This window comes from Heteronotia binoei, chromosome 21 (assembly GCF_032191835.1).
Source record: "Heteronotia binoei isolate CCM8104 ecotype False Entrance Well chromosome 21, APGP_CSIRO_Hbin_v1, whole genome shotgun sequence".
NCBI lineage: Eukaryota > Metazoa > Chordata > Lepidosauria > Squamata > Gekkonidae > Heteronotia > Heteronotia binoei.
In genome coordinates, this window is record NC_083243.1 from 62,112,769 (window position 1) to 62,235,583 (window position 122,815).

The 122,815-nt window shown below is 41.9% G+C and overlaps 1 protein-coding gene and 1 long non-coding RNA gene across 2 annotated transcripts; both read right to left on the bottom strand.

Annotated features, from left to right (window-relative positions):
• Positions 1-2,217: 2,217 nt before the first annotated feature.
• SCFD1 (sec1 family domain containing 1) lies at positions 2,218-96,859 on the bottom strand. The gene is made up of 25 exons (XM_060261801.1): positions 96,592-96,859; positions 93,016-93,086; positions 91,253-91,341; positions 81,640-81,730; positions 80,514-80,636; positions 77,677-77,764; positions 75,988-76,077; positions 72,462-72,517; positions 70,574-70,659; positions 69,761-69,860; positions 61,257-61,396; positions 60,986-61,076; positions 58,335-58,408; positions 56,231-56,312; positions 48,431-48,527; positions 37,584-37,654; positions 35,884-35,963; positions 32,664-32,726; positions 31,975-32,050; positions 27,228-27,281; positions 13,777-13,829; positions 7,098-7,131; positions 5,807-5,872; positions 4,133-4,201; positions 2,218-2,425 (listed from the first exon to the last, which is right to left on the bottom strand). The coding sequence occupies exons 1-25, from the start codon at positions 96,620-96,622 to the stop codon at positions 2,399-2,401; spliced, it is 1,902 nt and encodes a 633-aa protein (XP_060117784.1). The 5' UTR covers positions 96,623-96,859; the 3' UTR covers positions 2,218-2,398.
• Positions 96,860-102,031: 5,172 nt separating this feature from the next.
• Positions 102,032-109,023, bottom strand: LOC132590276 (uncharacterized). Its single transcript, XR_009556653.1, has 2 exons — positions 108,887-109,023; positions 102,032-102,162 (listed from the first exon to the last, which is right to left on the bottom strand). It is a non-coding gene; the product is annotated as an uncharacterized LOC132590276 (long non-coding RNA).
• Positions 109,024-122,815: the final 13,792 nt, after the last annotated feature.

Sequence of the window (122,815 nt, forward strand, 5' to 3'; positions counted from 1 at the left end):
ATAAGTGCTCCTGTCCCTAATGACCTGCTCCAAGCCCTGACCTGCTCCAAACTTGTGCCAAGTCAAACTTATTGTATCTCCACTTGCATTTCTGCTTGAGTAAGATATTCTGCAACCAATCCTAGGTTTTAGGGAGTAAATCCAGTAGCTTCTTTGTTCTCATAGTGACTTCTTGAAGCACAAGGGGTCTTAGTGGATAATACACTGAACATGAGTCAAGTGTGATGTGGTGGCTAAAAAGGCAAATGAAATTTTGGGCTGTATCAACAGAAGTATAGTGTCCAGATCACGTGATGTGATGGTATCGCTTTACTCTGCTCACCTAGAGTATTGTGTTCAGTTTTGGGCACCTCATTTTAAGAAGGATATAGACAAGCTGGAACGGATCCAGAGGAGGGTGACAAAAATGGTGAGGGGTCTGGAGACCAAGTCCTATGAGGAAAGGTTGAAGGAGCTGGGGATGTTTAGCCCGGAGAGGAGGCGGCTGAGATCACCATCTTCAAAAACTTGGGCTGTCCTATAGAGGATGGTGTGGAATTGCTTTCTGTGGCCCCAGAAGGTAGGACCAGAACTCTTTCATTCATGTTTTTTCCCAAAACTGGAGTATTTTAACCCTTTAGCTTTCACCTATATAAAGAGCAAGGATGGACCAGTACTTACTTTGTGGGGCTAGCTTTCCAAATCTCACCAAATCTGCATTACCCAGTCCCAATGTTTTACACCAGTGGTCCCCAATCTTTGTGGCACCGGGGACTGGCAGAGTGAGGGCATCAAATTTGGCCCCGCCCCCCACGGCCATGCAACCTCGCCGCCCCACCCCCCCACCATGCAGCCTTGCCCCTCACCCCGTCCCGCCTTGCTGCCCCTCCCGCAGCCTCACCGTCCCACCGTGCAGCTTCGCCCCCTACCAGGGGAGGAGGATGCGGCCCGGTTGCCAACAGGCCACGGACCAGTAATGGTCCGTGGCCTGGGGGTTGGGGACCCTTGTTTTATGTTGGGGACCACTAATTTTTAGGACTCTCAACTGGAGAGATTAAAACCTATTCATCCTGTTGCCTTCCTTCCCACAGCCTCGAAAGATTCCTCCAGTTTTCACAGTAATCTCCATATACACTACTGCTTTCCTGCCTGAATGTAAGGCATTTATAGTGGCGATCATAAAGGAGTGCATATTTTCTTAAGGCAGCCATCTTCTAATTCATTTCACTGTTTGCTTCAAATGGCTCAAGTTTAAAGATGAAAACCAGTATCATGGATTCTACCCAGATGTTTACAGACCGCAATCACAAAACTTGAAGCACTGGAATTATGCACTACTAGTGACTACTTCTATTGTAAAACAGGCATCATCAATCAGTTGCAATCTTTGAAAGTCCCATACAGTACATATTACAATATCCAGCACATTAACTATTTTGCATATTTCCCCACCTGGGAAAATGAGAAATAATCAACAAGAAGATCGAAATCATGTTACAGAATGTACATTTGGAAGCTGCTCAGATAATGCAATAATGACTAGGTGCACACACTAGGTGGGCACAGAAAATCTCTCTCCATCCTCAGATTTTTGTAAAAATATCACAGGCTAATGTGAACATGAACTAAGAATGGAAAAGTTACATTGTTATTACAAGTGAAATTCAGGTCATTAAGAGTAACATATGCACAAGCAACTGAGTGCTATTAACTAGATTAAAATTACTCAGCAGAGCTGAAATGGAATTGTTCCTCAGGAAGACACTGGCTTAATTTAATTCATCAGAAGATTTCTATCTTCTGCACACTTTAGAGTCAGCCCAAAGCAGATTAAGTTATATGGCTTGGATCTCAACTACTACTGATGGATTCAGGTCCACAAAATGAGAGACTTCCCTGCTTCCCGCTCATACTGTTTCTTACAGACCACCAAAATTCTGTTCAGTGTGTGTGTATGTGTGTGTCAAGGGAGGGTAAGCAATGCATACAAGGGACAATATGGGCATCTCCTTCCCCAACAGAAGTTCCATTACAGTAGTGGAACAGTAAAATATGACCCAATCATATTTTCACCATCAAATAAGAAACATGGTATACATTACATATGCTGTGTGTGTGTTAACATATGGTATTGCATTATAATTCCAGATAAAATATCCTACTAATTTTATCATTTAGCATCTACTAATCAAACACACACAGGTCAAGGAACTATAATAGCAGGCAGAGTCCAAGCACTCTGGGTTATTTTATTTTATTTTAAGTATGTGGTATGCTTTATACAAGTACAGAACATCCTTTCATAAAAATGATAAATTTAAGGAATCAATTGAAGTTTAAATATTATGCGCAGGTTAAGATGTTAGCTGCTGGCATTATACTTTCTTCACACTTTGCCAAAACACCAGTTTGTGTCAGATTATGGCCTCAGTCCAAGTTGTGACAGCTGAATACAAAGAAATAAGAAAAAATTAGATTGCTTATCTTCCACTTTATAAAGGACTGATCACAAAACTGAGTTGATTATATATTACTGAATACAATAATACAGCAAAGTAGTTTCTAGTGAACAAAACAATTGTTTACAAAGCATATTTAGGAGACAATCTTTTATTTTATCCTAACAAAGTAAGAGGACAGAAGGATTCCCATAGAAACAGGGTTATAACAGTCCTCTTTTTCCTACTCTTCTCTTGGCAAATACACTGACAGCGTAACTTTTCAAGGGATGGGTGTCTATACTGGGGATTTGTACTTCGATATATCCAGTCCAAATATATACTTGAAAAAAGACCTTATTGGTATTTCCAGACATATTCAGGTACTTGGGATTCTCCAGAATACTGGTATGCAGGTCCCACATATTTCTGGCCCTATTTAGGAATATCCAGGGCCAGCATTTTAAAGAACTTGGGTTCCCCACTTATCAGGTTTCCCAGGTGATGGGAAGGCACAACTCTCACCCAGACTGGGTACAGTGGTTTGCAGATAATGCAAGCCAGGTGCAGGGCTGGCAAAGCTGCAAGTCTGAGTGACTCCTTCACAGCATTTTCCTGCATTGTTTTTTCCTCCAAGTCTACAATGAGCTGGGGGGGGGGGCGTATCCTGTTCAGGGGCCTATGGAATTGGATCACATGAAACTTGGTGTGTGTGTGTGTCTTCAATGGACAGGCAGTACTGATGCCCCTGCAACTTTGGTGTCATTTGGCTGAAGAACAGCCATCTTGGCCACCCCGAACAAAGTCTCCCATAGGGAATAACTGGAGCTGAAATAATTCCAGAATCCTGACAAAACCCAAACCGGGGAGACCTGAATACCAAGGAATATTAGGACTTATGTCCTTCCTGAAATCTGAATCAAAAAGATACTTCCCTGCCCCCACCCCCTGCCCAAGTGAACATTCCTAATCTGTACATGACTCCTATATCCCGATCTAGGGTGCTTGCAAACAGAAGGATTTTAGCTCTAGTGTTGATCAAGCACAGTGCAAGAATTCACTACCTTTCTGGAATAACTAAAATTAGTCCCACATATTATGTACATAAATTATATTGTTTACTATTTCCAAAAAATGTTCAATGACATATAAAAAAATCTAACATAAAGAAAGTTAGAAGTAGGCTGAATAATTAACCTTTCTGATGAAGTATTCTACCATGGTTTATTTTATAGTGCCAGCTGAGTGAAAATTGACACTTTGGATTTTTATTTGGCCAATGTCTTTCCTCCTTATACTAGACAAGAAGACTGCTGGAGAAGAAGCAAATAGCAGCAGGGCAATTAAGAGCAACCCCAGAGGCCTTTGTGATGGTTCCCTTAGAAAAAAATTCAGCTGGGCTGGAGGAGGCAAATAGGATCGCTGGGAAAGTAGATATGATCAAACTACAAGCAGCATCTGAATAACATAAATGCCACTCTTTCCCTTGTTAGCACCCCTGCCCACATGACATACCCTAAAGGTCTCTGGGCATTTTCACTGTAGGTATCTGATTCTCTCACCCTGCCAAGTCTTGTTTCCTCACCAAGTCTCTCTCTCTGCCCCCACACCCTCCACCTTTCAGGTGAGACACTGCATGGTTCCATTAGCTGAGAAAAATCTATAGAAATATGTTAAACTAATCCAGAAATATTTAAAAATAATTATGGCATTACCTGTTTTAAAAACTGTGAAGCATTAAAGAGTTCACTGCAGCCGTATAAGACATGTTTACCTTGCTTGCCCTTTCATGAGACAAAGATTCATCAATATAATGTTCCACTTAAAAACACATTTTATATTACAGCAATACATTACTAAACAAAGCTAATTTAAAAATAAGTGCAAAATAAAACACCTTTATTGTTTCTAAATTTTATTTCACAGTATGAGATTGCAGTAAAATGCTCAAATACAGCTTGCACTGAGGCACTGGGTACATGCAGGACTTCTAAAAAATGAACTAAAAATCACTTGAACTGCTTATGAAAAAAAGCATAGAGTAGAAACAGTATGCATATAAAGGAAAGAATAATTAAGGGTGAAGGGGACTGGGGAAACAAGAACCTGTGCTCACAATAGTGAGTTTTTCCCATCTTCTCCTTTTCCAAGCAATCTTTGGTGACCCCCTAAACAGATAATGCTGGAGATTGAGAGACCCTTGCAGAAAAAATGCCCTATGGCATCAGGTGCTGCAAGAAGGAGGTGGAATCAGATGGAACTTTCCCTGCCTTTTTAATGGTAGAGGAATTGATGGAGAAAATTCTTCACCAGAGAAAAGGCAGGTGGATTTTGTCTATTTCCCCCTCTTTACTGCAGGCCCCCCCTCCACATTGGATTTTGTTCATGAGGGTCCTCTGGTATAAGTTTTAAGAGATCACAGGGCTGCTGGGCAAAAAGCTGAGCAGCCTGTGGGATCCATCCTATGGATTATAAATTGGTCATATATAAATGCAATTTAGAAATAAACAGAGGTGTGCAGCATTTAGGTCTCTCCAAACCAAAAATATACCCCAAAATACCTTATTGTTTTTTTCTGGGTATATTTCAGCTTCTCAAATGTATCCAAGTTTTTCTCAGGAAAACTGAAAAAAATCCTGGCTATAGTTGGGTAGAGCCAAAAACACAGGAAAGGTAGGAGCAGACTGCTTCCACCTTTCAGGTGTTTGTCGGGCTTCTTCTGCTGTCCCTTTAAAGCCCAAGAATCAGGACTGGCTGTGCCAGGGTGGCAGACTGTTCCCTCAGCTCAGCTTGGGGCTGGGTTTTCATGCAGCCTGGGCTGCACAAGAAGCTGTCCCAGCCAGGATCTGTGTGTATTGGGGGGCGATCTCCCCAAGGCATGAAGGTCCTGGGGTCTGGTTCCTTCAGCAGCCTATGCTGCAAGAGAAGCTGACTCAGTCAGGCTCTGTGTTTCTCAGAGAGTGATCTTCCCGAGGCACGCAGATCCTTGGGTCTGACTCCTGGGATTTTTCAGAAATACTAAAATATTTTAAGGTCAACAGACCCGAACCAAAAAATACCAAATCAAAAAAACTGCACAAAAGTGTGATAGCTACATATAATTATTCTAATTTATTCACTGACTGTTCCTATAATAGGATAAAGGTGGCATACTGGCCATACTCCAGACTCTATGGAAGCATAATGGTATAGCGTTGCAAAGGAAAGTGATTAACATAGGGAACATTATGTAAATCAGTTTTTGTATATGTTTTTAATTTGGGTCTCCTAAAATGAATAAAAAAGCACACTTGCATACTCAAAGTCACTGAACTTTTTGGATGAGGGGCAGTGTCTCAGAGAGTGAAAAAAATATTTTTCAGCACAAATAATAAAGTGCAGAAGCATACCTTTGCGTAATCAGTAAGGTTCTGATATTCAATGTAATTGCCTCCTCCAACTACAAATACAATTGCCTATAACAGAATTTTTAAAAATCAATATACTATAGCTATTTATTGCTACTATAGAAGCAGAATTCAAACAGAATAAAGCTGTTATGTTGATAAACCCCAAAGCATTAAAGGGCAAAAAGAAGCAATCTATTGGCAATGATAGTCCTTTCAGAAATTCCAAGTGTGTTCAATGAATGTAGAGGTGGGGTAGAAGTAACAGAGGAAGAGTGCTCACATGACTTCCTGCATGACTGGGAACTCTGAGAAAGCACATTTCATAGAAGTGTAAATAAAATCATATCTATGTACACCTCCATGTATACTATCTATGTTCTATAAACGGGTGTTGTACTTGTAGTTCTCTCTCTCCTCCCTCCTGGATGTATCTATTGTATGTATCCTTTGCATGTCCATAAAGGGCTTCTGTCTCACAAGGTTAAGAGAATCTTACTGACTGGACAAAAAGTCTCTTTATTAATGTAAGTTATAGGTAATGAGAAATTTACTTTTGCACATTTCTAAGATCAGAGAATTTTAACTTCCATTTTCCATATTTTATTTTTCTAATCATTCCAAGAAATGTCAAAAAACTTCGATATTGATTTTTATTAAGCTAAGACATAGCATGCATTTGGTTAAAGTATGGTTAACTCTCAATGCTCTATGTTTACCAATATTTTCAGAGTTAGTTGAGGAACTGTAAAGGACAGGGTTTTAAATTACAGTAGAGGTAGTATGAGGTTTGACCAGCATAGCCTCTGCCCCATCCTTCATCTGAGAAAGTGAACCCTTGGCTTCTAAATGCAGTTATTTAAGTACATCTGAGGGGATTTACCACAGCTAATTAGTGCCATTGCCCACTACACTAATGATGATAAGTGTGGGTTATGATCTAGAAATGCCTTGGACTCCCTAGGACTTCACGAGACATGAAGGAAACAGGGAAAACCAGTAAGTTTTATTCACATCTTGGGATCGGGAACTAAGGATATTCAGGATGTTAATTTAAACGGCCAATTTCAATGTCATGACTTGTCATAAAATCCTTTACTAATTACCAAGGGTACTGAAAGGCATTAGATCTTATGCTTATTCAGCCCTCTGAAGATGAAAGGACCTTACATTCTGTTAGATATTATTTAACAAAGCTGTACGCAGACTAACAATTTCAGGTAACAGGATACGAGTCTCACTTAGGAAATTAAGTATCAGCAATGGCTTTGAAAAGAACGGAATGTTATCTTACCTCCTGAAATGGATTTTTGTTCCTTGGAATTGAGCTGTAGTTAAAAAAGCAAAAACCTTAGCTCAGTGCTTTCAATATTTTATAAACATAAAAAAACCCAGTATACAACAGTTATAACAGAGATAGGATAATGTTTTAACATGTATGAAGAATGTGAAACCTAAATTCTGACCAATTTCACACTTACCCTACGCTGGTCTCACGTTCATCTTCTCAGCGCGGTGTTCTTCCGATTTCCCACTATCTGCCCCAGGGCTGCAGCAAAGATTGGCGTTTAAGTGCAGCAAACAGAAACTGCTAAAAACCAGTTTCTGTTTGCTGTGCTTAAACGCCGACCTTTGCTGCAACCCTGGGCAGATAGTGGGAAATTGGAAGGATGCTGCGCTGAGAAGACGAATGTGAGAGCAGCGTAGGGTGAGTGCGAAATCGGTCTGAGTCATTCATTTGTCCTAGTAAAATTTATTATACAGTGTTGATGACACAGCAGTTTTCATAAGGTATTTAGTATGTCACACAAAAGACAGAACTAGAATGTGAGGTTTCAGATCAGCTTTTGGGATCAGAACTGCTTTAGTGATCCACAGGACCATGTTCGTTTTGAAACTGATTGGAAGCGTGTGGCCCTGTTGGTTCTTCTAGACTTGCATTCAATACCATCATAACTGGGTCCTTCTGATCTCTCTTCGGTGGTTAAAAAAATCCTTTTAAAATGGAGCAGTCTAGAAAAGGTTGGAATAGTTAACTACTGCTCCATCGCATGGAGGGGTCAGTCCTGTTCCCATTCTTTGTATTGACAGTTCTGTTTAAAATAAAAATAAAAAGGATACTGGGACAAAAAGCACTGGCAATAACCCCTATATATCATACTACTTTCAACCATTCATAAAAACCAATGTCTGTCTAATATTAGTGTCTACAGGGCAGAGAGAGCACATGGCACTGATGGTAGTTCAGCATGGCAACTATGTGCAAAATTAAGATACTGTTTGTGAATTTTAAAAACCCTGCTCAGCATGGGCATAAACTTCAAGCTGGCAGCTTAAGTCTGGTCATACACATATTTACTCAGAAGTAAGTCCCACTGAGTATAATGGGGCACACTGTTAGTATATGTGCAGGAATCAGACCACTGCTGACAGCACAAGATCTAAATGACAGTAGATGATCTGGCTGGCAGGGGCAGTTGGCAGACTGCCAGATTGCATCAACCAGGCTGAGGTGAGCATGACTCAGCACAAACCTGATTGGTTCATCACCTGGAAGAATTGTATAAATGTACAGAAGTACTTCACTACTTGTGAAGGTTGGATGGTGAATTGTAAGCGGAGCACTTTGACAGTTTGTATCATAATTGTAAATAAACTGTACATAGCTAGTTTAAACACAGCTGTGTACAGGACTGGATTTAATGGCGTCTTCAGAGCTCTTAATAAACGCGGAAGACCAACACACACTCCCATGTAATTGTGTATAGCTCTGCAGCCTTGAACATATCTAACTACCCTTGGGAAGGAAGGCCCTTGAAGAAGTAAGAAGAATGTTAAACAACTGTAAATCTATCTTGGGCCTGCCATTATGAGGTAGGGCCTTTCAGTGGGAGGGTACTACACCTTGTTTAGTCTGTAGTCACAAAGCTGGAACTGTTTCTGGGCATAATTTACTAAACCTTGAGGCTACCATAGTCTTTCCAGCTGGACACTGGTTCTAGAACCAGTTTCTCTAGTTACCATTTGTCATCTTCTCATTCAACAGATTAAAAGGTATCTAACTGGTAGGTAGCCAAGAGAAACTGAGGCTGGGAGAAGGGTGATGAAATAAGGCTGGAAAAATGAACGCCTCATAAAGATGAAGTGATTTGGTGCCTGTACCAGTTCAGGAAGTTTCATATCCTATGTGGCATAACAGAGCTGTTTGTGGGGAACTGTTCTTTTATAAAAGTTATTATTCTTATGGTACAAATGAGCAGTAAAAATTATATATATATATATATATATTTAGCTTTTTTAAAAAAAATAAGACTAGTTCTGGTGCAGCAGAAGACAAATAAGACAAACAGTTACAGAGCTTTCTCAATGATGCTTCTGTACTGAACCTTTTTCAATTTGGGTTCTGCCCGGGCCATGGAACGGAGACGGTTCTGGTTGCTCTCATGGATAACCTCCAGAGGCATCTGGATAGAGGTGGCTTGGCAGTACTGATGCTTTTAGATCTATCGGCCGCGTTTGACACGGTCGATCATCAGTTGCTGGCCTGCCACCTTGCGGATGCTGGGGAAAGGGGACTGGCCTTACAGTGGCTCTCCTCTTTCCTTCAGGGTCGGGGACAAAGGGTGGCGATAGGGGAGGAACTGTCCCGTCAGCACCCACTTGTGTGTGGTGTGCCACAAGGGGCAGTTCTATCCCCGATGTTGTTCAACATTTACATGCGCCCCCTTGCCCAGATCGCCCAGAGGTTTGGGATGGGATGTCATCAATATGCGGATGACACCCAGCTTTATCTACTGATGGATGGCCAGTCCAACTCCTCCATGGAAGATCTGACCATGGCACTTCAAGCTGTGGCAGGGTGGCTTGAAGTTGAATTCGACGAAGACAGAGGTCCTGTACCTAAGTCGTGGCGGTCTGGGAACCGAGGCCTTACTACCGACCTTGGATGGGGCACCACTTACACCGGTGTCCAAGGTCAAAAGCTTAGGGGTGCTCCTGGATTCCTCTTTAAATATGGAGGCCCAGGTGGCAGCAACGGCCAGATCAGCCTTCTATCATCTATGGCTGATAAGGCAGTTGGTCCCCTACCTCGAATGCAGCAACTTGGTGACAGTGATCCACGCCACGGTCACCTCAAGATTGGATTACTGCAACGCCCTCTACATGGGGCTGTCCTTGTCTCGAATCCAGAAGCTTGAATTGGTACAGAACACAGTAGCCAGGTTGTTAATGGGCCTTCCTATATGGGAACATATTCAACCTGTGCTGAAAGCACTGCACTGGTTGCCTATTGCATACCGGGTTCGTTTCAAGGTGTTGGTTCTTACCTTTAAGGCCCTACATGGCAGGGGCCTGCATACCTGAGGGACCGCCTTTCCCCACATATTCCCTGGAGAGCACTTCGGTCTGGATCACAAAATCTACTTACAATCCCCAGCCCTAAGGAGGCCAGACTCATGTCAACTAGAGCCAGAGCCTTCTCTGTAGTGGCCCCACGCTGGTGGAATGAATTGCCGGAAGAGGTCAGGGCCCTGCGAGAGCTCATACAGTTCCACAGGGCCTGTAAGTCAGCAGTCTTCCACCAGGCATTCGTGAACTAGGCTGTTGGCCATTACAGTTTAAAGCAATATATGAACCACCACCAACAATCTGCTGTATAGGAGTTGCAGAGAAGATAACTATAAAATTGAAAATGTAAGATCATGGCACCGAAACACTTTTTATGTATTTTATGTTTATTTTTACTCTATGTTTTTATGGTTTTAATGCTGTACTACCATGTTGAATCATGCATATGCATGTCTGTGTGAGCTGCCCTGAGCCTACCTCGGCGGGGAGGGCGGGATATAAGTAGAATAAAATAAATAAATAAGAAAAATTATTTAATAAAGTAGCCACAATAAATTCTACACACAGACTTTCAAAATTGTAGAACAAAGTTTGAGTCCAGTGGCACCCTCAAGACCAACAAAGTTTTATTCAATGAATCAGCAAGAAAAAGGGGGGAAGCAGCATGCAAGCACAGAAATGAAAAGTCAAAAGGACCGCTGAAAGGTATTATTCAAGGCATAAGCGTTTGTGTGCATGCACACCTCCTTCACATATGAAAGCTTATTCAAACTTTGTTCTGCTGCTTCAGAGAAACATGGCTACCCACCTGAACCTATTTTCAAAAATGCAGTTCAACATGATTAGTAAATACCATACTAAGCAAAGAAACAGGTAAAATGTAGAGGTATGTCAATAAAATATTAAAAAGGAATACTCAAAACTACATGAAATATATTTCTTTTACACTGAATATGAAATGTTATATAACTGTAATTAACATCCTTCTCCCTTTAAAATCTGCTTTTATAATCAGCTACTGGGATATTTATTCAGGAGGACATTTTTATGCAAGTAATATGGTGTTTGGAAATAAAATGGTTGAGAAAGGTGCTTAAAGGGACAGGACTGAAGACCATACTGTGTATATGTACTGGCTATTGGTGTATGTATGATTGTACTATGTAATTTCACCATTGTTTAATGCGTCGTGTTAGTGATTACGTTTTGTTTTTAGCTGTTTCAGATTTATGCTTGTTTTCAGATTTATGCAGTCCAAATCTTACTGCTTGTTTATTTGATGTTCCATCCTGTTGACTGTTTTAATTTACACTGTAATCTGCCTTGAGTCTCACTGAGAAAAACGGACTATAAATAACTTAAATAAATAAAAGTGATAATCCTCACAAGGGGATTATGAGGAGTTTCAAAAAGAACTGGATGAATGAACAACTAGATGGCAGATGAAATCCAATACCAGTAAATGCAGAATGATACAGATAAGGGGGGAAAAAATGAAGAGAAAGGGGGTCTGGTCTGAGCAGGCAATGTCAGACCAAGAAAAGTATTTAGGGTAATGCTGAATAGCTTGCTGAAAATGCCAACTCTGTATGCACCAATGATAAAAAGGCAAATTTAATGCTGTGGATCACCAAGGAAGAGACTGAGCTGAAAACTGCCAATATACTAATGCCCCTGTAGAAGTATCTGTTGTGATTTTGAATGGAATACTACATGAAATTTTGGATACTGTGCCTCAGAAAGAACACTAAAAAAGTCGGAAAACACTTAGAAAAGGTCAACCAAAGTGATTACAGGATTGACATGCCTGTCTGTAATGTCAGGCTAAAGCATCTGGAACTTTTTGGTTTCAAAGAGAAGCGACAGAAAAGTCACATCCATGGTATAGGTAGAGAAACTTTTCCCTCTCTCCCATAATACCAGAGCTTGAGCATATCCTACAAAACTGTTTAGCAGTAGATTAATTACAAAAGAAGTTACTACTTTTCCCAACAGATAAATAATTTCTGAAACTGACTCCCATGAGACACAGTGATGTCCAATGGCTTAAATATTTTTAAAAACGAGTTGGATAGATTTATGGGGATTAGGTAAATAATTGACTATTAGTCATGATCATGGGATTGGCAGGCTCCTCTGTGATTATGGCTCAGGGTTGGGCCTCTAGATTCAGAGGCAGAATGCTTCTGATCATCAGATGCTGGGAAAAAAGAAGACTGCAGATTTATACCCCGCCCTTCTCTCTGAATCAGAGAGGCTTACAATATCCTATATCTTCTCCCCCCACAACAGACACCCTGTGAAGTGGGTGGGGCTGAGAGGGCTCTCACAGTGGCTGCCCTTTCAAGGACAACTCCTGCGATAGCTACAGCTAACCCAAGGCCATTCCAGCAGCTGTAAGTGGAGAACTGGGGAATCAAACCGGTTCTCCCAGATAAGAATCCACACACTAAACCATTACACCAAACAGTCAGCAGGTGAGGGCTGATATCTGTGGTCCCAGCTTTTGGGCTCCCTTATGGCATATAACTGCCCTCTGCTGGAAACAGGATGCTGGACTAGATGGATAATTGGTCTGATCTACTATGGCTACTCTTATGTTTTTATTATGTCTCATGCTAGCCTGATCTCATCAGATCTCAGAAGCTGGTTGAACCTGGCTAGTGTTTGGACGGGAGACTTCCAAGGAATAACAATGTTGTGACATGGAGGCAGGCAATGGTAAACCGCGTCTGAATGTTTCTTGCCTTGAAAAACCTATGGCGTCACCATAAGTCAGCTGTGACTTGATGGCACTTTCCACCACAACCAGTGTGACCTCAGCTGTTTGCAGAAAGTCTGCAAATATCAGAGTACAGAAATGACAGTGCCTCTCCAGAGACCTGCTTGAAGTGGCTCACAAAGTAAACACAATAAAATCATAAAAACAGCAAAAATTTTGAAAGAGATGGGCTACTACAATCCCTATTCCTAGACTCCACATTCTGAACAACCACATTCTGAACAGAAGTTTCTGGACAATTTTCAAAGGCAGCCCCACATAAATCTCATTACAATAGTCTACCCTGGATGCAAGAGCAGCATGTATCACTGAGGCCTGATCACATTTTAGGGAGTGGCCATAGCTAGAAAAGGCACTATGTGCTACATGGGAGATCTGAGAAGCCAATTATAGGCCAAAATCCAGCTGCACTTCTAAGCAACAATCTTGCTCCTGCTCCTTCAGGGAGAATGCAGCCCCTTCTAGAACAGGCTGACTCCTCAGTCCTTAAGCAGTTTGTCATTAATCAACAGTATGGACTGAGATTCAGTTTATTGGCCTCCATTCATCTTATTATCTTCTCCAGGCCCCTGCTCCAGACTTCTACAAGCCCACCCAACTAAGTTGTTAAGAATCAACAGAGCTGGTATCACTTGAATACCTGTGGCACGCTATTACAGATTTTTAGATAATCTTACCCAGAGGATACATGTAGATATTAAAATATGCAGTGGTACAGATACAGTGAAAACTTAGGATATTGGGGGATACAACATTCTGAGGTGCCAGGTAAAACCAGTGGTGGAGCACAGGTTACTAAAATTTCAAACTCTGTTTCTAAGAAAATTTATGGTAAACTCACCTGTCATTGCCTCGCAGCATCTTAGGGTCAAAATATCTGTATTCATCCGTCTCCTATTTAAGAAGATAAATATTTGTAACAATCCTCACTATCTGAAGTCCAGTTTGACCAGTAGCTTCATCAATCCATCTTCCTAATTACACTTTTAGGTTACCTTGTATTATGCAATTAGCTCTCTTCACATTATTCCATAAAAATTACATTTCACTGAAATAGCTCTTTATGAGTATTCATTCTCATATAATACTGAAATAACTGATAGGTGCCAATGGGGGATTAAGTAGCTCATTTGAAATCAACTGCTACCAAACCTTCCAAATAATGCTACTTGCGTAGTATGTTCTGGCTATGAGGCAATTTGAAAAAATCCCAAAATATGACTAGTTTTAGTGGTTCACACCAGTTTTCATCCCCATCTCCTCAAAAAGGTACATTATCTTTCTAGGAGTCACCAGCCACTTTGTTTTGCTTCAAAATGTAATGGCAACAAATGGTAAGAAGATACACCAGTCAAAATCGCTATTCATCATGAAACACACTCATGTTATTCTACTGCATGATTTATGAGCACCATTAAAGCAAAATTAAGTCTGTTTACAAAATGTGTGGAATTACAACTCCATTTTTTTTACTGTTGACATGATTATATGAAAGATGTTTTCCTTCCCCAAAGACATGCTCAATATTTTCACTGGCAAGCGTCATAATTTTTTCTGCCTACTTTCTCTGTTACTTTAATCACATAAGGAAAGGGGGGGAAAGGTAACTTTGGTTATGTTTTTCAACATTTTCAACATTATAATACTGGTTATTTTACAATATAAAAAATATGGGATTTATAGAGAAATCTGTGTGTAGAAACATTTATAAGCACACAGCCACTATGGACACAGGTCTTGATTAATGCTTGCAGTCCACACTTAGAATCAGAGAGTTGGAAGGGACCTCCAGGGTCATTTAGTCCAACCCCCTGCACAATGCAGGAAACTCACAAATACCTCCCCCTAAATTCACAGGATCTTCATTGCTGTCAGATGGCCACCTAGTCTCTGTTTAAAAACCTCCAAGGATGGAGAGCCCACCACCTCCTGAGGAAGCCTGTTCCTGGTCAGGAAGTTCTTCCTAATGTTGAGCCAGAAACTCTTCTGATTTAATTTCAACCCATCGGTTCTGGCCCTACTTTCTGGGGCCACAGAAAACAATTCCACACCATCCTCTAGATGATAGCCCTTCAGGTACTTGAAGATGGTGATCATATCGCCTCTCAGCTGCCTCTTCTCCAGGCTAAACATGCTCAACTCCTTCAACCTTTCCTCACAGGACTTGGTCTCCAGACCCATCACCATCTTCGTTGCCCTCCTCTGGACCTGTTCCACCCGCTTGTCTATATTCTTCTTAAAATGAACACAATACTCCAGGTGAGGTCTTACCAGAGCAGAGTAAAGTGATACCATCACTTCACATGACCTGGACACTATACTTCTGTTGATACAGCCCAAAATTGCATTTGCCTTTTTAGCCACATCACATTGTTGACTCATGTTCAGTGTATGATCCACTAAGACCCCTAGATCCTTTTCGCACATACTACTGCTAAGACAAGTCTCTCCCACCCTGTAACTATGCATTGGATTTTTCCTACCTAAATGCAGAACTTTACATTTCTCCCTGTTAAAATTCATTATATTGGTTTTAGTCCAGTTTTCCAGCCTGTCAAGGTCATCTTGTATCCTGTTTCTGTCTTCTACTGTTTTTGCGACCCCTCCCAATTTAATACCTGCAAATTTAATAAGTATTCCCTCTATTCCTTCATCCAAATCATTTATAAAGATGTTGAACAAAACAGGTCCCAGGACAGATCCTTGAGGCACTCTGCTTGTCACTCCTCTCCAAGAGGATGAGGAACCATTTACAAGCACTCTTTGGTTGCGGATCTGTCAACCAGTTACAGATCCACCTAACGGTAACAGGATCCAAACCACATTTTACCAACTTGTCAACAAGGACAGTATGTGGAACCTTATCAAGTCAAGTTTAGTCTAATACAGTCAGAGACCCATCCAAAGAGAAAGAAAATAGGTAACAAGTGGCATTAAAAAAAAACCCAAACCAAACCAAAGAATACAATTAAACTAGGGTACAATACAAAATATTATACATAAAAATTTCAGTTTCCATTTCTAGTTATAAAACATAAATTAAAATATTTCATAGACATTTAAATGTTTTTATCCATTAGTTATTTACGGAGTCTTATGGCTTGTACAGTAAACGTTGCAGCCTTCATAGTAATTTCCTGGTTCCTATCCGCTAAAATCTTATCTAGATAAAAGCTAAAATCTCTCACCGGGAATTGGTCACAAAAAGGAGTAATAAAAATCAAAAGAATGTTCTGATAAAGTTTACATTCAAAGAGAATGTGCTCTCTCATCTCTATCCTCCCATCTCCGCAGATACATACCCTTTCCTCATAGGGATGCCTTTTGTATTTACCTTCTGTGACCGCTGAAGGGAGCCTATTTGCTCTCATGAGTGTGAAGGCTCTTCTATAATCAGGTTTATCTAAATTCTGCAAGTATGGCATCAGAACTATTCAATTCAGGTTTCCTGTGCCTGAAGGATAACATTTAATCTGGGACAAATCGTGTTGTCTTTCAGTATATATAAATAAAAACCCCATATGATTGCATGGTATATATATATATATATATATATATATATATATATATATATATATATATATATATATATATAATTTTTTTGCCACTGTGTGACACAGAGTGTTGGACTGGATGGGCCATTGGCCTTATCTAACATGGCTTCTCTTATGTTCTTATGGCATCTAGAATTCTTTGTTTAAGGAAGGGTTTAACTGCACTGTCTTCCAACTGCATCATAAACTGTTTAGATAGCCCATAATAAGCTAATTTAAGCTCGGTTTCTCTAACCCAGTAAGGTGTCAAGGAGTCTTTAATTATCAGGCTCGTTAGCCCAGTAGGGTTAGTCATTAGTTTGTACCAATATAGAAAGACAGCAATCCATAAACGAGCCTGTAAGGTGACCATGCCAGTTTCCACTCGTATGAAAGCATTTGAGGCACCGGGTGGGGCTTGAAGAACATGCCTTAGAAACTTAGATTGAACTCTTTCTAATGTTTGCCAGTGTGTCTTATGTGGGGATATGCTCAAAGCGGCTCCATATAGTAATTGGGCAAGAGATCTGGCCTTAAAAAACTTAACTGCCGCAGCTACATTCCATCCCCCTGAGTTCCAGAAAAATTTCTCCGTTGCCCCAGTACTTCTAGTCGCATTCATTATGACATGATCCACATGCGCCTTTCTAGAACCAGAGAATTGAAAAACTACTCCTAAATATTTGAAACAGCTAACTTGTTCAACTTCTACTAAGTCAATTCGCCAATGATATGTTCTGGGTTTGTTAGCAAAGATGAAAACTTTCAACTTCTAGTAATTAATCTTAATATAATTGGAATGGCAGTACTGAGCTAAGATTTTCATAGCTCATTTAAGACCGACAGGGGTCCTAGAAATCAGCACCGCATCGTTAGCATATAAGAGAAGGGGGATATGTTTCTCGGCAATTTTAGTAGCATGCACCTCTGGACAGTTTAGAGGATTCTCCAGATCGTTAATAAACAGGTTAAATAGGGAAGGGGCCAAAATACAGCCTTGTTTGACTCCCTTTTCTACATTTATGGCTTCTGTAAGAAGGCCTTGGGGGTTTGTTCTCACTCTGACCTTAGTGTTCCTGTATAAGGTTTTTATTAGAGCCAATAATCTCCCGTTCACCCCCATATCCTTCAGCTTTCCCCATAAAAGATCCCGATGTACGAGGTCGAACGCAGATTTAAAATCTATGAAGGCTGCATATAAAGCGGAGGAAGTATTAGCAGAGTATCTGGATATCAGATGATCTAGGACTATACAATGATCTAGTGTAGAACAACCTGATTTAAATCTAGTCTGTTCCAACCCCAAAATATTATTTTCCTTGATCCATTCATTCAATTTCTCTTTCAGTCGACTGGCATAGATCTTACTTGGTATACTTAGGAGACCAATTGGCCTGTAATAACTTGGGTCCTTTTTTATCGCCCTTTAGTTTTACAAGGAGAAATATAAACATTTATTACTAAACAGACTATTTCCTTAAATTTCAGAAAGACATCACTATTGAGTCAAGGGAAGGAAGTTGAATAATCTTAGCTTTCAAAGTAGTAGAAATCAAAATACCTAGTCCCCCTTTGATCTGCCGTGCACTGAGGGTTCAGCCTGAATCTCATATATGTCGTATCCCTCTAAGACCAAAGAGTATGTCCACCATGTTTCCTGCAGCATTATAACAACAAATGTCCTTATGAAATGTGTTGCGTCCTGTTCCTTTATTCTTGAAGCCCAGCCTGTTATATTCCATGATGTTATAGTGACTGGGCAATGAGGGGGTCTATTCTTACCCTGACCTGGTTTTAGTCAGTCTAAATCCAAATCAATAATTTCCAGAGTCTTATAGGAATCTTGGAAAACACATCCATTCTGCTTAGGGGGTTGTTGGGTTGTGTGCATCTCACAGATAATTTCCTTATGGCTCCCTGAAATTGCATCATGAGTTCTGTTGGTAGAATTAGCTCCAGTAATCATCTCTGATTCCATTTGTTGCTGCATTAGGAAAAGGGCAACTGGTAGAGGAGGGGTAATTTCTTTATGGTCTTCTGAGGTGGTAGCATGGATTCTGTTGTCAATATTCTTCCTCAGGGTGGAATTGGTTCCAATTCTTGGCTCCAAATTTGCTGGCTGCTGAGTTGGAGCAGAAACAGCTGGCCAGGGAGGGGCATGGCACTAGTGTCTATGATCTGATTAATTTGGATGGTTTCCTTGGATTCCAACTTGTCTTCTGTCATTTCCTTCCTGGAGGATATGATTTTAACGTCTGATAGTCTGTCATATAATTTTCCTAATCTGGAGATTATAAATGTCCGATCATCTGATGGAAGAGTTGCAAAGTTGTGTAGCAACCCTATTTCTACTGTATTCTCCAGCCAGTCATAGAATCATAGAGCTGAAAGAGACCTCTAGGGTCATCTAGTCCAACCCCCTGCACAATGTCGTCTTCTTCACAGTGCTTCTCTGGTTCTACTACTGGAATAAGATCCACTTTCATCCCAGGCTCCTGAGGCCAACCCTCAGTTTCCATCATCAGGTCTTGACTATCCTTCTCTTCTTGCATGTGATCGTTTCGTATTCTGATCATTAGTGGATTTATAATTATGTTAATAAATACATGGGTAGGGAAAATTCCATGGTGTCTTAAATTGTTTCTGTGTATAAATACCCTTAAGGGTATCCTTGAATTTTTAAATGTAAGTACCACTCTATAAACTTGAGTAGCGTTGGTGATATTCTCTACCTTCCCATGCTGCCTCTTCCTGGCCACACATTGTTTAGGAGTGAGCATATTTATATTGCCTGATTTGGGGTTTGACTGGATTTTCTCCCTGAGTTGTAAGATGGCCCTAGTCAGACTTTCAATACGATCATTCATGAGAGTCAGAGAAGTATATATGGAAGTCACAGTACGGGCCGTCAGTTCAATGAAGTTAGCTGTCAGGTCATCATTCATTCCATTTGTCTCAGTAGATATATGGTTACACCTTATTTATATTATTGTTGGCAAACTGTAACAAGACAAACACTCTTAAATTGTCGGAGCTTCTCCAAAAGGCGTCTTGCAGCAGCCGACTGGAAACTGGAACCCCCGAACCTTATCAAAAGCCTTACTGAAATCAAGATAAACAATGTCTACAGCATTCCCCTGATCCAGCAAGGTAGTCACTTTCTCAAAAAAAGAGATCAGGTTAGTCTGACATGACTTGTTCTTGAGAAACCCATGATGGCTCTTAGTAATCACAGCCATCCATTCTGAAAGTTCCAGGATTGACTGATTTGTTCTAAAACTTTTCCAGGTATAGGCGTCAAGATGAGGGGTTGGTAGTTACCCAGATTCTCCTTTTCCCCCTTCTTGAAGATGGGGACAACATTAGCCCACCTCCAATCTTCTGGCACCTCTCCTGTTCTCCAAGAATTCTCAAAAATAATAGCCAGAGACTCAGAAATTACATCCGCAAGCTCCTTTAGAACCCTTGGATGCAGTTCATCTGGACCTGAGGACATAGTTCCATTTAAAGAAACTAGGTGTTTATGTACTACCCCTATGCTGATCCTAGGTTGGAACTTCATACCCTCATTATATGTTCTGTTTTTGCTGTGTTGAGAACTGTTTCCTGCAGAAGAGAAGACTGAGGAAAAGTAGGAATTGAACAGTTCCGCCCTCTCTTCATTACCTGTTACAATTTCACTTTCCTGCCCTCACAATGGGCCTACCATGTCCTTGGTCTTTTTCTTTGTAAATTAACAGTTTATTGGTTTTAAATCATGAAACAGTACAATTATAAATAAAACATGAATAGGCTGATATTGTCTAGATATCTGCCAATACACACACACACACACACACTCATATATATATAACATGTACTTCGAAGGTGTTAGGGATTTCTGTTTGAAATTCTATTTCTTTATCTCAAACAGTGCGATGGATCACTGGATCAAATAATCATTGAGAGGCATTTAACATAAAAAAGCAAAAACATATTTATTTCTACAGGGAGAGGGTACTGGGAGGTGAAAATAACAAACACTAAAGAACTACATCCTCTTTCTTCTTGACTTATCTGCCTGAACAAAGGAAGTCACTTGACTAACTGACCAAACAAACAAAACAGGTTTTCCCGCTTCTAGACCTTGATTGACAGCAGCCAGTATCTTCTTCCTAGGTCATGCAGACAATAGGGAATCAGGCATAGTGTTAACCCTATAATGGCTGGAACTTTAGAACATTGCAAAGGACATACAGAACAGATACATATTTCCAACAGAAGGAAGGTATTATAATATAAACAAACAACAGTGCCGAAATTCTACCATAGGTGTAAATCATTAACCATTTTAGGGATTTCTTGTTGAGTAGTTAGATATTCCAGTACAGGAAACCATATAGTATTAAAATTGGAAGGTGTTTCACAGCCATCAATTGAATTAAGATTGTCAGTCAATTTTGCCATCATATAAAACTCCCAAATTTTATGTCACTGAATAAGGGAAGGGGGTGGTGTGCTTTTCCAATTCCTAGCAATGCATGAGGAGCTGGGCTGCCTCTCCTTCCTTCTCCCCTGCTTCCAGTGTTTAAGAGAAAAGCTGGCATCCACTGGCACTTTAGACCCATGAAGTGTTCTTCAGGGTATGAGTTTTCATGTGCCTTGCAGTATATTCTTTTGGGGAGATTTCCCCGGGAGGCCTGGGTGGCAAAGAAGGGTGTTTTTTTTTTCAGCTGGGAGGGGTGGGGAGTGGGCATTCCAGTAGCTGTTTTTTTTTTAAAACCAAATGACCCCTGGGCAGAATTTTTGCTGGCTGGGGTCATCTGATGGTGAGGAAGGATTTTTTTTCTTTGGCCACCCCCTTCTTTCTTTCCCTGCAAGTGATGCTCTGTCTGTATTCTTGGTGCTGGGGAGAGGGAGCAACAGTGAGAGGGCTTCTAGTGCCCTGGTCCCACTGGTGGACATTCTGGTGCTTTTTGGGCATTGTATGTTTATGTTCTTTCTTTCTATGTCTTTCTTTTCCTTTCCTTCCATTTCATTCTTTCCCTTTCTCTTTCATTCTTTCCTTCCATTTTTGCTGGATGAAACTTTTCTGTTCATTATACTGTTGTTGCAGACATAGGAGCTCTGCCAATGAAAAGTTGGTATCCCCAGCTGCAGCCAGGTGGCCTTTTATGAGATTTCTGTGTGAGTGAGTGAGAGTAAGAGGTGTGGGGCAGAAAGAGATTATTGGTGATTACTGCAGTATATCTCAACAGCACTGGAAGAGATGGTACTATGACCTTGGCACCAATCTACTAGTCCTGCATTTAACAGCTGTCTGAAATTAAACTCCTTCTGTAGATATTAAAAAGGAAGAAAGTAGCTCACTGGCTAAGTATCTGCACAACAGGTTGCTTTTAAAGGCATGGGAAACACAGCCAGTAAAAAGCTGCAAGCCCCTCATAAATATCCTTTTTGGGATAACTGCAGAAAAGCTTGTATGAACTTCGTATAACTTGAAATTAATTCATTAATTGCAGTACAATTCTCTGCTACCTTTCACAGCAATTTCCCCGTGTTTCAACCAAAGAAAAGTATGAAAAATAGCTGTCGAAAGATTTTCTTGAAACCAAGCAAGCTTGGTTGGAGCTTGAGGCAGGGTTCCAGCAGCTGAAGGAAGGGCCTACTAAATGCGTCAGCATATTTTGAGGTAGAGCAGCTGCCAGGGCCCAGTGTGGGTGGTACACAGTGCTGGCATTCTTGATGGCAAGCACTCCAAACTGCATACACTGGCCAGTGCTGGGATGTGTCGGTGGTGCAGGCAATTGAACAAGGGCATTAGGAGTGCTTGCAAGCTGGAGCAGAATACACAAACAGATAGGTGCATGCAGGTGTGGGGGTGAGGAGAGGACCGCCCACTTTCCACCCCCATTTTGGTTCAGCATGAGTTTCAGAGAGATTTTTCTGAAAATGAATTTACTTCAGAAGAAGAGGCAGGTTTGGGGGAATGTCCTGGAAGTGACATCATAGGAAAAGGTGGAGTTTTGGTTCAGTGTGCCCCGGAAGTGACATCACTTGGTCCTTGATACCATAGGAAATGACATAATTCCTGTCTCCCAGCTCCACCCCCAAATTTTAGTGGGCCACGAGGGAGAAGTGTAAAAATAACCGGGTCATGGGAAAGAAGTTTGGGAAACCCTGCACTAGGACATTCTAGCCAACAATGTAAATAATCTCCAACACTTTTTCCAGCACATAGGTGAGGAAGAACATTTCATACATGCTAATTTAAGTGGAGTGAGGTACCAAAATGAGATTATTTTAAAAGATTGCAGTTTCACTTCTGTTATTTTTGAATTGAATGAGGAACACTTCCAAAAAGTGTTCCAGAGTCCCAAAGAAGTAGGAAGGTTGCAAGTTTTCTGCCAAAGCTGCTGGTAAAGGCTTAATACTGACAAGACCAGAAAGAAGGTCATATAGAGATGATATTAAATGTTTTTTCTGTGAGAAGGATGCTTTAAGGATAGATTTAATCCTTGCTCTTTTTCATACTCTGAACATAAGAAAATAACCCTTTTTTGTTGTTTTTAGCATCTTTGGCCAGCCTAAGCTCATACAGAGCTTTAGCTTTCCTAACTTTTTCTCTACAAGCACTGGTGATTCTATTCATCCTTTGTTATAAGGCCCTCCTTCCAATTCCTAAAGGAATCTTTTTTATTTCTCAAGTCTTTAGAGAGCTGTTTATGGAGCCAACTAGGCTTCTTCCATTTGTTCTTCTCATAAGAATAGTCTGTGATTGTGCTTTCACTATTTAGCTTTTAAGAAACTCCCACCCCTCTTGAAGCCCCTTCTTAAGTATTTCTGACCATGGGATTTTACCCAGCATAGTTCTAAGTTTATCGAAGTTTGCCTTTCTGAAATCCAACCTATAAGTCTGACTACATATAACTTTTCTCTTCCCTAAGACTGTAAATTCCAAAATCACATAGTCACTATTGCCCAGGGTGCCCACTATTTCCACTTCTTCAATCAATTCTTCCTTGTTGGTGAGAATCAAATCCAAGATAGCAGATCCCCTTGTTTCCTTCTTCACTTTCTGGAAAAGGAAGTTGTCAGCAAGACAAGTCAGGAATCTATTTGACCTTTCATTTTAGCAGAGTTGGACTTCCAACAGATGTCCAGGTAATTGAAATCTCTCATGATCACTGTGTCCCTACTCTTGGAGAACTTTGCAGTTTGTTGTAGGAGAATCTCATCCAAGTCCTCTGCCTGGCCTGGTGGTCTGTAGCAGACCCCCACCATAATATCACTGTTATTTCTTACTCCTTTTATTTTTACCCAGAGACTCTCAACAGAGCTGCGATGCTCAGATCCACATATTTCCTCACAAGTATATACCTCCTTCACATGTACTGCTACGCCTCTGCCCTTTCCCATTTGCCTGTCCCTTTTAAATAAGTTGTACCCCTGAATCCTAATATTCCAGTTGTGTCATCCCACCAAGTTTCAGTAAGGCCTATTATGTCATAGTTTCCTTCTTGTATTAGGACTTCCAGTTCCTCCTGTTTGTTTCCCATACTCTATGCATTAGTGTAGAGACATCGGAATCCATGTTTTATGCATCCCGAGGGTTTAGTTTCTGTACATACCTGCAAGTTAACCTAGTGTATGTGCCACTTTTTGCAAATCTTCAGTGTTCTTATCCCCAGTTTCTGGCATCATACAAGGCTTTGAATTATTGTCTCACTCCCCCATACATTCTAGTTTAAAGCTCTCCTTATTAGGTTAGCAGGGCTGTTACCAAACACCCTTTCCCCATTTCCCGATAGAAGACCACCATCTCGAAAGCACAAGCCATGATCCAGAAATCCAAATCTTTCCTGATGACATCATCCTAAGCCACTGCCTTCAACAGGAAGAACTGATGAGAACACAACCCATGCACCCAGCTCCTTCACCTTCTGACACAGAACAGCATAGTCTTTTCTAATACGTTCAGGGCTATGACGGGCAGTATCATTTGTCCCCATATGGATCAGCAAGAAAGGATAATAATCTGTGGGCTTGATAAGTTTTCCAATCCTTTCTTTCACATCCTGGATGTGTGCACCTGGCAGACAACAGACCTCTAGGGATGACAAGTCCGGTCAGGACACTTTGGACTTCACCTTTCTGAGCAAGGAGTCTCCAATTACCACCACCTTCTTCTTCCTATATTGGGGAGCGGAAACTCCAGGCTTCTTATCCACAGGATCCTGAGAAACTTTCTTCAAGCTTCATGGAGGCTGAGGCAGTAGTCCTTGTTCCAATGGTTCAGAATCAGTTACTGTGGGGAGATCCTGAAACCTATTGCTGAGCAGCAGAGACTGAGAACATCTGCTGATTTCCTTTCTCCTTCGAGTTACATTTTTCCACGAACCCTCCTCTCCTTCTGTGCTGGGTTCTCATCCAGTTGCTGAGATACCACTTCCTCTTCCTCCTCTTGTCCTTTCAAGAGTTCTGTCTTGGGTTCTGTCAAGAAAATCCTCACCTCCCTTTATACACTGCAGTGTGGAAAATCATGCCTCCAGTCCCCATATCTTTTTCTCCAGCAGGGCTACTAACTTACACTTGCTGCAAGTGTAACTGATGCTACTCTCAGGTAGAAATATAAACATCCCACAGTCTTTACACATCACTGCCTCAGCTCCCTCACCAGCCATGCTGCTGCAATCCATTTCAAAATTCTCCTCTCAGCAACAGCTACACAAAAGACACACAAAAGCAATCAGAAACCAATCTCCAGCAGGCACCAAGCACTCACACAATTCCCTCTCACAGCAATCCTTGGTAATGCTCCTCAGCAGTTTTAGAAAAAGCAAATCAACACGCATCTTACCAGCAGTTCTGTCCCTGCTCCAAGCACCTTCCTCTGATGCAGCTGAGCCACTTCTGCCTCTGGCAAGGATGAACCTTGCAAATTAAAGGCTCAAGTCCCCACCTACCTCTGACTCAACAGTCAGAACAACAGTAGAGGGTGGGGCCAGCAACCACCCCCAGGCAAACAATCATTTCCTCCACAACGGCTACACAAAAGACACACAAAAACAATCAGAAACACCTCTCCAGCAGGCACCAAGCACTCACAGAGTTCCCTCTCACAGCAACCCTGGGTAATGCTGTGGGGAGATCCTGAAACCTACTGCTGAGCAGCAAAGGCTCAGAACATCTTTTCTTGCTCCTTTGGGTTACATTTTTCCATGAACCCTCCTCCTGTGTATTTTTGATGGGGACCACTAGCAACTACCAGGGGTCACTAGCAACTACATGTAAGACACCCAAACTGTACCCAGGCCAAAATGCACAGATGAAAAACCGTAGCAATTTATCTGAATATTCTTTTTCATTCATTAGCTAAAACTCTGGATGAATACTCTCCCCTCTCCCTTTCATATATCCCAAACTTCGGATTTCAATAATTTACCTTCTGGATCCAATTCCTCAATTTGCGATAGCAAAAACCAGGGGAAGTCATAGAACTCTCCAAAAGACCATTGGCAACTCTCTCAAACATATTATGTGCCATTTGAAGTCTGTCTAGGGATCCCAATTATTTTTTGCGCAGTATACTAAGCCTTTCATATGAAAATGAAATCTCAAAGACATCTGAATGCCGTAACAAGCCCTGCAGTTTAAATATGATCTACTAAAGTGCCTCGCTTGTTTAAATAATCTGGAGAATTATGACTGTGTGAATCAGAGTTAAATGATTTCTTTTGGTTGAACATTTGAGTTCCCCAAAACACAGGCCCTTCAGATTGCATTCCCAGTCACCTGGAAGCTGCTTTTACATGATTTGGCACTATATGGCTGAGTGCAACTGATGCAACCATCAGCAGGGCATATCATATAGTTCTTTCCCATGAAGCCTACACTCTTATGGTATGAGTAGGCATGTGCACACACAAACAGAAAGACAAATTAAATTTTGTGGGAATGGAAATGGGCTGCTGAAAATGATACAATTTTTTTTTACTTACATATTTTTATGTGCATGTGTATGTGCACTGGGAAGTCATGGCAACTTCTGGTGACTGACACCAACTGGGGTCCTGAAGGATATTCAGGGAGGCGGCTCCTGCCTCCCAACTGCTGGTATCCGAAGGAGGTCTCCCAAATACTTGCCAGAGTCCACCATAGTTAGCTTCCAAGTTAGCCTAGGCAATCACATTTGTTTGTTTGTTTTAATTCAAACATTATTTTTTAGAGGGGAGGGACGGTGGCTCAGTGGTAGAGCATCTGCTTGGTAAGCAGAAGGTCCCAGGTTCAATCCCTGGCATCTTCAACTAAAAAGGGTCCAGGCAAGCAGGCATGAAAAACCACAGCTTGAGACTCTGGAGAGCCGCTGCTAGTCTGAGTAGACAATACTAACTTTGATAGACTGAGGGTCAGATTCAGTATAAGGCAACTTCATATGTCCACATATATGCAGGGCTATCACATTTGTTGAAAACCTACCACGCATCTGGTTTTGTCTGTTTCAAGCCACCCACTGCCACTATAGGCCAGCTGATGAATGGGCTCACAGCAGAAAGCATTCTGCTCCTAGCCCATTTATCAGCTGTCCAGTAGCTGCAAAGGGGAAGATGGGATTTCCTTTTCCTTGTGAATTTTCACAGGTCTCCTGCTTATTATACCTAAGATACAACATGTCCAGAGTTCAATCTTATTGTCTTAAATGGTTAATACTTATGATTGGAAGAAGTTTCCATATTATAATTTTATAAATGTTTCAGACTTTTGTGTTAGTTGTACTTACAGGATTTGACTTCATCTCCATAAGGTTGTCTAAAATACGGGTGACTGGTAGATTCTATGAAAGAGATAGTACAATTGAATTAATTACTCAAATTGTTTAAATGTAGCATGAAATGGGTATAGACTAGGGACTGGCATGAACCAACCAAAAAATGAATCATGGGCCAGTTTGTGGTTTGTTTTGAACTGCTTCATTTGGTTGCACCATACCCGAACCAGAAAACGAGCCACCTTTTTTCCTTAATGATTTGTTTAGTTTTTCCAGATAGCCTGGCACTGATTCAGTCAATTCCAAGGCAATGCTGGGGGTAGACTTCCGGAAGCCCCAGAATCACTCATAGCAGTTGTCCATAGCTTGATTGGCAGCTCTAGGAGCCAATCATGATGCTCCCATTCTACTCTATGGGAGCAGACACCCTGACTCAGCTGCTTTCACTTTGCAGCACGAAGAGAGAAGAGTTAGTTGTGAGAGAACTGAAGCTGAGCTTTCCTGGGGGTGCCTAATTTGGGTGGTGGTGGTAAAACTCAGACATTCCAAATCTAGTCTTTGCCAAACTTGGGAGGACAGGTGGAGGAGAGCCTGTTGAAGACTCCTGCTACATTTGGTGTCTATCTCACCATGGGGCTGTTCTACACCTCCCAAACCAAATGAGTCATGAACTGGTTTGGGAAATCAAACAAACCACAAACCAACATAAACCACCATTTCCCCAGTTCATGTCCATGCCTAGTACGGATATGACTAGTTTATTTTTTCACATTGTTACTGATTTTTCCCCACTAATAATTCTTCCTTCATCATCATCTTCATTAGTATTGCCTTGCCAGATTTTCCTTGACTAGGTCTAGTATCAGAGTGTAACTTCCTGAGAACAAAGGCAAAAGAGACACTCAAACAATTTAGAATATACAGAGGGAACCATTAACAGGATCACTAAAAACGTATCATCTAGACAGTGCTGAAATGAATGACTGTTCAAGATTCCCTGAACAACTTTAAGAAGTTTCTGTATGTAAAGTGATCACTAATTTTCATTTGGGCCCCTTCTGCCACACTGAATGCTGCTTGAGAAGGTCCTCTGAGCTTCAGGAGTGGCTTCTTGTCATCTTTACAGAACACTGCATTGCCAAAGTCCCAGATGCTGGGAAAGCTAGAGCATTTCTGGGAGCTCTTTGCTGATTAAAAGAACCACAAGTCTGTCCCCTCTATAACATGCCTCACAGAAGCAGGATGACAACACTTCATCTCACTTTTTTCTGTATATGTGCATCTGCCCTGAACAAAGCAGAAATTTTATAAAAAAAATATAATACATAACAAATAAATTTTATAACAAATAAAACATGTACTAGTCTAGGATTAATGGCAAGATAGTTACACCAGCTTTTAATCTGTTTTCATCAGGGTAATGTATGTTCAAATTTCCTGCTTGGAGAAAATATGACGGTTGTGGATACAACACTAGCTGCTCCTTGTTTTCTTGACATCTTAGCTAAACAACAGCCAAAAGGATAGAACTTGAAGGAAGTCATAGGACAATTTATAACTTCTCCCATTTAACAATATTTTTAGATGCAGATAAACTATTCTTAATATGAGGAGGGCTGTTACGGATAGGAAAAGTGGTAACCTTCACTGAGCTTTTGATGTAGGTGAACAGCAGGGATATATTCTTTTAATTATATTTCTGTTTACTTTCTTAAACATGCTGGGGGCAACACAAATTGGTCAGGAGCCACATGGACCTTACAGTATGGCAATCTGCATAAAATAAGGTTTTTAATAATCTAAGTCTGTAATCTTAGTAATAAAAGCTTATCTAGTTCTACTATGATTCCGAAGACATCTCGTGTGCATCTTACTTTATGTTTACAATAAAAGTCTATAAACAAGTTTAATTAATTTATTTTAAACATATAAACACCAAAACACACAGCACTAAAACCAGGGCAAAGGGCCAATAGCAGTTATTGGGAATATTCCAAATGAAACAAGCCTTTACCCACTGGCAGAAGACAACAAAAGAAGGAGAGACAGACAAATCTCCCTGAAAAGGGATTTCCAAAGTTTTGGTCCCACAACCAAGAAAGCTCTTCCTTTCTCAGGTTGCCTCAGATGGCAGGGGCTCCCAAAGTAGGGTCTCTGAAGTTTTTTTTTTTTTAAATATTTTTTTCAAAAAGAAAAAGAAAAGCACACATACAAGAGAAAAGGTAGAAAAATTCAAAATCTAACAACTAAATACATTTTTTAAAAAAGCAGACACAGAAATGCAATAACAGTATAGCATATCTACATATATCTTTTATATATAATGCCCCTTTTGTCTTGGCAAATCTAAGCTCCCTCATTGGTTGGGACTGGGTAGGACTGTAGTGCATCAACCTTTGGCCTGTCAAACCATCAATCAACTGCTCTTGCATTGCACTGGCTGACTCTGCTCTCTCCCACTGCTGGTGGCCCCAAGACAGATAAGGATTGACCCTCTGGGAAAACTGCTAGGCAGTGGCTGCTGCTAGACAACTTATCTCTCAGTAAAAAGCAACCAAGCTTAGTTCTCTCAATAAAAGCCAGGAGGCCCTTCTGAGTCCTATTTTGGCCTTTAAGGGAGAACTCACTATTTGACTCTGCTCCTCTCTACCACTTGAGTGGCTGTTAGTAGTCAGCCAAGCTGATTCTGTCAGTAAAAGGCAAGCAACCTTGGTTCTGGCGGTTGCTGCCTCTCCCTACTCTCCCACTGGCTAAGCTGCCTGCCCCTCTGCTTTGCAGAGGAGAAAAAGCAAACCTCTCCTTTGACTGGCTGAAGGACACAGGAAGGAAAGAGCTATAGAGAAAACCTTCCCATGAGTGGTTCAGGGAGGGAGGAGGCTGAGGACTCCCTTGATTGGCTGAGGACTCCTTCCTGTCCTCCTCTGGGAAGGAAACACTCAGTGACAGACGAAAAAAATGGTGGTTGGCCAGATACAGAGAGAGAGACAGATAGGGAGGGAACGTGAGAGACAGAGAGAGATTGAAGTCAATGTTATCAGAGAGAGAGTGTTCTGAAAGGTATCAAGGCCACTAAAAGCCTCTGAGGGAGAACTCACTGGGGCCAGTTCTGACTAGGGCTGCTAGTTCCAGGTTGGTGGGAAATCCCTGGAGATTCTGTGGTGGAGTTTGAGGACGGCATAGGAGTTAGAACTTCAGAGCGGGGTGTGCTAGACCCAGGTTCTTGCTGTGGAAGCTGACTGAGTAATTTCAGACCAATCGCACACTTCCAGCCTCACCTATCTTGCAGGGTCGTGGTGCAGATCAAAGGGGGGAGAGGAGACTGATATAAGCTTCTTTGCCCCCCCCCCCACAATGTGGAGAAAGACTTTCATTTTCCTAGGCAGAGTGCAGGGAGGGGGGAGGTGATGGAAAGCTGAAGTCAGAGGGGGCAGATAAAGGGAAGGAGATAAGGTTGCCAACTCAGGGTTAGGAAATTCCTGGAGATTTAAGAGGTGGCGCCTGGAGAGGGTGAGGTTTGAGGAGGGGTGGGACCTCAGACGGGTACAATGCCATACACACCACTCTCCGAACCAGTCATTTCCTCCTGGAGAACAACTGTTGCCAATCTCCAGGTGAAGGCTGGAGATCACTCAGAATTATCAGTATTTTAAACACTAATATTAGATATTAGCTTTTCATTAACTATTCAGGAAACCTAAAATGTAAATTTGACAAAGATGGAATCATCAATATATTAATATGTAACTTCCTTTGTAACTTTGTTTGAATGTTGGTTTATGGATACATATGTTGACCGCACACACTAATCATTTGTAATGATTGAAACGAAACCCTTATGTTTGTTATGTTCGTTAAGTTTTAAAAATTAAATCAAATTTAAATTGGAAAAAAAAGAATTACAAATACTCTCTAGATGGCAGAGATCAGCTTCCTTTGAGATGTGTGGGGGGGGAGTGAATGCCTTCACTTGGATGGGTGGGAAGATAGCAAGAGTGGTGGGGCACTCACTCAGAGCTTTTTTCTAGAGCTTGTGTTTTTTCTTCTCAATGGGCCTTAGTGTTTCTATAAAAGGTTTCCAAGTATCTAAAAACAACTCCGTATGCAATTGTTGTCTATAAGACATGTGTTTCAATGCTGACGGAGTTCTAAGGCCCTCAATCGATTTACCAGAGATGGGCATTTATCTTTCCAGTGTTGCAATACATGTCTTTTAACTGTAGAAAGGGCATGGAGAATCCATTTTCGTTGACCATCAGTTAGCCTCCAAGAGAATGGCAGATAGTTAAAAATACTTAAGCATCTAAAGATGGCCAGAGTGAGCAGGTAGGTTCATATAGGAGAAGGCAGTTCTTGAGTTACGCTGGCCCCAAGCTATATAGGGCTTTAAAGGTCAATACCAGCACCCTTAATTGAGCCTGGAAGCAAGCAGGAGCCAAGTGTAGATGGAACAAGGCTGGAGTGATATGATCCCTATGGCCCTCTCCAGTCAACATTCTGGCTGCAGCATTCTGAACCACCTGTAGCTTCCAGACAGTCTTCAAGGGCAGCTCCATGTAGAGTACATGGAAGTAATGTAATCTGGATATTACCAGGGCTTGTAACACAGTGGTGAGATGTCCTGTCCAGGAAAGGTCACAGCTGACTCATCAAGTGAAGCTAGTGAAAGGCACCTCTAGCCACTTCTGCCCATGTCTACCAGCACCCCCCAAATATGAACCTGCTCCTTCTGTGTAGATTAATGTTCCACTGTCAAACACACCTGTTGTTTTAGTACTAGATTCTTGACTCCTTCCATCACAAACTGTGATCCTGTATTCATGACCCGTGAAAAAAGGCTGCAACATAAAGAACACATTCTGCATGATTTTGTTTGCTTCATGTATCTAAGAAGAATGTTTGTTATGATGAACTGTCATGGGTTAAACTACTAAAACTGAACATCACAAAATATGAATTAATACTACCAATATTTGTTTTCTATTCTAGATTAATTATTAGTACATGTGAAAGATTAGACAAATTATTCTATCCAAACCGTCACTTAGCATTATTGCATGGAAATGACTGTAGGATTCCACTTGGGCAAATGTAATGCTCTGAAGGCCCTGTGTTAAAATGAACCACATACTAAAAGAGTGAAGGGTGCTGGTGAGCAGATCTGAGTGTTTCTCCTCTGATGGATGCCAGTTTATTCATCTCGGTACTGTGATTTAAAACAATTGTTAGCCTGTGTAATAGAACCAATAGCATAATTTCTATAAAATAATAACCTGACTTCTGTGTAATGTACATGCTTCAGCATGAACAGCAGAATATCTTGTTTTAAATACTTTTAAATAATGTTTTGTCTAAGTGAATAATAATGTTCAGTGAGCACTTAAGCAGTTAACAATAAAAAATTACCCCAGACTTTGAAGAAGGGATAACAAAATGCAGTTTATAACTCACCCCAATGATTTGGCTGCACTGTTTCCATAGGAAGCTGGAGTTGAAGCCATTTTGGCAAATGCTCTGTGAAATAAGTCAATTAATATCTAAGCGCTTGTTCTCATCAGTATACTAGCATATTATCTCTTACCATGAATGAAACATTCAGTCAGCAATCCATGGGCTCTTCACATCTAAGGCCAGTGCTGCAAACAAAGGCAGACACACTCCAAACAACACCTGTTGCTCCCTTCACTGACAAAGTAATGCTTCTACATTTTACTGTACAAAAGCAAATGATTTAAGAGGGGAGAAAAACTTGCTAGGTTCCAGAATACAGCATTTGAAATAGAACGATCCATTTCAACTGAGTATCCAAAACAAAAGGGCAAGGGGGATAGGACAAATGAAGAAAAGAATCTGAAAACAACATTAAGTTTCCCACAGAGAGAAGTAAAGTAACTGAGATCATCTAATCTGTGATCTTGTGTCACTCTGATTACCATATGATAAACAGTTAGTGAATTTCCACTTACTTCTATTTTGGATTTTTAAAAGCCACAGTACATGATCAATTTGGCTCATAGAATCATAGAGTTGGAAGGGACCTCCAGGGTCTTCTAGTCCAATCCCCTCCACAATGCAGGAAACCCACAAATACCTACCCCAAATTCACAGGATTTTCATTGCTGTCAGATGGCCATCTAGCCTCTGTTTAAAAACCTCCAAGGAAGGAGAGCCCACCACCTCCCGAGGAAGCCTGTTGCACTGAGGAAGTTCTTCCTAATGTTGAGCTGGAAACTCTTTTGATTTAATTTCAACCCATTGGTTCTGGTCCTATCTTCCGGGGCCACAGAAAACAATTCCACACCATCCTCTATAGGACAGCCCTTCAAGTACTTGAAGATGGTGATCATATCACCTCTCAGTCGCCTCCTCTCCAGGCTAAATATCCCCAACTCCTTCAACCTTTCCTCATAGGACTTGGTCTCCAGACCCCTCACCATCTTCATCGCCCTCCTCTGGACCCGTTCCAGGTTGTCTATATCCTTCTTAAAATGTGGTGCCCAAAACTGAACATAATACTCCGGGTGAGGTCTTACCAGAGCAGAGTAAAGCGATACCATCACTTCACGTGATCTGGACACAGCCCAAAATTGCATTTCCCTTTTTAGCCACCGCATCACACTACTGACACTTGTTCAGCGTATGATCCACTAAGACCCCTAGATCCTTTTCACACATACTACTGTTAAGACAAGTCTCTCCCATCCTATAACTCCCATCCACAGAAACACAAACTCCAATAGTTTAATGTGGAAAGACCCCAAATCTGGATGTTTACAAAGGTATGATCACTCCATGGAAAATGAAGTACAGTCTCAGAAACACTGAATTTAGTTGTTGCTCCATAATCCTGAGTGTATCTGGCTTCCATGGTAGTCCCAAAGGCACTTTCTGCTGCATACTTCAAAAAAAGGGACCTGACAGAACATTTAGTAGAAGGTATTTAAATTCATGTTCTGTTGTCTCTTCCTTCTATTTTCTAAGTGGAGGGTGGGAATGGCAACAAATTCTAAAATTTGATGGTTTAATCGGGTAGCCATAGTAAACCATTAAAATAAATATAAGACACATTTAAATATTTAATGTCATGTTCACTTCCAACTCTGTTTTAGTTTTAGTCTCATATGCTGCTAAATAGCAAACCAATGAAAAGGTTTTATTTCATTTATTTATGCTCTTTTCCCCATTAAATATGGACAAGGCAGTTAGTAAGTAAAATTATAAAACCACAATTCTAAATATGCACAAGACCAAAGCTAAGACTATTAAAAATATTAATATAAGGAATAATAACAACGGCAGACCCTATGTGGCGTTCTATTTATGGAATTGCGGCTTTCCCTCTCCACCTTCCTCCTCCCTACAGTCTTGTGTGCAGTCAAAAAGGTGCTCTTGAGGGTTTGGAGATTTTCTAGAATGTTGGAGAAATTGAGGGAGGGGTACACAAGGAGTTATCCCTTTTATTCACATATGGGTGCCTTGGGAGTCATCAAAATAATAACTATTTTGGTAGATGCACTGAATATGTCAAAAATTAGACTAGGCTACATTGATGGCATTCACTCCACTATATTTTGCCATCTATCAAAAGAGGCAGGCATCTTCTTTGTTAGTCTCTATATGTCCCTATTACGTGGTCTTAATCCAGATGGCATAGGAATTTGTGATCATTTTTGTCTGAGAACTGAAACCTTATAGCCAAACTAAATGTAACAGTGACCATGGGCCAATTCTGCTGTGCCATTTTAGAAAAAGTAGCAGCTATGGGGGACTGTCTCTACACGTGAAAAAGCATGGGGGGGGGGAACAAGAGCTCCTGGAACTGTCGCTCTGTGCACCTGACCTGGATTGGAGCTTCATGACAATTTTTAAAGAACTACAACTGCTTCTAAAATGGCATTGGTGACTACTGGATAGAACTGGTGGCCATCATCACATTTAGTGTTGCTTTCAGAGGCACCACAACAGCTGGCATTAGGACAGTGCTCCATTCTAGAACAAAGTTGGAGTCCAGTAGCACTTTTAAGACCAACTAAGTTTTATTTAGAATGTAAGCTTTCATATGCATGCATACTTCATCAGACAATGAAATGGGGTACAAGTGAGCAGCTGGTGGGCAGTGGCTAAAAATGCAAAGTAGCACAAAATTAGAATCCAGTGGCAAAACAGCGAAATTAACAAATTGAAATAACATTTGGTCTGGATAGTATTTGCGTGGGAAAACAACCAAGGCAGTAACATGTCAGAATTGGAGAATGATGGTTGTTTTCCCACACAAATGCTATCCAGCCCAAATGTTTGTTAATTTCAGTTTTGCCACTGGATTCTAACTTTGCACTATTGTGCATTCTTAACCACTGCCCACCAGCTATAGGTAGCACTGCTCACCGTACCCAATTTCATTGTCTGATGAAGTATGCATGCAAATGAAAGCTTACATTCTGAATAAAACTTTGTTGGTTTTAAAGGTGCTAGTGGACTTCAACTTTGTTTTATTGCTTCAGACCAACATGGCTGCCCACCTGGATCTACCATTCAAGAACATTTATTTATGAAAGAATGCCTGGAATATACCCACTATATGTCAGCTATGTGGACAAGGACAAGAAAAATCAAAATCTTAAATGGTTTCAATCTACTATTTAAAAGTTTTATGAAAATAAAATCAACTTACTTCCATTGCTTAATGTAGTTCAAGGGATTAAGATTACATCCTGCGTCTGTCAGTGCTTTTTTGTACTGTTCCAAATCTGCCTAAAATCAAATGGAAGATCTAAAATTTGTTACACATCTATCATATAAACCAACATGAGCATGAAAGAATGACTGTACATGTAAATAAAATACACTAAAATAAAATGTAAAAATATGCTATGAAACTGCAAATCAAGAAAGTGTTCAAATCAGAAGAAAGATATTCAATTTTATGTAACCTTACAATGTCTAAATTTGGACTAACCTTTAATACATAAATGTACATAAAATATGTAACTGAAAACCAATATGTAATCCTCAAACACAGCTACTGCTTTAAAAGTTCTTTTTAACAAAATCCTAACTAGCTTATTGTGTGTAAAGGCAATACTATTTTGTACTATATGAATTCAATGCATTCAACTTTGTACTATACGAATTCAATGCAAGTTAAAAGAATAAAGGCCTATTTATAGATGCAGAAATATAATCCGGCACAGTATCTTAAACATCCACATAAAATACAAGAATACAAAATAAAAACCTGTTTACATGTAAAAATGGTAGGCTGGACTTCTTTTCTCTGATGTATTACTCTCTCATACAGAGGTCCATTTTCTGCATTTGGTTGGCTTCAGACATGGGATTTTCCACTTGTAGGTGAGAGTGCCTGAGGAACGTGGGACATTCCCAGGAAGGCAGTTTCTCTTATGTAGATCAGCCTCTCTGATATGCAGTTCCAATAGGTTAACACGGTTACCCTGCTGGAATTACACACTTAGGCCAACCCCCAAACTGCTGCATTAAGTTTACTTGGACCCTATATGAGTTCTCCCTCCTCACAACCTTTAACAGCAGGCATTCTGTTCCATTCTGAAGCTAACCTTGATTAGTGCAAAATATTCATCTATTTTAACATGAACCACAGTCAGCTGAGAACAAGTATTTGTAATATGCCAACGGAGGGGGAGATTTATGTAGGGAAAGGGGAAGAGTCCCCAGCATGAGTCTGTAGCGGGTTTTTGATGTACAATTAGGAGAGTTGCTTCAGGCCATTGAGACTTTATAATGCTAACTGCAGAGTCTATCAAGAAATTCTGAGGATACCTGCCAAAGCAAAATGGGAATGACTGGGAACATCTTTGACAGCTGCACAACATTTCAGCTAAGCTTTCATTTTCCTTGCCTGTTACAGGTATAAAGTTTGGGCTTGGCCAGAGATGCAAGCCTTGGCACAAGCTGAAGGGCAACAGCCAAAGAACTCTTCACTTGTGGCTTGCTGCCCATGGGCCTTGGATGAGGTGGTTTGATGAATACTGAGATGCTGCTTGTTCTGTTGTTCATTATTTAAATTGTGTTGTTGCACTGTTATATGCCATTTTTGTTCCTACTTGATAGAAAGCAGGGCACAAATATTTAAATCAAATGCAAGGGTTTTTTGCATGGAAAATATGCCTTCCCTGTTCTTAACTCTCATAACCTTTCTTACAGTTCTTCCATCATAAAACATGACAGAGAAGGGGAAAAGGAGCTACAGGAAAACATGTGAACAACGTCTAATACATTACCAGAGAAAGAATATTCAGTTTAAGAATTATTATAGACATTTAATTGTTTTGGAAAAACCTAGAATGTTATAAAATGGAGCAAATACTTGTGTAAAAAAGGAAGAAACCGTACCTCAGAAGGCAACTGTACAGAACTTATGTAATAGATCAAAAACAGTCTCATCTTGTCCTCTGGAGTTCCTGCTGTAAGGAGAAAAGTTTTGCTATTTATTTTCTAAAATTAAACTGTTTATTCAAGCATTTTTAATGTTGTTACAAAAGATGTAGCTTAGAGAAGAAGAGAAGTAAAGAATGATGCGGTATATATTTTAAAAATAAATGGCAGTATTAAGATACAAATCAGTATCAGGTAAATAATAAAAGCCCAAGTGTGGTGGCAATTCTCAGGATTTTTATTGGATGGATGTGGCTTGAGCAGGATTGGCTCGCACTGTCTCTGCCGTGCCATTGGCTGAGTCTGCTCTCCCCCGCCCACCGCCAGCCCCATCAGGCAAGAGCCCCAGCAGAAGGCCACTGACCTTCGACGGAGACAGTTCTCTCCTGATAGGGAGCTTACTGAGCAGGACTGCTTCTCCGCAGGGCCTGTTGTAGGAAGTCTAGAGCAGTCTGTCTGAGAGCAGGCAAGGAGGTGTGATGGTGTAAAACAGGGAAAAGATTTGTGGTGCCTGACCCCCCAACCCCCGCCCTCCCCCAGCTATGGGCCTGTGCTCATGAGAAAACGGTAGGGTTCCTTCTCTTCAACTGAGGCAAAACGAATGTTCATTCACAGCAGGGAAGGGCCCTTTCCACCTGCCAATACTCTTCACTCTTTCTATTTCAATTAGGCTATAGTGGGCTCATATGACAGAATGGACTCTGAGAGAGAGGCCTTTCCTCCTGGAAAACCACTGCTGCCAATCTCCAGGTGAGGGCTGTAGAAGCTGACTGGGTGATTTCAAACAGCCTAAACTGTCTCACGGGGCTGTTGTTGTTCAGATCAATGGGGGGAGGGGAGAGGAGAATGACGTAAACTGATGTAATGGCTGAGGACTTCTCCCTATTAAACAGTCTGTCAGAGAGAGACTGTTGGTCTGAAAGGTCTCACTACAGGCCTCTGAGGGAGGCCTTTCCTCCTGGGGAATCACTGTTGCCAATCTCCAGGTGATGGCTGTAGAAGCTTGACTGGGTGATTTCAAACCAGGCTAACCTCCCTCATGGGGTTGTTGTTGTTCAGATAAAAGGGGGGGAGAAGAGAGGGGAATGCTGTAAGCTGATGTAATGGCTGATGACTCCTCCCTATTAAAGAGTTTGTCAGAGATAGTCTGTTGGACTGAAAGGTCTCGCTACAGGCCTCTGAGGCAGAACTCACTGGGCCCAGTGCTGACTACGGCTGCCAGTTCCAGGTTGGTGAGAAATTCCTGGAAATTCTGTGGTGGACTTTGAGGAGAGCATAGGAGTTAGGGCTTCAGAGTGGGGTCTGCCGGACCCAGGTCCTTGCTGTGGAAGACTGATTTCAGACCAGTCACAGACTTCCAGCCTAACCTGCCTCACAGAGTTGTTGTTCAGATCACATGGGGGGGGGGAGAATGATGTAAACTGCTTCGGTCCCCCCTCCCCTCGTGAAGAAAGCCTAATTTTCCTATAGAGAGGCTGCAGGGAGGGCACAGGTGATAGAAAGCTGAAGTCAGAGTGGCAGATAAAGGGAAGGAGATAGGCTTGCCAACTCCAGGTTAGGAAATTCCTGGAGAATTAAAGGGCTGGGCCTGGAGAGGGCAGGGTTTGAGGAGGTGTGGGACTTCAGAGAGGTACAATGCCATAGACTCCAAACCAACAATTTCCTCATGGGAACCACTGTTGCCAATCGCCAGGTGAGGGCTGGAGATCACTTAGAACTACAACTGCTCTCCAGATGCCAGAGATCTGCTCCCCTTGAGGTGTGTGTGGGGGGAGTGAATGCCTTCACTTTGGTGGGTGGCAGACACTCGTCCAGAGGCCTTCAGTGGTATCTTTCCATGTTGATGGGAAATTCCTGGAGATTCTGTGGTAGACTCTGAGGAAGGCACAGGAATTAGGGCTTCAGCATGGGGTCTGCCAGACCCAGGTGCTTGCTGTGGAAGCTGACTGACTGATTTCAGACCAGTCAAAGACTTCCAGCCTAACCTGCCTCACAGGGTTGTTGTTCAGATCAAAGGGGGCAGAAGAGAATTATGTAAGCTGATTTGGTTCCTCACCCCCCACTGTGGAGAAAGACAGCCTATGTAGAAGCTGCAGGGAGGGGGAAGGAGATGGAAAGCTGAAGTCAGAGGGGCAGGTAAAGGGAAGGAGATAGGTTGCCAACTCCAGATTAGGGAATTTGTGGATATTTAAGGGGTAGGGTTTGAGGAGGGGTGGAACCTCAGACAGGTACAATGCCATTTCCTCCTAGGGAACTACTGGAGATCACTCAGATTTACAACTGCTCTCTAGATAGCAGAGATAAGCTTCCCTTGAGTTGGGGGGAAGTTAATGCCTTCACTTGGGTGGGTAGGAAGACAGCAAGGGTGGCAGGCACTTGCCCAGAACCTCCTTCTAGAGCCCGTTGTATTTCCCCCCCACACAATGGGCCTTACTCCTTGTATTATATAAAGATCTAATATAATAATAATACCAAATATTAAAAGCATGGGAAAAACTGGTGTTTCTATATGAGCAACGACTGAAAGTACATATGTAGTACGTAGTCAAGCTTGAAGTACAGAAGCAACAATTTGAGGGGAGCATGATCAGTCAAGAGTAGTTTTATGCTATCTTGAAGATGAAGGTAACAATAGTAGGAACACACACTGTTGTTCCACACACAGTTTGCCCATCACTAAAATATAGGCCAGGAACAAAAGAACTGTGCAACTAAGAGCTTAACAAGCTTTTGGGGAATAGACATGTACATTGGGGACTACGCAGGTGCAGGCTGGCTATGGATAGAAGATTCTCGTTTCTAAGGAACCAAGAGGACAATGCTTCCTTCCAGAGCAAGTGAGATGGTTTTCTTGCCTAAACTATCATGTGTTCTGTACAAGTGGTGCCCCCTTCCCTCAGTTCCTGCTTGTCCACTGTGAACACTTCTCAAATAAACACCCAGGAAATAAAGAACAATAATGAAAAGAGCTAATAGCTCTTTTATAAGTAAGTTATAGGTAAGTGCAACTCCGTTTTCATCTTCCATCTTCTGTGCAGTTCCATATTGAGATTTTAGTGAACTTCTTTCCGAAGGAGGTGGGGCAATGCTCTCACTGGAATAATGACTGGAGGACAGCTTTTCTACCCTTTACATCTTTTCTTGTTTGAAGGGTCAAAGGCTATAGTCTCACAAAGGTGTCCTCAGACAACCAGGGTGCAGCCTTGTGATGACAACAAGCAGTTCTCTGCGATGGAATGCAGCCAAGGAACCCCATGCTCTGGTGAAGCAAGCATGAACATCCAGATGGCAAGCACAGTAGCAGTCTGGTAACACAGTCTTATTGCAGCTATCTTGAAAGGCAGATGCTCTACTCTTTCGAGGGCCAGTATAACAAAGAAATAAAGTATTGTCTGCCCTAAAGGGTTGGTTCTGTTTGCATAAAACAAGTCCTTTTATGGGTCAAATTAATGTAGTGCTCTTTTAGCCCAAGATATGGGGAATAGAAAGAAGATGAGAAGTATGACTCCTTGTGCTTGATGACATTTAGAAATAATTTTAGGTAAAAATTCCAAACTTGGTTGCAATACAACCCTTTCATTAAAAATTTTTAAAGAAGGGAATATCAGCCTTTAATACACTGGTCAGGATCACATGTACCTGAGCAACAAGGTTCTCCTTGGATGGTGCCATAATAAGCCACTCATCCAAGAATGGGAAAATTAAACAACACTGGGTTCTCCAATAAGCAACCATCACTGCTACACACTTAGTGATGAAACCCCAAGGTGCTACTGCCAGACCAAAGGGGAGGGCAGTGTACTGAAAAACATCTTCGTATCAGAAATGGAGAAACTTACACTGATTCCCATGGATGGAAATATGGAAGTATGCAATACTTCTTTATGCAATATGGAAGTAAGTTCTAAGATGACAAACCAAGTACTTATTTTCAGAAATGCAATAACAGCTGCTAACAAAAGCATCCTAAACTTTGCAATGCGCAAAAATTAATTTAACTTACGAAGGTCTAAGGATTGGCTTAGAGCCCCCATTCGTCTGAACCTGGAAAAAACTAGAATAGAAGCCCCATTGCTGGGAATCTTTGGGGAACCACTCAACTCACTACCAACTCTTGCAACTGGGATTCTAACTTTAGATAGGGGTCACCAACTGCCTGTAAAGGGGGCTCACACTGAAGTAAAGAGCTAAAAACTAAAAAGTAAACATTTTTTATTATACCTAAGTTCCAGGATCTGAACAGATCTTGCACCACTCTGGCAAGAAGTGAACCAGTATGTCCTTAAAACTCAAGTCATTCCCAGTGGGCTGCAATGATAGTCGGAATTTCTGGGATGGCTGCTGCTGATCCTTAGGATGGAGTTGCTGAGCTTGGCCTATATGAGCCCTTTGCCTGTGGAATGGTGCAGAATGGTATTGCCTGGAAAGAGGATATTAATGCATCTCTTCAGTGACCAGTGATGATGGAGAAGAATACGTAGATAAAAAGTCACAACATCCCTGTTTCATCTTGTACAGGTTTTCCATTCTTTGGAATATCACTAATGTAATCTTTGCCACATTGAAGCAGTAGTGTTACTGAATCCCTGGAATATGGGGGATGCCAGTATGCTCAGTGAGTCAGAATATAGGCAACTCAATCTCGTCTTTAGGCTCATTGTCCATTGTTGTCACATCATTCTCCAAATATGTGGCCATTCAGAGCATCTGTTCGGCATATAGCCGGAGATCTTTATTAGGGGAGATGGGTATTGGATCCCCTAGGTTATCCAGGGACAGTTCTGACTGGCTCTTGATACTATTTGCCTTGTAGGGGGGGGGGGGGGGGAACTGCTAGCACATCTTGCAAACAGAGACCTTATGATCCTCCCCCATATCCATCAGGCACAAGTCATGTTAATCAGTATGGGTCATCTTGGTATCAAGCTGCATGCACTTTTAAAATAAGACCTTTATGGACATTGTCCATCACTGCCCAGGTAATGACCTAGCAGGGGACAGAGAAAAAAACTTGCTGCAGGAAGAAAGGCTCTGGTCAAAGCTGCTGCGAAGACTAGGCTAGGTAAGTCAAAATTACAGTACCATTTTTTTTGGTGGGGGGGGATAAGATAGCTAAGCTGTGATGATTGGAGAATGGAAAAGGGAAGAATAAACATGATCCTGCTTCATGATGAAGAATCAGCAACAGAAAAGGAAAAAAATTGCATAAGCCTGGAAACTCCTATCTCAATGGTGGTAAGAAAGGAACTGAGAGAAGGGTGCTGCTCCTCCAGAACATATGGCATTTTAGGTGGGGAAACAGTTGTGCTTGCTCTGGAGGGGAGGGGAGCCCACTCAGTTCTTTAGAAGCTAGAAACTCCCATGCGTGGCCAGCCTGCACATGTGCAATCCTCAGTGTGGGACTGTGTAGAATACGGAAGATGAACAGCAATAACATCTGCACCCCCACCCCACACAATTTACAGTAACTTCCATCAAAATAAAGCTATTATGTTATTATCTTTGAGAAACAGTTAAACATTATGACAGCTGCACAAGAAAACAAGATTTGGAAAACATTTTTTTTAAAAGTTCAGATAACTTTTAAAGTTCAGAAAACGGTTTGATGGACACTGCTTTTGCTACTTCCTTCCAAATGTACTTGTCTAACCAAACAATGTAAACTATGGCAACACTATGTTCTTGGATTAAATAATGGTGGCTGTATAACCAATTGGTGGTACAACCCAATCCTTTTCACCATCTACCAAACTGTCTAAATGAAGGATGCCCTTATAGCATTTAATCTTCACAAGAAATCTTCTAGTTCTTAAGACTACCTTGGCAAGTGAAAAACAATTTTGAATGTCAGAAGCGAAATGGATTAACTCTGAGCTCAAATAAAAAGGGAACTGGCACAGCTAGAATGAACAGCAGCTGTGCCAGCTGAATGTCTCCCTTTCTGTTGAAGTCCTTAGGATAGGGGAGGTGAATTTATTTCCTTTCTTATTAAACAAGTATCTTAAATAGCTGCATGAGAATTCTGACATTTAGTATCTATTTTTAATTTTAAAAATGGGTTTAAAAATTCATCTTCCATAAAATTCAAGGAAAAGCAGAAATGTATACATAATAGAAACAAACATGACTAGCATTACATATGCATGCTACTCTGTAGCTTGAAAACAAAGAAAGATACTGTCTCCACTAAGAGGCTTGTTTGGATGATTACTTTTTCAGAGGCACAGGAACACTTTCCCCTCTGCTCCTGCAATAGCACCGAAATAACATAACGATGAGGGAGAACTGATGCAATGGATATAACATTTTTATAGGGTAAGGAAAGTCTGTTTACTTTCTTAAAAACAAAATGAGAGGTACAGGCTCCACCACTGAATTGAAGCATCCAATTATAAGGTTGTCTTAAAAAAAATCATTAACAATTGAAAACCACTTCTGCATGGGAAGGTAGGTTTTTTCTGGCACAATGGCATTTGGCCATATTCTGTTATACTAGATATACTCTTGAGATTTTAGGTGGAAGTACAACACTGCAGTGCCACATTACAGTTTGGGCTTCCACTTAAAAGCTCAAATTTCTGAGTGGGCCATAACAGTTGTCAGGTCGTTTAAAAAGGAAGTTTAACTAGCCTCTGGTCTTCAGACATTTATACACAATATACAGCAAGGGATCACAACCTTTTTGAGCCTTCAGGCACCTTTGGAATTCTGACATATGGTATAGTGGGTGCAACCACAAGATGTCACCTTGGGAGGTGGAGCCACAAACATAGAAAACATTGAAGTGCAAGGGACAAGAGGAGTAATTAAAAAAATGGGGGAAAAGAATGAAAGAACAGAACCAATAATGAGATGGCAGATGCTGCCAAACAACATTATTTTAATCTGCATGGCCTTTCAGAACTTCAGCGGCCAATGAGAAGCCCTGCTGGGTAGAACCCCCCCAAGCCACACCCACTTTTTAAGAATGCTTGGTGGGCTCCAAGAAAGGTGTCAGCAGGTGCCAGTTGGAGACCTATGGCATACAGAAAGTTTGGTACACATGGTGCACATCAGATGGTTGTGTACAAAGAAAAAAATCGCAAGTAGCTCAAAAAAGCAGACGCTAAAGTGGTACATGTTCAGCTCTCATGGGAAAAGCACAAGTCAGATACTCTGAAAGGGCTTCCTTTCGTGTGTATTGATCAGCATGGACAGGGAGGGACAGAGAATGAAAATGGGGTTTGAAAAGATCTGGAGAGCCAGTGTTGGGTCAGGGATCCCAGTGATTGGAGGTAGAGGGAGACATGGTGGTGGAAGAAGGCATTGGAATGGAAGGAGACAGAGATGGTTGGTCCCCTTCCAACCTTTGTTGCATCCCAAGGCACATTGGTGGTGGGGCTAGGAAAGTAAACCCTTCTCTGACACTGATGTGCAACGCCAGATCCATCAATAAGACCATGACAGTGCATAACTACTTTGTAGTGCAAGAAGTGGACCTGGCATGTGTGTCCAAGACCTGGGAAAGGGAGGGCAAGAAAGTTGCCTTGAAAGAGCTCCCCCCTCTCCCAAGGTTTCTCAGTCCTCTATTGGTCCCAGACTAAGGGCCAGGGTGTGTGTGTGATACTCATCTGGAAGTCATTTTCCTTCAGAGCAGTCCCCATCCCAAAGATCTCCAGTATTATGTTGGCCTAGTCTGGGACACTGAGGAAAGTTTAGCTATCTGGTTGGTGTACTGACCACCTAGTGTACCAGTAGATAGCCTGCCGGAAGTGGTAGTGGGCTGGAGTTCCCAAGACCTGATAGTGCTGAGAGACTTCAACGTTCATGCTGCTGCTGCTGCCTCCTTGCAAGCACTGAACCTGGTGTCTTCCATGGCAGCACTAGGACTCTTCCAGATTGTATCAGGTCCCACACATCAAGAAGACCACACACTGGATTTGATCTTTGGTATGGAGATGTAGATTTGGTTGCTATCAATGGAGTGCCATGGTCAGATCAAGACCCTGTTGGATGCCCCAGCCCCCTCCTGTCTAGGCAGTGAACAGATTCATGCTAGCCTGTGGAGACCAATGGACCCAATGATCCATGGGATCCAAAGATCCCTGGCAATTCATTAGGTGTGCTAATACAGGACTGGAACTTCTGTCTCTCAGAAGTCATTGATAAAATTGCCCCTGAAGCCCTCTTCACTCCTGCCCCAAACTAGCCCCACGGAGCTTTGAGGGATGAAGTGGGAGCTTAGATGAGTTTGGCAATGGTCTCACAACAAAGTTGCAAGAATACTGTACAGGATGTTTATGAAGTCCTATGAGCTGGCAGTGAAGACTGCTGAATGAAAGTTTTACACAGTCTCCATCACATCCACTAACTTTTGCCCAGCACAATTATTCAGGATAATCAGGTCTTTAACTTCTGTCACAGAAAGAACTCAAACATTAGTAATTCGGCCATTAGCTTTGAGGTTTTTGTGAACTTCTCTGCAGATAAAATCTTGACATTCTGCCATGACCTGCCTGCCAATATTGCAACAATGTGTCAAAACTGAAGGCCCCTTGGATGTCATTAGATTCAGTACATTCAGTACTTGACAATTTCAGCTGACTCTCCCAGACTGATGTCAACAGGATTCTGGGTGCTGTTAAGCAGACCACTTGCCTTTTAGACCTGTGTCTCTCATGGCTGCTGAAAGCCAGTGGTGAGGAAATATGGGCTCCCTGGTAGACATTATTAACCATGCCCTCAGTTTGAGGGTCTACTCAGTGGGGGGGGGGTGTGTTAAAAGAGGCTGTGCTAACACTGCTCTCAAAGAAACTGTCTTTGGATCCTTCCAACTACCACTCAGTCTTAAACCTTTTGTTTTTGGGTAAGGTAATTAAGAGAGTGGTAGTGAAGCAGCTCCAGAGTTTCCTGGAGGACATGTTGGTTCTAGTTCCATTCCAGTTTGGCTTCTGCCTTGGTTATGGAATAGATACAGTGCTGGTCACCTTCACAGACTGTAGGCAGATGGACTGAAGTGGGCTGGTGCTGCTGTTACACCATGAATTGATGGCAGCATTTGACATGATTGACCATGACCTGTTGACCCACCACCTCAGTGATGTAGGAGTTCACAGGATGACCTTGCAGTGGTTTACCTCATTTCCCCAAGATCGGAGACAGGGGGTGGCGCTAGGAGAGAGGATGTCACCACAATCCCCCTTGGCATGTGGGGTCCCTCAGGGGGCAATCGTCTAATTCTGTTTAACATCTACAAGTGCTCCCTTGCCCAGCTGGTTTGGAGTTTCAGGCTGGGTTGTAATCAGTATGCAGATGACAACTAGCTGTATCTGTTGATGGCTGGATATCATCCCAGCTATTTTGGCCAAGGGGCTGGAGGCTGGATCAGGTTCAAGATACTGGTATGAACCTTTAAGACCCTAAATGGTCTGGAACCAATGTATCTATGGGATTACCTATCCTGGTATATACCCTCTTCCCCCAAAAGCATTATGCTCAGGAGAAAAGAACTTACTGATGATCCCTGGCCTGTAAAATATCTAGTTGTACTCAACCAGAGCCAGGGTTTGTCAGTTGGATCTGGTTGTGGATTCTAATAAAACGGAATCTTAATCTACACATCCAGGCTTTTTTTTTCTGGAAAAAGAGGTGCTGGAACTCTCAAGAAGGAAATGAAGGAGAAACAAGTGGGTACCCCTCATGAACTTTAAAACATTTTTTTGTGAATTTTGTTTCCATGAAGAGGTTCTGGAACTCCATTCTGCTGGGTTCCCCCTGAAAAAAGTCCTGTACGCATCTATTTAGGATCCAGTCACAGACTTGCAGGTCAAGAATTGCAGATCAAGACTGTAATCCTACAGTAACATAATGTCTTTATAATGCCAAAATGTTTGTATAATGTTAGATATAAAGACTTGTCAAAGTAAATAGGTAAATAATATAAGGTGCTCATGGATGTGGATCTTTCTTACCATCCTCTTCCCCAGAAGGCCCACAGAAGTCCTGAAAAGCTGATGCTCCAGGTTGTAGGAACTTCATGGGGTAAAAAAAAAACCTATGGACCAGCATGTTACAGTGGCTAGAGTGCCAGAGAAGGACCGAGGAGGCCCAGATTCAAGTTTGTGTTCAACCATGAAGATTTCTGGGTAACTCTGGGCCAGTAATTCTCATAACCTAACCTACTTTTCACAGAGCTGTTTTTCAGGTTAAATGCAGGAAGAGAAGAACTATGTATGATGTACTAGACAAAGGGAAGAATAAAAACGGATAGAAAATGCCATGGAGCTGTAGAGAGAAAGCAAAAAATCAGGCAAAGTCACCTCTTCTTGTTCTTCCTTTGGTGAAGTTTCCATATGTGCAAGGGGGTGTGTTAGTGGAAGGTAAGTGTGAGATCAATTTTGCTTGAGTTCGATCCCACCATTCACTATAGTTGTCCCATATTCTAAGGCATGTTTGCCTACAAGACCTCCTCTGACCATAGCATTAGCTTTCAAACAATTTCAAGGGTCTCTGGGAGCACAGGAATTGGGAAAGATGTATGTCCACAGGTGCTGTCTGTTCACTGTTAGTAACATCCATCCCATTGTTTATGAGAACAGTAGTCCACGAACATTCAAACTATTCTATTCCAGTGAAGTGAAAAAGACATGTATGAGTAAAGAACATATGAATTAACTTATACTAAATTAGACCTTTGGCTCAGCTACTTTATGTGGCAGTGGTTTTGGCAAGAACTCAGGCAGAAGTCTTTGAATAACTGAGCCTGCTTGTGTGACAGCATTCTTCAGAATGCTAGGTTTGCAGTAAATCCCATTTTCTATACTTACCATCAGGGTCAGAAATCATGTCCAAAAGTGATTTATCCAGTGTGGATTTGCTCATGATTTTTTCTTCACATTCAAAATACACATCTAGTTTACGTGCCTGTTAATGAAATCATAAAAACAAATTGTTAAAACTAATGCTGTGTGGTTGGTGCAAAAATATGTGGATAAGCTTCACCAGTTAAGATTTGCCACACAAGCTCTGCTCTCTGTGTCTCTGCATTCAGAGGTGAAGCAGGAGGCAACCAGGGACAGGGCTTTTTCAGTAGTGGCACCTCATTTATGGAATTCCCTTTCCGTTGAAGAAGAATTGTAGATTTATACCCCGCCTTCTCCCTGAATCAGAGACTCAGAGTGGCTTACAATCTCCTATCTCCCCCCACAACGGACACCCTGTGAGGTGGGTGGGGCTGAGAAGGCTCTCACAGAAGCTGCCATTTCAAGGACAACCTCTGCCAGAGCTATGGCAGAAGCTTGCCATAGCTTGCATGGTACTTACATTGCTTTCTTTTAGATGCCAGGCCAAAACATTTCTGTTCTCCCAGGCTTTTAAATAAGGGGTTGATTTTTATTACTATTAGAGCCCTGTAGCGCAGAGTGGTAAAGCTGCAGTACTGCAGTTCTAAGCTCTGCTCACGACTTGAGTTCGATCCCGGCGAAAGCTGGGTTCAGGTAGTCGACTCGAGGTTGACTCAGCCTTCCATCCTTCCGAGGTCAGTAAAATGAGTACCCAGCTTGCTGGGGGGAAAGCATAGATGACTGGGGAAGGCAATGGCAAACCACCCCGTAAAAAGTCTGCCGTGAAAACGTCATGAAAGCAACATCACCCCAGAGTTGGAAATGACTGGTGCTTGCACAGGGGACTACCTTTACCTTTTTTTACCTTTTATTACTATTATAGGCTGGAAACCTATTTTAAAATGTCTTTGGTCTTTTTTTATGGTTTCTGTTTTTATTCTGGGTTGTTTTTTCCAATTCTGGATTTTAATTAATGTCTTTTATTGTTTTGTTTTTATTATTTTTATTTTGTAAAATCCTTTGGCAGGTTCCTTTAGAGAAAGCATAATTTTTAAAAACTAAATACATTTTGCTTTTCTTAATACATTAAAACATGTAATGTAAAATATGTAATGATGAACATGAGAATCATCATGTTCAAATAGATTCAGGTGGGTAACCATGTTGGTCTGAAGCAGCAGAACACAGTTTGAGTCCAGAACAAAGTTTGTTGGTCTTAATCGTGCCACTGGACTCAAACTTTAACATCATGTTCAGATGTTATTTCTTCTTTTTAGATGTTATTTCTCTTTGAGCATTTCTCTAGGAAAAGATTGAGAATAAATCTTGGGATCAGGTTTATATACTCCTTACTTCTTTCTCTCTGTAGAAGGAGAAATGAATGGCAGAATAAGGAGATTTTTCAAATGACCACATGATCTCTCAGTTCAGCCAATCACTGGTATGTGTGGTGAGAATGAAAAGTACTGTACAATAGACCCTGAAATCCTTCAAACAATATTTTAATATTATGACACACAAATTAAAATACAACAGCAGTTAAATACACTAGCACCCTTTGGTAATTTCATTTTCTTCAGATATGCTTTGTTATGAAGCTAGCAATGACCTAAGTGAGAACAATCAGTGCAATCTGTGTATATCTCAGTTTCTCTGTGATGTCGTTGTTTTCCCCCTTCTCTAGTTCCAGTAAGAGAAATCTTTGAGATTTCCAATAGTTTTTCATAAAGTAGAAATATCACTCTCTAGATTAAAATCAGACTAGATACTAAAAGAAATGTGAAATTGTACAAACTATGCCATAAATATTTAAGTGCTCTACCAGAAAATGTTATTTTTTAATATAGCTATTCAAAGATTTAAAAGGGGAAAGCTGCACTACAATACGTTATCTAGGTTAATTATTTCAAATAATGATAGAAACAAGTCTCCATTTTAAACAGTAGTTAAAATCTGTTTATAATTTGGGACTATACCTAGCACCTACATCCTTATTCTGGTAAAGCAACATTATAGAACTCTTAAGATTAGAATTGACATAAACGTTAAATAAACAAATAACATCAGAATGGTACTAAAGTGGACTCTGCCTTAATCACTTCCTGAAATAAACTTATTTTAAAAATACGGATATGAATAATCTTTAGCACTTCTGAAAATCATCATGATAAAAAGACTGCCAAAATGATGTTGCAGTTTGTTTGCCACTGCATGCATTTAAGTCATATGGATATCAGTGAAAGAGTAAAATACACAAAAATTCCCAAAACAATACAAGAATGCTTTAAAAAAAAATCAGCCACAACATTATCCTTAAATCTATTTAATTCTACCTACTTTTTTTTTTACTGGCCAAGGTCTTAAAAAGCTTAAATAATTAACCTAATACAAGGTTTCATTTCTTCTAAAGTTTACCAATAAAAAATGGTAATATATCTTGGGAAATGTATATTCTTTCCAGCATTTAGCTCAACACTCAAATATGCCAAAAAACTGCCAGGACTCATGAGTTGGTGATTAATCTCACATTTCCTCTTGCTGTGGCTTCAAAAATAATCCAAGACAATGTGGAAAGCAGCTGTAAACTGGACACTGTAAATATGGCATAATGGAAGGACTTAAAACATTACTATACACAAAGAAGGCATTATTGTATCAGGTAATGTCACAGAACATGAAAAGGCTGTGCAATTCTGTACACAATTATTGTTGCCTAAGAAATAATGAATGCCCCAAACAACTTTGCTTCCTGCACCACCTTCCTTAAGGAGGCCTCTACCCTTTCCCAACTGAGATTGTCTATCCAGATATTACCCCTTTGGACTTGTTGGCACAGTAATTTCACTTTTAAGTGCCTCTCCATTGTCACTCACAGAATCTCCTCTTCCAGAATCTCTGGAAGAATTTTTCGTCGTCTCCTTTTTGCTCTAGTATTGATTTTTGCTCTAGTATTGATTCACTGACATTGCAGGGATCTAGTTACCACTGATTTCAGTTTTTATTTCCACAATTCCACCATTTTCTTCATCACTAGAAAATGGAGCGCCACTTAGATTTTCCAGTTCACTAGAGCTGATGTTGTCTGTCTGCTCATTTTCTATTTCCATCACTATTTAACAGTATTTTAACCAAACCTAATATAAATGGCTTTCTAATGTTTTGCTTTCAGTTCTCAGCCAATCAATCATGAGTTACATGATGTTCTGAAGCAGTTTATTTTTGCTAGAAAAGCTCCTTTGTATTGCTCTCAATGGCAAATGATGTCCAACTGATTTACTAGCTTGTGAGAATAGTTCCTTCCCTTTTGGTAGAGTATAACATTACATACATCCACACTCCCGCTAGTCAAAGGTATTGGGAGTGGGACGCTGGATCGGAGAGATGCTCCTGCCCATTGCGAGGAGTGCCTTAGGTCTCACTGGCCATAGCATTCAGCATACAGTGGCAAGACAAGATCGCTGTAAACATTAACCAGATTTCCATGACAAGCCAAAAGTGTACAATGGTATGCACATCAGTATAACTGAAGTAGGATCACACCCTTAGTTCAGATTTAAGGTAACTCTTGTTCTAACAAAAGGAAGGTGAGAGATAAAATGTAATAAAGTTTTTTATTGTTTTGAGTTAAGGTAAAAACAAAATTTACATCTACAAACACAGATACCAAAGAACCAGAAGCTGGACTTGAAAGTGGTGATGAATATGTCCTGAACTGTTCTATATATCCCAAACAATGAATTAACAACAGTCAAACCCTTGTTATATCTACCACTGGTCTGATTTACTTTAAAGATTACTATTAAAAGATTTTCCAGCTCCAGTTACAAAAGAGTAAAAGCAATCTGAAAAAACTGCTTATTCCACACATGCCTGCCCATCATTTAAAATAATTTAAGGATGCCCTTCTAAGCATCCCAGCTCACAGAAGCGATGCAGATGGCCATTAAGAAAAGGACTTCCCTTCAGCGTTGTTCCACCTTATTAGCTTCAGGCCCCGGGTTAAAATCTCTTCTCGCCTATATATTTGGTACGACTTGCTGAAAGAGTTATTGGGGGGTGGTGTTCAGGGTTATCTTCAGTTGGATTTTGTTGTCAGAAACTAATAGTTTTAATTATATTGCGATTTTAACTGAATGTATTGTTTTAGGGACCCCTAGGGGTCACTACTGGCTTGTAAGCTTCCATTAAGTATCCAGGATACAAATGTTTAAATATTTTTAGAATAAACAAAAGATGACGACTTGAACAATTTATTTTACCTCCAGTGTCAAAACCATCTAATTCATCAATGACATCTGGCTTCAGTATCTTGGAAGGCAAAGACAGTTAACCATACAAGTATTATCCAACCACATCCTGCCTTGGAATTTTAACTGGTGGCCAACTTTGGCCTGCCACCACGTTCCCGGAAAAGAGAAATTTCAAGGCATCAGGTAATGACTCAACATTACCAACTGGCATTAGTTTATATGGAAATACTGCGCAACTACTCAGTTATCTAATAAAGTTGTCACAAAATGTTTCACATCCAAACACTGCAGGAAAAACACGACAGGGCTGTGAAATGCAGTGAAAAAAAATAAGCATTAACAGTCCACCAATTACTACAAATGTTTTCAATTAAAATTAAGAAGTGCCACATGAACAATGACTTTCGTTAATTTAAGGATGGCAAACTTAATCCATGGAGTTGTTTTTGATAACACAAGCAGGGCTATAGGAGGCAAACAAAATCATTCTACATATTACACCTATTAATAGATAAACAATTATTCTCAGTGAAGTTATTCCTTTCAGCAAAAGTAGAAGAAAAATTACTGGATTAGTTACTTCTGCTTTGCCTTGGGTCAGCCATAGCTTTCGTAGGAGTTGTCCTCAAAAGGGTAGCTGCTGTAAGAGCTCTCTCAGCCCCACCTACCTCACAGGGTTTTTGTTGTTGTGGGGGGGGAAGATAAAGGAGATTGTGACGGCTCTGAGACTCTTTGATTCAGAATAGGAAGGGATATAAAGCATAGCCAGCTTTAAGAGGGGATTGGATAAAAATATGGTGCAGAGGTCCATCAGTGGCTATTAGCCACAGAGTGTGTGTGTGTGTGTGTGTGTGTATATGTGTGTGTGTGTATATACACACACACACACATATATTGGCCACTGTGTGACACAGAGTGTTGGACTGGATGGGCCATTGGCCTGATCCAACATGGCTTCTCTTATGTTCTTAATATCTTCTTCTTTACGCAATGAGATACTGGCCTGGCTTTTTGCCTATGCTTTCTGTTTGTTTGCTGTTTTTCAAAAGATCAGACGATTTGACAGAACATCAGTTGAAGACCAGTAAAATGTATGGATTAGATAAAAACCATAAGCTTAGTGGACCAGATCACTGTGGAAGCAGTGCCATGGTTGGACCACTATGTCCTGAAGGCCCAAACCTGTTTAGGCAGTGAGCATATTTTAGCTTGCCTGCAGAGTCAAATGGACCCAATGCAGTTCCAGATGGCTCTACCTCCAGTGGCAATTCATTAGATGACTTAGTGGAGTCCTGGCATGACCGCCTCTCTATGGCCATTGATGAGATTGCACCCCGGTGTCCTCTGCACCCTCATGCTAAGCTGGCACTGTGATATAACCTGGAATTGTGGCTGATGAAACGAAGGCTCAGACAGCAAGAGAGGCAGTGGCGGCATACTCAAGATGAAGTGACTAGAACATCCTATAGAGAGTTTATGAGATCCTATGAGATGGCAGTCAAAGCTGCAAAGAAAGCCTACTTTGCGGCTAAGATGGCTTAGGCTGAGTCAACTAAAGTTGAATCTGATGAAGACAGAGGTCCTTTGCCTGAGTTGCAGCGGTTCTGGCAGGGAAATCCCCTTACCGGCTTTTGATGGAGTGCCACTTACAATGGCACCCAGGATTAGAAGCCTGGGAGTGCTATTGGAGCCTCTGTCATCTATGCTACCATCACCTTGAGATTGGACTACTATAATGCTCTCTACATGGGGCTGCCCTTGTCCCGAATCTGGAAACTACAGCTGGTGTAGAGTGCGGCAGCCAGGCTGCTCTTGGGGTCTCCATGCTGGAACACATACAACCTAGGCTGCAAATACTGCACTGGCTGCCAGTGGTATACCGGATTCGCTACAAGGTGCTGGTTATTACCTTTAAAGCCCTATATGGCCAAGGACCTGCTTACCTTAGGGACTGTCCCTCCCTGCATGTTCCCCAGAGGGTACTTAGATCAGGAACACAAAGCTTGTTATTGATCCCTGAGTCGAGGGAGGCAAGACTGAAAACAACGTTGAGAAAGCGCCTTCTCAATTGCCGCCCCTCATTGGTGGAATCAACTGCCTGAGGAGGTCAGAACCTTGCCCAGTTCCGCAAGGCATATAAGATGACACTGTTTCAGTTAGCATTTAACTGAAATGCTGACCATCACCACCAGGATGCTAGATCCAACGGATGCTTAAGATCATTGAACGCCATCTTGAATCTGCATCGAAACTAGCTATGTAAGCTATGTATTGTGAACTGCCCTGATCCTGCTCCGGCAGGGAGGGTGGGATATAAATCCAATAAAATAAATAAATAAAATAGTGAAATTGTTCTACATTTTGTGGAAAAGTTACAACTGCTGTTTATGCTATATTGTACACCCCAGAAGTATACATCGTACTATGTAAACTACTACAGTGACTGATGAGCAAGGAAGCTAATATTTGTTACTTGTTCTTTGAATGGTGGAATCTGAATTCTAACATGGAATTGCTGCATCCATCACAATCCTGAGAATGTCATTTTCATTTTTTTAAATATTCATATTTTAGTTGCATGCTCAAGATCTAAATTAACAACTATAGTTGGAAGCTGTACAGATATATCACAGCCTTGGCACAACGTGGTCTCAAACCCTATGAAGATCTATATGCCACCCCAGTTGATCAATGAAAGATGGGACTTTAATAACCAGCTCTCTGGCAGCTTCACCATGGTAGGCAGGAAAGAGGAGCAGCAGGGGAGAGATTGGTCTGAGGCCCTCATGGGCTAAAATACCCACCCCCACAAGACTTCTGGGTAAAGGGAGACCACTTGGCCCGCCCTATGCATAAATAGTGCGAAGAAGCAGAGTAAGCTCTGGGTAGGAAACAGAGTCGGGGGAGCAATAGGGTTGTACTCAACCCCCCTCCGAATGAGGCAAAGTAATTTAGTCAATTTAGATCCTGAGGCACAAAACTGCTATGAAGGCTGTGAAGTGCCTAAGGATACCCACTGAGCTCAAAGCAGAGCAGATAGCTGAACTGTAGATTTCCCAGTTTATACTCTTGCTATACAATCCTATGCATAATTATTCCACTGAAAGAAATGGGCTTAGACTGCAGTAACGTGATACAGCATTGCACTGTGAGTCACCTAGATACTCCAGCTCCCAAAAATCTTCTAGATATGGTCAGTATTGGCTAAGTTTTCATAAGACTACACTGAATTGGCTAAAAGGTAGGACTACTTCATTCAGCACATAAGCCTCTTTTCTAAGTATTTCTCCTGCTTCTTTTGGTCTTCGAGGTGCTACTGGACTCGAATCTCGCTCTTCTCCTACACAGGATGGCAATCTTCTGATGTTCTACTGTGCAATTCTTTCATTTCCAAATATTGATTTTGTCTGTCCTTTAAATTTAAATCTGATGTATATGGTAACTTAAACACTGAACCTTAAGTGTTCATTCTCAATGAACGTACATGCAACATTTTAATAAAGATTAATAATCTTTAAAAGAAACATTTCCATACCTTTATATGCTCTAAAACAGCAGTTGCTACATTTGTATGAAGATCTATGAGTCTCTTCTTTTCCAGAAGCTCTGGAAGAGAGCTGAAAAACATTACATACAAGTTAAATGGCCACATTCAAACTCTGAAAGTAACCAGTAGAATGTAATCAACAATGCTATAGAAATACTTGCAAGTAGAGGAAGCAATATATACACTTCAAGAATTAGAAGCCGCTCATAAGCAGCAGTATCTGGGAGTTATCTTGGGACCTCTACACCAAAGGAAAACCTAAGCCCTGCCTTGTCCTTGCCCACTGATTCATATATGGTGGCTGGGACAGACTCTACCATGGAAAGAGACTTGAAAACTTTGGCAGTTTGGGAGTATTTCTTTATTTAGAACATTTATTTCCGGCCTTTCTTGCTCTCATCAGGGCCTCCAGGCTAACAAATTAAATACATGTATAACAAAAGCACATCTTAAAAACCATTAAAAATCTAACCAAAATATATTGCCTAAAGAAAACTAAAATAAACACAGAAAAACATAAAAAGACTATTAAACAGCAAGAAGGGGGGATCACTGAAGGAAAATCAGATGAAACAAAAGTATTTACCCACTGACAGAACACGGCAACAGAACAGCACAGATGAGTATCTCTGGGGAGAGAGTTCCTGAGTTTTGGTGCCATGGACCAAGAATATCCTCTCTTGGGTAGCCAGGGTTGCCAGAAGGCAGGGGCACCAGAAGCAGAGTCTCAGAAGATGAGTTTAGCTGTCAGTGAGTTTGTAAGAAACAGGGCAGTCCTTCAAGCATGCTGGTCCCAAGTCATAAAGGACTTTAAAGGTCAAACCCCTCAAAATGGTGAAGCTGCAGCTGGGAGCGTGGAGGGGAGAGATAGCCTGGGAAAGGTTAAATGGTTTGTTAAACAGCCATTTAACCCATCTGTTTCACTTGCCCCTGCTTTGAAGCCGGGGTGGAGAAAGCAAAACTAATGGGTTCAATGGCTCATAGTCATTTAAACCTAACCGCTGATGGGTGGATCATCCTGTTGTTAAGACAGCAGGGTGCTTGCACCCAGCTGCTGTTAGATTGAAATGGCTGCAAACCTTTTCACTGGTCCATTTTGCTCCCCCCCTTGGAAGTGAAGGAAAGTAAAATGGACCGGTGAAATGGCTCGTAGATCCCCCCTGCTATTAGGTTTAAATGGCTGGCAGTCATTTCACAGGTTGGTTTTGCTTCACGCCACCTGAAGCAAAAACAGCTGGTGAAATTGCTCGCAGCCATTCACCAGTCTGTTTTGCTTCCCTCCTCTTGGAAGTGGAGGAGAAGCGAAACTGACTGGTGAAATAGCTGGTAGCCATTTAAACCAAACAGATCAGCTGCAAACTCATGCTGCTCAGTTGTTAGGTTTTAATGGCCCCAAAAGCTGAATCTGACAAAAGTTTGGTAATTGTTTGGGGAAGGTGCCTTCCCTGACCATCGGTCTGGGGACTCTGAATTGGGCCAAGTTCATGCTGAATTTTGACTCATGAACCATTTCATGCCCGTGCCTAGTCACTAATATCACTCTCAAATATATATGGAGATTGTCCAGAGGTGCTATTCTGTTAAGAAAAAGTCAATCAGACTCCATATATTCATTAATGACTAAAGATGTAGCCAACATATATCCATCAGAACTTTTATGTATTAAAAAAGTCAGACTGAAGCAGATACTAGTGGAATAATTTACACCGAACCATCCTTCTTGCGACCTAGCTTGTTCCCTGAGTCTGCTGTTTTGCCATATTATCCCAGAAGTTAGCTCTTAAGTATTCTAGTTTGTGTTGCTGCTCTCCAGGTAAAGGTTCATACCACCAGATATTGAAGACTGAATTTCTGACACATCACCAAATTTTGCAAACTGAAAGCAAATTATAATTAGCTCCTAAATCAGAATTAGTTTATTGCTGTACTTCAGTTAATAGCACTAATGTCACATGGAATTTAAATATGAATGATACATTTTCAATGTGGAACATATTCTGGGCACTTAAGGAACTGTCCTTGCAAGAGAATAATGAAGAAAACTAAATGATGCCTTTTTCTCACACCTAGCAGTACACATTAACATGCTTACCTAACAGCTGATGTTAGTTTAGCTGTGTTATCAGAAAGCATGCTTATTGCTCCTTCATCTTCTCCTTCTAATCCCTGAGGGGGGAAAAATGTTAAAAACAGCAATAATCATATATGCTGGGGTAAGAATATGAGAAATAATGATTACAGTCTGAATTGGGAATCTAGTTAATCAGAAGAATCTAGATCAACCATGCATGGGTTTGAACATATATTTATTTAAATTATTTCTATACCTCCTCACTGTCATAAGGATTTTGAGGTGATGTACAAAAATAAAACGGTGCACGCACACACACAAAATAAATTGGTGCAAATCACCGACAACTATAAGACTAGAGGAACAGCCATGTACTGTAGCAAAATAAAACAAATCCAGAGGCACCTTAAACAACTTGCAAAGTTCACTCCAACTTGAGTTTTTGTGAATCACTTACAGGATTTCCTTCCCATATGTTTCTGTATTTTATTGGTTAAACAGCCATTTAACCTGTCTGTTTTACTCCCCCCCTGCTTTGAAGCCCGGTGGGGGGGAGGGAAGCAAAACCGATGGGTTTAATGGCTCACAGTCATTTAAACCTTTTGAGGTGATGTACAAAAATAAAATGGTGCACGCACACACACAAAATAATGAATGAATAAATTGAAGATTGAAGATATTGGATTTCTATCCCACCCTCCACTCAAGAGCGGCTCACAATCTCCTTTATCTTCCTCCCCCCCACAACAGACACCCTGTGAGGTGGGTGGGGCTGAGAGAGCTCTCACAGCGGCTGCCCTTTCAAGGACAACCTCTGTCAGAGCTATGGCTGACCCAAGGCCGTTCCAGCAGCTGCAAGTGGAGGAGAGGGGAATCAAACCAGGTTCTCCCAGTTAAGAGTCCGCACACTTAACCACTACACCAAACTGGCTCTTAAATGAGCTCTGATTCATGAAGGCACATACTAGAATAAACATTGTTTAGTCTTTAAGGTGCCACTGGACTTCTGTGTCTACTGGCATACATGATTTGTATCATTAGAAGTTTACTGTAACAGATTTATTGCTCACCAGAGCAGCTAATAAATGAACAAGGAATCCTTCTAACACTCTTGAGAAATCATGCCAAGTAGCATTTTTTTATAATAGAAAAATATAACACCTATCATCATCTTCTGTGACCTTTGAAAATATTATGACAACAATAAGAGCTATGCAAGCCTACCCCCCCCAACATTTTCCTTCGCTCAATACATATTGCATGAAGGACTGGAGTGATAACTCCTTCATTAAATCTCAAAAGAACTGAAAACACATTACTGTCTAGTTTACAAAATTGTATACCACCTTAGTACCTCATCCCTTTGCCTGTCCATTTCCAGTCCTACAAATATTTATTTTAAAAAATTATATGTAAGGATGTACCCATCTTTTTATAAAATTCCTAAAGTAAGCAGAAAAAGTTAAAAATGCTATCTGGTACATTTTTATCCTGCCCTCCCTTCAAGGAGCTCATGGAAAAATATGCTACCTTCACAACAACCTTCTGAAATAGGCTACAGAGAGTACAACAGGCCAAACTAACTTACTTAACTTCACGTCAGAGTGGGGATTTTAACTCTGGTCTCCTGTTTAGTCCATTGTTCTAACCCCTATGTCACACTGGTAACATCATACAAAAAATACAGAAACAATAAAACTCATCAAAGTAAACAAGGAAATAGAATGCTAGAATGTTCAGAACAACCAGAAGATTAAAAACTTTAAAACAACCAGGTAGACAGAACTCAAGGATAAAACAGTAGGTAAGATCACTACTGCATCTGCCAAAGGTTTGCCGAAAGAAAATGGTCACAGAATAAGCAATGTCTCAAGTCTCCTAAAACCTATTTGAGCTTTTGGCATAGCCCTACTTTTTTCCCTTCACCTCATGTCCAACATTTGCTGTTTCCTGCTTTTCAAACCATTACTTTGACTCACTTCATTCATGCACTCCACCTCTTGTCCACCCTCCCTAATACCCATTCTCCACAACTCCTGACCTTAATCTTGGATTCCCCCTCCCTGACCCATTTCTTTGCACATCTTTCCTGAGGTTCTCACTTTGTTGAGTATGATGCATTCTCTTTCAGCCACCTTCCCTCTTGGTCCTTGACTTTTTACTTTCTTACTTCCTGGGATCTTTTAATAGTTCTCATCCTACGCTCACAAATCTATGGGGCCCATGGAAGGTATTAAATGATTCCAAGCATTTAGACAGCTTTGTTCACTGAAAGCTGGAATGCTCATGAACATTACATGTAATCATAATAGCTTATTTCAGTCAATCAATGTCACAGGCGTTTTCACCATAAGCACAATATTAATTACTAATGAAGATGCTAGCATAGTTGCTGATTCCATTTAAACATTGCCAAATTTGTAGTATGTTGGCAATACCTCATGCAGAAACACACTTAGCAGAGGGTTGAAACATATTTTCACACTTCATTAATATAAAGTACAATTCATCTAGCTCAAAATCTGTCTCACAGATGAAAAAAATCCTAAGTGTTATCCAGCTTAATCTGGCATTACCATGATTTCACATCTAATAAATTTCTTGAGTCAATGTTTTCAAAGCATAACATAAACTCCAAGAACATTTTCAGATTAGACATAAGCAAACCTTACCATTATACTTTTGAGCCTTTTAACTTCATCTTCTTGAGTTCTGTAAGATTCTAGCTCTTGCTGAACTGACTCTGCAACCTCTGGGAAAGGGCTAAAGAAATGTTACAGTTTACAGTAAGAGTTAAAGTTATTAAAAACATTTGAAAATGGCTTTTACAATCATTTATAAATTTATTCTGTATTTTCATATACTACTGAATTTTGTATTACCTCATATGATTTGTTTTAGAAATAAACTGAGACAAAACTCAGTTTACATTATACTGCTTACCTGCCTTTGTGTTTCTGCCAAAATTTATCAGCTGCAGTTAAATCATATGACTTTTTATTTTTTTTCTTTGGTCTAGCACCTGCTGGGGAACTTTCCAGTCCTGAAGATTCTTCCAGAATAACTCTGTTTAAATGAAAATCCTATAAAAGAATTATCTGATTAGAATCTTTATCTGTTCTCTGACAGAAGAAAAACATTCCTAACAGAATAGTTTTAAAAACCTTGAATTTTTCACTGAGGATGATTTTGAACTTTCAATTAAATGTTATTTTACACATTTTACCTTGTTTGCACATTCAAAAATGTAAGTTTCAGAACAGATAGTTATACACTTTTTCCACTGGGCGTGGGCATCCTAAACCAAAATAAATGATTTCAATAAGTGTAAATGATCAGCTAATGCTAGCTTTAAGGTATGCCATTGTCCACAATGTTATTTAATATCTACATGCACCCCCTTGCCCAGATTGTCAGGACGTATGGGCTGGGATGCCATCAATATGCAGCTCTCTGTTTGATTCCCCACTTGCAGCTGCTGGAATGCGCTTGGGTCAGTCATAGGTATTGCAGAGCTGTCCTTGAAAGGGAAGCTTCTGTCAAGCGCGTTTATCTCTGTAACATAATTGTTTCTTAGACAAAGAGTAGGTCACCAGCTCTCTACTGCTCCCCCCTTATTTACAACCATTGGACAAGTAATAAATCCATCTGGCCCAAGGATGTTTATGCTACAGCCTGGCTAGTACCACTTTCAAGTCACCTCTCCCACAGGTTCACACAGACAACTCTTATCTTCTGCTAGAGAAGTGTGAGAATGGGAGATGTTTTTAATAGCCTAAATTCCTTAGTAATAAAAGAGATAGTGTTTAGTAACCTTTGAACCCATGACTCAAGTATGCATCTGTATGATAACCTTTGAAGATATCCTATATAGCAACTGTGTAACCCTGTATATGTCATTACTCTCAAGGCTTGTGTCCTTGGTACAGCTTCTAAGTTTCTAACAATAAAACAGCATTTATTTAAAACAAAAGACTGCTTATTGAGAAATATCGATGCTTGACAGCTTCTAGGAGAGCTCTCTCAGCCCCACCTACCCCACAGGGTGTCTGTTGTGGGTGGGGGGGAAGGTAAAGGAGATTGTAAACTGCTCTGAAACTCTGAGATTCAGAGTATAGGGCAGTGTTTAAATCCAATATCCTCCTCCTCCTATATAAGTAGCCAGCAGTCATTCCTTTTCCATTAGACTCAGGATTGGAAGTTCTGTTCTTGATAACCAGTTATCAGCAGCATGGGACTTGTCCTGTGGGGTCCCACAAGTATCAGTTTTATCCACTCACACCATTCTATCTCTATGTAAAGCCCTTGGAAGAGATAATTCATGGTTTTGGAGTTGTATGGCATCCATATACTGAAGAAATCCAGTTCTGTATTCCTTTGTTCAGACTGCCTGGTACTATTAACTAATGTAGTTAAATGGCTATGGGGTAAGAAGCTAAAATGAATCCTGACAAAATTGACGTGATGCTGAGTAGAAAGGCTGAGGTCTTGTAGGCTGTTCTGCTTCACAGATTTGATGGGGTTCAGCTGATCCTCACTACTTGGTCAAGAATCTATGGATTATATTGGAAGCAGCATTATTGCTAGAGAAATAAGTAAGTTCAGCAGCAAAAATGCTTTCCTCCATCTTCATTTAAGCCTAGAAGATTTCTCCCTACTTCGAAATGACTCATATGGCCATGTAGATGTATGCCTCAGTAACCCATAGGATAGACTATTGTAACATACTGTATATGGATCTTCTCATAACTCAGCTGGTACATAACACTGCAGCAGTTACTATTGAGAGCTAAGTGGACTATCCGTACTACAGCTATTCAGCTGTTGTTTCCTTGGTTACCAATTAGTTACTAAGATCAAGGCATTGCTTTTGACCTACAAAGCTCTTAGTGGTCTAGGGCCCCTATATCTGCATGACTATTTCTCCTGAAATGTTCCAGTGTGGCAACTTATCCAAGTGAAGCTTTGCAAATGGGCAGGACCAAAAGTTACCTATACCCAAACATTCTCTGTTGTGGCTTCCAACTGATGGAATTCCCAACATGACAAAATTTGGAAGGCTTCTATAATTCTTTCAATCTGAAGAATGTGTAAAATGGAATTGTTTCAGGAAATGGGACTGTAGTTTTAATGTGTCCAAAATTTTAGGCAATTTCCATTGTATCATAATATTTTACATTGTTTTCTGATTTTGTAAAACAGCTTTATTATATTATTTACTTTGCATATTATATACTGTCATTGCATTATTCTCCAAATTCATAATTTTGTGTTATTACATTGTTAGTAGTACCATATTGTTATTTTTTCTTTTCTATTTTTGTAATTATGTGCTATTAAGCCACTTCCAACTTACGGCAACCCTATGAAATGTATCTACAATATTTTTTTATTGCATGCATTAAAATAATATAACTCATGCTGAGTCTAAGAGAAAAAAGCAGCTAATTGTATTTGTATGATGTTGTAAGCTGCCCTGAGTCTGCTTGCGGAGAGGGCGGGATATAAATTGAAAGTAATAAATAAATAAATAACCTCAGAACTCTCATTAGTTTCCCTTTTATATAAAGAAATACTAAAAGAAAACAATCAAATTAGGACAGCTAAATCTAATTTTCAGATACTGATTAATTTCAGTTACAGCACAACTGAATTTGAAATCTTGTAGAAAGTTAAGTGGAATTAATCTTATATGAGAACTAAAATAAACAGCTGTGGAACAAAGCACCTTCCCCATCATCCTCTGAAGGGCTAACATGATGGGCCTGAGTGGATCTGCAGGTGCTGTTAATGTGTCTTCTGGATTGCAAGCTTGTTATCTTCAAGGTCAACGATGGAAGCCAGTCAATTATCTTCTCATGGGAACCTGCGGTCTGTGATGGGAAGGGGGAGACTGGGAGAGGTGATGTAATCTTCTAGAGATTTTTTTTGGAGACATGTTCTGATTAGATTACATTATCTCCTGACTGGGGGGTGTATGTGTAAAGAAATTATAATTTGAACTGTGGCCCTGGAGTGAAAAGTTAGCTGAGAATTTCATGGACTGCAGGCTGAGGCTATGATCTGCAATTACTAGAGATGTTAGACAATGTTGTTTGAGGCCTTCCTATCAAAACTGAAGTTGGTGTCACCTAATACCACTCTGGACAGTGTTAGGTAGTTGAAGTCCTTTGTTATTTTCTGGTCTCTAGATGCTTTTGAGCTGTGATGCTGGAGAAGAATCTTGGACTGCAAGAAAATCAAATCAGTCAGTCCTAAGGGAAATCAACCCAGACTGCTCCCTGGATAGACAGATGCTGAAGCTGAAACTCAAATACTTGGCCACCAAATAAGAAGGGAGCACTCATTGGAGAAGATCCTGATGCTGGAAAAGACAGAAGGCAAAAGAAGGGGACGGCAAAAGAAGAGATGGCTGGACAACGTTACTGATGTAACTAAAATGAATTTGAGCAGACTTTGGAGGATGGTGGAAGACAGGAGGACCTGGCATGACTTTGTCCATGGGGTCTCAAAGAGTCGGACTCGACTGTGTGACCGAAGAACAACATGACTTCTGAGTAATGTGTTGGCAATATTTTTTTCTAAATTAATATTTCTTGAATAAACTTAGTATATTTTTATGAACAGCCTTGTTCTTGTATGCACTCGCCTTGTTGTGTTTCCTTGGCAGTAACAAAGACTAATTATGGACTAAATATTAAAGTTATAAAGTTAAACACAATTGTTATAACACAAATTCAAGTTAGAATGGTTTGTTAAAATTTCAAGTGCTAGTTTTTTCTTTTAAATCTGCTTCTTTTGCTTATGGATATTAGGAACTGAGAATCTGGCAAAGCCAAATAATTTTCTATGGGAAGAAGAAGAAGAAGAAGAAGATGATATTGGATTTATATCCCGCCCTCCACTCCGAAGAGTCTCAGAGCGGCTCACAATCTCCTTTACCTTCCTCCCCCACAACAAACACCCTGTGAGGTGGGTGGGGCTGGAGAGGGCTCTCACAGCAGCTGCCCTTTCAAGGACAACTTCTGCCAGAGCTATGGCTGACCCAAGGCCATTCCAGCAGGTGCAAGTGGAGGAGTGGGGAATCAAACCCAGTTCTCCCAGATAAGAGTCCGCACACTTAACCACTACACCAAACTGGCTCTCCTCTGGTTTAAAGCCCCACAGTACAAATGCTAATCCATAAAGAAGCATTAAGGGCTTTTTGCATTTTATCAATTATACATCTAATTTGCAATATGGCCTCATTTGTGGCTATTTAATGGCTAGAGTGTCAGACTAGGATCTTGGAGACTCAGGTTCAAATCCCAACTCTGCCATGGAAGCTAGTTCAATGACCTTGGGCCAGTCACCTTATCTCAACCTAATCTATCTGGGCAACTGGGAGCCTGATACAGATATTAAAGAGCAGCCGGGAAAAACCTGCTGACTGTCCCCGGACCGAGAGAGGTGAAGCTGCAAAGCACCCGTAACCGGGCCTTCTCCTCTGTAGCCCCGAGCCTATGGAACCAACTTCCAGAGGAAATGCGGGCCCTGCGGGACCTAGAACAGTTCCGCAGGGCCTGCAAGACCTTCCTCTTCAGACTGGCTTTCCCTGATCGAAATGGAAATTACGAAGGAAACCGCCATCAGAAAAAGTAAATGTAGCACTAGCACTTTTAAAAATTAACTTAATTTTAAAGCCTAACCAGATTTTAATTAAATGTTTGATGTTTGATGTAGTTTTATTCACCTGTATAATTTGGCTCTGAGCCATGTTGTTAGCCGCCCTGAGCCTGCTCCGGCGGGGAGGGCGGGATACAAATAAAATTTGTTGTTGTTGTTGTTGTAGCAGGCAGACTTACGTGGAAGACAACATCTATCACTTAAGACATATGATTAATAAGAGGGTCATAGATCAAAGTCAGCACTTTTAATTCTGGAAACTAAAAGAAAGCCAGTGAAGTTTTAAAATAAACATCATCCTATTAAATTAGAACACACATACATCCTGTCTCCATTAACAAATCTCTGCCAACAACAAATAATATTTATATTACTATGTCATACAGAATGCAAAAGAGAACTTCTTCACATAGGCTACTGAAATTAGAGTAAGTAATCTAACAACATATAAAAGTATTATGTTCAGCTTGGAGAGGAGACGACTGAGAGGTGAAATGATAACCATGTACAAGTACTTAAAGGGCTATCCCATAGAGTAGTTTTCTGTTGCTCCAGATGGTCAGACCAGATCCAATGGGTTGAAATCAAATCAGCAGTTTTTGGCTAAACTTTAGGAAGAACTTCCTGACAGAGCAGTTCCTCAATGGAACAGGCTTCCTTAGGAGGTGGTGGACTCTCCTTCTTCGGAGGTTTTAAACAGGCTAGATGGCCATTGACAGCAATGCTGATTCTGTGAACTTAGGCTGATCATGAGGAAGGAGGGTAGAAAGTAAGTAAGTAAAATTTTATTTATATCCCGCCCTCCCCCGCCAAGCAGGCTCAGGGCGGCTAACAACAGCAAAATAATAATACATTTAACAAAACATTAAATTAACCCCAAACCGATTAATACATTAGTTAAAACAGTTACTAAGTCTAAAAACATTAAGAAAGGGTTGCATTAGTGCTTAGTTCTTGTAGCCTTTTTTCACACGCCCAGGGAAATGCCAATTTGAGATCAGGAAGCAATTCTTCTCCAGGCCAGTCTGGTCAGGAATCTTGTAGGGTTTTTTGCCATCTCCTGGGCATGGAGCAGGGGTCACTGGGGTTGGGTGGTGGTGGTAGTTGTGAATTTCATGACCCTGGAGGTCACTTCCAACTCTATGATTCTAACAAAATCTTGTTTCGATGACGTAGTATTGCAATACCTCAAAATGTGTTTAATTGTTCAACACAGTAAATTCCTACTTTTACTAAGGTGAGAAAAATCAAATAATAAGATGGTCTGAAATTATAAAGGCTATTTTTGGTTATTACTGTTTTGAATATCTGCATTTTTTTGGATAGATAAAAACAATCTTCATGACTTTGGGACTATCTTTTTAAGAAACATCTACACCACCTTGTGGTGATGAATGATATTTTAAATTGTTAACATAATATTTTATGAATCTAATAGGATCATAAAAGTACTAAATACTATTGGTAACACTGTGGAGACAATTCATGAAAGATCTGAAGAACTAACAAAATCTCACAACAAGAGAGCTAAATAACTGATTTTGTAGCTGCCAAGTTAGATATGGATGCTCAAGTACGTTAACACCTAAGATTTACATAAATCAAGGAGTCAAGCAAGATTGTATTTTGGTTCCCTATTTATTTAGCATATTTATGAATGACCTAGCTCCTACTTTGTACGCGGTTGATGGCCATTTTCCTAAAGTGGGTACCCAAACAGTTGCTTTGCTATTGTACGTTGATGATGCTGTAGTGCTATCCAACACTCAGAAGAGTGAAGCACCTTTTATCTACCTTTATATCTTACTGTAAAATCTCCTATCTGCTAATTTTGAGAAATCAAAAATTTTGGTGGTCTTGAGATCTTGGAGATGCCTCAACTGGTGTGTTAATGGCGAAGTCATTTAACAAGTTAAATACTTCAAATATCTGGGAGTCCTCTTCCAGTAGAATAAAAGATGGGCATCTCAGGGGAAACAAGTAATAAACCTGACCAAATGTAGTTTTGTCAGCAATTGCTAGGTTTTTCTATGTGATCAATTTGTCCTCACAGCAATGAAAGTTTTTAACACCAAAGTCTCCTGTCAAATACTTTATAAGGGGTGGTCAACGGTAGCTCTCCAGATGTTTTTTGCCTACAACTCCCATCAGCCCCAGCCAGCATGGCCATTGGCTGGGGCTGATGAAAGTTGTAGGCAAAAAACATCTGGAAAGCTACTGTTGGCCACCCCTGCTTATGGGATCCCTATCTGGATCAGCTCCTTCAATCAACATGTTGAGCAGATCTGGGCAATGTACTTGCACTGTATTCCTGGAGACATGGCCATATCTTCTTGTAAGTAGAGCTTGGCTTTCAACATTGAAATTCTGGTTACACCTTCATTGTAAGACAGAACCTAGCAGCTATTTCCATTTGATGTTATTGGGTTCATTCCCATCCAATTGGTCACATTCAATTCTGAAGCAAATACAGTCTATTGGTATCTCTTTTGACTCCCTTCTTATGAATTCCAAGTATTTGGAACTCTGAAACAGAAACCTGAACAAATTCTCTTCTTTCTTGCAGGCATGACTTGTTTCCCTTTAAAGTTTAATATAACATCAACTTATGGGCCTCCAGCTCCTTATCTTTCACAGCTTACAGCTCCACAATTATGTTATTGAATGTCTTTCCTTCAGCAGTTCTCTATGGATCTGTTTATGTAGCTGCAGAAAACCAGAAATGATTGCTCATATTTTGCTCCCTTGGGAATTTTATGACAAAATACGGGATATTTTAACTAGTTCCCTTTTACACAACAGGCATAGTTACCCAGAAGAGAGGCTTGTCTCTCTTTTTAAAAAAATCAGACCAGTGCTCCCATATTACTTTCTCAGTAGCAAGGTATCTCTCAATCGTTATGAGAATCAGGGAACAAAATGTTAAAACTCTGGAGAGATTATTGGTTTCTGTATATTTAAACAGTGGTTTTTGTTTTGCTTTCAAACTATGTCAATAAAGATATTGATTGATTAACAGATGGACTAACTGATCTTGTAGATGGGAAAAAGGAAATGTGATGTAAGGAGGGAGGAATGCATTCTCACATAAAAGTGGTTTGTCTATAGCTATGGATTCATCCCATCACAGTTACGTTCCAGTGTGTCTAAAAGCACACAGCAACCAGAAGAGTTACCCAGCTGGTGCCAAAGAAAAATCAAGGTTCTGCAAGAAGCATTTTTTTTAATCAAGAGAGATGGAGAGAAGTACTATCAAGCAAAAGTCTTTCTAGACCGGTTTGCTGAAGGTTTCCAAAATAAAGAGTTGGGAGTAGATTGTAGTAAGGGTGGAGTCCCCTACATGCAGCATTTTGTGCAGACAGGAACATTTTGGGGAAAGGTGAGAAAGCTGTACCCTACAAGCAGAAATCTTTGCGCCTTCAGAAAAACTCCAGTGGTTACTATCTGCACTATTTTCAATCCTCCAAACTATATATAAGTACGAAACTGTCCTTTCCAATACTTTCTATAAGATCAATAGAGTGTATTCATTATTCTTTACTATATCACATAGATGCAATGATCCACAAATATAGCCCTCTGTAATTTGAGCAACCAGCAATTTAAAACTGTAGTATACTCCACCAAGATAACCATTCTCCTTTATCTGAGAAGACACATTTTTTAACTACTCTGAGTCACTGCCTGCTTAAATCAAAGCAGTACTGTGCATTAAAATTTTGCATTATGAAGTCTGTTGTAAAGGAAAAATAAATAAATTGTAGTCACAAAAAAATTCTTACCAGTACATCATGTACTAAGGCCTGGTAGGTCCAAGTATGGTGCAGGGGAGTTGCCAAATCTATGTTTCGGTCAACAAGTACTAATAGAGGTCTCTGGAAACTGCAAGTAAAAATATCTTGTTAGTATCAACATGTGTTTCAGCATATCTAATAATAATGGAAATCTGCAGAAATGTTAACCATAAACCATATTTCCATTTAATGCCAAATTTTAAAAACATGTGAAATGTATGGCTTGAATCCTACAGAGTCTGTGTGTAAAAGCATGCTCAGAACATGATTCCTTTCCATTCGCTTCCCTGTAGTCTTTTTCAAAGACCTCCAAAATACTGCAGGTTGCAGCACTTGATTTGGCAACAAAATGGTTGGTACTGCTCTTGCACCAATGGAATTTCCACTGCAAGAAGGGAGGGTGATTTTGCTTGGTTCTTCCTCCTCACTGCAGCCTATTAGACCACAGAGTTTTTTGTCTGTAAGAAATCTGCAGCCTCCAGTAGCAGGGCTTGGTAGTATGGGAGGTGAAGGCAGGAAATAAGCACATCCTTATGCATACGCCACATGTTTGAAGCCTATGTTCTTCATGTTGAACTAAATGCTCTTATAATGAAGAACAAATACTGTTCTTTATACAAATACTGTTAATGCTTAAAACCCTTAGATAAATAACTGAAACAAATTTAAAATATTGCTAAATCTTTAATTGAACAGATTAATCTAATGAGGAAGTGTGACAACCTGCTTCAATGAAAAATGTCTATTGTCTATATATATGGGCCTTCAAAAATGTTCCTGAAATATATAACTAAAGGTTACCTGAACTGTCCAGCCCCAAGCGTGTCACCTGTGAAAAGACTGTTCCTGGCGTCTCTGAGGTTTTCTCGGAGTTTCTTATCTAGTTTCTAGGGGAAAAAACAGTACTTTTTCCATATATCTAAAAGCTACCTCAAATGACAAGTCAGACTTGTGGACCCCCATCCCCACCACTATCATAAAGGGAAACGGTATAAATAATCACAAAACAAGAAAGAAGAATAACAAGGAGACAGACACTGCCCCGCCACCACAACTGTGTTTTCTTTACTGAGAAATCTTATTTTCTTGGTAGTCCAAGCACAATCTGGTGAGATGCTGGCTAAATTAACTTTCATTATTCCTGAGATGGCTATATTTTGTACAACTAGCAGATAATGTTTGTGATACTGCCAGACATACACATGCCCCACCCACAGACACACATATGCCCCATCCAAAGCAAGACTACCTCCTTATCCTACAAAACCCCACCATTTCAAAAACCTTTTTCCACTGATATTTTTCCATTCTAAATTTATATTAATATTATAATATTAATTAAAAATATATTAATCTCATTTATCTCAATCATGTTTTGCTCTTTACAGAACTGTTCATCAACCTGAAAGGAATTCTGGAACTCACACATCAGGTATGTGAGGCACCATCGTATCTCCCAAAGGTCAGGTGAGTTTTCCCTGGAGGCTGCTCCTGCTAGTAAGCCCGTTGTGAGTTCCAGCTTTGTAGCAGTTTTGGGCTGTCTTGTGCAGTTCCTTTAAACTTTAAAGTCCCTGAGTGCTTCTCTGCTGCACAGCTGTTTTTGGGCGGTCTTATGAAGTCTTTTTAAAGTTAAAAGGGACTGCATAAGACAGCCTGAAACAGCTGCATATCAGGGAGTGCCTCCCCATCTCTCAGCTGTTTTTGCAGCTTTCACTGAGAACAGAAAGCAAGGGTTTAAAGGGAGTTCCTTTAAATCCCTGCTTTCTGTTCTATCCATGAACTGCCACAGACTACTTTAAATGCTCATGCAAATTCATTACTGGAGACCAGTCATGAACTTCTGTTTGTGAACCATGAACATGGCAAAATTTTGCTTCATAGTCCTGACCTGAATAGCCCAGGCAAGCCTGATCTCACCAGATGTTGAAGCAAAATAGGGACAACCCTGGCAAGTACTTGGAAGGAAGACCTCCTTGGAATACTAGGAGCAGGAGGCAGAGGCAGTCTCTATCAAGACACTTCTTTGAATGTTTTCCATACCCCAATAGGGGGTCACCACAAGTTGCCATGATTTCCAGGCATACATGCACAGATGCACACACACAAATACAAAAAAAAATTGCTTTGTGGTTCAGGTCACGTCCATCCCTAATTGTGACCCACCTTGTTCCTCCTCCTCTCCCAGGACATCTCCCTCTCAGCACGGGAAGTACCTATTTCCTTCCTTAAACACTTGCTGGAACAGTCCCTTTCATTCCTTCCCACAAGGTCATACTGGCCTAAATGAAGTTCTTCCTCCTCCGGTGGAGCCCCAGTTCCAAAAGAAGGCAAAGAAATCCTTGCCACTCCCATGGTTCTCAGTCAATCTCATCCCTTTCCTGCCATAAGAAGGCAGGTGTTCTTTATTGAAACTGCTCACGCTGTGGCTTTTTATAATTGGCCTTGCATCTATCGTTTGCATAAATGCATTGAAAATTTCCTGGAATATGTCTTCTTAGCTTGTGACACTATTGAAGAATTACCACAGCATCATGGTGCTATACAGCTGTCCTGTCTTGTGCAACATGGCTTGATTAAAACCATCACTTGTGCAACATGGCTTGGTCAAAACAACCAACTGCTGGATGCTTTTTGTTAAACAGCAATATTTTCTTTGATTCGAAAGTTTCATTTGTTCTTCACAACTCACCACTGCCACCATTTCTGCTGCTGTTCCTCTTGAACATCTGATTATTGGAACAGCTCCTATTAAAAATAAAAATTGAAACTAGCTAACCCTTCTGAAACAATACATAGCATATATCTAAGACACATGAGCTTTATATTGCCCACTAAAGAATACCTCTTAAATAATAGTTAAACACATTTTTATAAAGCTCAGGAATTGCTCAGAAATTCCTGGACATTAGTAAACTGTCTCCTAAATTAGCCTGCATATTTTTGATTTCTCAATGGAACAGTTCTCTGATCTTATATGTGGTTATTTTTACTAGTTTGGTGAAAGAGGTGCAAGTCAATGGCTTGAATCCAAGCAAATGAGAACTGAAGACTTACAATCCTCTTTACCAATACAATTTCCTGGGAACCCCAAAAACCTGGTCTGAAGGACCTCTGGGAATGTTGTGGGGTGCAGTACGTGGGGATGGAAGGAGAGCAGTGGGAAGGAACAATCAGCTGAAGTCACCTTGTCACATGGGCCCTCGCTTCACTCACACAAGAGTGGGCGTTGATTTCTGGCAATTTTCCTCTCTCACAGTAGTTACCTCCCAATTCAATGCCAGTCCAAAGGATCCCTTGATCCTTGGTTGAGCAGGGATAGAAGCACCAACAACTGACTGGTGAAAATTAGCAGGTCATGTAAATTCTTGCTCCATTCACACAAGAATCGGAGGGAGAGTTCCTGGCAATTTCTTCCTCCAACAATAGCTTCTACCATACATAAAAATGTATCCCCCAGTCTCTAGGAATGGCTTGGTGGGATTGGCAGTGATCCACAACTCCCTTCCATTCATGGTTTCTTGGATATAAGCCAGTGATTGCACAAGTAGTTTCAGATGCTTTCAAGTGTATATACCTGCACTGACACATGAGACAGACTAGGAGTTCAATGGTTTCAAAGACTTTTGATGCCAGGGACTTCAGCCATCCACAGGGAGGCTTTTTGATGGGGACAGCTCAAAATTTCATGGTTGCAACAGCAATGATGAGACTATCTCAAATGACATCTGATATTATACAGATTATAGCCTCAAAACGGCTACTGGTTCGGGAGGAGAAGGCAGCGACATGATGGTGGAGGTTCCTTTATCTCAGATCACTACCTGCATAGGCTTATGGGAAGGACTCTGATGGATCCGCCTGGTTTTCTGATGCCTCTGGGTGAGTTTCTAATTGACATGGTAAATTAAAGCTCTGTTGACTTTTGAAATGAGGAAATTAACTGTGCTGTGAGGCTGCAACAATTGCTTCTAAGCTCTTTCCCATAGGCAAGGATCCTTTCCCATATAGTACTGTCATTTTCCAAGAAACTTGGGGTTATAAAATGACAGTGACCATGGAAGAAGACTAATATAACCTATATGAGCAATTGCTGAGGAAGTGTGCATGAGGGACAGAGCTGATCTGAGGTTAGGTATTCCCTTCCCAGAAAACTCACCTGGTTTCTTCACTTCTGCCATTCTACTGAGCTGTAAAAATTATTTAAGGGATTTCTAAAGAAAGGAAATGTACTTTTATTCCAACCTGTGAACAATTATTGTTTTATCTGCTGCACAAGTAGTTTAAAGCCTTACTCTCTTGTAACTTTAATGTTGCTTACTGTCAGTTGTTGCTTTTGTAAATTATTTTAATCTTTTCAATTTAGCTTTTTATATTCTTATTATAGAGTATTTTAAAAGTGCATACATAATGCTCTCCAGACTCTTAACCTTAAATCTGCATGTTTCCTTTTCTTCTCTACTAAGTGTATTTTCTTTTGTCTTAGCACCAGTTCAGACATAATGTTACATCATGTTTAAATATGGTTAGCTTTAAACCACAGTTTGAAACTAGAGTTTGAAGCTGGTTTGCAAGCTCTGGGAAAAGATAACAACAGGAGGATTAAGTTCAGTGTTAGGACAGCACAACATGGTTAATGCATAAAAAGGAAGGCAGAGCTAAATTCTTGCAGAAAATAAGAGAATTCATGCAGAATAGGTGGAAGCTGTTTATGGCATGGTTATTGCCCTCTGAACGCTGATGCTGGAGATTGTGGGATGTATGAGGACAAGGACAACTAAGGTGTAAGGGCTTGCAGAGAGAAAGGGTACTAGGTGAAATTACCATCGTTTCTTCTGCATGTGGTGCTTTCGCTGGCACAAGAAATTCAGCTAGCTAACAGTGATGCCTGTCTCATTCCCTATTCTCACTGTAGCCCCCACGCTGTGAATCATCCTACAATTCCCACATCAGCTTTTGGGAAGTTGCTAAGAGAAGGCGGTGGCAGGAAACTTTATCAGTACATACTAATATTCCCACGTTTTATGAAGTGAAAGTCATGCCTGCAATGGGTCTTTGAAATGATGAAGAATCCTGAGTAGGCCTATGTGATGGACTCAGGAACTTAGCATGAGAAGCTGGAGAACAAGCTTGGTTGGTATGCAGTCATGGTAACTGAAATGTAGTGAAATGAAGAGGCAGCAAGGAACACCTCAGGGTTTTCAGTTTAGTTTAGAGTCTTTGAGAGAAAAGTCTTCAGTGAGAGTCTAGAGTGTGAAGACTGGGACTAAGGCTGGTCAGTTGTGATATGAAGCAACTGGACAAGGAGCTGAGAACAGCCAGTGGGGCTGAGTTCCTTGTGGACGCAGAGCTGGGCTAAGCTTCTGTCTGAGAAAGGGTTTGAAGTCAGAAGGGGGCAAAACCAGGCACCTTCTTGAGAAGAAGCTCTCTGTGGGAGTTCTGCCACCACATCAAGGCAGACTTCTTGTACAGACTGAGATCGCACAAACACTCAGAAGGGAGGACTGGATTCTGGGGGTCAGCAGGGTTTCCCAAGATTCAGACCAGAAAACTAGTTGGGGCTGAGACACACAGGAGTGAGGTATTAGCTCTCAGTGGTGTGAGTCCTGGATGCTAGTGTGGAATGTCTGCGAGGGAGAATTAATCTGGCACCAGTCAGGAGTTCTCAGTGTGAGTGGAAAAGAGTGACTGTCAGTTTGTTATTTTTATTATTTGAGTAGCCAGAACATAGGGCTATATAAAGCATTTCTAGTGCCCAGTAGGCACTGCCTGCCTGTCATAGAGTTCCATAGAATTCTGAAGTCTACCTGCTTGGTAGTTTAAAAATCTTCTGCCAGGGTTATATATCTAATTCTTTCCTCAGCCTGACAAATCTCTGTGTTGAGTAATTGATTATTTTGCCAACCATCTGCCTGCAAATTAATTTGTTGTTATTGATCAGATTTAACCAATATTATTTTATCCCTCTCCTTTGCCTTTTGTTATCCAATAAATGTTTCTTTGGTTTTTAACTTTAAAATCATCTGGTGCCTATTTCTTTTTAGAGGTCTGACAGGATTTTTGTATGTGTGCCTAAGGGACTGAGGGAAGGTGACTGGGGAAAAATTTAGAATGGTCACCCTCCCAAGCTGACCCTAACCGGTTCCTCACAGCCTACTTCTTCCCTCTGTTCCCAACAGCTAACCACTCAGCTTTAATAACAACAAACCTATACTTACCAAGTGTAACAAAAAAGCAGAATAGGCTGTCAACAATTGTATCCATAATGGTCTCCATTTCAGTGTCTGTTATGTCTGGTCTGTTAATGGCTAGAATTTTTTTTAAATAAAGAGGAAGAATAATTTAAGTTTCCATTAATATATCTAATTCTCAACATAGCCAAATCTCTAGACATTTAAATCTGGAGATCAGAGCCATGAAAAGACAAGGCAGATATTTCTATAAATCTGAAAAATGCTCAAGGTTTTCAGAAAAATCTGAACTGTTTAAAAAATAAATACAACAAAATGCACTGGGAATTTTTGTTTTTTTTAAATCCAAAATAATAAAAGCTGCATTTATAGCTTTAAGAAATGAATGCCCTCAGTGGTCACTCCTAGTCAAGCACACAGTACTGGCAGCGGATTCCAGCCTTGGTTTTTGTCCATAAAAGGTGGGGGGGGGGCGTAGGGTCCTTCTGAGGGCTGTTTTGGCCTCTGAGGGACGACTCATCAGGGCCAGCATCAACCACCAATGTGCATGACTTATTCAGGACTGGCTCCTTGCTACTGTTGAACAGCAGCCTCAACAAAAGTCAGTGTGGTACTGTGATTAGAGCTTCAGATTAGATCTGGGAGGACTCAGGTTCGAATCCCCAATCTGCAATGTAAACTCAGAGAATGATGTTGGGCCAGCAACATATTTTCAGTGTAACTTGCATCACAGGATTCTTGTGAGGATAAAATGGAAGACAGGAAAATGATGCAAGCTGCTTTGGGTCTCCATTGTGGAGAAACGGAGGCATAAATTAAATAATAAATATAGTTGAAGATAGGGGTCTGATAAGAGGTAGCTTTGTAAGTGGATGGGTCAGAAAGAAAGGAAGAAGAGGAAGGTGAAGATACTGAGATTGCCTGGAGGAGGAAAAAAACATGGAAAAAGTGTGGAAAAGAGGATCTAGGAGAAAATGAGGTGCTTCTGTAAGTTTCTTTTTTTTTTTTTAATATGTATATTTTTTATTATTAATACATTATCCGTTTCTCTACATGGTTTCTGATATCCGTTTTGCTTCTGTAAGTTTCTAAGAGATCCACAATGTGCAATGTACCTCTGGTTCATGGTTTTCATGGGTAGAAGTGGCCAGGGGGAGAGAAGGAGGGTAAGCTGAAGACAGACAGATAAAGGTAGACTGGCTGCTAGGTGGGAAGGAAAGAACACAGGAAGAATTGAGTAGAGACTATATGGGATTCCAGGGAAATAAAAAAGGAAAGAGTGGATGAAGCGGAAATTAAATACTATCCCCCCATAACGCTTCATATGTCCCCCACTTGCAGAATATAATATACACATGTATTCTGAATGAAGAGATCCATACTAAATGAATAGCTCCTACACCAAAACACAAAAACAATGAGTTGAAAATCTCCAACAGGGTTTTATGAAAAAATAAGAATATTTTGGCTAGCGAGGAAGTAAACTCTCTGCATGTTTACTTTTATAATTCAATCAACGGCCTATCAGCATATAGATTATCAGCACAGGCAACAAATCAAGAAATGCAGTCGAGATTATGAACATATTCCTTGAGAATTATGTAGTAATATTCAACATCAGCATGAAAAAATGTGCATAGTCATAGAAATTACATAGAACACTGCTATGTTGATTTCAATGCTAGACATTTAATGTTTTAAAAATTATTCACCTACCACGATATGAAACAAGCTCCTTATTCTGATTGCAGAGTACAAACATATCATCTTCCAAAGTAATGAAATTAAGATATTGGTCAAAAACCTGTAAATGAAAACAAACAGATCATTGACAGGAATGTAATTCTGCTTTGTTGAGATACAGCATTTATTTGTGTAGTTTAATATTACATGATTAAACATACAGTGAAGAAAATACCGATAACTGTGCAATTATAATCATCTCAACTAACGCATTCTTGGCCATGTAAAGTTTTTATTTATGAAATCCTTCAGGAAAAAAAACAACTATGAAAATAACTGCAGACATGTTAAAAGGTGTCTTGTCCATTTTACTGTGAATAAAACTACCCAAAATATTTTGTACAATCTTGAGTAAAATATAATCATACCTAAAAATGGAACTTATTAAGAACATAAGAGAAGCCATGTTGGATCAGGCCAATGGCCCATCCAGTCCAACACTCTGTCATACAGTGGCCAAAAAAAAAAATGTATACACACACACACACACACTGTGGCTAATAGCCACTGATGGACCTCTGCTCCATGTATTTATCCAATCCCCTCTTGAAGCTGGCTATGCTTGCAGCCACCACCACCTCCTGTGGCAGTGAATTCCACATGGTAATCACCCTTTGCGTGAAGAAGTACTTCCTTTTATCCGTTTTAACCTGACTGCTCAGCAATTTCATTGAATGCCCATGAGTTCTTGTATTGTGAGAAAGAAAGAAAAGTACTTCTCTACTTTCTCTATCCCATGCATAATCTTGTAAGTCTCTATCATGTCACCCCGCAGTCAACGTTTCTCCAAGCTAAAGAGCCCCAAGCGTTTTAACCTTTCTTCATAGGGAAAGTGTTCCAAACCTTTAATCATTCTAGTTGCCCTTTTCTGGACTTTTTCCAATGCTATAATATCCTTTTTAAGGGGCGGTGACCAGAATTGCATACAGTATTCCAAATGAAACCGCACCATTGATTTGTACAGGGGCATTATGATACTGGCTGATTTGTTTTCAGTTCCCTTCCTAATAATTCCCAGCATGGCGTTGGCCTTTTCTATTGCAATCGCACACTGTCTTGACATTTTCAGTGAGTTAACTACCACGACCCCAAGATCTCTCTCTTGGTCAGTCTCTGCCAGTTCACAACCCATCAACTTCTATTTGTAGCTGGGATTCTTGGCCCCAATGTGCATTACTTTGCACTTGGCCACAATGAACCTCATCTGCCACGTTGACGCCCACTCACCCAGCCTCAACAGATCCCTTTGGAGTGCCTCACAATCCTCTCTAGTTCTCACCACCTTGAACAATTTAGTGTCATCTACAAACTTGGCCACTTCACTGCTTACTCCCAACTAATTCTCACCACCTTAAACAATTTAGTGTCATCTGCAAACTTGGCAACTTCACTGCTTACTCCCAACTCCAAATCATTAATGAACAAGTTAAAGAGCATGGGACCCAGTACTGAACCCTGCAGCACCCCACTGCAAAGACCGGCCATTTATACTCACTCTCTGCTTCCTATTAATTAGCCAGTTTTTGATCCACAAGAGGACCTGTCCTTTTACTCCATGACTCTCCAGCTTACGAAGGAGCCTTTGATGAGGAACTTTATCAAAAACTTTCTGGAAGTCAAGGTAAACAACATCTATTGCGTCCTTCTTGTCCACATGTTTGTTCACCCCCTCAAAGAGCTGTAACAGGTTAGTGAGACAAGATTTTCCCTTACAGAACCCATGCTGAGTCTTCCTCAATAACTTGTGTTCATCAATGTGCCTACTCATTCTGTCTTGATAATGGTTTTTACCAACTTTCCCAGTATTGGAAGTCAGACTGACTGGCCTATAATTTCCTGGATCTCCTCTGGAACCCTTTTTAAAGATGGGGTGACATTTGCTATCTTCCAATCCTCAGGAACGGAGGCAGATTTCAATGAAAGATTACATATTTTTGTCAGGAGATCCACAAGTTCACCTTTGAATTCTTTCAGAACTCTTGGATGTATGACATCCGGACCTGGTGACTTACTAGTTTTTAATTCGTCAATCAGCTGTAGGACCTCCTCTCTTGTCACCTCAATATGACTCAGGTCTTTCAACACCCCTCCCAAAATTAGTGGTTGTGGAGTAGGCAAACACTTCTCATCTTCCACAGTGAAGACTAAGGCAAAAAATCCATTCAGCTTCTCAGCCATATCCCTATCCTCCTTCAGTAATCCTTTGACTCCTTGGTCATCCAAGGGCCCCACTGCCTCCCTGGCTGGTTTCCTGCTTCGAATATATTTGAAGAATTTTTTATTGTTGGTCTTTATGTTTTTTGCAGTATGCTCCTCATAGTCCCTTTTTGACTGCCTGATCACAGTCTTGCATTTGATTTGCCACAACCTGTGTTCCCTTTTATTAATCTCACTTGGACTAGCTTTCCACCGCTTAAGGGAGTCCTCCTTACCTTTTACAGCTTCCATTACTTTGTTAACAAAGCAGGCTTTTTCTTATACCTGTTTGTACCTTTCCTAACTTGTGGTATATATGTTATCTGAGCTTCTAGGATTGTAGTTTTAAAAAGCCTCCAAGCTTCCCCAAGGGTTTTGACTGTATTTACCTTTGTTCTATATGCATAATTTCATAGTTTAGGCAGAAAATTTATTATGCTGTATAACACACTTGTACGGACAGGGGTTTTTTTGCAGAAAAAGCCCAGCAGTAACTCATTTGCATGTTAGCCACATCCCCTGACACCAAACCAGCTGGAACTGTGTTCCTGCTCAAAAAACCCGTGTATGGAAATAATGGAGACATCTATATTAACATATCATAAACATTGTACCTTAGCCACTTGTGTTACTGCACTAGCACCAAGAGCAGAATTTGCAATATCTTCCAGTTTACTTCTTGAAATAGCAGAAATAAAATTTAAATAATAAGACTCATAAAGTTGACTTCTAAGATCCTAAAAGAAAAAAAGAATTACACTGTTGTTTTTAGTTAACAAGAATACTTCAACAATGACAGCTTACTACATAGCAAGGTATTTAAAGTTTAATACTGGTTTTATGTATGAAAAACTATCAGATTAAGGTTTTATAATGTACTGTTGAATGTATGTAACTTGGCTAGCACAGAAACCACTTGCCCCAAAGCAGGTTTTGTCATGAAAAACTAAATCTGAAATGGAGAAAAGGTACTGCTAAAAAAAAAAAAAAGTACAATATTGCTCTTTTTAAATTGTGAAATATGCAGAGTGCGGTGCACATGAACAGTTGCCAGAAATCAGTGTAGGAGACATGCTATGTAAAACAGATCCAAAACAAATTAAACTGTTTTCTAACAATAGTAAACAACAAAAACAGTACTAAGTCTTCTCTGGCAGCTTGTTTCACCAAAGGGAATTTTTTTTTAAGTTGTTATAATGACTTAAGGGGGGGAGCAGGATGTTTCCCCTTTGAAAGAAGTGTGTAAACACACTTGGACATAGATTTGCTGCTGTGCTGCTTTAGCAGATAATACTAAAGAGCCTATCACTTGCAACCTGATCTATCTGTCAAAAACAAGCAATATGTCAGTCAGAATGTAGACTGGGAACTTGCAGGCACAGATGCAAATAATCACAATAAACCACACATTTGCACTGTAATCAGCAAAACCAAGCAGTTTTACCTTAGTGCCAGAGAAATTTAAAGTCCCTCCTGCCACAACACTATTCTGCATAGAATGTGCTTTCCAAGCAGTAGGCAGACATATTGCTAAAGCTGCGCTGAACTGCACTGGAAAGCAGATTAATTATTGCCATGAACCATTCACTGCAACCAGGAAAGCAGCAGCACAAAGACACTTGCAGCTGCTATCTGGCCCAAGCATTCTCTCTGTCTGGCATAAACCAAACCACTCATTCTGTGAACTCTGTGCTACAATGCACACAGGAACTCTTAGTTCTTACTCCAGATTTACACTACCTGGCACAGCCTGTCAACATTTTCCTCTGTTGGCATTACAAAATATATTGCTGGGACATCTGGAATAGGATCTCGATCAGAGTGCAGAAGACTGGGGAATAAAAGAACAGATGCAATTTATAAACATGCTCTTAGCATAAGAACATACGAAAAGCCATGTTGGATCAGGCCAATGGCCCATCTAGTCCAACACTCTGTGGCCAATATATGTGTGTGTGTGTATATATATACATACACACACACAAATATATACTGTGGCTAATAGCCACTGATGGACCTCAGCTCCATATTTTTATCCAATCCACTCTTAAAGCTGGCTATGCTTGTAGCCACGATCTCCTGCAGCAGTGAATTCCACATGTTAATCACCCTTTGGTTGAAGAAGTACTTCCTTTTATTCGTTTTAACCTGACTGCACAGCAATTTCATTGAATGCCCACAAGTTCTTGTATTGTGAGAAAGGGAGAAAAGTACTTCTTTCTCTACTTTCTCCATCTCATGCATAATCTTGTAAACCTCTATCATGTCACCCTGCAGTTGACGTTTCTCCAAGCTAAAGAGCCCCAAGTGTTTTAAGCTTTCTTCATAGGGAAAGAGTTCCAAACCTTTAATCATTCTAGTTGCCCTTTTCTGGACTTTTCCAATGCTATAATATCCTTCTTGAGGTGCGGTGACCAGAATTGTACACAGTATTCAAAATGAGACCACACCATCAATTTATTATGATACTGGCTGATTTATTATGATACAGCATTATGATACTGGCTGATTTGTTTTCAGTTCCCTTCCTAATAATTCCCAGCATGGTGTTGGCCTTTTTTATTGCAATTGCACAGTGTCTCGACATTTTCAGTGAGTTATCTACCACGACCCCAAGATCTCTCTCTTGATCAGTCTCTGCCAGTTCACAACCCATCAACTTCTATTTGTAGCTGGGATTCTTGGCCCCAATGTGCATTACTTTGCACTTGGCCACAATGAACCTCATCTGCCACGTTGATGCCCATTCACCCAACATATCCCTTTGGAGTGCCTCACAATCCTCTCTGGTTCTCTCCACCCTGAACAATTTAGTGTCATCTGCAAACTTGGCCACTTCACTGCTTACTCCCAACTTCAAATCATTAATGAACAAGTTAAAGAGCATGGGACCCAGTACTGAGCCCTGCGGCACTCCACTGCTTACCGTCCTCCACTGCGAAGACTGCCCAATTATACTCACTCTATGCTTCCAATTAATTAGCCAGTTTTTGATCCACAAGAGGACCTGTCCTTTTACTCCATCACTTTCGAGTTTACTAAGGAGCCTTTGATGAGGAACTTTATCAAAAACTTTCTGGAAGTCAAGGTAAACAACATCTATTGGGCCCCCTTTGTCCACATGTTTGTTCACCCCCTCAAAGAACTGTAACAGGTTAGTGAGGCAAGATCTTCCCTTACAGAACCAATGCTGAGTCTTCTTCAGTAACTTGTGTTCATCAATGTGCCTACTCATTCTGTTCTTGATAATGCTTTCTACCAACTTTCCCGGTATTGAAGTCAGACTGACTGGGCTGTAGTTTCCTGGATCTCCTCAGGAATGGAAGCAGATTTCAATGAAAGATGACATACTTTTGTCAGGAGATCCACAAGTTCAACTTTGAGTTCTTTCAGAACTCTTGGATGTATGCCATCCGGACCTGGTGACTTATTAGTTTTTAATTCGTCAATCAGTTGTAGGACCTCCTCTCATGTCACCTCAATTTGATTCAGGTCTTTCAACACCCCTCCCAAAATTAGTGGTTGTGGAGCAGGCAAACACTTCTCATCTTCCACAGTAAAGACTGAGGCAAAAAATGAATTCAGCTTCTCAGCCATTTCCCTATCCTCCTTCAGTAATCCTTTTACCTCTTGGTCATCCAAGGGCCCCACTGCCTCCCTTGCTGGTTTCCTGCTTCGAATATATTTGAAAAAAATTTTATTGTTGGTCTTTATGTTTTTTGCAATATGCTCCTCATAGTCCCTTTTTGCCTGCCTGATCACAGTCTTGCATTTGATTTGCCACAGCCTGTGTTCCCTTTTATTAATCTCACTTGGACCAGCATTCCACCGCTTAAAGGAGTCCTTCTTACCTTTTACAGCTTCCATTACTTTGTTTGTTAACCATTCAGGCCTTTTGTTATACCTGTTTGTGCCTTTCCTAACTTGTGGTATATATTTTATCTGAGCTTCTAGGATTGTAGTTTTAAATAGCCTCCAAGCTTCCCCAAGGGTTTTGACTGTATTTACCTTTCCTTTCAGTTTCCTCTTCACACACCTCCTCATCTCAGAGAATTTACCCCTTTTAACGTTAAATGTGGTTGTTCTGGTCTTTTGGGGCAACTCCCTATTTATACAAATGGTGAAATCAATAACGTTATGGTCACTGCTCCCAAGCGGTGCGATCACTTTTACATCTCTCACCAAGTCTTGGGCATTACTTAGGACCAAATCCAGGATCACCCCACCCGATAGGTTCTGTGACCATCTGCTCCATAGCACAGTCATTGAGAGCATCTAGAAACTCAAAACAAAACCCTACCAGAAAAAGAGCTGGCTTTTATTCCCATTTTTCCCTATCCTAAGGAGTCTCAAAGCACCTTACAAACACCTTCCCTTCCGATCCTCACAACAAGCACCTTGTGAAATAAATGGGGCTGAGAGAGTTCTGAAAGAACTGTGACTGTCACCAAGCTGGTTTCATGTGGAAAAGACTGGAATCAAACCTGGTTCTCCAGATTAGAGTCCGCTGCTATTAAATACTACACCATGCTGGCTCTCCAGAAAGAATAGAGGTTTTTGATTGCAATGCTGTGATTTTTAAAATGTTCAGTAACTTACAAAATTATAAACTATTTTCATAGTTTTCTCTTAGACTTGTAAACAGTGCAAAGAATTTAAAACCATGTTGCTCTGTTCTTCAGCCTGCTCTTTACAAGAGAGAGGATGAAGTTCTCAGTGCAATCAATATCCTTTGGCTTCCTTATACTAGCCAAGCACAAAACTGGTGGCTTGATACTATATCCTAATAATCATTAAATCTCAAAAATCATTTCAAATAAAAACAGGTTGCTTACCTGTAACTGATGATCTTCGAGTGGTCATCTGTGCAGTCACACACATGGGTTTTCCCGCTGGAACGAACTCGACCTCGGAGAATTTAAAGCTAGCCTAGGCGTTTGTTTTGGCGCGCATTCCCTCCCGTTCTGGGGAGCAGGCAGCCACTGCACATGCCTGGAGCGAGGGGAAGGCGCTCCACCCACCCAGTTTCTTCTTGCCGCTGAACAGAGGAATCTTAAATGTAAATCGTAGCAGAAAAACCAGCAGCGGGGAAGGCTGGGCAGGCATGTGTGACTGCACAGATGACCACTCGAAGATCATCAGTTACAGGTAAGCAACCTGTTTATCTTCATCGTGGTCTCTGTGCAGTCCCACACATGGGTGACTGGTAAGCTGAAGTGCATGGAGGTGGGTGCTGGTTCTGTAAAGGAGCGGCATAGATTAAATATGCATATAGACACTCAAAAAATTTATTGTACTTACATGAGAAAAGACAGCAGGTTTCAATCAAAGATAGAGTGAAGTACAGCTTGTCCGAAGGACACGTCTTGCCATGCACGGACATCTAAGGCATGGTGCGTGGTGAATGTCGATGTAGAAGACCAGACTGCAGCAGCACTGATGTCTTCAATCGGTACGCCCCTGGAGAAAGCCAAGGATGTAGAGAGAGCTCTAGTGGAATGGGCTTGTAAATGTTCAGGTATAGGCTGTTTAGCTAGTTGATAGCGTAACTTAATAGCAGCCACAAGCCATTTCGAGAGTCTCTGTGTAAAAATTCTTTGCCCTTGTTTATGAGTCCTGTAGGCTACGAAAAGGGCTTGTTCTATCAACACAGTAAGCAAGGGCCCGACGTACGTCAAGATTGTGTAAAGTTCGTTGGCCCATGTCACTAGGATTCTGGAAAAAAGAGGGTAAAGTGGTTGGTTTTCCTAGATGGTAAGGTGAAACGACCTTTGGGAGAAAGGTTGGATCGGGATGCAGAACCACTCTGTCATGGTGAAAGACAGTGTAAGGTGGGTCTGTCCAGAAAGCACAAACATCGCTTGCTCTTTTGCCAGATGTAAGTGCCACCAACAGTGCTGTTTTCCATGACAAATGATGCAGTGGTATAGATGCCATTGGCTCGAAGGGAGGTTTCATTAGTTGACTTAAGACAAGAGATAAACTTCATGTTGGTTGAAGTTGTTGAATTGGGGGTCTTAGGTGCAGAATGCACTTGAGGAATGATTTTGCAGCAGGATGAGAAAACACTGTGCGTCCTTCGATATGTGGATGGAAGGCTGAAATGGCAGCCAAATGAACTTTCAAAGAGGAGTAAGCAAGGCCGGAGTTGGAGAGAGATAAGGTGTATGACAGAATTTGAGCTATAGAAGATGATGTAGGTAAGAAATTGTGCTGGGCAGCATACTGAGTAAACCGTTTCCATTTCAGAGAATAAGACCTTCTGGTGGATGGTTTTCCGGCATTCAATAGAACGTGTCGGACTTCCGCAGGAAAATCTAAAAACTGATCCTCCAAGCAGTTAGTTGCAGGAGTCCTGGATCGTGATGTAGGACCTTGCCATTCTGTTGAGAAAGAAGGTCCCAAGTTTGAGGGAAACAATGAAATACGGTGTTGGAGAGAAGGAGAAGTGTGGTGAACCATGGTTGACGGGGCCACCAGGGTGTTATTAGTATGCAATTGGTCTGATCTAATTGAATCTTTTGGAGCGTTTTCATTATTAGTGGAATGGGTGGAAAGAAGTAATGAAGTGGTCCTTTCCATTGGTGGAGAAAAGCATCTCCCGCAGACTGAGTGGAAGGGGGACCTGGCATATAAAAATGTGTGCATTGGGCATCGTCCAGTGAAGCAAATACATCTATGACTGGAACGCCGAACATTTTGAAGATTAGGGTTTGTAGAATCTTTCGGGATCAAGTGCCGTGTTCTACTGGAGAAAGTTTTCCTTCCAGACGTTTCGTTCTCAGCTGCGGAGAACATCCTCAGTGGCGTTGCAGCCGGAGCAGGCGCTCAGACCTTCTTGGCTGCTGTGCATTGAGTGGAGCCAGGGAAGCCCCACCAAACAATGGGCACATCAACAAACCAATTGCCCTTTCATCACACCCCCTCCAGCCTAGAAATAGCAGCTCTCCAGCAGCCCTGGCTCCACTCAATGCACAGCAGCCAAGAAGGTCTGAGAGCCTGCTCCGGCTGCAACGCCACTGAGGATGTCCTCCGCAGCTGAGAATGAAACGTCTGGAAGGAAAACTTTCTCCAGCAGAACACAGCACTTGATCCCGAAAGATTCTACAAACCCTAATGATGTTACCAGCCGTGAAAACCTGAAATCTTTGATTTTGAAGATTGGTTGGAGATAAGATCGTTTGAGTGTCCATTCGTGATCGTTCACGAGTTGGCGACTTAGAGTCTTGGATATTTTGGATCCCAGATAGATGTACAGCTGTCAGATGTATGTTGTGGCCAATGCTCCAAAGCCAAAGAGCTAGAGCTCTCTTGCACAGACGGGTAGATGCAGTAGCTCTTTGTCCGTTGATATAGAACACGGTCGCAACATTGTCTGATGTGACTTGAATGTGTAGACCATGAAGAGATGGCAGGAACGATTTGAGTGCTCTGTGGACCGCCAGGAGTTCCAGACAGTTGATATGGAGGGATTTCTCGTAGGCTGTCCACTGTCCCTGCACTGTTAGGGTGTCAAAATGGGCTCCCCAACCCCATCTCGAAGCGTCTGTCGTGACAATGGCTGATGGAGGTGATCTCAGGAATGGCATTCCTGCCAGAAGGTGATCTTCTATTGTCCACCATTCCATTGCTAGAAGAATGTGATGTGGAGCTGTTAGTAGGGTTCGCTGACGTTGACGGTGTGGATGGAACAACTGAACGTACCACAATTGTAGGGGTCTCATGCGAAGCCTTGCATGCCAGAGGACAGAAGTTGTAGCCACCATAAGACCCAGCATGCATTGGAAGGTGAGAGCTGTCTGGGTTGGGTGAGATATGAAGGCATTGGCTAAGGTCTGAATATTGTGAACTCTGTCTGCCGGTAGATAGGCTTTGTGCGTTAACGTTGATAGGCGTGCGCCTATAAATTGGATGTCCTGTGTCGGGACAAGATTGGATTTTTGGAGGTTGACTTGTAGGCCTAGAGAAGACAGGAGTGTAAGTGTGGTCGAAATGTCCTGCTGAAGCTGCTCTTGGGATTGAGCCACAATGAGCCAGTTGTCTATGAACGGGTATATGGAAATTTTCCGTTGACATAGTGACGCCGCCACCACCGCCATGCACTTGGTGAAGACCCATGGTGCTGTTGATAAGCCAAAGGGAAGAGCCCGGAACTGATAATGATTGTTCCCAACAGCGAACCTTAGGCATCTTCTGTGGCAATGGGTGATGGTAAGATGGAAATAGGCATCTTGGAGGTCTATAAGTGCCATCCAAGCGTTTCTGGGAATTAAGAGGGAGAATAGACTGCAAGGTGATCATGCGGAATTTTTTGTATCGGATGTGACGGTTGAGTTCGCAAAGGTCCAGTATTGGACGTTGCCCTCCATCCTTCTTTGGGACCAGAAAGTATTGGGAGTAAAACTCTGTATGATGGTACTGAGGTGGTACTGGTTCTATGGCTTCCTTGGCCAGCAAGGTAGCAATCTCTTCCTGAAGAGGTAGAGAAGGAGGGGTAGGTATGAAGTGATGGTGCTTTGGGGGCAAAGCGAACTCTACGGTGTAACCCCTGTGGATGATCGCGAGGACCCATAAATCCGTTGTTATGGATTCCCACATGGGGTAAAAGGGAAGCAGCCTTGTTGTATGGGAATGAAGATGATGTATCGGTGGTGGTGGTGGCATCAGCAAGTCAAAGAGACTGTTTCGTGGCCGTAGCCACTTTTTTGGTTGACTGTGGTTGTGGATGCTGATGGAATGGTTGCTTGGCTGGAGAAGCTTTTTGTTTCCAATAATCAGCTTGCCTGGGGGAACGGGGACGCTTGTAGAAAGGTGTTTTCCATCCTCTTTGCCTGTTAGTTTGAGGTTGTTGCTGGCTAACCCCTAATCTCTTGGCTCTCTTTCTGCTGTCATCTACTGTGGGTGAGATGTCATCAGTGCTTGCGTTAAATAAACCTTGGCTATCAAAAGGCAAATCTTCTATCTTAAACTTTATATACGAAATAAATATATAAACTAAATAAATAAAAAAAATAAAAATATATCAGGTTGAAGTGATGATGAATGAAGCCAAGCATGTCTGCGTAAGGCAATGGAAGTAGCCATGGTTCTTGAAGAACAAGCCACTACATGCCGTACTGAGTTGATTTGTTGCTTACTCACACGGTTAAGTTTTTGCAGTATCTTTGAAGCTTGCTTTTGTGAGGTTTCAGGTAAGGATGGAACTAGTGCATTCAATTGGGATGATAAATTGAAAGAATAGGCAGCAAAATAGGCTAAATAATTATGAATTTTGGATGTAGCGGTGGAAAGGGAGTAGAGCTTTCTGCCCAATGTATCCAACTTCTTTCCCTGGCGGAACAGGGCAACGTGTCTGCTTTGACTTTGAAGAGGAATGGACAATCATCGAACTTGGAGCAGGGTGATAAAACAAAAATTTCAATCTGGAGCATGTATTTTGTATAAGGACTCAATACGTTTGGACATTGGTGGAACTGATGCCAGCTTATCCCAAGCTTCCTTCAATGCTTCTAAATGGACAGGTAGCATCGGTAAGAAGGATCCTGCAGGCAAGTCAGCATGGACCAGGTCATGGACCACGTCCGATACCCTCGGCAAGTCTGTGGTTAGTTTTATGTTGAGTGTGTTTGCCATGTTCGTGAGTAGATCCAGATAAGCCTTGGATCCCCCAGATGGAGATAGGTCAACTGGTTTTCGTAATGTCAGATGCTGGTGATGTTGGAGACGAGACTGAATGTGATGACTCAGAGTTTCCGGCTTCGGAGTCCTCTTGGACTTCTACTGGAGTCGAGGGTCTGTCAAGTACCGGTGTTGTCACAGATAGAGGTTTTGTCACCACGGTAGCTTGGTCTGAATGCATGGTATGTTTGGATGTCGAGGGAGATGGCGATGTCTGCTTCAGTTCCTATCGGTGTCGATAGTAGGCTTCGTCCCGGTACCGGTGATGAGGGTCTCCAACATCTTTGTAACGATGAGCTTCTTCTCGATGGCGAGGTTGATAAGATTCCTCACGGTATCTAGGTTGGTCTTCCTCATGGTACCGAGGTTGGTCGCGGTCATCCTCACGGTACCGAGGTTAGTCATGGTACCTATGTCAGTATTCAATGGATGGAGATCTAGAAGCCCTGTAATAGTGATGCCGGTATGGAGATGGCGACCGAGATCTAGACTGGCTGTAATGGTAGTATTGATCTCTACGTCGACTCAGAGACCTTTCTCGGTACCGATGGGCCAGAGATTCCCAGTGGAGTGGGGAGACAGCAGAATCCTTAAATGCTCTTGGCGCCGACACTTCACGGAATGAATGCACCTCGAGAAGGTTGGTTCTTTGTTGGATTTGAGGTGATGGTTCCATAGACTCCATGGCTAAGATGTCTTCAGGCAGGGACTCGTGAATGGATGGTGACCGGGATCAAATCTGTATGATCTTGTCAGCAATCACATCAGTGGGCATCAAAAGTTCTGGTGGAACAATTGGTGCCGTAGATTTGGACACCGAGGTTTTTGGTACCAAGGTTGTAGTCATGGTGTCAGAAGCTCTAGGATCTGGCTGGGTCCTCGAAGTCGACTTCGATGTTTTCGACTCCTGCTGTCACTTTGATGACGGTTCCAAGTGATGCTTTTTCTTGGAGTCGTCCGACTTTTTAGTATGCTTGCCGGACTTAAGCTTACTGGGAGCCGATGCCACTGAAGCTGCCAGTTTCGCCATGTCTCTTTGCGGGGTCAGGGAAGGCGGCGAACTTTGGGACCCAGAAGCGTGGGACATCACAGGCCGCAATGAAGATTCTAAAAGGTGACTCTTCAGCCTCGCGGTGCGGTTTTTTCTTGCCTGTTTCCCGAACTGGCTGCAATGGATACAGGTGTTGGTTCTGTGGGCCTCCCCCAAACAAAACAAGCACTGAAAGTGGCCATCTGTCAAGGGGATTTTTGTCCCGCAGCGAGTACACATTTAAAAGTGGTTTTTGGATCCTTTCCTTCCATACGCCTGGGAAGGGGGGGCGGGGTAGAGGGAAAGAAGGTGAAGACGAACGAGGAAGGACGATGGTAAAAGATAAGAAGGCTAGCAAAGTAGAGGAGACGCAACAAGGAAGGACTATCCCGGGCGGCGGTTAGAAAGAAACTGGGTGGGTGGAGCACCTTCCCCTTGCTCCAAGCATGCGCAGTGGATGCCTGCTCCCCAGAGCGGGAGGGAATGCGTGCCAAAATAAATGCCTAGGCTAGCTTTAAATTCTCCGAGGTCGGGTTCGTTCCAGCGGGAAAACCCATGTGTGGGACTGCACAGAGACCACGATGAAGATCATATGAAGTCACGTCACCAAACCAAACTTGTAACACTTAATCATAAAATACTCACAGATGCAAAGTAATGCCCATGTCTCTTAGTTCTTTCACGGAAAGCAATGGAGATATTATATCTTGGCCAAACCTGTCATAAACGAGAACCTGTAACATAAAAATTCATAACAAATATACACTTGTTTCCAATCCCAGAAAGTTCCATACACTCATGAGAAGAACCACATATATAGCCAGAGCTGTCATTGAATCTTTTAAGTCAGTCACCTGCAGTACTGGATAGCAAAGTTCTTCTACTGCTGTACTATCATAATTCATATCACTGAACTTTAACAGAAGATGTCCACCAACATTTTTGGGCTCTGTTATTCAGCAGAGGAAAAGTCTTTACCAACACTTAAGATGTGAAGAAAACACAAGCAAATTCTTATGTTTTAAAATTCTTTAAAAAAAAAAAAGAACGAAGATGGCAGATGAATATTTCACAAATTCAGGCAAGCAAAAAAGGTTAGTCTGTAACACAAAATGGGGAGGGAGCAAAAATACATAAAGAAAAAAGTATTGTGGTGACTAAAAGTTCTATAAAATTAAAAGTGCAATCCTAATTAGAGTCACATTCTTTCAAGTTCACTAAAGTCAACAGGCTCAGAACAGTGTAATTCTGTTTAGGATCATACTGTAAGAACACTTTATTACAAACTACTGTTTCCGAGGATTAAATTAGAGAATACAGCGATTCACAACTGGATCTTCCCATAACTTTAAGAGCTAAAATGCTTCCATTCCTTTTCTCCCTCACATAGTTTTGTCAATCAAAATGATCTTCTCTGTACTGTTACTGGAATCTTGGAAAGAATAAAAGATGGGCAAAAAAGTAATGCCCACCTTTTTTTCCAGAGCTATCAACAGTGTTTTGGTATGGTATGGTTTTGATATAGAATCATGGAAGGGACCTCAAGGATAATCTAGTCCAACCCAATGCACAATACAGGAAATTCATTATTTCCCTCCATTCCCCCGCCCCCCGGTAACCAATTCTCCATACCCAGAAGATGGGGGGAAAAAACCCCCTCCAGGATCCCTGACCAAACTGGCCTGGAGAAAAATTGCTTCTTGACTCCAATTTCCCTGGACATGTAAGAAAGGGTCACAAGAACTAAGCACTGATTAAAACCTTTCTGCCCTCCCTCTCATGATCTGCTAAAGTTTACAGAATCAGCATTGCTGTCAGATGGCCATGTAGTCTGTTTAAAAAACTCCAAAGAAGGAACGCTCACCACCTCCCAAGGAAGCCTGTTCCATTGAGGAACTGCTCTGTCAGGAAGTTCTTCCTAATGTTTAGCTGAAAACTCTTCTGACTTAATTTCAACCTGTTGGTTCTGCTCCAACCATCTGGGGCAAAAGGAAAGAACTCTGCACCATCCTCTATATGACAGCTTTTCAAGTATATGAACAACAGTTGCAAACAACTGCAATCTAGCTTTACAATATGCTGGGACAATGGCTGTTTTGAAAAAAGGCAGCTTTTTAAAAAAACAGTCTTCCACTTCAGTATCATGCAACAGGCAATCAGTCACCCATCTAAATACAGAATTTCTTCTAGTTACATAGGTATAGTTACATTTGCAAATTGGTACATTTAATACCATAATGTAAACAGTACTATAAGCTATTAGCAGCAGCAACTACTCCAATATATAAATCTATTAACCAGCTCTAAAGAAGCATTACTTTGAAAATCAAAACAAGCAAGTTAATCGAAAACTACAAATTACCAAGGAAGTACCAAATTACCCAGGTTGATATAGTATTTGGACTTACTTTCCATACAGGTTCACCTGTACTATTTTTAACAGGCGGTACATTAAAATTCAACATACGCTTCAGAGCCACTGAAAAAGAAAGAATAGATTTCTGTTATTAGTTTCTTCTTATCCTCCTCATAGCAATCAAGATGTTGAATAACTTCGAAAATGTATAACTTTTTAAAAGTATCCCCAAAACAGGTTTTCCACTTGTCTATTCCTATCCTTCATGTACTATGTTCAAACATCTTCTAACTCTTCTCTTACCATGCTGCTTTACAACCTGTATATCTTCTCCATGTTCACCATGGTGATGAGTATCCTTCTCCTTCTGTCCTTTATGATTTAGCTACTGAGATCCTACTTCTCCTTCCCTACCCAGAACTCAAAGTACCAACCATATGAACAGCTTCTTCCCCTCCTTTTGAACCTTTCAACAGTAGCCAGGGAACCACCTCTGCCATTCTCCAATATATCCCAGTCTGCCCAGGCAGTTCAAAGTGGGTACTCTAAGAGACAGGCAATTAAATTCTCATGTTGATCACCAGAAGGGATGGAATGCTAAAGTTGAATTGCTGTGTAGGCTACTGAAAAGGATGCAGTGGGAAAGGGAGGGAAGCAACAAACTGGATGGAGGAGAGGATAGAAGCAATGGCAGAACTATCTCCTGAGTGCCAGGATTAAAAGTCAAGGACATCTGTGCAGCAGCAGAGTCCAGAGAGATCTTAAGCACAGCACAATATGGAAGATCCTCTAACCTCTTGATCTTGGAACTGGATAAAGAGACAGTGACAAATTCTGACTGCGCAGCATTCTGACAGGAGCAGCAATGACAAATTTTGGGTTGGCTAGTACGACCAGTCAAAACTTGAGAGCTCCTACATTTAGAGCCTTCATCCTTGCTTCATTATTTCCAGAAGTTTCAGGAAGCCATTTCCCACCTGCTACTGAGATATCACAGATACTTTTTCCTAGAATTCCACACTCCAGTTTGGTGTAGTGGTTAAGTGCATGGATTCTTATCTGGGAGAACCGGGTTTGATTCCTCACTCCTCCACTTGCAGCTGCTGGAATGGCCTTGGGTCAGCCATAGCTATCGCAGGAGTTGTCCTTGAAAGGGCAGCTGCTGTGAGAACCCTCTTAGCCCCACCCACCTCACAGGGTGTCTGTTGTGGGGCAAGAAGATACAGGCGATTGTAAGCCGCACTGAGTCTCTAATTCAGAGAAAAGGGCAGGGTATAAATCTGCATTATTATTATTCTTCCTTCTCCACTGAGAAAGTAACATTACCAATATACCACTGATCCTCTAGCCAAATGTTTAATGCAATCTTGAAAAGGAGAAAGAAATCAGGGAAGCAGCCAAAAAGAGAAAGCACTGTAGTAATAGATTATCTTAATTAAACTCATATTAACTAGGGAAATCCACATTATGACAATTCAGATTGTCATAGAGATAAGACCTCAAGACACGATTGAGACTCAGTCCAGTCTTGGAGCCAATAAGAAAGGAGATTATGGGGAACTTAATCCTAAAAGATGCTCACAGTATCTGGCGTAAGATATGTGTAATCAAATCACTCAGAAATAGCAACCACAAAGCTTAATATTTAACATGTTTGTGAATGGAAAATTGCCCAGGAAATAGAATACAGTCAATTTATCTTCAGAAGAAGTAGCTTCTCAAAAATGAGGGGCTTTTTAAAAGGAAATTGAAAGGAAATGTCAGGAGAGTCAAGAAACTTGATGATTAAACATATAAGAGTTCAGATAAAATGTGGAAACAGGCAATGGCGAACTACCCTTTATTTAAAATGCAAGTACAATTATTTTAAAACGTGGAAAGTTTGCTCCCAAAAGGAAACTAAAGTTCAGCAAAGCAAATATAAGTTGAATGAACAAGGAATTTTAAAAGTATGTTATTGGAGACACTGAAACAAACAAGAGCCGCATCATTAAATGCAAAAGAAGCAAAATCAAGTCATAGATGTGGTAGGATCTTATATTTTAAAAAATGAAAGGATTACTGAAGGACAGAGAGACTCCAAAAAACCTTCCAAAAATGCCTGATTGGTGCAGTTATAATTTTATAGATATGATTGCATGCAGAAAACAAAGAAAAGAGTCTTTGTAATGCTTTCAAATAAATGACTGCCCCATATAAAAAAGGTATCAGAGCTATTAAAAGCACAAAATGATCCATCGTTTAGAAGCAGCAGATAGAAGACCATGGGATAAAGGAAGCCTAATTAACCCACTAAAACAAATAGAGATAATGTATATTTTAAAGTGGTAGAAAAACAAAGGGATAAATGCACCCATTTAGGATGGAAACAAGAAGAAATCTAGCGATCAGGAAAGCAAAAGCCTACCACTAAAGAACATTCTTATGTTTAAATATCTTTAAATATCTAATATCTGATGGTTTTAGAACAGAAATTGGATGAAGGATATCATTTCATAGGAACGATGTTAAAGAAAGAAAATCCTAGCCATCTCCCAGATGTGAAACTCTCTTCTCCTTTCTCTATGTCAGAATTAGGATGCTCTACTGTGATAAGAAAGAGGTGTGTGTGGTCCTCAGATGACTTCTGCTTCTAAATCCATGTTGCAAGTGACAACACCTTTGATACGATGACTGTATGAAGATTTTGTATAGTTCTATAGTATATATTGCAGACAGCCTTACTAAAGCATCTCATTTGTTTTGTTTTCCTTTCTGCACAAAGGAATAAACTATTCCTTTCTGCACTTGTTCTGCTGAACTACTCTTTTCTGCATGAACACCTTCATGACTGAACATTTTGGTCCTTTTGTGTTTTCATGCTGTACTACAATATGCGCATATCTGTTGGCAGCACTCTCACTACTTCACCTGGGTGAAGTGCTTAGCGCCAATAACATTCACATCAAAAGTACCCAAAATGTTTAACATCAATGAAAAGCATTAAAAGTCCTGAATGTTAAACGGTTAAAAGAAGAAACTAAACAAAAACACAGACTATTGAATTGCATAGGCTATACACTACTCATTTATAGACTCCTTGTTATGCCTTGCCAAGCATTTATTCTCATATCTTCAAGTAACACGTTGATAGTTTCTTTAACAACGTTCCTCCCGGAGTTACTTGTGCAACTCTGCCAATCTTACCTTCCCAGTCTTTTCTGTTTTTGCATTAACTTATTTATCAATTCTACCCGATGATTACAAAAGGATTCAAAATCGGGATAAGGATGTGTTTCTGAGAAGGCAACGAAATGGGGGACGTCAGTGAAGGAAGTCCCGCAGTAATTACAGCGCCTGGGACCCCTGGGCGGGCTACGTGCTCAAAAAGAGCACATAAAGCTCCCTACCAAATAAGTCAGCCAGAAAGTTAAGAAAACCCTCCTCTCTAACACGAAGCCCCAGAATTCAGGTGGGAGCACAGATAAAAGATTCTGAAAATCACCGGAGAGGGGGGCGGACGAACACATGAGATAATAACAATAATAACAACTGCCTCAAGCGGACACCGGCCCAGCCCAGCGTGTACTCGGGGCCACAGTCGAAACCCGCGCAAGTCTGTGGGAGCGCGAGGAAGGCAACCACTCACCCGTCTGTCTCTCCCGGATGCTGGCCGCCATCTTTCCCTCGGTTCTACCCAACTCCGCCCCTTCACCTTTGCGCTTACAGTCCCCGGCAGACGTGGCGGCCCAAGCAGGCTTCAGTCAAGACGTGGTGCGGCAGGCGGCGCTTCTTGCAAAGATTGCGCTTCCTCATCTGCGGCTGGCCGTTTTGCGAAGGAAAAACCAGCGGCAGAGAAGCGCCGTAGCCTTTGGGTTAGGCTGAGTCTCCATGAGCCGGAAGTTCGGGTCTGTGCTTCTGGTTCCTGTTCTCTCCGGTAATTCTGCAACCTGCAGCGACCGTACCTAACCCCCTTGGGCATCTGGCCAATAATTCGTACGGTCCCGCCCTTGCTCTGGTGATCATTTGAGAAGGGCAGAAGGAGCCGCTGGTACTGGTGGCGTTGGAACCATATTTTTATTCCGGACTCTTTTTGGGGAACATATTTAACGGATAACGAAGATGGGCTTTTCATTGGATCTTATTTTAAACCAGTCTGGCTTTGTCGCATCTCATCCCCGCTTTTTGTTGTGGTATTATAAAAAGTAGCAACTTAACGGACGTGGATGAACCAGCTCTGGCTCGCGGAAATAAATGGTGGTGTTTAAGGTGCCAAATCCTGTTTTAAAAATCAACACAAGGGTGGGTGGAGAGGCCAGTCTACACACTGTTCGCAGTTAAAGAGCACACTATCTCAAAATTTGTTGGTTATATTATATGATTACACGTTGTTACCACTTATTAAAAGAAGTACTTTTCTCCCTTTCTCACAATACAAGAACTCGTGGGCATTCGATGAAATTGCTGAGCAGTCAGGTTAGAACGGATAAAAGGAAGTACTTCTTCACCCAAAGGGTGATTAACATGTGGAATTCACTGCCACAGAAGGTCGTGGCGGCTACAAGCATAGCCAGCTTCAAGAGGGGATTGGATAAAAATATGGAGCAGAGGTCCATCAGTGGCTATTAGCCACAGTGTGTGTGTGTGTATATAATTTTTTTTGGCCACTGTGACACAGAGTGTTGGACTGGATGGGCCATTGGCCTGATCTAACATGGCTTCTCTTATGTTCTTATGACTGGATGAGCCATTGGCCTGATCCAACATGGCTTCTCTTATGTTCTTATTACATATTCAACTTGCGACATAGTATTGGGTGACTTCAAATTTACTCACGGTGTAATTTTTGGTAATTTACTCTCCACACCACAGCTGCTTTTGAGTACGGTACTTCTGTTTTCTCCAGGGAGCTGATCTCTGCTTTTGCAGTGTTTCTTCTTATTAGCTGATCTTGATTTCATGGAAAGCTAGGCTGAAGGCATAAATGCATGGGCAAGTGTGGCTGGGTGTGACTATATCCACTTGAAGACTGTGCAAAGACAAGCTGCAATAAGGAAATGAACCTGTTTGTTGTCTGCAGTGAATACAAGCTATAAAAAACAAAATATACGATGTCAATCTTGCCCTCTTCCCTCCCTCAGATATAGGATTTTCTCTTCAGACTTCTTTCTTGCTGAGTAGCCTCTTTGTCTATTTTCTTATGTAATGTAATGTAAAATTTTATTTGTATCCCGCCCTCCCCCGCCGAAGCAGGCTCAGGGCGGCTAACAACATTTAAGGTGAACAACACAATAATAAAACAATAAATTCATATTAAATTCACATTAAAACCAATCAATGATTAAAACATTCCTAGATCTGATACTGGCGGTAAACATTATCAATCTGGCGGTAAACATTAATTTAGTCATTGGTGAACGCCTGTTTAAAGAGGACGGTCTTGCAGGCCCTGCGGAACTGGTCTAAGTTCCGCAGGGCCCGCACCTCCTCTGGGAGCTGGTTCCAGAGTTGTGGGGCCGCAGCGGAAAAGGCCCGAGTGCGGGTGCTTTGAAGTTTAACTTCTTTTGGCCCAGGGATATTCAGTCTGTTTTTTCCCATTGACCTCAGTGCTCTCTGGGGCTCATATGGGGAGAGACGGTCCCTCAGGTAGGTCGGTCCTTGGCCATATAGGGCTTTAAAGGTTATGACCAGCACTTTGTACTGGATCCGGTATACGATTGGCAGCCAGTGCAGTCCGCGCAGCCCTGGCCGTATATGCTCCCATCTTGGGAGACCAAGTAACAGCCTGGCCGCCGCATTCTGCACTAGCTTCAGCTCCCGGGTCCGGTACAGAGGCAGCCCCATGTAGAGAGCGTTACAGTAGTCCAGTCTTGAGGTGACCGTCGCATGGATCACCATTGCTAGGTCCCGACACTCTAGGAAAGGGGCCAACTGCCTCGCCCGCCTCAGGTGGAAGAATGCTGACTTGGCAGTGGCTGTTATCTGGGCCTCCATTGATAATGAAGGGAATAATGTCTAAGGGAACTGAGAGAGGGAACAAAATCACCTTCTTATATTTTGCTTCTGAAATGGTACACAAGAGGCTTTTGAGAGTTTCAAATAAAAATGTTTTATTTAATTTGAAAGAGAAAAGCTATTTCCCTTCTTAACTGGGCAGGGATCACTTCTCTTTACTAGATGCTATTTCCATTTCTGGCTTGAATGAGGATCCTCCTTGACTCACTCTCCTTATATTTAAAAAGATTAAAATGTAAGCTATTGAAACCACCTGCTTCTGGGATCTTGAGAGACCTGTGAGGAAACTGAATTCAAGCCCTCTCCAAAACAAAGGACAGAGTTTAGAACTTGCAGCCCAACATGTTTTTAGAAGGTGAGAAAAGAAAAATGCTTGTTTTCAAAGAGAGGGAAGGAGGGAGTTCTTGGATGTCCAGTGTTCTAGCATAGGACTGTCAAACTTGGAGCTTGTGGGCCACACCTCCCCCGCCCCCTTCAGTCAGGCCCACAGCAATTTTCTCCCCCCTCCTGTTGCTGAGGCTGCCAAGGACATCCCCAGCTCCTTCTGCCTTGTCTTTGCTGACTTCTGGGCTTGCAAGGCTGCAAGGAAAACCCAGACTGGGTTTAGCATAAAACATGGAATGGATTTTCCATTACGGTTTCTGCACCCAGAGACCTTAATGGAAAATCTGTTCTGTGTTTCCTTGCAACTTTATGCTGCAATATATTTCAATGGAGTGGAGGTAAGGCAGTTTGTTTTTGCAGTGTTTATGGCCAGTTGAATCTGCTTGAAAATAAAAAGTTGATGCTTTGAGCCAGCTTGTCTCTACTGAATGGACCTGAGAACTGGTGCCTGGCGAGTACTTTAACCTGGAAACCCACAGCCATATTACACTGAAGAGCCATTGCCAATGTGAGTAGAACCACGGTGGGTGGGGGGAGGAGAGAAGCTTGCAATGTCCAGTGGTATCATATTTCCTAGAGTCATAGCATTTTACATTTTAAGTTTCTGCTGTGACCCTTATGCTTTTTCTTCATGTTTTATTTTAAAAATTACATTGCCAAATCCCACTGTTCCCCCACGTTTCCATTTTAAACAAAATATCACAAGAGTTTAAAGCATGTTTGTATTCTAAGTTAAAATGATATATTTAATTGTATGCTGTATAAAGTTTATATCTCCACTACCTGGCATTACATTTTATGACACACATGGCTCAACCCCACAAAGTCCCACTTGTGTCAAATCTGGTCCTCGTAACAAATGAATTTGACACCCATGCTCTTAACTGAACACAGGAAAAAACCCCCCCTGCAGTGTGGGGAAAATATGTGGGACTAATACAGTCTTCTGTCTCACCCTCTCATTTACTTTTGGGCTATAATAGTTAAAATTAACCATGGGATGCTTTTCTCTAGAGTTGTGGAAAACAGAAGCAACTGTGTAGGCAGATGCTGTAGAAGCAGATAAAAATGGTATGCAAGGGAATGTAGAGACAGAATCATGGAGTTGGAAGGGACATCCAGGGTCAAGTCCAATCCCCCCTACCCCAGTGACACCTGCTCCATGCCCAGAAGATGGCACCCCACCCCCCAAACAAAACCCCTCCAGGATCCCTGCCAAAACTGATCTGGAGAAAAATTACTGCCTGACTCCAAATGTCTGCAAAGAATTTAATTCCCACCCTCACGTCTATTTTCATTTGCCTATCCAATGGCAAAGACATCACTAGGAAAATAGGGCCCCTCACCCTTCAGAATCCAGGAAAGCTAATATGGAACTCTGGGAGACATGAAAGCTTGTTATGGTTTTGTTTTGGTTCTGGCTGGGACAAATTAAAACTACTTGAGAAGTAATAATCCTGTTACTATACAATAGTATAACTGAGTCCTAGAGAAAAAGCGATAAGTGTACATGGGGCAGTATAGAATACAGGGAGGGTCAAAACAGTTTTACATGTTAACATCTTAACTGTTGCTCAAGTTTTAAAATAACGGAAGCAAAAGAGTCTAACAAAAGGAAAAACATTAAAAAGGGATGGGCTATAAATTGTACTAGAGGTACAGCAGTCTACAACAGCTGTCACCTTAATTCCCTGCTGTGGGCAGCTGGCTGCAGACCTAGATGAACTTTGCTCTGACGATGCATATGTTCAAGAACTTCATAATTCTAACAATACTAAAATGGCTTAGTGTTTTTAATACAGTATTAGTATGACTAGTTTTGCAGACTGATGCTCTCTTAGGGAACAATCAATGTTAACCTTATATAAAGGTGCAAGAACCGAGTCATTACCGACCCATGGGGTGATGTTACATCATGATGTTTTCTTGGCAGACTTTTTACATTGCCTTCCCCAGTCATCTACACTTTACCTCCAGCATTTAACCTCATTTTACTGACCTTGGAAGGATGGAAGGCTGAGTCAACCTTGACCCGGCTACCTGAACCCAGCTTCTGCCAGGATTGAACTCAGGTCATGAGCTGAGCTTGGACTGCAGTACTGCAGCTTACTACTGTGTGCCAAGGGGCTGCTACTAACTTTATATGCAGTGTGTAATTATGTGTGTGAAGGTGTGTACATGTATATATATATTATACATACATACATACATATACATATATATCACAATTTTTTGTGCTGTCAAGTTGCAGCCAGCTTATAGTGTCTCCATAAGGTTATCAAGGCAAGAGGCACTTAGAGGTGGTTTGCCATTGCCTGCCTCTGTGTAGTGACTGGATTTCCTTTGTGGTCTCCATTCCAAATACTAACCAGAGCTCACCCTGCTTAGTTTCAGAGATAAGGCTAGTATATAATGCCTGGGTTATTTAGGTCAGGAGATTACATGTATACATTATGGTTTTTTGGGGGGAGGGGTTGTATGCACTGATATTTTCTTTTGGAATCTTCTATGCATATACAAATAGGATATTTTCATAGTAGGGATAGCAGACCAAATGAATATTGAATTCAACTGTGATATTAATATTGTAGGAGCTGTTTAATGTGCTTCCAGGCTGAACATAATCACACAAGAACTTAGTATACCTAGAATATGTCCTTTAAATAATCAAACCTGACTGCACTTGAATGTACATATGTCTGTTTAATACTGTTAAACTAATAAAGCCTTGATTTATTGCACTTCATATATACATGTACATGACAATTCTCCCATATCATATTACTACAAATAACATTAAAACAATAGTTATGAAGCAGGGCTGAAATAAAAAGATAAATAAGGTAAATTGAAAGCCATCAATTAGGCACAAGGGCAAGAAAACAAAATGTCAAAGAGATTTTAAAAGTGCTTGCTGGATGTCTCTGTGAAATAATCCTCCTAGATTGCGAAAGTAAGGAAAGGGACGTTAGCAGTGTGTTCGGCTTGTAGAAGCATAAGGCAGCAAAAGATGAAGGATATTGCTGCAAGAGTGTTAGCAACATCAATGCCATGTATGGAAAGACCCTCCCTGTTGTCTGTTTGTTCCTTTAGTAATATGACACTTGTAATGATGTATGGGATATGGGGTGGTCCTTTCCTGTAATTGTCAATTGTTTACTGGAAATGATTGTCTGTGACTATAAAATTGTAGACCTTCCAGAAATCGGGGCTCCCAGATTTGTTTAGACATGAGTCTGATCTGAGGTCCATGTACATGTTAAATAAATGACTGTTTCTTCCTGATTTCGCCTGTGGCCTCGTTTCTGCCTGACCACCAAGGGCTAAGGTTGCTGCTACATTTTTCTGGTGCATTGGCCTGTCAAAAAGGGGATTTGGGCCCCGCCCTTTGGCCCCCGGACCAGCCTGGGGCCATGGTCAGGCCAGCCTCGGGTCCGGGAAGGAGCTCCCAGTTGATTTCAGCTGCCTGGCCTCTGTCTACCTCTGCCTGGCCTGGCTGGACAGGTCGCCAAACGGACCACAGAAAGGTATTCAGGAACCAGCCCTAGTAAGAAGACCTGTGCAGGTGAGTATGAGAATGGGGTTTAGTAGATAGAACCTCTCCATAAGAGACTGCTTGGCCTCAGCCCGTCTCAGAGGGAAGGAGGGCTTGATCACCCCTTGGCTGCACACTAGTAAAGCTCGCTGAAGGAAAAGGTAAGTAGTTCTCCCTGCCAGCGCCCTCGAGGCTGTGCTAGCCTAGTACTGGAACTGGAAAGGGGCTTGTGGTGAGACTGTGTGAATGAGATGTGACATTTGCTGAAGACAGCAGCTGTTACGAAGCGATGTGTGTTTCTTTGTGTCGAGACTGCTCTCACCTACCCCTTTTCTTTTTGTGTCTAAGAATGTCTTGTCTGTCTGGTTAACCATGGGAGGATCACAGTCTAGGGGATGCCCTTAGACTGCATGATTGCAAATTCTGACAGGTTTTAGTGGAGACTATGGTATAGATAGGGCTCCTGAAGTTTTGTAACATTTTGTGAACTAGAGGTTTTTAAACAGAGGCTAGATGGCCATCTGACAGCAATGGAGATCCTGTGAATTTGGGGGGAGGTATTTGTGTGTTCCTGCATTGTGCAGAGGATTGGATTGGATGGCCCTGGAGGTGCCTTTCAACTCTATGATTCTAGAATGGCCTACATTTGGTGTTGTTCAGTCATCTGAGGGTTCATGTGACAATGGTTATGAGTTACCCTGACCACCCAGACTAGTCCCTGTATATTGTTTCTTAGTATAGTTTGGTTTTAAACTACCTACGTGGTTGCAAAATACACTACTCTTGGACAGGCATCTCAGTCTCAGGCCATGGCAATCTACGCCAAAGCACCCCCAGGAACCAGATATTAGGACATAGGGCAGTGTCCCCTTCACCCCTTGCAGGGAGCTGGTCCTTCAAGCCCAACACAGCCTTTCATCTTTGCCACTTAGACTTCATCCTTGCCCCTTCATCAGTTAAGACCAAAGAACTCTAGATCTATGAGCTCCCCCAGAGAGAAGGTCTCCAGAAGCAAGCACTCTGCCTCTGGCCAGCTTGCCACCTCAGAAGAAGTCCCCTCCGGCAGATTCAGGCTTCCCAATTCCTGGGCCACGATGGGACAGAAGGAGGAAGGGAACAATGTGCCAAGACAGGCTACATTTCCCTGGAACTGACCTCAAGTGGGATGCCAACAGGGAGGCTCCCATCTGCCTATTAAGCCAATATCGGCAGGCACTACTGGCAGGCATGAAGGAGGCAGCCATGAAACCCATTATTATGTGTGAGGTAGCAGAAGTCCTCCAGAAACCAGATGCCTTTTTGGAGTGCCTATTTGAAGCCCACCGAATCTATTCATCCACCAACCACGAAGTCACAGGTGCTCAGCAGAAGTTGAGTGGTGCCTTTGTGGCTCAGTCAGCTCCAGATATCGGGTGAAGGCAGCAGGAGGCTGAGTTGTGCCTGAAGGAGACTAGAGAGGTGCTGTTCGGCCAGTCAGATGGAAGGCTATGGGCGTCTAGCCAAGCAGCTGGCCCAAGAAATGAAGGGCCTGCGGAGGAAGCTGTGGGCTGAAGTACTTCCCTCAATAGCATTTTCCTACCCAGTTGCTGCAGGAGATAAGAGAGAATACCCTGGCAGAGGTGCAGGTCCAGATGGAGAAGTGGAGGGTCATCGACCTGGAGGTCCCGATGTATGAGGTGTCCGAGCTCCTGGGCGACTACGAAAAGGCCAAGCAGCTAGCGGAGGGAAAGTTGCTTGGCAGCGAGCAGAAGACTGAGCAGATCCTCAAAGGGAAACTGGCTGCCATCAATAAAGCCTCGTGCCTGAAGGCTGAAGCTGAAATTGCACCAGAGAGAGCTGACCAATGGTAGAGGTACAGAAGGAAATGGTAGAAGTACAGAAGCAGCAGCTGACCCAGTGCCAGGACGTGGTGTGTGCCAACAGGAGTCTCCCCAAGGAAAAGAAAGCCCCAATTGCCAAACCCTTGTGTGAAGTTACAAAGGGGGGTGAGCAAACACCCTTTAAATGAGACACTAAGTAACATCAGACCTTAAAGAAATTAGAAGGCTGTTGTTAAAAGCCCCTGCCTTAGGGCTACCTGATGTCAGCAGAGCTGCCACCCTCCTCATTCCTGAAAGATATGGGACGGCAGTTGGAATTCGCACCCGGGTGTTGGGTTATAGCATTGGCCAGTACTCTACCTGTGCAAACAGCTGGATGTCATAGCCAAAATGCCTCAGAACCATTGCTGCAACTGCAAAACTTATCGAAGAAGCAGACAGGCTCACCTTGAGCGAGAAGTTAGAAGTCAGAGTCCCTCATGTTGTTCTGAAGGCAAGTAGATTCAAGCTGCCCAAGTCCCTGTGTATGAGGTGATGCTAGCCAACCGCCAAAGGTTTACGAAAAGCCAAGCTGCGCAGTAAGTACTTATGCGAGTTTGGAAGGGGGGGATTGAAGCAGAGCTGAAATAAAAAGATATTAAATAAGGTAAATTGAAAGCCATCAATTAGGCACAAGGGCAAGAAAAAAAAAGGTCAAAGAGATTTTAAAAGTGCTTGCTAGATGTCTCTGTGAAATAATCCTCCTAGATTGCGAAAGTAAGGAAAGGGGCGTTAGCAGTGTGTTCGGCTTGTAGAAGCATAAGGCAGCAAAAGAGGAAGTTAATCCTTCACCCACTGCCTTTGCCGCAGTTGCCTAAAAGAAGAACTAGAAACTGGCTGGAATAAGCACTAAAATAAGTATTGAGCAAATGTACCTTGGATAATGTCTCAGGAACAAGTCAAAGGTGCAAATGTGTTTTTGATGAAGAATATTGCTGCATTCTTTTTCTGCAGATCCTGCAGAAAAGAACAAGTTCTATGCTGATCTACACAACCTCGTACGGAAGACCCCTACAGAGGACAAGGTGATCATCCTGGCGACTTCAATGCCAGAGTAGGTAAAGACTCGGAAGCCTGGAAAGGAGTACTTGGCAAACACGGCATTGGCAACTGCAATGACAACGGGCGCCTCCTGCTAGAATTCTGCATGGAGCACCAGCTCACCATCACCAACACTATCTTCCAGCAGAAGAACAGTCTGAAGACAACCTGGATGCACCCACGGTCCAAGCACTGGCACCTTATCGACTACATTCTGGTGCGCCAGAGAGACCTTCGAGATGTCTTACACACCCGAGTAATGCCCAGTGCAGAATGTCATACGGATCATCGTCTTGTACGCTGCAATCTCCGTCTTCACTTTAAACCCACACCCAGGAGAGGAGGTATCCCTCGGAGGAAGTTTCAGGTTGGCAGTCTCCAGTCAGCCGAAGTTAAAGCTGCCTTCCAGGCAAAACTCCACTCAAGAATTGAGGACCCCAGTTGCCCCACAGACCCTTCTCCAGAAGCACTCTGGGAACACCTAAAAACTACCGTCCTGCAGATCTCTGAAGAAGTCCTCGGGTTCTCCACAAGGAAGAACAAGGACTGGTTTGATGAGAACAATCAAGAGATCCAAGATTTACTGGCGAAAAAGAGATCTGCCTACCAAGCACATCTTGCTTAGCCCTCCTGTCCTGGGGAAAAAGCAACCTTTCGCGCTGTATGTAGCAACCTCCAGTGCAAGCTTCGAGACATTCAGAACGAGTGGTGGACCAAGCTTGCTGAGAGAACCCAGCTGTGTGCAGACACTGGTGATTTAAGAGGGTTCTACGAAGCCCTGAAGGCAGTATATGGTCCATCATATCAGACTCAGGGTCACTTGCGTTGTGCAGACGGCCAAGTGCTCCTCACAGACAAGGCATCCATATTGAACCGGTGGTCGGAATATTTTCAGGTTCTCTTCAGTGCCAACCGCGTAGTTCAAGATTCAGCAATTCACCTCACCCCACTTCAACCAGTGAAAACAGAGTTGGATGAGATCCCCACTCTAGAAGAGACTGTTAAAGCCATCAAGCAACTGAAAAGTGGCAAGGCAGCAGGAGTTGATGGAATTCCACCAGAGATCTGGAAGCATGGGGGCACAGTACTACATAGCTCACTTCACAAAGTACTTGTCACCTGCTGGGAACAAGGCAAATTACCACAGGACTTTCGCGATGCAATCATCATCACCCTATACAAGAACAAAGGGGAAAAGTCAGACTGCTCCAACTACCGGGGGATAACCCTGCTCTCCATCGCAGGCAAAATCCTTGCCAGAATACTCCTGAACAGACTGGTGCCCGCCATTGCAGAAGAACTGCTCCCAGAGAGCCAGTGCGGCTTCAGAGCTAACAGGAGCACCACCGACATGGTATTTGTTCTCAGGCAGCTCCAAGAGAAATGCAGGGAACAGAACAAGGCTCTGTATGTGACTTTTGTCGACCTTACCAAAGCTTTCGATACCGTTAGCAGGAAAGGCCTGTGGCAAATCTTGGAACGTTTAGGATGTCCCCCAAGGTTCCTCAGCATGATCATCCAGCTACACGAAGACCAGCGAGGCCAAGTCAGACACTGCAACGACCTCTCGGAGCCCTTCCCAATAGGCACAGGTGTAAAGCAAGGCTGTGTTCTCGCGCCAACTCTCTTTACGATCTTCTTTAGCATGATGCTTCAAAGAGCCACAGTAGACCTAGATGATGACGATGGTGTCTACATCCACTATTGCACCGATGGCAGCCTGTTCAACCTGAGGCGACTAAAGGCCCACTCCAAGACAATGGAAAAACTCATCCGAGAGCTACTGTTTGCTGATGATGCTGCACTCGTCTCCCACTCGGTATCAGCTCTGCAGCATATGACGTCCTGCTTTGCAGAGGCTGCCAAGATATTCGGCCTAGAAGTTAGCCTGAAGAAGACAGAAGTTCTCCACCAGCCTGCACCCCAGGAAGATTATCACCCTCCCTGCATCACTGTGGGTGAATCAGTTCTGAAGACAGTCCAGCAGTTCAGCTACCTGGGGTGCATCATCTCCTCAGATGCTAAGATCGACAAGGAGATTGACAACAGGCTGGCAAAGGCAAACCGTGCCTTTGGCCGACTGCACAAAAGAGTGTGGAGCAACAAGCATCTGAAAAAAGGCACAAAGATCAATGTTTACAAAGCGGTTGTGATGACAACCCTCATCTACGGCTCCGAATCGTGGGTTTTATACCGTCATCACCTGCGACTCCTTGAGCGCTTTCATCAGCGCTGCCTTCGCACCATCCTCAACATCCACTGGAGTGACTTTGTGACCAACACTGAAGTTCTCAAGCGGGCGGAGGTTACCAGCATCGAGGCACTGCTGTTGAAGACGCAGCTACGCTGGGCAGGGCATATTTCTAGGATGGAAAACCACCGCCTTCCCAAGATTGCCCTGTATGGCAAACTCTCCACCGGCCATCGAAATAGAGGGGCACCAAAGAAGAGGTACAAGGACTCCTTGAAGAAATCCCTGGCACCTGTCGCATCAACCATCACCAGTGGTCTGACCTAGCCTCATATCGCAAAGCATGGAGGCACACCATCCACCAGGCTGTCTCTTCTTTTGAGAACGCACGCATAGCTGGTCTTGAGGACAAAAGGAGATTGAGGAAGAATCACACTGCTACAGCACCAACCCTAAATCAGACTTTTCCCTGCAGCCACTGTGGCCGGACCTGCCTGTCCCGCATTGGTCTTGTCAGCCACCAGCGAGCCTGCAGCAGACGTGGACTATTGCACCCTTCTTAAATCTTCGTTCGCGAAGCCAAGCCGAGAGAGAGAGAGAGATTGCTGCAAGAGTGTTAGCAACATCAATGCCATGTATGGAAAGACCCTCCCTGTCTCCTCCTTGTTCCTTTAGTAATATGACGCATGTAATGATGTATGGGATATGGGGTGGTCCTTTCCTGTAATTGTGAGTGTTTACTGGAAATGATTGTCTGTGACTATAAAACTGTAGACCTTCCTGAAATTGGGGCTCCCAGATTCGTTTAGACATGAGTCTGATCTGTGTATACGTTAAATAAATGGCTGTTTCTTCCTGATTTCGCTTGTGGCCTCATTTCTGCCTGACCACCAAGGGCTAAGGTTGCTGCTACAGTTACAAAGAGATGAAAATTTACAAACTTGTAACTATACATGAAAAATGTTTCACACATCTAGTAGGTTACATGTTAAAACTAAAAGGTTTTCCTACCAAAATAAGACATTTCAATTTTCAAAGTAATTTTTCTTTTTTGCTTTCTTTTTATCCAGTTAACAATTGTAATTATACTATAATAAAACATTACATGTTTGTGTGAGGGTTTTTTTTTTTATCAAACCACTGAATGAAGTCTTCTTCAAGCACCTGCATTTCCATAAGGATGGAAGATAGATTTCATAAGCAAACTCAATATTTCAAAACTGACAATTATGCTTTATAAGGCTGGTCCTTCATTAGGGTCAATTTGGCATGAGCTGGGACATAATGACTCCTACAAGGATTTTAGTTTCTTATAACAGAACACAAACTAGAATCCAAAGAACTTCCACAAACTTGTTTTACATGTCCAAAAAGGGTTCTAGAATACTGTTTCTCAAATAGCAGTAAGCCAAGCTGCATGACAAGTCACGTTTGAGAATGTTTGCAAAATGCCATGGGTGATAGCATTTTGGTATTTGAAGAACAAAACAAACAAAAACCCCTGGAGACACATTCAAGGCATTCAGCATGCATTTTAGAATATGACATCAAGGTATTTACTTTTAAAGAGATTACTAGCTCTTTTATCTTGACTCAGTAACCAGCACTTTATCATACTACCAATTAACAATAGAGATAATTATACAATATGAAAGTCATTTTCTGTATGTAAATATTATCTTAAAATATTAGAGATATGAACAATATTTCTAATGCACTATGGATTTCCAAAAACTACAGGTAAAAATTTCTTTATCATATATAAAGGTCAACAGTTTTTCATCAGGCTTGGTTAGCATCAATGTTTTATAGAATTTCTTTTCAATGAAATGAAAGTTTACTATTGGGGTTCTGTTTGTTGCAAGCCAGAGTAATTATTTCTGGACAAAAGAATAAATCTAAGCTGCTTAATACCACAAACATTAAAATCCTCTTACAGTAATTTCTAAGAAAAACTAACAACAATCATAATGCTTTGCAAGCATAAACCTTCACCCTGAAATTAGTGTGTAACTTTATATGAGTTCACTGGTACGCAATAATCAATTTACTAGTGGAAAAAGTTTACCTTTCTGAGGGCTCTTCTGTAATCAAAGGCCATCAGAATAAATCTCTTATGAGAAGCAAATTAATCTCACGTTTGGAATTTAATAAACAACAAAATGAAGAGGCTTGCTTAACAGTAAATTAATATACTTGAAAAGTTTTCATTAAAAGTAGGGTCCACGTGTTTTGGTTTGTTTTTGTCTGTGTACGAACTCTGCTCATCTCAATTTTGTCTCCAATGTTACCCTGAACATTATAGGCATGATGCGGGGGCGGGGGGAGCAGGATCATAGGAACAATTCCTCATCCCACTTACCAGCTTCAAACCTAAAGGAACAGAAAATCACCATGACATTATTGTTCAAGGTGACTTCTGTGCAGGCACACACTGGAACCGTGCTTGCACAGGCTAGGCACTGGAAGCACTCTTACAGCTATTCTAGTATTTTTTTAACACTCCAGGGGGAGCCCCTTCCCTGCAGAGCTTTAGAGGCTGCCTTCCCATTGAACAGTCACATGTTCTGCAGGAAGGAGCCCCCCCCTTCCTTAAGTCCTCCCGAGCCCCTGCAAACACCATGAATGTAATTACATCCTATGAACAGGGCTGGCTTGCCCACTAGGTAAACTAGATGGCTGCCTAGGGCGCCAAGAGGCTGGGGGCAGCAAATTGGGCTCTCCCCCCCGGTGCCCCAGGGAAACGCTTAGTTTGCCTCCCTCCCCCCTCCCTGCCACTGCTAGCCCCCTCCGGGCCGTGGCCGTCCCGGCACTCTGCTCGCCTGCCCACTACCGCAGCGCTCCGCTCCCTTCCCCCTGCTCGCCATGGCTAAAAGTAAGCTCTGCCAGCTTCGCAGCCTCGTCTGTGCGTTTTGTTGAGAAAAAACACACAGGCACGGGCTGCGAAGCCAGCAGAGCTTACTTTTAGCCGTGGTGAGCAGGGGGGAGTGAGTGGAACTCTGCTGCTGCAGCAGCGGTGGTCGGGCAGGCGAGTGCCGTGCCAGGGGGTGGGCGGAGCGCCACACCGGGGGGGGGCATCTGCCTAGGGTGCTATTTGCCCTAGAGCCACCCCTGCCTATGAACTCACAGCAGGGTAGGAGGAAGGGAATGTGTGCCTGCAAAGAAAACACTTTGATGAACAATAGTTACAGTAAGTGCAACATTATTTTCATCTTCAAGTTTCTGTGCAGTGCAGTCCCACATTGGGAGATTACAGAACTCCTTACCTTGGAGGTGGAATGAATTTCAGTGAAAAACATGGTTGTACTTACCTGTAACTGTTGCTCATTGATGTCTTCTGTGCACATTGGGACTGCACTTATGCAGGCGGACTGCAGACCTTTTCTAGCTTAAAGCTTCAAAGGGGGTGCACATGCCACTCCCCAAGAACCTGCACATGCCCAGGCTTTCCCACCCGCTGCATCGAGTGTTCCAGAGGGCAGGTACCCCCTCCCTCAGCTCCTGTCAAACCCCTGTGAGCCCTCTATGTCTGTCTCTCAATTTAATTCATAAGCACCTCTCCCCCCATTCTAAGATCTCATGGCAGGGCAAGAGGAAAGGAATGTGTGTCTGCACAGAAGACGTTGATGAACAGTAGTTACAGGCAAGTGCAACCACATTTTCATCATCATTATCTGTCTTCTTTTGCAGTCCCACATTGGGACCACTAGTGAGCTATTCACCAGAGGAGGAGGGGTAAGAACAATGCCTGAAAGATGGCCTTGCTCACATCCTTTCTCACTTGAAGAAATGTCTCTTCTGATGCCCAGGTAGCTACTCTGCATATGTCACTGAGAAACTCTTCTATGAAAAGCTGGTGATGGTCCTTGTGCCTGAGTGGAATGCAGCGGGCCGGGCACATCTCCCAGCCTGCTGCATAACACAAATATATGGCCATCACTACTCATCAAGATACCAATTGGGCTGATGCAGCCTTACCCTTCTTAGGACCCCAGTAACAAACAATTCCTTGTCTTTACAAAATGGTTATTTCTAAATAATAGAGAAGAGCCTTCTAACTTCCAATGTATGCAGAGACTTCTCTGCCTCTGAGCTTGAAGCTAGGAAAAATAACTGGTAAAACTCCCTCTTGGGCAAGGTGAAACCTAGATACCACTTTTGGCAGGATATCAAGGCTCAAGTGTAGAATTACTTGCTTCTTCAATACGTTATGAAAAGGAGGGTCTATCCTTACTGCTAGAGGTGGGTAGCCATATTGGTTCTTTGTTCTCAGAGCCGCTAGTTCACTCATGAGTCCAGCTGAAATGAATGCTACCTTCCTCAAGAGCAGTGCTAATGAACAAGAGATCATTGGTTCAAAGAGGGAGGAATTCATAAACTTACCCAAAACTAATGGCAATGACCACTGAGGAAATGAGCAGGGGGTATGGGAAAACACATTGGCAACCCCTTGACAGCATCAGGCACTTTAAGAGGAAAACTGCTGATGCAACATTATGTAACTCCAACTAATACTAGCTAATGAGAGACATGTGAAGCTAGTTAAGTGGGGTGTAACTTGATAGGCCAGCTCTACCATAAGAACCAGCAGCCTAGTCCTTAGACTTAGAGCCTCGGCCACTTTTGGGTGAATGGAGAGGAAGGAGTGTTGGAGACGTGGAGAGCTATTTGGTAACAGACTGAAACTCTGTCCGTTTGATTGATGATGGCAAAGACCCTGGTATGTGTAGACTAATCTTTTGGACTTGTGACTCTGTACTTCTCTACTGGCTGGACTGTCTAACTGTGAACTGACTACTTTGGAACTGCCTTTAACCACTCTTTTGCTCAACCCAATACAACTGTTTCAACTGGCTTACTAAGACTGTGTCTTTGTAGATTTTTTCCTCGAGGCTGCTCTTATCAGCACACTCAACCGCGGAACTTCCACGCACTATCTGACATCGGTTATGGGCCCAGCGTGGTCTGCGTGAGAGTAAGCACTGTCGGCTGCAGCACTCGCCAGAAGGTCTACTCGTGAGTAAGTGAACAGTTTGGGGCGTGGCACTTTGTTGTGTTACAGGCAACCATGGAGTCCAGCGTTCATATCTCTGGCTTCTTGATACAGCGGCTTAATGGAGATAATTATGGGACATGGTCAGAGAAGGTCACCCTATTGTTGAAGTTCCAGGGGCTGTGGGAGTACGTGGCACACCCCCCAGATATATCTACACTACATGCGGAGGATGATGCCGAGGTAATTGCAAAGCATAAGAGCAATGACGAGAAGGCGCTTGCATTGCTAGGCTTGACCTTGGAAGATTCACAACTCATCCATATCAAAGGGTCTGACACAGCCAAGTCGTGCTGGAATGCACTTAAGGCGATATATGAGAGAGAAAGTGTTGGGTCACACATTTTCCTAATGAAAAGGCTCTTCTCCACACGTCTGGAGGCCGGTGGTGACATGATGACTCATTTGGAGCACATGACTCGTATGTTACACCAGCTGCAGGACAAGCAGGTAATTTTTACTCCCCTGCAGCAGGCCTACATAATCCTATGTTCTCTGGACAGTACGTATGACCAATTTGTGGCTAATCTTGACATTATTCCACAAGCTGATATTAACGTGTCCAGCATCACCCAACGCCTGTTGAATGAGGCTATGAGACGGAAGGACGCCGCTCACTTTCATTCAACAATGAATGTTCCTGCCCGGGAGGCTCTTAAAGGGGCAGAGTGCAAGGCAGTAGTAGCGAAAACAAAGGCTGTGCGTAAGTGCTACTTATGTGGGAGCACACTACACCTGCAACGCCAGTGTTCTTTGAACAAGAAGAAACATTCTCCAGCTGTTACCAAAGGAGGTGGGTGCAATGTAATCACTAATAATTCCTCCAGCAGCAGCCAGCAATTCATGATTGACAGTGGTGCTACGGAGCACATAGCCAAGGACAGGAGGCTCTTCGAGACTTTTACTCCTACGCAAGGTCAGAGCGTGAAACTTGCAAATGGGCTGACTGCCAATGTAGCTGGGAATGGTCTTGTAAACATCCCGAGCCTGGGGAGGAAATTCCCAATGCTCAATGTTCCAAGCTTGAATTATAATCTGTTATCAGTTTCTGCATTGACTGAACACAATTATAAAGTTTGTTTTACAGCTACTGACTGTGACATATGTACAGGTGCAATAACTGCAAAAGCTAAGAGGAAAGGCGACCTCTACTTTCTGGAAAGGGAGCAAACAGTACAGCATGTGAGTACTAATGAACCCCTGCATGATAACTGCATTCATCTTTGGCACCGCAGGCTGGGGCACCTTAATTTCCAGGCAGTGAAGAAGACGCTTCAGGCAGCTGGAATTAAGACCAAGCCGTGTGGGTGTTACATTGAATGTGAGGTGTGCAAAGCTGTGAAATCCAAGGCAGCAGCTGCAAAATCACCAAGCAAATTTCAGTCCGATGCCATACTCGACCTGGTGTTCATCGACCTTATAGGTCCGTTCCCTACAAGGAGTCTGGGCGGAGCAAAATTTGCGTTATGCATCGAAGACCACTTTTCAAGGTATGGATTCTGCTACCTACTTAGGTCCAAGGCAGAAACATTCCAAGCATTTCATAATTGGCTTCGGTTTGTGCACCGAAAGACAGGGAAGTACCCTAAGACTATCTTAAGTGACAACGGTACTGAATTCTGTAATGAGCGGATGATTGCTCTGTGCAGGAGGCATGGCATTGAAAGGAAATGCACCGCCCCCTACCGACCCCTGCATAATGCTTTCTGCGAACGCAGAAATCAAACCCTGACCAATATGTGCTTTTGCATGTTACAGGACAGTAATTTACCTATGAGTTACTGGGGAGAAGGCATGATGTGTGCTTCTCACATACTAAACTTGTCTTGGTCGTCAGCTACAGGTATGATTCCTGCAGAGGCGTGGTACGGCAAGAAACCTTCCTTAGAGCATGTCAGGATCTTTGGGATTCCAGCATACGTCCACATCCCAAAGGAGCTCAGAAGGAAAGGGAAAAATAAAGCTGTAAGATTATTGTTTGTTGGCTATACTAACAATCACCGAGCTTTCAGGTTCTGCCACGATGGGGAGAAGAAAATAACGACTAGCGCATCGGCTAGCTTCCTTGAAAAAACCGTTGGCTGGCAGCGAACGTCCTCAACTCTAATCATTCCGGCCGGAGTGAAACAAGACCTGCTACCCGTTCCTGAGAGGGGGAGGAGGAGCCCGTCGCTTAGCAACGGAGACATCAAGGAAGAACCGTTAACTCCTACATCGCCAGGAGCCAGCGTTTCTCTGCAACCTGAGACGGCAGCACAACAGACTGAGCCTGATGCAGCTGAGGAGCCCATTCTTCGGCGGTCCGCTCGAGAAACGAGGCCACCTGATCGCTATAGTCCAGGACAGACATGCGCTGTGATTGCTGAACCTTCAAGTTACGACAGCATACAGCACCTATCAGCAGCAGAGCAGGCTGGATGGCGCGCTGCAATGAAGTCTGAACTAGAATCCCTGCAAAGCCAGCACGTCTATGAGGAAACGACTCTACCTAGCGGTCAGAGACTCATAGGGTGTAAATGGGTGTATAAGCTGAAGGCTGGCATAGATGGTACTACTCAGTACAAGGCCAGGCTTGTAGCCCAAGGTTTTTTACAGGGGGGGCAAGACTATGACGAAACTTTTGCGCCTACTTTGAAGGCCACATCACTGTATTGTGCATTCACTATTGCTGCCAAGCAGAAATGTTTAGTTAGGCACCTTGATGTGAAAACAGCATACTTACATGCACCACTGAGGCACAGCATATATATGAGAAAACCACTAGGTGTCTCAGGTGATGGTGATAATGCAAACACTTGCTGGTTGCTTAAGAAATCCCTGTATGGCTTAAAGCAATCCGGGTTCGAATGGAACCAACATTTGGTGGATAACCTTAAACTGATGGGTTATAAGCAAGGAGTTGCAGATCCCTGTGTGTTCATGAAGGGAACAGGGGAGCAACGTTCCATCATCTTAATCTTTGTAGATGATCTGGCACTAATATGCAAAACTGCCAAAATTATGAATGACACAATTGATGCTCTGAAAGCAAAATTCACTGTAAGAGATCTAGGAGAGATCAGGCAGTATGTGGGATTAGAAATTGCCAAAGTAAATGATGGGTACAAGGTATCACAGAGGGCTAAGATATCCCAATTACTAAAACAGTTCAAAATGGAACAGTGTAAAGGGGTACAAAATCCTATGCTACCATGTAATGAATCTGAATGTGAACAGAGTCCACTGTTTGATCAAGGTATATATCAATCCCTGATTGGAAGTCTGACTTATCTCGCAAACTGGTCCAGACCGGATATAGCCATGGCCACTAATGTTTTGGCTAGAGCTGTTAAAGATCCTAGGCAAATGCATTGGCTAGCCGCCAAACACATATTGAGATATCTGAAACAGACCATAGACTGGAGTTTATTCCTAACACCTACTGGTGATCTTAATATGTACGCCTATGCGGATGCTAGTTTCGCTAATGATCCTAAAACTAGACAGTCCACAACAGGAATGGCTATCTTTCTGGGTGGCGCCCTAATTGGGTGGAGATCACTGAAACAAAAACATGTGTCCCTGTCCACCTGCGAGGCAGAATACGCCGCGTTGAGCGCAGTGTGTACAGAAATCATCTGGTTTAAACAACTGTTGTTGGATTTTGGCATATGTCACATGAATCCCATTGTTGTAAGGGAAGACAATCAGGCAGCTATCCAGTTAGCAACCTCTCATGGAGTTAAGAACAGGTCTAAACATACAGATGTACGCTTTCATAATGTAAAGCAATGTTTAGATGACAAACTGATAGCACTGGAATACTGTGAAACGAATGCCAACATCGCTGATGTATTTACCAAGCTGCAAACCCATGTAAAGCACAAAGAAAGCTGTGTATCTTTGGGGCTTAGAAAATGATACAGTGAAGTCATATATGTATAAATGAATGTAACTAAGAGAACTGAATGTTTTATGATGAGCTAACCTGTATAGTACATGTCGTTACATAAGGGGAGAATGACAGCATCAGGCACTTTAAGAGGAAAACTGCTGATGCAACATTATGTAACTCCAACTAATACTAGCTAATGAGAGACATGTGAAGCTAGTTAAGTGGGGTGTAACTTGATAGGCCAGCTCTACCATAAGAACCAGCAGCCTAGTCCTTAGACTTAGAGCCTCGGCCACTTTTGGGTGAATGGAGAGGAAGGAGTGTTGGAGACGTGGAGAGCTATTTGGTAACAGACTGAAACTCTGTCCGTTTGATTGATGATGGCAAAGACCCTGGTATGTGTAGACTAATCTTTTGGACTTGTGACTCTGTACTTCTCTACTGGCTGGACTGTCTAACTGTGAACTGACTACTTTGGAACTGCCTTTAACCACTCTTTTGCTCAACCCAATACAACTGTTTCAACTGGCTTACTAAGACTGTGTCTTTGTAGATTTTTTCCTCGAGGCTGCTCTTATCAGCACACTCAACCGCGGAACTTCCACGCACTATCTGACACCCCTTCAAGAACATTGTGCTAACTTATGAGTGAACACAGAAGTCCCTGCACCTCTTCATGAAAAGCAGCAATGGCTGCCAAATAGGTTTTAATGGAAGAAACTTGCTAAACCAGATTTGGCTAGCAAAAGCAAATACTCCAAAACAGATAATAGGCAGGTAAACAGACATTTTCCTCTAGTGGATGTCCATAACTCAAAATGAATCTACTTCTTGTTGTATGAGTGCTTCATTGAGGGTTTTCAGGCTTATAGGAGAATCACTTTTAAACTCTTTAGGAAAGGAATGCATAGAAGTTGTAATTTGGAACCTGTGCTTGAGGGAATTTGGATCAGTCCCTGTAATAGAGCAAAACTGAAGTGTCTTCCTAGACTCAAGTGTGGCAAAGAGGTCTACCTGCAGATACCCCTCCATTTTGAAAAGTTTCCATATATGTTTCTCCTGAGTGGACCACTTGTAATCTGTAAGACAGGTTCTGCTCAAATTGTCTGCTTCTGTATTCAGGGATCCAGCTATGTAAATGGCCCTGGGTGAAACACCTATTCTCAAAGCTACTTCCCATGCTGCCATCGCTTCTAGGTGGGAGTCTCCAGGAGCCCACGCTTCCCTATTAGTTTATGTAGAATACAGTTGCGGTGCTGTCTGTTTGGATCAGCACCCTCTGGTTTCTCAAAATATCTGAAAAGTAAGAGCAAGTCTCACCGCGCAGAGCTCTAATACATTAATATGACAGGCAGCACCCTATCTGGCTTGCCAGGACCTAGCCACAGTGATCCATGCAACGGTCACTTCCAGGTTGGATTACTGCAACTTGCTCTATACAGCCTTGGCCTTGGGACTGATCTGGAAACTCCAGCAGGTGCAGAATGCAGCAGCATGATTGCTGACTGAACCGTCTGCACTGGCTACCAATCGAGTACCGGATCCGTTTCAAGGTTCTAGTATTGACTTTTAAAGCCTTACGTGGCCAGGGACTTACATACCTGTGGGACCGTCTCTCCCCATACGAGCCCCAGAGGCTACTACAATCAGCCAACCAACATCTTCTGACTATCCCTGGTCCAAAGGACATCCAGCTTGCTTCGATCAGGGTCTTTTCGGTCCTGGCCCCAACCTGGTGGAATCAGCTCCCCAAGGAGATTTGGGCCCTACCAGATCTATTACCATTCCAGAGGGCCTGCAAAACGGAGCTGTTCTGCCAGGCTTTTGGCTGAGGCAGGTGGGTGTTCTCACACCATCTAATCGGCCTCCTTGCACTGATTGCATTGACTATCATCCTGATAACCAGGGACCAGGCCGACACTGTTGATAATTGACATTCAAGACACCTATGATTCCTGTCTCTCAATTTGTGAATTTATACTACTGACGCCGCCTTATTTCATTCTATTTAATGGTTTTAACTGTTTAATTTTTAACTGTTTTATTGTGTTGTAGTCCACCCTGAGCCCATCTTGGGAAAGGGCAGACTATAAATTCACAAATAAGGGGTAGGATGCGTCAAAAGCCACCTGCCCTATACCAAGGAGGTCTTGCAGTGGGCACCCAACCTAATAAGGAAGCATTCATGGTCAAAGTGACCTCAGGGGTTCAAAACCCCTGAGACCATAAGAACTAAAAATCTCTGGATTGGCCACAGTGTGTCAACATTTCTTATTAAAGCTGGAAACCAATGACCTCATACCCCACTTGGCCTCCTTTATGGGCCTGAGGCAGTTCAGCCCAAGCTTAGATTTCCCTTGACCACTGCTCTTAGAGCACCGCTTTTAGTTTGGAAGCTCTATCTGAACAAGTTTTAGGAATAAACTTTTGGCAAATTAGACATGATCCCCTGTTGTAGGCCCTTACAAGGCATAAAATGCAGAGCTTGAGTTCATCCGAATGCATCATCTTTGTTCTGCACTTGGAACATTTCTTAAAGGGTGCTTTGGATACCATGCGGCTGGGACCAAGAACACCCAAGCAGGGAGAATTCTGTTGAGGGCAGAATATCTCCCACCCAATCAAGTCCTCTGAATAAAGCAGTCTTTTCCAAAGAAAAATGTTCAGATCTCCAGTAGAGATGACAAAGTTATGAAGCATACTAGAAAACCTTCCTGTTCTTGCGGGGGCAAAAGTAGAAATGAGGGAGAGGGGTGGCCACTCCCTGGATCATGTGATGTGGAGTGTCCCTCCTTTGGAGCTTTAAGCTAGAAAACAAAATGTCCACAACCGGCTTGTGCAAGCACAGTCCCAATGTGGGGCTATACAGGAAGAGAGATTATGAGGAAGGAGTGCAGCGCAGCTCTGATAACTGATGAATATCTTCTCACATTCATGTCCACCAAATAGTGTTTAACAAAGGCATCTGATGACCATGTCGCTGCACAGATGTCCTCCAAGGAAGTGCCTCCTGGAACAATGCTGATGGTGTCTGCATCCATGTTGAATGAGTCAAAAGTTTCAGAGGACAAGGTAGATTGGCCTGCTCATACCCTAACTTAATAGCCAAGACTATCCATCTTCTCCAAACTGAACATTCCCAAGTCTCTCACAGCCTTTCCTCATAGGTCATGGTCTCCAGGCCCCTGATCATTCTCATCGCTCTCCTCTGCACCCATTTTGTCCACATCCTTTTTGAAGTGATGTCTCCAGAACTGCACACAATACTCCTGATGTGGTCTGACCAATGCAGTGTACTATGACATCTTGCAATTTGGATGCTATACCTCTAATTCACCACAAAATCGCATTAGCCTTTTTTATCACTGTATCACACTGGCTGCTCATATAAACCAGTTTTATAAAAGATGCATTCTTAGGTGTGCATATGAGGTTATGGCTGTGGCAGAAGCCATCAGCCCTAGCAACTTCTGAAAAAATAAGATTGAATGAAATCTATTGTTAGACAGACACATGGCTGTTAGTCTCTAATGAGCTCTGCAGGGGAGGGTGGGATACAAATGTAATAATTAAATAAATAAAATAAAGTGTTAAAAAGATACTAGAATAGCCTAAGAGAACCTTTGGCTGCTGGCCTGTGGAAGCACATTCCCAATGTGGGACTGCACAGAAGACTGAAGTTGAACAGAGTAATCCCCAGACCTCATCTTCTTTCAGTCTGGTACAGGGAATCATCCCTAAGTCAAATGCAAGTGTGTAAATCTTTCCCAGTCTCCTTCACAACTCTAGTGCAGGAAAAGTGCTGGAGCTTGTCATGCTTGCCAGAGATGAGCAAACTCACCAAAGCAAGAGTATTTGTTGACTCCTATTCTACAGATTAAATGGTGACAAAGCAATGAGTGCTTAATAAAACAATTACAATATAGTGGGTTCAACGCAAGGAAGAGGCGAGGTGGTAGTGATCATAGCTCTTTTATTCTGTACAGCATAGTATAGGGCTGCACTCTAAGACTGGAGAACTGGGCCAACGGGGACTATATTCAACGCAGGGTTCCTCTGCAAGCACGTTATTAGATCATTCAAACCGGCAGGGGTCCCAGGATTGGAGCAGGGCAGCAGGGATTTGGATCCTACTGCCCATTGTTTCCAAATCCCCAAGCTCAGTCCTTCAGGCTCCAATGAGCCAGGCAGGAACACCACAGATATCCATACTTTAGTTCACATACACAACAAAACAATGTTTTGAGGTACTTAATTTTAAAGACATATACAGGTAGCTGATATTTTGTAATTTAAAATCTTTGAGGAATATGAGATTTTTATAATATTAAAATTTATGTAGTAGACAGACCTAAAGCATATCACCTCTGGGATTTCCCTTCTGTTCCGGAGGATGTAACAGAGCCTGGTTTCTGCTCTCAATGCAGCAGGCCACTACAAGGAAGGGACTGATGAGGGGGTAGGGAAGTTCCATTATGCTCATTGGGGATCCCTCCCAATAAGTTTAGAATAGTGTTATTTATTTTTTAGACTATCCTGTAAGAAAATCACGGTGTTGAAATGCCTATGACTGCATTGTGAATTTTTATTTTGTAATCCACCTTAAGACTCAGTGAAAAAAAGGCTATAAAGAAAACAAAAATTAAAAATAAACCAGCATATTTTGATAAGAATACCCAAATTCCTTCTGTAAAATACTCTAGACTTCTAGGAATGCTTACATTTTATGCTGTATCTCATGAATGAAGAAGGCACTGTGGCCATAATGGAACATAGTTAAAATCACCTAAACCAACTAAAATAATTGGCCAATTTCTCTTTAGAAAAACTGATTTAAAAGTAGTGGGCATGGATGTACCTACTCTGCTTAGCAAAGTGAAGCCCTCCTCCATCTCCAGGAGCCTCCTTTCATCTTAAGTGACTCTTTTGTTGGTGTCCCTACATGACTTTGATGCAGTTTAGCATATACTGCTTGCCAACAGGAAAAGGCACTACATCAAATCCAGTTAGTCTTCTAAGTGCAACCATATTCTATTTAATAGCAGTTGTCTCTCCCCCCACATGTTGCCCTCAGTGGTTCCAAACTTAGATGAGGGGGCAGGTGCGGAAAGGGGAAGCCCCTTTGCATTAGCAGATGCAACCTCACATTATTTTGGATCCAAACCATTGATTTAGGTATTTTAAATTACGGGAAAAACTAGTGATTCCATCAGTGCAAGCAGCACAGATCTTTGCCATATTTCTTTCTCTGATCCTGGAATTGCTGATTCTTGGGGCAATGGAACGTGTGGACTAATATTTATAAATTTTAGGCATTGCCTTTCTGCCCTCAAAAGGGCCAAAAAGACAGCTAACAAATTGTTTTTAAGATGTGATTTTTATTATTTGTTTTTAAGACAACAAAAGCCTTATCACTGAGATCACTAAAACCAAAGCTATAATAGAAAACAAAAAAAAAACAATTGGCGGGAAGGAGGGAATCATTGAGGGAATGCCAAATGAAATAAAAAAGACGGCGGAAAATGCTGCAGAAGGAGAACACAAGTCTCCTTGGGGAGAGTTCCAGAGTTCTGATATGGTGATTCAAAAGTCTCTCTCCTTGGTTATTACCCACCTAATCTTACAAAGCAGGGACACCAGAACTAGTGCCTCTAAAGATGACTACAGTGGTCAGGTAGGGTCATAAATAGACCTGGCTTCACTGGTGGACCTCCTGATGGCACTTGGGTTTTTTTTTTGCCACTGTGTGACACAGAGTGTTGGACTTGATGGGCCATTGGCCTGATCCAACATGGCTTCTCTTATGTTCTTATAAGAGGAGAAGGCAGTTCTTCAGGTATGTTGGTCCCAAACCATATATGGCTTTAAAGGTCAGTCCTTACCATTTTGAATTGTGCCCAGAAATAGACTGAGAGTCAGTG

Excerpts from the sequence above, each read along its gene's own strand:
- SCFD1 (XM_060261801.1), bottom strand. The coding sequence starts at position 96,622 with ATGGCGGCCAGCATCCGGGAGAGACAGACGG. Across the intron at positions 91,342-93,015 it reads CAGGTGAACCTGTATGGAAA|GTTCTCGTTTATGACAGGTT; the intron begins GTAAGTCCAAAT and ends TTTATGTTACAG. Across the intron at positions 32,051-32,663 it reads AGTGCAGCCAAATCATTGGG|CCTTTTTTCACGGGTCATGA; the intron begins GTGAGTTATAAA and ends TTTATGTTGCAG.